The sequence below is a fragment of the Camarhynchus parvulus genome, chromosome Z (genome assembly GCF_901933205.1).
Source record: "Camarhynchus parvulus chromosome Z, STF_HiC, whole genome shotgun sequence".
NCBI classification, from domain to species: Eukaryota; Metazoa; Chordata; class Aves; order Passeriformes; family Thraupidae; genus Camarhynchus; species Camarhynchus parvulus.
The window spans coordinates 46,729,702-46,873,880 of NC_044601.1; the positions used below are offsets into that span (position 1 = coordinate 46,729,702).

General features: G+C 39.9%; 2 protein-coding genes across 3 annotated transcripts; one reads left to right on the top strand and one right to left on the bottom strand.

Annotated features, from left to right (window-relative positions):
- The first annotated feature begins 3,620 nt into the window (after positions 1–3,620).
- On the top strand, positions 3,621–74,373 carry PDE8B (phosphodiesterase 8B). 2 transcript variants are annotated; one of them, XM_030968196.1, is made up of 22 exons: positions 3,621–3,932; positions 33,551–33,610; positions 38,222–38,412; positions 39,721–39,780; positions 41,738–41,795; positions 45,963–46,051; positions 48,711–48,789; positions 49,257–49,397; positions 50,707–50,795; positions 51,210–51,270; positions 57,565–57,616; positions 60,435–60,512; positions 61,380–61,456; positions 62,629–62,793; positions 63,553–63,598; positions 64,033–64,168; positions 65,378–65,576; positions 66,527–66,744; positions 67,691–67,826; positions 69,991–70,158; positions 71,671–71,800; positions 72,333–74,373. In XM_030968196.1, the coding sequence occupies exons 1-22, from the start codon at positions 3,621–3,623 to the stop codon at positions 72,446–72,448; spliced, it is 2,661 nt and encodes an 886-aa protein (XP_030824056.1). In that variant the 3' UTR covers positions 72,449–74,373. The 2 variants fall into 2 exon arrangements, with proteins under 2 accessions (XP_030824056.1, XP_030824057.1); XM_030968197.1 differs by having other exon boundaries at positions 33,554–33,610.
- Positions 73,544–101,920, bottom strand: WDR41 (WD repeat domain 41). The gene is made up of 13 exons (XM_030968199.1): positions 101,789–101,920; positions 97,709–97,824; positions 94,758–94,806; positions 92,986–93,117; positions 92,540–92,602; positions 91,970–92,081; positions 90,560–90,622; positions 88,690–88,800; positions 87,240–87,424; positions 83,923–84,044; positions 82,830–82,918; positions 79,286–79,419; positions 73,544–77,468 (listed from the first exon to the last, which is right to left on the bottom strand). Exons 1-13 carry the CDS (start codon positions 101,837–101,839, stop codon positions 77,316–77,318), a joined length of 1,380 nt encoding a protein of 459 aa, XP_030824059.1. The 5' UTR covers positions 101,840–101,920; the 3' UTR covers positions 73,544–77,315.
- Between the last annotated feature and the right edge of the window lie 42,259 nt (positions 101,921–144,179).

Genomic DNA, 144,179 nt, shown 5'->3' on the forward strand with positions numbered 1-144,179 from the left:
TCTAGATTCTAAAAGCACTCATATGCTTCAATTCATCATGCTGAAATTAGTCATGTGTAAAAAAACTGGTTTCCTGTGAGCATAAAATTTGTTAGAATATATATTGTTGCAGTTAAAGCCAGCAGAAGTTCTTTAGTAGTGGAAAAACTGATACATGTGAATATTTTCCAGTGCCTGGATGCACTGACTTCATTCTGGGGCCATACTAAATATGCATTTCTGAGGGCAGATTCTGCTTCAATAGGGCTGTTTCTTCTGTACATCCTTGGTCGGTGTATGCTGCTCAGAGTAAAGCCTTCTGCTTTAGTGCTCATCAGTCAAGGCATACTGCAGCAAGAAGGCTTCAGGAGCATGACTGGAGTGTGCTATAAGAGGTGCGCTATAAGTGTGCACCCTCTAAATATTCCCTCTTTCTCCTTGTTCAGTAAATCCATGGTTGTCTTCTCACAGGCAAGATGCAGAAAGAGCACTGATGGTAGGAAAAGGAGTCTTAACTTTCCTTCAGTTCCTACTTCAGTGACAGACATACTTCCCCTCTGCAGCCACTCAGCTCTGCTCCAGCTTCTGCTCACACTGATTATCACTTATTTGTTCTACATTCTTGTGTCTCCAAGCTCCTTCTGAACACTGTGCTTCTGAGGACAGGATGAGAGTTGAGACTGTTGAGCCTTGAGAAAAGCAGACTCAGGGCATATCTCAGAAATGTAAAACTGAAGGAAGGGTGCAAGGAGGATAGACTCTTTCAGTGGTGCACAGTGACAGGTCCAGAGGCAACAGACATGAAAGAAGCTGTAAAATGGGAGATCCTCTCTGAACATCATCAGGAAAGAGTAAGGGTGACTGAGCACTGGAATGAATAGGTAGTCCAGAGCTGTCATCTTCATACTTGGGAGATACTAAAAAATACATCCAGATATACCCATCCCCACACACCCTTCTTGGGTGTGTGGGGGATTTGACCAGATGACCCTTTCAAACTCAGCTATCCTTTGGTTCTAGGACTTTTTGATTCTGCTGTCAGGCAAAGCATTGTTACTCTTCAGAGTTTCCTATTGCTTTTCAGCAGTCCACATAGTTCCCCGTCCTGCAGCAGCCTTCACTCCTCTCAAGCACTCTGGCACGTTGCACAGAGAGGCTTATCCTCTTTATTTGTGCTCTTTCACCATAAAACTAAAGTAAACAGCGTGCGGGTTGCTGCTTGAGGACTGCATTTGGCAGTGCTTCTCCAGAATGGTGACTTCTATTCTTACAGCTTATATTCTGGCATCAACTCAAATCTATACCTAAGCAAGGGAAATCCATGTGAAAATGGGCAGACTCCTGCAATGCTGTCTGAAACCAGTAGTAAAGTTGTCACTGAATTCAATGGGAACAAGGCAGAAACTGAAATACTGATATGTTAAGGAAACCTGACTGACTAACAAAACTTATCTGATAATTGATATCAGTTCAGAAGAAGGGACTGTGAATAGCCAGCAACACAGTTTAGGGTATGACATATTATTTTCACCAAGCTCAGTCTGCAAAGTCAAAATATGGTTTATGTTCCCATCCTTTATTAAAATTCTAAGTGCCATTGATACCTGGGTAAATTCTCATGAAAAACATCTCAAAGTAGATAGTCAACAAATCTTAGAGGTCTTCTGGGTAACATCGCTTGCCCAAAAACAGTAGGTTTTGGATGTACCCTGTAAGTGTATGGGTTCTGAGTGGCATTCCTGAGCTCCTAGCTCTCTTCCAAATCTCAGTTGTACTGTAGGGCAGGCAGCTCAAATCCCCAATTTGAGTTTCCCAACCATTAATAGACAGGAAGAGAGACTTGAAAGTATTGCAATTAATGCATAAAACTGGCTGCTCCTGTTATTAAGTGAGGTTTTAGGACACATTCATCTGCAACTAAGTGCATTATGCTCTGGGAGGCAGTGAGGTCTCATGCAGAACTGCAGTCTAAGCAGCAAAAAAGGCTGCATGGTTGAGTGATGAAGTGCAGTCTCCTTCATTTTACTTATACTGAGACTATTTCCAAGGTTGTCCTCAAAGATAGCCACCAGCAGAGCACTGTGGCAGTGGGAAAACATGCAAATATGTAGCATGTGCAGCATGTAAACCACAACTTGACTTGTGAACAGTGACAACTAGTGGGGAAAACAGTTACCTAAAAAATTGTGATTACCAGGACCAACACGGACTCACTGTGGTGACTGGAAAACTGAAAATACTTTGTCAAACAAATTGATGATCTCAGTCCGGTTTCTTGATGGACTAGTGCCTATGTTGCCATAATTGCAATGATCCATGCGCTGCATCAAGACAGGCAGAGGCTAAGGCTCAAAGTCTCTCTAAACTGAGGCTTTTTAGCTGTGAAACCATCACTTATAAGTAAACTGAAATCTAATTCATGAAAGTGCTTCAAAAGCATTAAGAACCAAAAATAACATATTCAGACCATTTTGTTGTACAACATCACAATCCTTGCACCAGCCATGCTTCATGTTTCTAGTATTTTTACATCATTCACTAAAACTAGGTGGAGAAAGAGTCGTCAAACATCAGGTAATATTCCAAGAGGAAGAAAAGGTATATACACAAGTGTTCCTTGGTGGCTGGTTTTCAGATAAATGCTTTATTAGGCAGGAAGCAAACTGCTTGGATGACATTACCAATTATTGAAGGATTTATTATGTGCCATTTAAAACAGAGGGTTTTAAACTACAATCTTGCTAAGACTTAAAACCTCCATGTTTAGCTTTACACCTCCTACATAGTTTCACTGTGGTCAATGAAACGATTCACTGTGGAAAGCTAAGAAGATGTGTAAATCTCTGTAGCATTAAACATTTTTCTTTATTATCTCACCAGGAGATAATAAAGGGATTGGCAGCTATCAGACAGCGAGGGTAAAATGGCAACTTGTTTCACTGAATATTGGCTTAATCAAAAAGCAGCGTTAAGAATTGTGAAACAATTCTAGCCTTTTTTCCCTAACTTGCAGTGGATGCTATGTGGCTCTAAACTGCTCCCTTGAGTACCGCCATACAACTGAGATTTGCTCACCCAAGAGGAGGATGCATTTTGACTGTCAAAATAAGTATTTGTAACTTTTTTTTTTTTTTTTTTAGTATTTAGCACAACCGGGGTTGCTGAGGACGTGTGTGTTTATGTATATGTGTGTAATGTCCCTACGGGAGGCTTGAAAATAGACCCTCTGCCTGGGTCATGAGGGGGCTGCACCAGCGATAATCATTCTTCTCACCATTCTTCTCATCCTTCTCCTCACCCTTCTTCTTATCCTTCTCCTCATCCTCCTCCGCTTCTCCCCACCCCAGGTGAACACAGGCCGGTGGTCGCCGGCGCTCCGTAAGACGCTGCCGAAGACGGGAACGGGCTTAGTAGGTCTGGGGACCCCGGAGGCAGCGGGGGAGCGGGCGGGGTGACGAGGAGGCGCCGGAGGGCGGGAGTGGCCGGGGCAGCGCCACCGGCGGGGAGGCGTCGGTGCCGGCGGCGCGGGGTGCGCGGCGCAGGGGCGGCGGCCCCGCAGCCCGGGCGGGCGGCAGGTGGGAGCGGAGCGGAGCGGAGCGGAGCGGCGGTACAGCGGGGCGGGGTGGCTGGGAAGGGAAGGGATGGGCTGCGCACCCAGCATTCACGTCTCGCATAGCGGTGTGATATACTGCCGGGACTCGGAGGAGTCCAACTCCCCCCACCAGACCACCACGATCTCGCAGGGCACCACCACCCTGCACGGCCTCTTCGTTAAGACAGACGCGGCCGACTCCATCCCCTCCGTGCTCGCCTACCAAAGCCGGCAGCCGCCGCCCTCCGCCGGCCCCCGCCGCAAGGAGCGCAGGGAGTCCGGCGGCGCCTCCGCCCGGTCCAGGACGCCCCACTGCTGCAGCGTCGAGGCGGAGACCCAGACCAGCAGCTCCAGCGCCAAGGTAAGGTCGCCGCTCCGGAGGGATCTCCGGCGGTGCCGGTGCGGGTCCCCGCCGGCCGCGGCAGAGGGAGGACGGTGCGCGGAGCCAGCGCCTCCCCCGCCGGAGGATGCTCGGCGGGCGGGATGCAGCTGGCAGGAGCGGTGTCCTAGTGCCCACTGACTCACCGCAGCTGCGACGGCCGGGCCGGGCCGGGCTGGCACTGCTGCGGGGGGGCCGCCTCGCCTGGAGCTCGCCGGGGGGAGCAGCAGCCGCCGGGCCCCTCGGGCTCTCTCCGCCTTTCTCCGCCCCGAGCCCTCAGCCTTGGTGCGGCTCCGAGGCGCCCTGTGCTGGGATCGGCCACGCGCACCCAGCGAGCGGGGAAAGGGCTTGTTTTGAGCTCTGTGGCTGATGGCAGGGAGTACTTGGTGCTGGCTTTGTTTACTTCATCCCTTTTTCTTCCCGCCGTATCTGTTAAAATGAACTGTTGCTTCTTGACGTGGGTGTTCGGCTGAGAACCGAACCACTATGATCTGCACACGTACGCTGATGCACCTTGCTGCTGTAGGGCTGTGGAGATGCTCCTGGAAGAGCGGGCGGGGGCTGTGTCTGTGTCTGTGTCTGTAGGGTACTGGAAGACTTGGTCCCCCTCTCAGTGGCTAAGGCAGGCACAGCTACAACCTGCCTGTCAACGTCTTCACTTAAGTTTAGCACTTGCAAAGAGATCATTGCCCTGGATTTTTTTTTCCATGAGGTTTGTTTGGTTTGTTGGGTTGTTTTAGTTTTTTTTAATATCAGAGTAAGTAACTTCTCTGAAAGCCTTTTAGAAATTAAAATTTGCTTTGTTGCCTCCTTCCATAGTTTATTAATTAAAAAACAACAACAACAACAACCAACCCCCCCCCAAAAAAAAAAAAAAAAAACAAACCAACAAAACTGGTGTCATGATCTTAGCTGCATCTTAGGTTACTTTTCTGTTGTACTAAGAAAGCAGGATATCATGTCACAAAGTAATTCTAGTGTTTTGTTAGAATATCAGTAAGAAATTCCAAAGTTATAAAATGTTCCTTAATTATTTAAAAATTCAGAAGTATTAGGAAAACGTAAGGAAAACATAAGTGGGAGAAATCACAGAAAAAAAACCCCAAACACCCCCATGGCCCATTGTCAGTTTGTTAGTTCAAATGCTGAGAAAATTGTAGAATTGTCTGCAGTCACGTTTACTGTTTTACTCATTCAGATGAGAAGCCTGCATCATCAACAACTGAGACAAAATTCAAGCATGACTGGAGTAAAACAATTCTTGTATTTCTTGGATTTATAGATTTTTTTTCCTTTTACTAGTCAGAGTGCAATACTTAAGACAAAATAGGATTTCTTTTTTTAATGATTTCTTTTTTTCTCCTAAAAGAGGAGAAAAAAGAGGAGAGCAAAATCAAAACACTTTTACAATTAAGTTGAGAATTGAAAAGAAAATAGGAACAATTGGAAAAAAGGTTTTTTTAGAGTCATAACTTGGTTCTCAATAGTTGTTTACTATATATTATTACATTATGTGCTGTTATAAACAAATATATTTCCCAACTTTCTAGTTATTTAAACTGCATGTATTTCAGATGGTTTTGAACTTTCTGATTGGTATTGTAATGTTATGGGTTCAACAAGGCCCAGCGCTGGGTCCTGCCCTTGGGTCACAGCAACCCCAGGCAGCTCCACAGGCTGGGGCAGAGTGGCTGGAAAGGACCTGGGGGTGCTGGTGACAGCAGCTGAACATGAGCCAGGCTGTGCCCAGGTGGCCAAGAAGGCCAATGGCATCCTGGCCTGGATCAGCAATGGTGTGGCCAGCAGGAGCAGGGCAGGGATTGTTCCTCTGTACTGGGCATTGGTGAGGCCACACCTGGAATCCTGTGTCCAGCTCTGGGCTCTTCACTACAGGGCATTGAGGTGCTGGAGTGAGTCCAGGGAAGGGAAACAGAGCTGTGGAAGGGTCTGGAGCACAAGTCCTATAAAGAACAGCTGAGGGAGCTGGGGGTGGGAGAGAAGCCTGAAGAAAAGAAAGCTCAGGGGGGACCTTCCCACTCTCTACAACTGAAAGGAGTGTGCGGCCAGGTGGGGGTTGGTATCTTCTTCCAGCCAAAAAGAGACAGGATGAGAGGAAACAGCCTCAAACTGCTCAGGGAAGGTTCAGGTGGTACATCAGGAAGAATTTCTTCCCACAAAGGATTGTCAACCATTGGGAGTGACCGGCCAGGAAAGTGATAAAGTCATCATCCCTGGAATTGTTCAAGGAATGACTGGATGTGGCACTCTGTGCCATGATGATACAGTGGTGATTGGTCAAAGATTGGATTTGAACTTGGATGTCTTTTCACAGAATCACAGAATTAACTAGGTTGGAAAAGACTTTTGAGATCATCAAGCCCAACATATGACTTAACATCACCTTGTCAACTAGCCCATGGCACTAAGTGCCATATTCAGTCTTTTCCAACCTAAATGATTCTGTGTTTCAGAATTGTGATTATTTTTGATAGCTTCCCTTCTTTTTACAAATTATGAGTTTGTTAGGTGTCTGGGGTTTTTGAAGTTATTTAACAATTATTTCAATTATATAGTAGAAATATTTTCATTCTTAAAAGAATTAGGATCTATAATTTTTTTTTTTAGTTGAGTTAGAGCTGCCATTCTTACTGCCAGTCCTGGCGTGATTTTGTACATCACACTAAAGTATTGACTACAACAGGGTTGGGTTATTACAGTACTATCATAAAGGCAAAATAATATACTATACTTGACAGATTATAAGAAGTGTAAAAGTGTGGAAACATGTTTCTGCAGTAGTACATGATAGCAATATTTATTTCCATAAAAGCCCCAAAGTGAAGAATAATATAATTTATTTTGGTATGGAAAGAGTGTCTAGAAATACCACTTGGTTTTAGCTGCTGTAGTGCTTGGTTGCATGTATTAGCAATATTGGATATTCCATACCATATGGCATCACACTTGAGGAAAGAAGGACGAAGGCACGGGGGACATTTGGACTGGTGGTGTTTGTCCTCCCAAGTAGGCGCTGCACAGGGTGGGCCCTGCTCTCCCGGGGATGGCTTTACACCTGCCTACCCATGGGAAGTTGTGACTTAATTCCTTGTTTTGCTTTGCTCATGTGTGCACCTTTTACTTTACCTGTTAAAGGGTCAAATTCATGAGTTATTTCAATTTCACTCCTCAGATTCCTTCCCCATCCTCTGGGTGATTGAGTGAATGAGCAGCTGCCTGGGGCTTAGTTGCCATCTGGGGTTAAACCTCCACAAAATCTCATCTAAGTGAATTAGAGGACAAAACCAATATACTGGCTGTTAGCACTATTATATAGTAAAATATATATATATGTCTGTTCTGTAACTGCTCAAAACACTTAAACCCTGTGTCTTGGTTTCAAAAGACACCATGTTGCTTGGTGTGTCTTTATTTTGTCTTCTGAACTGCTCTTTAGTTGTTTATACAATCAAGTATTGCACTTTACATTTGATCCTGCTTTATGCAATGTTTTAGAACTCATCCACACTATAGTATGAAACTAGCCTTAAAATAAATCAACCTGTAATAATTTCAACCCTATTCAGTTCAAATAAAAAATAAAAGCCAACCAAAGAAAAAATGATCCGATGTCACTTAAAATATATCGCTTATCTAAACCTTTCTTTCAAAGTATTTGGTCTGTATTCATTTGGTGTCAGGTCAGTGTTACAAAAGATAATTTTTTGTTTTTTTCTTTTCTTCTTCTTTCCTTAATGAAAAGTTCTGAATTGTTCAGAGCATTGAGATGTGTTGTTCCCATCCTACTGACACTGTTTATGAGTAACCAGTCAGCAGTTTTGGCGGGTAGGTGTGTTTCTTTTGATCTTGAAAGCCTGGTAAACAATTATCTACAGGTTGCCTGACAAAGATCCCAAGTGGACTTGTTATGGGTTGATTTGGGAGAGGACCCACAGTTTCTGGTGCTCAGCCATACACTCTGTTCTTAAAGTACTTGGGCAGAAGCACTTAGTTGAAAAAAAAACAGCCATTCCTTCCCCTTGTACCCTCCTTAACAAAGCAAAACATTATCATGAAAAGAAAGAGTGTTAATATCTCAAATGTTCCATCAGCTTTCTATAAAGATACAAGGCATTTAGCATCCGTCATGGAAGCATAACAATGAGCTGAGAAGATGCTGACTGTATAATGGCTGCTTGACCCATTGCTCAGTTACTGCTGGTTCTGAAGTGCGGCAGTACCAGCTGTTTAGCAAGAAGTAAACAGTTTTTTGGACCCTTCCTTGGGGATTTAAAAATGCAAATCCCTTATATACGTTTACATCTTTTCATTATGGCCAAGTCTTAAGCAGAAGTTGTGAAAAGTTCTGATTTTCTTGATATCTTGAGACTTCAGCATTAACAAAACTTTACAGCAACAGACAAGTTTCAAAGCTTGTGTTGCTAACAAATTAGCTAGTTGGAAAAAACCCTGCAAACAACTTGCAGACTTCCATTGATTACTTTATCATATTTTTCTTCTTGAAATTACAAGAACAGCAGGTGTAATGATTTGGTTCTTCTTATGCTGTCTTCTTTGTAGAAAAGAAAGACTTGTTTATGAGCCTCTCTTGATCAGTCACAATAGCAGTAGATTTTGACCATTTTCAGGTTTTTCTGTAGCAAGAAAAGCGCAGAAATAAGCAAAAATACAGTGGGACAGTATCTCTTACCAGTGTTGGCTGTGTTAAGTTCCAAGGTGGAAGTGTTGGGACATATCCTTCTCTTCAAAATGTCAAGGACCTAGGTTTTTTTTGTTAGGTTTTTTTGGGGTTTGGTTTTTTTTTGGTGGTTTGTTTTTGTTTTTTTGGTTTTTTGGGTTTTTTTTTTGTTTTGGTTTGGTTTTTTGTTTGTTTTGTTTTGTTTTGCTTGTTTTGTTTTGTCTTGTTTTTTTATGTGGGGAATAATTCTAAGACTGCAGCTGCCAAATACAAATTGGAGAACATCAAGAAATCCAACCACTGAGAGAGTTGCATCAAGCTCATAGGTCATGTAGAAATACAGCCATAAGTATTGCCTTGATTTCAAATACAGCTGTCTTTCAAGTAGTACCATGTATAAGAAAAGTCAGGGTACTTCTTGCACTTCTGGTTTTGTTTGAGGTGTACTACAGTTTAACTGGCTAGTAGTAAGTTCTGTGGCATGTGGAGCACACCAGATGTAGTGTAAACCTAGAAAATAAACCTCCTAACTCTGTAACTTAGTGTGATGAAGGTTCATTTCACAACTCAGTAGGACACCTGAGACATAAGGCACCTCTTGAGCATAGCTGAGGACTGCAGAGTTGGCATAAAAAAAATTGAGCAGGCCAAAAACTGTTGAAATATGTTACAGTGCAGGACCTTGTTGTTTTAGGCTAGCTGTTCTCTGAGAGGTGCTGACCTGAATAGCTCTTACCCTAAAGAAAATTACGAGTATAGAGGTGTTATTTAGTGACTAAGCCCAGGTATCTTAAATGAATACAGTAAAAGGACTTTTGCTGCACTGTATCTGACCTTTCCATTCCTCCTTCAAATGATGCAGGTGAACTTTGGCAAGCACTGTTGTCATGCTCTTAAGCAATGCTAGACAGAAGAACTGTTACGAAGCAGATAAAACCATTTCTTCAGAAAATATTAAACCACCTGGCAAAGAGAAGCCTGATTAATGACTTCACATTGAGTCACACAACATTCTTGACTTCCAAAATTGCTCTGGATAATATGCATTTATATCGCTAAATATAAAATAAGCACATGTGCGTGCGCACACACATGTATAAGAAAAGAGAATTGATGAAGGCTTGTATGATAACAATGAGCCTCAATAGTTTCATCATTAGAACTCAACAGGTCCAGGACCCCTCTAAGTCCTTTGGTAAAAATTTATTTTAAGATTTTGGCTTTCACTGCCCAAAATACCAAGTGGTGTTAAACTGACCATTAGCAGCATCTGTTTTCCCCTTTTACTGTTTGATATGCACAGAATGAGACTGAGGTTTTATCTTCTGAGGAGCTTGGTGTGAATCTTTCAACATTTTCTCTATTGTCCATGTAACTTTTCTAAAAGTGCCTTTAGTGAACACTGGATGTACCTGTATGGCTGCTAGAAAATAACATGTGAAGTGTTTTATGATGCAGCAGCATTTACCTTTTTTTGGTGAGTCTTGTCAAACCCAGGATCATAGCTTAAGGGAATCAACAATCACATTTACTCAGGTAAAGACCAAAGTCCAGAGCATAATGAAGAGCAGCCTGTGTGTTTGAAGTGGTTGAGGGCATGAGCTTACAGCTAACTGCCACCTGATGATCTCTTGTGTAGTACTGTCTCACTCTGGCACAGATCAGTAGGTGCATTTCTAGCCCAGAAAGTCACCAGCAGTCACCTTGCTGCAGGGCAGCAACACAACACCTGGCTGTCCCCTTGCTTTTTTGAGGGCATCTTCTCTGGGGCAATCTCACATACCACAAAGTAGAATTAGCTCATTCTGCAGGAGCTTCCACAGCTCCCCCAAAACACCAGTGCTTTTGGCTTATGAAGGTTGAGTCACCTTTCCCTCTATGTGAGGAAGAAGTTCTGTGCAAAGATACATTGTTAACTCTGAGTTAAGGTGAAGTTCTGTACAGCTTTTTGGTGGCAGTGTCTACTCCAGGTAACTTTCTTCACTTGAGAGGACCATTAGTCCATTTGCCAGTGAACTTATTTTTCCCTTTCAGTTCAGCCATTTGTGTTAACCACAGCCCCATCCTTCACCATCCAATTATTTATAAATGTCTTTCTCACCCTTGTTGTCAGCTGTAAAAGAACAAAATGCATTAGAGACATGCTGTTCCTTTGTAATACCTCTGACTCTTTGAATAGCAAGGTACTCTGGAGAATAGTTTTAAAAAATCCGTGTATATCTCTACCCTGTAAATCTCTGACTTGGCTATCCAATGCCAAATATTTCATATCTTGGATGTAGAAAGGGTAGAGTGCAGATTTATGCTGAGAAGCCCTGCATCAAAATGCTGCTACTTCAGAAACTGTCTCAATATTAAACTCTTAATAACATGAGTTATTCACTTTGAAAATGCATATCTAATTTTGATGTAGATTTACAATTAATAGACCTTTTGCCCTGGATTCAGATTGCATATGAGGAGGCAGCTTTTGGTCCAAAAGGATGGGAAAACTGGACGAATGCAGTTGGTTTCATAGCATGGGAAAATGGAGCAGGAATTGCAGAGATCTGGGCCACCTGGATTCCAGTACACAGAATTCACAGACAATACAGCCAGGTGTGAATGTGTGGATAGATATTATTAAACCACATTTAAATAAGAATTCCAAAGGAACAATGGATAGTTGAGAGACTCTGCTTTAGTAGGGTCAGTAACATCCACTGATGAAATAGGCAGAAGGGAGTTTTAAAGCAATATATGTAGTAAAAATCAAGCTATTCAACATCTGTTTGTAAGCCTAGGAGAAAACTAGGCTAGGAAACTGCTCACAGTCAGTTTTCATATAGAGCTGCAGCCTGTCAGATTTAATTACAATTCATTTGTTTATATTTGGAAGAGTGAGGTCTGATTCCTATCTTGTTATATGCATGTTTTCATCAAATAGTGATATAGTTACAGGTGGTATACCTGTCAGAGCTGTAAAAAAAAATCAGTGGAATTGAATGTGGAATTGAACATGAGGTCTCTGGTGTTAGCTTGGGAGCTACTTCCAGCAGTCACTTTTCCCTTTTCTCTTAGGTTAGCCATTTTGCTACAAGAACAGTGAGAGAGGCTTTCCTCCTCCCCTGCTGCAGATTTAGAAGGCTATCTGAGGGCACCGTGGACTTGAATGTTGTCGATGATCATTGTTCCCCTGCAGTTATCATGTCCATTATGAAATGCAATTTACCAAACCATTGTGCTAGCCTGAAAACCAAGAAACCTCTTTTAGAAAGGGAGAGAGAAAATTAGGTTTTGCTTTTTGTGTGTGTTCTTTTCCAAAGTTAATCGAATTTCTTCTGAGACCCCAGAATAGGTGTTAATGTGATGACTCAGGTGTTTTCTGGATAGACACCCAAGCTCAAGTCTCTGTTTTGAAAGTGTCTAAAAAGGTCCTCCCACGTGAGTACTCTTCTCACTGGACTGTTGGCTATTGTGGCTTTCTCTTTCTCTCGCTTTTAAGATTGCTTCTCTGAAATCCATGCATTCCAAAGTGTCCTGCCTGATGAATCATTACTTCCTCCTTGTCACAAAGACAAATCTTTCTTAAACAGCTAATTATATTGTGAAAAATCACAAGATTTCAGAAAGGGTGGTTATATTCCATTCCAGAATAAATCCATTCACATGTGTTAAATGTTTAGGTCTGTGTTAATGTTCTAAGCAGTGTTGTGGCTCATGGAAGAAGTCAGTAACTGCTGTGTCAAACACCTTTGCCATGGCCTTGTTTCAGGCTGCTGCATTTTACCTCAAATTGCAATGTGTAAACTAGGATAGCAAGAAAAAAAAGTTAAGATTTCTTGCATTCTCATGGTCATGGTGTGCTGATCTGCAGCTGCTGGACAGCTCTCCTTCCTCTTGGAGCTTTGGATGACAGCCACAGGGTGCTGGTGGAAACTTGGGAAATCTTTGGCTACTTTTGTCAAAAAGGTCAGCTGGAGTACTATGATGGTGTGGTGAGTGGTTAGAGAAGAGGTGGATGAAGTGAAGATCTGAGATGGACTAAGTAGGTGAGATATCATTGTTCAAGTAGTAAAAAAATCATCAATCTAGCCAAGCTGGGGTGGTTGTGGATGGGTCCTGTGTTATGGGCTGGAGGAGCTCAGGGCAGAGACATACCAAAGGGAATGGGGCTTAAGGGACATGTAGGTAGAGAGGTGTTTTGGGGGGAAATAAAAGTCTTTTCTTGGTGACACTGGATTCTTTGATGCTTTGAGTCTTGAGGAGATGTGATGTCTAAATCTAGAGATTTCTGTCCAAATCTTAGAGCTGCACAACAAAAACGTATCTTTACCACTCAATGCTGCTGCAACAGGAATTGCCTGGATGATGTTCTGTGTACAAAACTGTACCCACTGCTGCTTAAAGCCACTTGTTAGTCTGTGCTTGTCTCTGTTTTGTTAATGAGCCCACCACAGTAGCAGAGGACTCCTTCTGCATCTTATAGTCAAACATTTGGAAGCAAGAAAGAAGTACCTAATATTAGTCTAGACAAATTGAAGATCACTAACCACCTTCTTTCTGAAAGAAGTTTTGACAAAAGAGAGGCAAAGGTATTCTCCCCAAAACCAAAATTGCATCAACAAAATAAGACCAAAGCAAAACAAGTTAACACTAAGAATCATAATTGTTCCAATACGGTGATATTACTGATATAACTGGTTTTAGTATAACTTCTGTGATAACTTTGTTTAATGTCAGCAGGGACTTCTGTATTGCCATCCCAATTAGGACAGAATTCACACAATGTGCTAGCTCTGTGAGTCTGGTGCATGGGAATCATTTAAACTTAATGTTTGGAGTTTTTTTCTTTAAAATGTAACTGTATAAATGGTGTCATTTTGTTTGGTGCAACAGTTTCTTTGATACATTCTGGGATTTTTTTTTGGTTCCGTGCAACAGAGCTTTTACTACTCTAGTGCTTTAGGTGAGATTGGACTGAGCAACAGAACTGGGGGTTTTTTTCTCACACCTTTAGTGGGTTAAATACTATGTGTTTGATAGATTTATTTAAGGCTCACACTCAAGACAAGAGTTGTGCAAGTCTTAAAGACAATATATTTTAAATGTCATAATTTTAAGTTATATTCTGTGCATCCTGGTGGTAGAGATGTCAGACTTTTTCTTTCTTTATGAAAGTGAAATATAAAATTATTGAGACCAGAAAACTAGTGGAACTGATGAATATTACAGTCAACCAGAATGGGTGTCTGTTTGCAGATACACATTAACAAGAACAGCTGATGCACATACAGATCTCTCTTGGCCCTCTGGCATTTTAGTGGCTTAGGGACTATCCTACAGTTCAAAGAGTTCAGTAATGAACTGTCTTCAAAGAAGGGAATCTTTTTCATGGGTTCCTCTGCATTTATACAAGAGGCTATTTCTAGATGAAGCACTTTTTTGCCCTTTGGAGCTATAAGACATCTGCAACCTCACCTTAGATTTGAAAAATCTGCTGTGCTGGAAGTAACTCCTTTAAGGCCATCCTTTCATGTTTGCTTTATTGTTATTTTTCATTTAGTTGCAAATATCCACAGACCTGTAGATAGTTTTATACTGGAAAAGGTGTTGTATTTCTATAGCTCACGTGTGAATTCTTGTCAGAGAATAGTGTTTTCCTGCATGGCTGATGCACATGATTGCCCATCAAAGGATGACCTTTAATCATCTGAATTTTTTGTGCATCATTTTCTACCACTGAAGAAAGAAAAGCATTTTATTTCAAAATCTAATGAATGAGCTTAAAATACAGCGTTTACTGTACAAAACAATGTTTAATGATGCAACATTAAAACTTGGTACCATTTTGCACTTCCAGCCCCAGTGCAGAAATGTGAAATGCATACATATAGTCCAGTAGTACAAATTCAGAAGTCACAACTCCATATGTTAGAATGCAAATCTTACATCTGGAAAGGTAACACTGACATCAGTGAGATGATGATCTGGCTTTTTTTAGATAGGCAGTGAGCAAACGGCTATTCAGATTTTCGCAAAATTTCCCCACATTTTATTTTTAGTTCAATAGGAATAAATGACTGGGCTGCGATACATTGTCTTGTGGCTAAGGGGCTAACAGCTGGCGTTATATACCTCCTACACAGCCCTTAGCTATTTTAGCTGTAGTTGGGCTGTGCTGCTGCTCCAATTGACTTTTTTCTAGCTCCCCCTGATAACTGTTCAACATTTCTTAGTAGGTGAGGGAGGTAGTGGCCAGGCATCAGTGCAGCTACAAGATTTGCATCACTTGGAGACGTCAGCAGGGCTTTCTTTCATCAATCTGCCACTCTCCCTGTCACAAGATTTTTAGTTTTCACCTGTTCTTTCAGCATAGGATCACTGAGGAAGTGATCACATAGAAAGAGGATAGTTTGCCTTCTTTGAACAATAGGAGATATTTTGTATGTTTGTACATATACTTGCTGCATTCTTATCTGCAGGTTGGATGAGCCATCTGCTGGCATCTTTCCTCCAGTTTTGGTTGACTTTATTCCCAAAATAAATTTTATTTATTTTATTGCCCCTCTCCTTGCCCTTTCGAATGGTTGCAGAGGTATTGCCATTACTGAAAATGGGATCAAAGCAGGATACATATGAATGTGTGAATTTCTTTGTTCTTTTTGGTCACAGTTCACAGCCTGCTTCTACCAGCTGCTAAGTATCTTCAATCATTCTTCCTCACTCTGAAGAAGGGTTGTTCTTTGTCTATTCCAAGTACTGACTAAAGTAATTAATATCTGACAATACAGATATATCTTCTTTTTTACTATCAATATGCATGCCATGGACAGGAAAAAATCATAGCATAAATGTATGACAGAAAAAAGTACCTTCATGCTGTCTGTCACAGAGTTAAGTGTAAAACAGGGAAGAGCCTTCTGTGCATCTTCTCTAGTCTCCTTTCAAATTTTTCCTGCTTGCCTTCTTAAAAATTCGCTCGGCAACTGACTTGTATGCTAATGGGAAGTTAGTAAGAATTGGCTTCTGTTTATTTGAAAATTTTGCTTCAACAAGAGAAATATTTCAACCACAAAATTCTGGGGGAAATGTTCCATTTATTCATAAATTAGAACTTACTGTAGTCAGTTTGAGATTCTGGTTATACTCTGATAAAAACGTTCACCTGATTTACAGCTTCTTCAAAAGGTTTTATTTCTAATACACTAGTATCTTCTATTAGCTGGGAGGATCCAGCTGAAAAATTTCTCCCTCTCTGGTACTGCTGCCTTCACTTCATGCTGCAGTGCGGAGGTCCAAAGGCGTGTTACCATAGAGATACCCACAGTAGTTTTAACCCAACTTTAGGTTACTAAAGCTTGAGTGCTAATGATTGCTGCAACATCAGCTGCAGAATGCACTCTGTCAGGATGGATACACACTTCAGCAGCTGACTACACCTAACTACAGCCCAGTGATGTTCCTTTCTGAGGTTGGAAGCATGGGACTGAGACCTTACAACTCTTGCTGAGACTTAGCCACTCTTGTACTAGGGCACCTGACCAAGTGCATAAGCACCTCTGCTTTGCCACTATTATAAGGGTGGTGTGACACTGTTATAAGGGTAGGTAGCCTTGAGCAACTAGATCAGATATAAAAAGGCCCAGTGTCTCCCAAATGGAATTGCAGTGCTTGCTGCTCTTCCTCCTTGCTTGGTAACTGACATTGTGTTTTTTTAACTTTTTGTGATGATGTATTTCACACCTTGGGTAGAGGTTGTACTGTTAAATCAATATTCAGGGTGAAAAATAAAATGAGTGATTATTTACTCGTCTCACCATCAGCCATAACATCTTGTATATAGTTACAGATTTGGCTCCACTGTGTGTTTAATACTTGCAGATGTGTTCAGTGAGCACATACTGAAATGGAAGTTCATTCCCTTTTGAAGAAAAAGATGAAGTGGAGCACTAAGGTGAAGAATTTAGCAATCAATCTTTAAATAAATATGGTTTCTTTTTTGGTTTGCTTCTGATCTCAAATCTGTCAAAAGAAACTAAGCAAGGTGGATGAGTAGGCTGTTGCTGGTTCTGTTGTCATTATGTTTCTTTTCGTGGAGAACCTAGTCATATGAGGCGGCAAGTGAATGAAATGGTTTCCTGTTATTGCTGGCAGCAACTGAAGGGGACAGTGTATGACAGGGGTACATATAAATTCATGAAGACTGCTGTGCTGCTTCATATTGTACACATTTCAGTGAGAAGTAATAATCTCAGGTAGGAACAACAGCAAGTCTACCTGTCAGGGGCAACATAGAAATTCATTAAACCAAGTCATCCTAAATAAGATGGGCACTCTTGCAGCTGTTTCTTTCTCAGAATCAGTGTTTAGTAGTAAAACATGTTTATAAATCTTTTCAAATTAGAGTGTATTTATCCTATTTGTACAGTCACAGCCTCTTCACTAGTCTTCCATGGCAATAGAATAATTTGTCGGGGGTACCAGTGAAATTACTGTGTTCATAGTATAATCTAGTTACTTGAACATGTGTAAAGACTGTGCAAACCTGTGTCTAAACCTGTGTAAATACTGCACTTTTTGGCATGTGTCTCATGTAACAAAGAAAATTCAAAGTAGCCAGTATGCATGAGAAATGCAGGAATAGTTCTTATTTGCTGTAAGCATAGGTAAGGCTTCTTCATTTTTCCAATCTGGTAACATGATCAATAACGACAAAATTATTGTATTTTATTATATGCAGAAGTAGGGTAAGCTCTTTCATGATCTGATATAGGAAAAGTTTGTCATTTCAGTGTCCCAAGCTCTGAGATGGCCCGATGCCTTTCATGCTGTGGCTTTTGCCTCCCCAGAGAACAGTGAGGAGACAGTTTCTGCTTTGGGATGAGGATTCCCGCAACACCACAGAGGTTGTCTCAGTGTGACCAAGTGGGAGCAAACTCCCTTGGCTGGAAGGGTAGTTTCAATGCACAGATGAAGATCCCACTCCCCAAAAAAATGGGAACTGTGCCTAGCCTTGCCTTTAGCTTGCCTTTGTAGACTTCCAAATATATATTTCTTAGCTTACTCCTAGTAAGTGTTTTGAGGCAATCATATTTTGAATGTGGTAAAAGTGACTGAATAATTAAAAAAATATCTCTGCATACATCATGATTGAAATTAAAATGCAAGATTAGAGAATGACTTTTCTTTTAATTTTCATTTTTAATGGCATAGTATATTTTTGGGGTGTTTTTTCAATAAAGTGAAATATTAAAAAGCCAGTTAATACAAAGGCATTTAATTTAAACTTTTATGGGACAAACTGTATCTGCAAATGTATGTGTGTCTCTGCTAGAAGCTGCAAGGGGAATTGAAACACAAGAAACTTCGATAACATGAAATATTAAGGATAAGCCAGCACTTCAGACTTTTATGGGGAAATGGCATTTTCTCAGCATTTTGTTTGTATTAAGTACCTATTTTCATAAAAATTGATGCTGAAATGGGTGTGCAGTGCATGCTTCTATAAACTCTCCATAGTTCTCATGACTTGCAAAATTACTTCTCACCTTCTTTCTCATCTTTCTGCCAACTTTTGTGGGGGCTCTTTTCCTGAGACCTCTTCTTGTCCTCTGGAGTACACAAGGCAAATCCCTATCTCAGAACAGATCTCTCTGCATGGTAAGTACACCATGCTGACTGTAAAATTGCCTTTAAGTCTATCAGAGCTGTTGTCTCTGACCTACTGCAGATTCATACCTACTGCAGTGGTGTGTCAAGGCCACTTGTTTTTTAGAGTACACAAGGCAAATTCCCATTTCAGAACAGATCTCTCTGCATGGTAAGTCCACCATGCTGACTGTAAAATTGCCTTTAGGACTATCAGAGCTGTTGTCTCAGACCTACTGTGGATTCAGGGTGTGTTGATTCACACCACCTTTGAAAATACAACTGTATCAACCTAGAGGACTTCAAAATGTCTTTGCTTTATTTTTAATGAAAATTTTCTGAATAATCTGTATCTGTTATGTGGCGGTCTCTATGAAAAACATAATGACTGCAAATTACAGAATGTGTCAGGCTGTGCTGTGCTTCTCAGCTATATATAAAAAAGGAGGTAGTGTTCCATGGTGCACATAGCATGAGTTCCCAGCAACAGTACAAAAATAAGTAAAAGAGCTTGTTTTGGGAGGATTAATAAGTCAAAAATTACTCCTGTGTGTTTTGGAAATGTCTAAGGCCTTCAGTAGGGAATGAATGTGGGAGGTGTCACACGTGCTTATGCTGGTCTGGTACAAGTTATCCTGTGTTGACCATTCTCAGAGATATGATGTTAGTTGGTGACCCTCTGCAGCTGTTATGTCTTTACAATCCTGATCTTCATTGAAGCCTGATTAGCAAAATATTTAGGGCCACAAGTAGAACCATCCAGCTTGACTGGAAAAACCAGAGCACTCATTTGACTTAACTTTTTCTCAGGGTCATTGCACCCAGAAGTCTAAAATAGCCCTGGGGTGGTTATGACACATGTCTGACAGCAAAATTTGGAGCAGTTGGTTAGGTCCATGCCATTGAGGGGTAAAATGGGATTTCTCCAAGAACTGCATATGTGAAAATTCATTGTTTTATATGGATCTGAAGACTTGAGGTCTAAATTCTGTAAGGGATAGTAATGATATATTTGCAATACCATAACTGCAGAGGTATGGTGTGCTCTTTTGTTAGTCAGTGTGAGGATCCAGCAATCTGCATTACCACTTCATCACAGGGTTTCTACAGGTGGGACTAGTGAGCAAGTCAGAGTGTTCTATGTGTGCCCAGAAATGAACTTCTTATATTCTTTGACTGTAACAATTACAGACATTTTATTACAGAGGAGAAGGCCTCCCAGCCCAAAGTCTCTTATTTGCTTTTGGGAAAGCATTTGATCTTTAACAGCAACTTGCTATGTGAAGTAAAATGTAATTTCTGGACTCTTGGGTCAGAGAGCTGGCCCTTGCAATGGCTGGAAGCCACCTCCTGTATCTCCTTCAGTTTCATCAAAGCCTTGAAAAAGTTTATTTCTGGTCTCTGATTTACTGATGGGAGTCCTAAGCTGTCATGTCTGCTTTTTCTGTTGTATTCAGCTAAGAAACTTCTAACAGATAGCAACATAGCTCTTTGTATTGTTTGAATTTCACCTCATTTCTATGACTCCTGCAGTCAAGGCTCTCTGCTACCCTACCTATCTTGCAGTTGGTTTTTTTCTCCAATTTTTTTAATAGCTTTGCCTGTGGCATTCCAACAAACCCTTTTCAGCAGTCTTGAACAGGACTAGTTTATTATATTTCTTTCTCTTCAAAATTTATGATTTTATATGTTTTTAAATATATATATTTATAAATATTTAAATATGGTTTTATCTGCTCTCATTTTAGAGTGACCCCATATGTTTTATAAAATTATATTCTATTGCATCTTTTGTTCAATATATCTCAATATTTTTGTTCTTCCATAGAACTCTGTTGCAGAGTGACACAGAGTAGTACAAGTGGCCTGAGTGCCCAGACCACTTTAGCTGCTCTCTTGGCATCTCCTTTCCCTCAGTTTATGACAATCAAATATTTCTTAACATCTTTGAAAACTGAATGGGACCTAGTAAGAAACTTACAGAAGTTACTGTTTCCTGTCTTGTGACATGCACTTGTACTAAGTACAATATTAACAGGGAATACAACATATTTCCCTACAGAGTGCCTCCAAAGATAGCTGTAAAATAAAGAGATATATGAGAGCGATATATAACCGAAAACTCAGCAATATCTTTTTCTGTTGTAATCTCATGGACTGTAGTGTAACAGTGTGAATAATTTACACATAAGCAGTTATTCATTGGAGTTGTCCATGATACAGGGTCTAATCCACTGAAGACATCATGCCTTATAAAATCTGTGATGGTGCAAATGTTTATCTGTGAATTGAAACTAAAATATTTTATGGCTTTCAGGGGCTGGATTTCTTAATAAAGGTGGTTGGAAAGTGTCAGGATTTTAATGTCCATGTGATCTCTTGAAGAGGAGATTAATATTCTTCCACAGTTCATGGCAGGTATATGGCTCCTATTGCTTAGTAAGGGCTTAATTCAGTGAAGTCCTGAACGTTTGGACTATGCTGTCTTTAACTGTACAAGAAGCCCTTTTTGTCTCCAGAAATCTTGCTCATAAAATAGAATTAAACAATTGCTGAGCTGGGTTCAACTTCGGCCATATAAGGTGCATTGAAGCTAGGCAATTGCAACTCTTCTTTGGGGAGAGAAAATTTGGCAGTTAACATTGCACACAGCAGGCAGAACTTCTGCTTTTGATTCTTAAGGGTGGAAGTTCATGCTGTGCATGTGCATAAGCCATGGGAGAAAATTGATTGGCAAGACATTTGCAAGAGGGTCGTGCTTCCCTGTGTGTACAATTTTTTTTAATCTTCTCAGTAATGTGTTGGTAGTAAGTTGCATAATTACATCCTCATAATGCACAATCCTAATGGTGGAGAAAAATGACTATATTGTGTTCAAAGAGATGTCAGTACCTAAAAACTGGAGTAGCAGTAAGAGGTCTCTGTAGAATGTTTGCATGAATCTTGTAATGCTGGATCTGAACCATGGCACTTAATTTAATGGTGCTTCTCTATGGTAAGACTGGAACAAAATGTCCAAAAAATACTTTTCCAGAAAACTTTTAATTTCACATGCACACACTGTGTAAGTAGTGATAAGTAATACCAAAATTATTATTGCTTGTTGTGTAAGTAATAATTTGCACCAGTTCAGCAGACCAGGTGAAGGTCTATTGTATGCCTTCTTTCTGTGCTTTTGCAGAGCTTATTTGGATTGCAGCTATATACAAAAGTTAAATCCTAAAATCAGATGCTTATCCTACCTGCCTTTATATGAATAGAATAATGGCAGTCAAATTTTCATGACTGCATTCAAGTTTGTAAGACTGGGTAACTAAGTTTCATCAGAGTATTTCTTGTTTCTGCAAGGTATGAATTCTTCAGGTGCGTCTAACACCTGCTTCTCTGTTCCTCTGAGTCAGAACTTCCCTTTTTTCTACCACTTCATGTATGTCACTTATACCTACCTTGTATAAATACACCTTCTACTCTTCTTTACTCTTCATCTCTGTTTGGGTAGCCAAACATCTCTGTTTGGGTAGTCAGCCCATGTGCCCTATTAGAAAAGTCTTTTGTCTTTGAGAATTGTAAAATAGGTGAGATGACCTTTGCAAACACTTTAGTCTTGAACGACAAAACACAGAGGGTGGAAATGCTGGGTTTGGGTAACCCAATCTATTGTGGCTTAGTTTGATGATTCAGAAGTGGGCAAGGCACTGTACATATCACAGAGTGTGATATCTGGATATCTGTCTTGGAGTATTTGAGACATTACTGCTGCTGTCTGGATTTACTGCAGTGGCTTTGTCAAAACTAGAATAGAAACTTGAACTGAATTAGATGTGATCATGAATTATTCAGTCAGCATAAGAGCCTTGGAGCTGTTTATTTCTATAAGAATTTGGCTTTGATTTTCGTTGTCTGCACAATTTTTAGTGTGAGACATGGCACAGACTTTCATGTTGATAATTTGTAGTTTCACAATAACAGACAGTGCTGAGCTGGAGGCTTTGCTACAGGAGAGAGCATCACTCATGATACTTGAGATGGTAGGGTCTGCTCTGGGAATAATTCTATTTGTGGGTTTCTAACTAAAGGGTCAATGGCAAAATAGTTAATTTTGACATATATTTAAATGCTAGTTTTGGAATTTAAAGTCAATATTAGACTGTAATGGGGAAAGTGTCCATAGATATCTGTTATCCTATAAACTTGGGAAGGTTTAATTTTTATTGGTGTTTGTACTGTGAATTTGCAATTTGGAGTGTTGTTGGGTTTTGTATTTTTGTAGAGGTTTGGGGATATTTTCAATAGAGTTCCTAGGCATAATTCTAAGACATATCTTGTGGATGCTGAAGTTTTAATCAAAAGCCAAACTAGTTGTTTTCCACTGCCTCCTCCCAAACTCAACAGTCAAGACAGAAGTGCTGCAAAACAAATGCTGTCTGACAGTGTGAAGGAGCAGGGAGGAGAGAACATTATGTTTTCAAAGGACATGTATCTGTCCTTTATGCACAATGCCCTGTTCTTTACTGGAGTTTATTTTGGTTTTTTTGTAAAATGTAGATCAAAGTTCAATGCTGAGGGTTTTTTTTCCTAACTGCAAGACAATTCAGAAAACTTCAATAAATGACTCACTCTCATCAGAACATGCTTGTTCTGGGTTTTGTTGGGGGGTTTTTGGCTTTTTTTCTTCTTTGTTCCGGCAAGAGGAATATAGTGCTTTATAGAGGTTTAGGCTGAGATAGTATGTAGGTGGCTTTCAGGAGCTGGCAAAAGAAGATAGGAACAGACCTCTATGAACCAGGAAAAAATTCATTCCAGCAATGCCCACCCAAGAGAAGAAGTAAGAGGGGGTAATACAAAGCCAACACTCTGATGGTGTCATTCATCATGCATCTCTGAAGAAGCAGCCTGGTAACCACTGCAGCCTAGGGCTGGTGTTGGAAGCTAGCAGTATCTACAGTGAATAGTGTTGGAGAAATGGTAGAACAAAACCACGTGTTGGTTTTGCACAGCCTGGTTTTTGGTAGCAGGGGAGCCACAGAGGTGCCTTCTGTGAGAAGCTGCCAGAAACTTCCACCATGTCTGGCAGAACCAATCCCTGGTGGCTCTGAGGATGGACATGCTGCTGGCCAAGCCTGGACTCATTAGAGATGTTGGTAATGCCTCTGTGATAACATATATAAGAAGAAAATCAAAACAAAATGGACAGAGCTCTTCCTTGCCAGAGAAGAGAAGGAGGTAAGAACGTGTGAAGGAAACAACATGGAGACTCCAAGGTCAGTGGAGAAGGAGGGGAGGAGGTGCTCCAGGCACTGGAGCTGAGATTCCTCTGCAGGCCATGGTGCAGACCATAGTGAAGCAGCTGTGCCCCTGCAGCCCATGGGGATCCATGGGGGATGCAGAGATTCACCAGCTGCCCATGCTGGAGCAGGTGGATGCCTGGAGGAGGCTGTGGTCCAATGGGAGACCCTATGGAGAGAGGGGGCCCTGCTTCCAGGCTGGAGCAGCCTGGCCTTGGAGGACTGCACCCCGTGGAAGAGTGACCACGCTGCAGCAGTTCTGGGAGGACTGTCTGCCTGTGGGAGGGACTCTCAGCAGTTTGGGAGGACTGCTGCTCATGAGACTGGAACCATGCTGGGAAAGTTCACAGAGAGCTGTGTCCTGTGGGAGGGACCCCACGGCCTCACTGGGGAAGGATTCCTCCCCTTAGTAGCAGAAGAAAACCTCGGGTGATGAACTGACCAAAATCCCCACACCCTGTCTCCCTGCCCTGTCAGTGGGAAGGAGGGAGGGGTTGGGGGGAAAAGGTGTTCTTTAAGGGTTTGTTTTTACTTCTTATTATCTTCCTCTGATTCTGTTAGCAATAACCTCAATATCTTTAATTTTAGATATTTTGCTTTTGGAGTGTTTTCTCCCAGTCCTTTTCTCAACCCATGAAGCCTTCATGAAATTTTCTCTTTTCTGTCCAGCTGTAGCAGGGAGGGTGAGTGAGAGGTTTTTGTAGGTGCCTGGCATTTGGCCAGTGTCAAACCATGACACCACAGCATATGCCTTGAGTCAAATGCATGTGACTTTTAACACATGCATTTTCCCTTTCAATCTTTGTAATAGAGTCCATAATTACCTACATGTGTACTTGCATACCAGGATTTCAGGTGCTGCTTCTGACCGCTCTTGGACTGTAGAGGTGCATAATCTTAGTGATTTTGTTTACTTTCAGTAAAATGCTAAGTAGTTTATTCTAAACAGTGGAAGCCAAGACAACTACATTTTTCAGGCTATCTACTACTGGAAGAGTAATGTTAAATTAATTGAGGAGGTAACTCAGGTGTATGCAGATAACCTCCAGATGCTTTTTCTTAAACTGTGTTTGGAAGGCAAAGTAAATTTGGCATTTTAAAATGATTGTTTGATTGCAGACTAGCAGTATGAGTCACAAGTTATGAGTATTTACCTAGGCCAAGAAGTGATGGAAGACTATCATGATTATTTAGCTAATCTCTTCCTGCAAATTATGTTCTAGCTGTTTCTGTTCATATTTCTATGATTGCATTACCTGAAATATCCAGTATTGAAACTCACTTCTTGGTGTTTTTGTATCATTTTTAATAGCCATGCCCAAGAATTGATCTACTGTATTAAACCATAAGCCTGTCTGCCTGTTATCTTGTCTTGGGCGAGTGTAAGGAGCCTCAGGCAACAGAGAGAAAAGAGGGCAGATGGAGAGGGATCACTCCCTGGGCCTCTCTTAACTTATAACTGAAGGGCCTGCTAGCTGAGGTTACATCCCTGCTGATGTCTTCTGCAACAGCACAGGGGCCTACCTTTGGTAAGTTTTGTTCAACTGCTCTTTTAACAATGCCCCTTCCAGTGGCCTGCTCTAAGTGCAAGCATCAAATTTCTTGTATTGGGAACACTCTTGGTGAGTCATTCTTCATTCTGCTCTGGCTGCTCCTGATTTCATAGATACCTGTTCAGTTCCTTGGGAAGCTCTCTTCCTAGAAGAAGCAGCCTAAGATATCTTGAAATTTCATTATTATTATTGTTGCTTAAATTTGTCTAGTTTTCATTAATTTATCTCACGGAAAGCAAAAGATTATGTACAACATTGAAAGTGTTGGTTCACCATAAATTTACATGGTAGTATAAAGTTGTTTTGTTTGGATCTTTGTTCCTATCCTCACAGTGGTTGCTTTTTTGACTACCTCAACATACAAAGATGAAAATACAATTAACTTTTATATCTCTCTGTATCTATAGTCTTGGATTTTGCTGTCTCCCAGACACCAGTGCATGTATTTTTGAAACAGCTCAGTCTCAGTTGGTGTGTTTTCCCCTAAGGTAAAGAAATTTGATCGGATTCCCCAGTAATGTGTGTGACTCATGCTTCTGCGAAGTTGAGAATGGACAGTAATGACAGATGGATTTACAGAAAGAAGTCTCACCATGCCAAGATCCATAAGTCTGGACATACTCTGTTCACTTGACAGATGTTTGTAAAAGTTTTTTTTCTCTTCACCTCTTCACACTGCAAGGGCATTAACATAACTTACCTGCCAGGCATATTCAGTGAAGTGAAATTTGTGTGCTAACAAAATAAATATACTCTCAGAGAAACTTCTGTTGATAAAGTCAAAAGTATTCAAAATAAGCTTGATGCATTCTGTAGTTGTTTTTCCTTCCAAAAATCTAACATAGTAGTTTGGAAATTAAAGGACTTGTCCAAAAAATGGATTTTACTTCCTGTCTTGTCAGTACGGGCTGGAATGTGATTGCTGAGCAGCAGCTGTGATGACCAGGGATAGGCAAAGCCGTGGCTGACCTGATCATGCATTGCAATAGCGCCAATTGAAGGGACTAGATTGCCTTCAGGGGTCCCTTCACACCAAAAGTTTTGTGATTCTTTATTCATTGGAGTTTCAGTGAACATCTCAAGCCCTTACCCAAACCCTTCTTCTTATTCATGCTCCCAATATCTGGGGGAAGGGGAGGAAATTTCCCAGTGCTGTGAGTTTTGAGACACTCTACATGGTCAGTGAAGAAAGGGATGATCTTAATTTACATGTCCTGCTGCTTTGTAAGCAGAAAAGCATAAGATAAGACCAGCTATAAACAACAAGGTTAAGGGGTGTAAGGGACAGTGTCACCCTGTGTTTGTCCTGCTTTTGCATTTTCCAGTTTTGCATCTGCTTTTGGCCACTTGTGAAGGCAGGATGTTGGACCAAGATTGGTTGGTTTGACTGATTCTTTTGATTGTTCCTCACAGGTTTTTTAAAAATGGGAATGTGTTTAAAAATCTCCTTTTTGGATTTTATTAAGGATCATCCTACCCCAATGTGTTCAACCGACTATATCTCGAATACCAACTTTATTCTATGTTGATACCAAGAACCAGAATTTTGGTAGTGATCCTAATAGTTTATCATGATCCTTGAATCCATGTAAGAAAAATCTACATGGTGAGAAATTGTGTGTACAAACTGCAGGACTGCTTTCAGATGCTGTTGAAAGCTCTAATCTGCAAATTATAGGAACAGATGGGATGTGGACTACCCTCTATGGATAGAGAGTTTCTGAGTCTTTTGCAGCCTTGAAAGGTCTCAGAGTAGCTGCTGCTGTGAGCAAAATTGAGGACTGCTCAACAATGGTAGTTTGTATGCCAAATGTAGCGCCATAATGGCTGAGCTAGTGTCTTTTCTGCTTGTTTGTTCTATTGTCCTATTATGATAATGTATTCACAAGGAAGCTGCTACCAAACTGTGAACAGAATGTAAAAAGTCCTAAAATAATATTCTTTCTTCAGTTATCATTTTATATCAGATACACATTTATTATCTTAAACCTCATAGGATTATTTTACAATTGTCAGCTTGCTTGTTGAAGTCATCTAAAATCTCTATCAACTGGACACTGATATTAATTTCTCAATTTTTGTTTTCCTTAGGGTGATCCACTACTTGTGACCTGTTGGTGCTAACTGCCTTTTGTTTCCCTCTTTTCCCCATGTCTTTCAGAGGTTTACCTGCATCCCCTGGTTTGCTTTTCTTGCCTTAAAACTGATTTTAAATTGAAACAGGAAGATTATATGAGCACTACTGACTCTAGTTGCTTAAAAATAGATGACATCTCCTGGGCACAAAAAAGGGAGTGAGAAATAGAGAAGAAACAGATCTGTGGTTTTGACTATTTATTTTTCTAATTTCTTATTGGAAACACAAGCCAGGAAATCATATAGAGAGGAATGAGAATGAAGGAAGAAAGAAATCTTAATATCTGTTCCTGAAGCTCATTCTGAGACAAAACTTCTCAGCATTGCACAAAAGGAGTTTGTGCAAAGGAGAAGCAGAGTTTGAGAACGAAACACAAAAAACCCCAACCAACTTAGCCATTCATTATATTATCAACTGTGTAATTCATAGAAGTTCGATTTTAAGCATTTGATCCTTACTTTGAAGTTTTTATGAAGGTTTCTGCTTATCTCTGGAACTGGTGACCATCTTGTTTCTGCTAAGATATGAAGTCTTGTCATATGGCTCACACTGAAGAACATGTAGAGTTTGCAGACAGAGGCATCTCTATGGCAGGTCCCCTTAGGAGCCCAGTCAGGCTGGTATTCAGACCACAGGAGAGACGCAGGGACTGCAGTGGGCTGGTGGATCTGATATGAGATATATTATGCCTAGCCATGCTTGGTTTCAAATGCTTCACTGCTAAATTAGTGCTCTCCCACCAGGTGAAGGCAAGACTGGCAGGGAAGAAGGAGGTGGGAAAGAAAGTTAGGGTCTAATGCTCCCTTTCAGACACAGGTCGCTGCAGAAAAGGAGCTCAAAGGTCACGGGTGAGAGTACGCAACAGGAGCTGAATTTCATCACCCAGAGGTGAAGGTCGTCATGGAAGGAAGGGCTCTTCTTCCTCTTGACTTGTTCTGCTCCCTTGTAGATGTCAAATTCTCTTGTGTGCAGTGACATAGCTTTAACTGGGGGTATTGGTATGGCCTCAGCTCAATTCTGCTTGCTTTTGAGAGGCAAAAGAACCAGATGCAGGTTTGTGAACGCTACGCTTGACCTACATGCAGACCCTGCCAAACCTACAGGTCTCATGGATTTGGGGTCCCTGTGTTCCTTGTTGATGTAGTATTTTTATGCTGCATGCCTCAGTGTGTGTTGTCACAAATGTTGTTAGCAGGCCGCCACTTCCAAATCATGTGTGTATTTTTTAGCTATGCATCTCAAGGGTCAGACTTCTCTTAGGAGTGCTTGCAGAGACTTCAGTGGCTGAACCAGCAGTGATAAAACTTTATTTCTTCTAAGTAGTATGTGTGTTTGATCATTTTTTTCAGAAAATAAAATAGCATGACCTTGCATTAACTTCAGAGTTGAGCTATCCAACTATCTAATGCTCCTTTGGACTCCGTGGAAAAGTGGCAGTCTGCTGGCAAGAGGGGAGCAGCTCGTGGAGCAGAGTGAGTTGGCAGCCCTCTAGTGGGGCTGAGGAAAATGAGGGGGACCAGCAGCTCAGCAAGCAGATGTAAAAGTCAACAGGAAACCACAGCAAGAAGAATCTGTTGGGAAAAAGAAGTAGAAACAACAACTACAAAAGAATTTGACAACAAGGTGGCAGAGAGCCGTCTTTCCTGAAAGAGAGTTGCTGTAGTTACTGGGACTGTAGCTGTTCTGGTGGGTGGAGAGGATAAAGAGTCAGTCAAATGTGTGAGGCAGGGAAAGATGGTGTCTGAAAAAGCTGGGGAGGTCAGACCACAAAACCATCTAGCTCAGGACCAAGTTCCAGCAGCATGGGTATGTACTGTAAGAGTGATTCATCCTACTTAGTCTCTCAGCCTTTGCCAAATTATCATTTAGGGGTTTTTTGACTCAGAGGTGAAAAGAGCTCTCCAGTTTTCTCCCATAAATCTGCCCCTTCTTTACAAACACAAACTGCTAAACAGGTCAAGTGATACTCTCTGTAACTGTAGAAGCTGACAAAGAAAGATGGAGAGACTCCAAACAGAGAAAGAGTGGCTGAGTGTTAAACTATACAAAAATGCCTGTGGAGTTGGATGGACCAGAAGTGAAAAAAACAAGAAGAGGAGAAAGATTGTGATATTGTTCTATTAAGGAAGACAAGACAAAGAAAAAATGGGGAAGAACAGAGAAGTGTAGCTTTGCTGAACAGCAGAAGGGGAGCTGGGCACCCTTGTCTGGTGTGCTGTAGCAGGCAGAAGTGCAGGACACCAGCTCCAAAGGTGTTGGACAACAGCTCTTGGCCCTGTGTCTCATAAGGGAATTCATGCAAGACTAAGGCCAGGGCTGAAGTCATCCATGGTTATGGACTGCAGTTTAGCCAGGAAAAAAAAAAAAGCCAAGGGACTTGAGATTGAAAATAGTGGTACAATCAAATATGAAAATGGTAATAGCCAAGGAATAGGTTGACCCACAGTCTTCACCAGCAGTGTGGATAGAAGAAACTGAGCTAGAGGGAAGTGCAAAACAGCCCTGGCAAAGATGTGGCCAGGGGAGCACAAGGCTGAGGTGAAAGCTGGGTCAAAAAGAGATTCCTGTTACTGGCTTGCAAAACCAAAGAGACAGATGTCTGAAAACACTGCAAAGCTGAATGAAGGGGTGCACTAATGAAAGGGAAAGGGAAGAGGGTAGGAAGCCTTCAGGGCAAAAGGGTGTCCAAAGGGACCTTGGCATCGGCGTGTTGCTTCTCAACTGGCACATCCATCCTGATCCTTTCCAGGAGGCTGAATTCACCAACACCTTTGCTTCACTGCTTGGTTGGCTCTAGCTGCTATTGTTGCTCTGAAGCAGCACAGAATTATGCAAGAAGATTTTGCTGTACTAATGAGTCTACACTAATTACAGTGGTGTGTTGGTAATTATTGATGATTCATAAACTGCATGGGCTGTAAGTCTGCAGCCATACTGGGGCCATACACTTTTGTACTGGTGACTTAGAAAGGTGAAAATTCAATGAAGTAGTAATGCGTTTTGCTTAATGGCACTGCTATGATAGTAAGCTAATTGGTGATCACTGGTTTGTACAAAAGCATAGGAGCTAAGAAAGTGCTATTGACTTTGTCTAATTATTTGTTTCTTAGCTGATTCCTGGGGAGATTGCTTAGGAGATTACAATGATACTGAAAATAATATTGGGCAGTTAAAAATGTTAAAGCAAACTTTTTTTTCACTAGTTTTGTGCTTTTATTATTTCTAGGTGGTTATTTCTTTGCTTTCAATACAGTGTCTGTTCCTCTGCTCACTGAAACTAGGGATTTCTCACTGGCCTCTTTGGAATCAGGCTTGTCTCTGCATGTTTTACCAGAAAAGTCTGTTATGAGCTACTACGCTAATTGATTTAGGTTGCAGATCTATTAGCAGTCCTTCCTGGCAGTCAGTCAAATAATGAGAGCTTTATTTAAATTGGAAATCATCAGCAATGTGCTATTCACTTAAGTGAGGAAATGAACAGAGGTATGGTCATGGTATCACTAATACCCAATGCCCATGTGGTCAGATTCTTCTAGGAGTTCAGAAGACATGGAATTAGTTCCTTCAGGCAAGTGAGAGATCTGTAGGACGTTTGTGAAGGCCAGGCACACATGTCATTATTTTTGCTGCCTCCTTTAGCTGAGTTTGACAGAGAAAAGTGAGTCAGTCACTTATACCTACAGCAGTTTGGGCATATAAATCCAAGGGTCTGATTCAGGTTGTGAAACAAGACTCAGAACTTAAAGACCAGAAAGGAGGATGTCAGACATATTTTTTGCTATATCTAATGAGAAGGTTTATTTATCCTTCCCATATTCAGGTTCATTACCAACCTTAACTTGTCCCATCTGTTTCTGTGCATTGTATAAGTAATGAAGTTGAGCATTTTAGGAACTCAAAGACAATACATAGCAATCTTTCTGGTAGAACAGCACCTATTCTGCATCCCTCCGTGGTTCTGATCCCATCAAGTCTGCACTGAGCAGGACAAGGACATGTTCAGCTACATCAGGAGTCTCCGATTTTCTAATTTTCACCTAGCTTTCCTGCTGTTAGGAAGGGCAGGAGCACCCTGAATCTGGAAGGAAGGGAGGAAGATCCTGATTTTTTTGTCCTTCTATTCAAGTGTTTTCTATTCATTCATGAGGCTGACACAGAAAGAGCTGGGAGAAAAACTCTGAGTCAGAGTCTGAGTGGATTATTTTGTTACCGTTGTTTTAAAATAAACAGGATAAGAAAAGTGGCTAATCTATATAAAGTAATCTCTGTAAAGGACTTGATAGACTTGCCTGCATTGATCTGTGTCTTGGGCACAGTTATTCCATTTTTGACAATACAGAGTGACTAACTCTGGGTATCTTCTGAAGCAGTAGAAAGTGGAAGGCATTCATTTACAATGTGAGTTCCCTGATATTTCCCTGACATTAGTAAATGGAGAGTAAATTAAATATGTGTCCAAACATACATGGATGTGTCTGTATTCTTCTTTTGTTGAATCTCATGCTTTTGATCCACACCTTCTGAGACAATTTGAGCTATGTATTGTCAAAAAACACGCTTTTGCTCTGAGACTGACTGAAGTCTGTTGTGTAGTCTTACAGATTCGTCTAATGAGATCACTTTGAGACTTTTTTTTTAATCAAAGTGTATGATAATAAAATATTTATTTAAGACTTTACTATTGAGCATCACTGGAGTGTGAATGCGCTGTTTTTCTCTTTTGGTTGGGGGGAATAGGAACTGTGAGCTTTCAGAGAACTGTTTCTTTAACTTACTCTTAACTCATTGTTGATGATGGTTGCTAACTTCCATTTCTGTTCAGATATGCTTACTGGCGCTAAGCTACATTCAGCTACAGCAGGAGCTCAAGTGGGAAGTGAAGCTTTTCTGTGAGAAAAGGAGAGGTTAACTACACTTATATTGGGGGCAGTTTTTGCGTTGGAAAACAGTGGCATGCTTTGTAGTTTAATCTTTTGGAGTACTGCCCGTTACCACCTTCTGACGTAGGTTGTTGGGCTGAGAAGAATCGATGCGCACTGGTGCATGAAAGTCCAACGTGTCAGTTGTAGCTATACATAATGCCATTGTCTCACGTGCAGGCCAGGCTGTTAATGCTTAACACTGCATTGTATTCTCTAAAGGAAAGAGTAGAATACCGGGAACTTCATCTGTTTTAAATGTTTATACGCATTCCTTTGAAAAATACATTTTTAAAGGATTAAGTATTGCCTGTATAAAAGGCTCAGACTAATGAGCACCACAGAGAAAAATGCCACAGAAATAAGGCTCCAGCATTCCTATGTGCCAGGGAATGGCCTTGGGAATCTGCCTACAATTAGGGTTTTGGTCAGATTACATGTCTTGCAGGGTGATTGCTTTTACTCATCTACACCTGGGGCACCTGGGGTAACTAGTGACCACGAAAGCAAAGAGTCTGCCCTTTCGGAGATTGGTAACTTGCAGATAATTCTCCATATGCACGAACATTTTAAGGGTTTAAAGACTCTTCTCATTAAGTATGTGCACCTGTGTGAGGGCATATGTATTGTTCTGTTGCTTAACAACCTTCTGTAGCTAATGGTTGAAGTGAAACAAATCAGTAGCATACAGGAGAAGTGTACTGAAATGTATCAAGACACAAAAAGTATTAATGTAGTCCAGCTCCTAAGAAGTATAACAAACAAAGCAGCCACAGCCCACATGTACTGGCTTTCTTGCAGCAGGTTTAAATTATGGTGTGCTATCATGTCTTCTGAAAATGTCATGGCTCACATGGTAGTGATATTTTTACCTGAAAACTGAAGGCTATGGTTCTGGAAAACAACTTTCAATCTGCAACCCAAACAAGTTCCCTTTTCTCAAAAGTCATTTCTTTCCCTATCAATCCCACTAAAACATTATTATTTAGAATATGTCACAAGACCTTTAAAAAAAGTTCTGTATTACATGCTAATGAATAACTTTTGGCCAGAGATAAATAGCTTTCTAGTCTCCAGCAAAAAAAAAGTCCTTCTGTGTAACCTAGGTACTCTGTTGGGGAAACAGGGAAAAGAAAGTGTGTGTTTCTTGCTTCCTTATTTAAAACCTTAGCATTTTTAACTTGCAGGCAAGTAAAACAAAAATAGGAATTTGGTAAAGATTATCATGTAAGATGCACTTCAAAGTAATGAAATTAAGGCTGCTATTCATATGCCAGTGTGCTTTTTTGCATCTTTCATAGTTCTGTTTGACCTTTAATTCTTGTATGTAAAATGCTACCTTCTTAAGAACCACGCTGAAAAAAATCTGTATTTCTTTAGCAGGCTTCAAGTGCAGAAGTACAAGTTGGACCCATGAGACTGACACAATACCCAATTCAGGTAAGATGCTCCTTCAATTTCTGAGACAGCCAATTCAGTATTGATAGCTGAAGAAATTAAGGTTCAAAATCTTTAGTTAACTACAATACTTTAATTTCACTTGTACAAGGACCGTGAGAGGGATAATGTGTGTTTTGTGTATCAGATTGCTTGAGAAGATCTACATGTAAATTAACTCGGTAAATAAGACCCTTAGATTTCCATTAACATCCCCTCATTCCTTGTATCTAGCCTAGTAGGAGTGTGAGTGTATGTGCATCAGCCAGGGAAAGAGCTGCCTCTATGGATATTAAAACCTGTTCAGTTTTGGTATCCCACAGCAGAAAGCTTCATGAAATTTAGGTATATGTTCGGTTTTGCTGGGTTTTGCAGAACGGGACAGAGAACTGTAACAGGACAGAGAACTGTGTTTTACAGACCACCAATTCAAGAAATGTCCTCCAACAAGACAGGTTCAAATTCAGCTAAGGAGCAACAGCTCTCATCCATGCTTCATTTTCTGTACATTTTGTTCCTGTGACAGTATCAGATACCAAGTGTTATTCTTTTCAGCTTATAGTGGATGTTGGAACTCTTGGATTATAAGAAATTAAATAGCCATTTAGCCTTTAACATTGTTTTAGTGATACATAATTCATCTGAATTAATTTATGGGTTGGTTAATTCTGTAAAATACAGACACATTTAGTCACCAAGCACCCTTTCTGTGAAAAACCTATGTGTGGAAGAAAAGCATCATAAAGCTTTGCCTTTTTATGGCTTTACATTCAGTCTTAATGATGACTCAATCTGATGAAATTACTTGTTTATATTGTAATAAGATTGCGGAGTAGTGACTTCAATAGCAGAACAACCTTCAGTTTTCCAGGGAATTTTAACATAGGAATGTGTAACTTTTCACAAAAAAAATATTTTTGGATCATGCTCATCTTCAGAAAGATTATCCAGAAGATATTTAGCAACTGCAAATACTCCCAGTGCTTTTGTCAGGATATTACTTCATAGAAATTTGATTTGCCCAAGGCAAAGTTGGATTTTTGTTGTTTTCAAAAATTGACATTCTTCTTGGAATCTTTTCAGATGGGGGTGTTATTTTGTCTTTACATTTCACAACTGAGAATCTGTGTAAAAAAATAATCTGTTTTAGGCAGAAATTATTAAGTAAAATCATTAACTGAAGAATTTTCCTTAAAGATGTTGCCATACATTAACTTATTTACAGTTAAGTAAAACATTTCATGTAAACCCACCTTGTGTGTTTGTGGAACAAGCCACATTACCTCAGATAATTTGGCAAGTAATGCACACATCCCCACATTAAAGAAATGTGTACTAATCTTTTATTCCATCTTGACAATACAATTATGTGTTTCTCTGTGCATTGTAAACAGCAACTGAATATCACATTTTAAATGTCTATTTGTGGATGATTAATCATGTTTACAATTGTCTGAGAAGTTAAGTTCCATTTGTTAAAACAATTGCCACTGGGGCTTTTCTTAGCAAACTTAATTTTATTCTGCTGTTGTGTTTTATGCTGTTATGGGACACCTGTGCCAACCTCAAAATGGCACATATTTTTTGTCTGAGAGGTGACCTCACTTGTGCCTGTGACCTGCCATAAAACCATTTAATAGATTCCCCACTGGACTTCATGACCATATATGTCAGAGTAAAAATCGAGTTTAATTTGTACAGAATTGTGACCCAGGTGCTCCTGGCCTTAAGAGGCAAAGGGAAGAGTCCAAAGCAAACCAGCCAGCTCCAACCCTCCAAACATCCCATACACACATTGCACAATTGCCTCAACTTTGTACCAAGGCTTGTAAATAGGAACGATTTGATTTCAGAAATGACCATGCTGAAAGTACACAAAAATATGCTTTCTCCAGGGGACACTGGAGATGTGGTTTTTAGAAACAATTAGTGCACATAAAAAAGATGTTGGATCCTCTTGCAGAAGTGTTTGCTTATAACTGTTTCAGTGTGTTCCTATTCAAATGCTGCATTTTCTCACCTTTTACGACATTTATTTGCCATAATCTCTTTCACAGCGTTGACACTGTGTTCTTCCCTGATGAGCTGCACATGAAGCACAATGGTGGCCAGCATTTCGCTGCTCCCTCATACCATTATAACGGATATCTCTGTAACTTTATTCAGAGATACTATGTCTTTTCCACTTTGAAAGTCTTTTGCTGGGATGTGATGATTTGAAAATTATTAAGTAGCTTCTTAAGTTGCTGTAATTTTCTTTTTCCTTTTGGTAGCGTGTTTATCCTCAGCTGATGTTTCTTGTATTTCAAACTCTTTGAAGCAAATTTCTGTCCATTTTCTGTATTTGTATAATAAGCTGGGAACTAGATGTGCAAAAGTTGTGTCAAGCAAATACTTAGAAGGAGAGTAAAAATTTCAGTACATCACCAAAATTGGAAAGGCCTCTACAGAGAAAGTCCATGGGATTCCTAAACTAGGGCAATACTGAATAAAATGATCTTTTTACAGTAACATTGGCAAATCATGCAACAAAAAAATAACTACATGAAGTTTTTTTGGCATGGAACACAGATTGAATTTAAGCATTTCCTTGATCATATTGTTTATATGGATTATTATATTTTTCCCTTGACTTTGACAGCATTGTTCAAATATACTTCTAGTTACATTGTGTTTTGATGATCTATAGTAAGCTCCATGTTTATGAGAAAGTGTAGTAGTAATACATTAAAACAACTTTTAAAATTAATATTCTCAGAAGGATTTGTGTACTGATAATGAGCTACCAGGGAGAGATTGTATGGTTTAATTAAACTCCATTATTTTAAAGATGATAAATTATTGCATTTTGCCATCCTTTATTTCCAAACTGGGAGTGCTGAGAGAAGGAAGATACCAAAAAGCACGCCACCCCTGCCCCCCTCAAATTTTCTTTCCCCATAACATTTCAAACTAGGAACAAAATAAAACTAATGGCAGTTGGAACCAAACAGAAGATTGTATCAGAGTAGGGACTTCACTCAGGAATTAGAAAATCTGCAGCTCGGCCACATCACTGCTTTCCAACTCTTTGATGACTGGAAAAAAACCCTCAGGGATTAAAAAGAGTGACAACAGTTACCTTGGATGTTAAGTGTCAGTAAACCAAATCTGCTTATTGATAACTGCAATCAAAAACCTTCCAACACATTGAAACTTTTACCTTCTTAATATTTACAGAAATTGTGAGCATATAATTTTCTTCCATTGTTTAATGAAACTCTGTCACAGTAACTATGATTGATTTTTTTATTGTTTAGAATTCAACAATCCAGGCAGCTAAAGATAAGAAGAAAGCTATTGTCACCTTTTCTAGCTTCTAGACTGATGGTGCTGAAATTCATGTGCTGGCACCACAGCTCCATAAAGCAAGGCAGATAAAGGTTATTGGCCTTTCCTACAGGCATTTGGAGCAAAATTTTGCATATTTTTCTTGAGCACATTGTTTCAGTAACGTCAGAGGATGACTTTTATTTGTGAAATGAACAGGATTTTGCTTTATACATGACTAATCTCTGGCTGTTGACTTTTTGTGCAATTTTAATAGCTGTGGATAAACTTTTGACTTTTTGAGGCCTTCTTTTTCACAGCATATTTGCACTAAATTAGCCCTATTCTTCGTCTGACACATAGGGTAGCACGGATAGTTATCAGTCGCTATGGTAAATATGTGCAACTGTAATGGGGAATGTCTGCATGACTTCGATTAATAAATGGACACTGATAAATTGTGTGTTACGGGACAAGGATGAAAAATTTATTCGCTCTGAAAAACACTTTCTTTTACATGAGAGGCACAAAAACACAGCTTTTTTCAGCTTCTATTCTGTATGTCAGCTTGCAAACAGGCTTCCTACAGCATCTCCTTGATCTTCAGTGGCATCTCTGTACATTTCCTACCTGATATTGTGTGAGCAGTTCCCTAAGTGTTCAGTTGAAATTGTCTAAACTACTTTATATAATTAGGGACAGTTTGGTACAATTTACTGGGTAAAAATTTCTCACGTTTGAATATTTTTCCTCCTGTGCATACCTTCTTGCCTGTTGTTCTTTTCAGCTTTGAAATAATATTGGTTAATGCCATTTTTGTGATTAAGAAGAAAAGAACTGTGTTATTTTTTGCCCATGTCTTCAGGGATGAAAAGAGGTAATTAAGGCAGCTGCATTTCAGACAGTTCCTTACAATCAAAAGTGTGTGTAGCTCAGATGAGACAAGAGTGGCAATGATGTTTGAACACTCTGGTTGGTTGCTGATTGAATTGGAACAGGAACTAGGAAAAAATCATCATGTGGCAAGCTAGTTTTGTCCTAAACTTTTAAACAGTCCTTGTTTAAAACCATTAACTATTTATATGGTTAACTGTTGTTAACTGTTGATTATCTATTGATAACTGTGGTATCCATTACGAAAGGTGTACTACTACATTGGTTGTTTTACAACCTGTGGTTCAAGCTTCCCACTTTTAAAGCAGACTTTAAATTTTCCAGAGGGCAGAAGCATTTGTTAAGACTTGCTCCATGCAGAAGACTACTTTATGTGCTTAATGTGGTGCTGCTGTTTTCCATCCTCTGCAGGTTTTGCTAATCTTTGCAAAAGAAGACAACCAAAGCAATGGTTTCTGGTGGGCTTGTGACAGAGCAGGATACAGGTGCAATGTTGCCTGGACTCTGGAATCAGCACTTGAATGTTTCCTGGATAAGCACCAGGAAATAATTGTTATAGATCACAGAAACTCCAAGTATTTTGATGCAGAAGATATCTGCAGGTAACCTAAAGCACCTTATGCTTCTTTTAAGCTTTGGAATACATTGTATGAAACTAAACCTCCTAATCTGAAACCAAAAAATAGGGAAAAAATTAAAAATAACAAACAAAAAATAAACACCTAAAATTGTAGTAGAATGGAAGTTTGGGGACTGGGGCCAGGAGGTTTGCACACATCTACAACAATATAAAAACTACATTATGCCAAAGCTGAATTGTAGAATTATCTCTAAGTCATGGGGTTTATATCAGAGCATAAGCCAAAGCTGTTGTGAAACCATTCGCTGCTGTGGGTGCTGCTTCTTTCCTGACTTACTACTGCAGCAAAATCTGAAGCTGCAGACTTCAAAGGAATGTGTTTGTGTGAATGTTGTCCACAAGGTCAGCCACTGCCAGTTCTTTGCAAAAGTTTGCATCACTCTTCTAGTCCACATGGTTGTGTCTAAGCTGCTTTAAGATTACAAGTGTTCAGTATTGGGATCCTTTGCTAAAATACACAGTTTCAGCTGAAGCATACCATTTGCACCATACTGTGCCTCTAGTCTGCCTGAGCTGAAATTTGCCATGTTTATGACAAGGGGCATTTTAATGCTCAAATATTTGTGCTGGTCTTTCTTCTAAAAGACCAACAGATAAACATAAAGATTGTTTATTCAGAACAGTGTAATATGAGTGAAAAAACCTTATCATTAGCCAGTAAAACACAAACAGAGTGTTCTTCTGATAGCTGGTTATATCTTTTTTGGTTTCTCAATAATATGCAACATGGTAAAATTTTGTATATTCAGTATTTAATGAACTGTGGTCTTTTGTCATTTGCTATGCCCACTTTTCTTACTTTCATGCATTGATAGCACTTCCCACCTCCTAAACAAAATTTTGCAATGTCTAGAAAGACAGTGGTAAATCTGAGAGGGGGTAGAGATTCTTGTTTAAATTAGTCAAGGGCGTTCAAGATGCTTTTCATGTACTGACCTTTCTGAACTCATGCATTCAGGGCAGTCTGCCCCAGATAAGCCGAGTACACAGGGGAAACCTTTGCTAGGTCATCAGAGTGGGTCTGAAAAGTGATGTTTGTACACTGAGGTTTTGGAGCTTTTGCCTTCTTACCTCCATAGAGCAAAATGAGAAATCTGGTGCCAAAATGAAAACAGTTTGTCTAAATGGGGATAGTTAGGTTTGGCAGTGCACTATCGTATTGTCTCAGTGGTGTCTTTCAGTCCTGACTTTCATTTATATTTTCAGTGAAGTTACTCAGAGCAATATTGAGAAAGCAGTCAGTGTAACTGAGAAATTTTTGTTTCCTCAGGTCTATTCGTGCCACAGAGCTATCAGAGCATACTGTAATACTTGCTGTGGTTCCACGCACGTAAGTATTACTGGTTTGTGAAAGATTTTAATTTTACTTTATAAGAACAGTTACCTAGTCTATAATAGTTATTTAATAACAGAAAGCATCTTACTAGCAAATCTTACAGAGTAAATGTAGTATTTTTCATCTGAAATGGGCTAGTGATGTTTGATGTTTTATTTGAGTGTTCAACATATTTCCTTTAGTGCCGACCAGTATTTTCCTGTCACCTCATGATGGGTTTTATAGTAAGAAAACTAGACAGATATGTGTTATTTCTAATAGGAAAGGAAAATACATATCCAAACTAGAAAGGTGTGTATTACTCACTAAAGGAAATAACTAGAGAAATAACAAATTGTTGTTTATTGAACTGGGTGATGGGGCAAACTTCAATCCAGCTGATGCTAAATTCACCAGAATGTTGTCCTTAAACCTTTATTCAATAATTCATAACCCATGCATTTAGGAAGAATTCTTATTGACTTAAATATATATTTATCAAATATCTTCAAATACCCTTGTTAGAACTCCTACATACTATTGAATCCATTACCATTTTTATTTATTTCCTAAATAAATTATAATATTAAGAAATAGAGTGGCAGGAGAACTATTACTACCAAGATTTGAAAATCAATTAAATTTGCTGCTGAACAAGATTTTACAACTTAGCTTTACCTTTATCTTAATAATATTTTTTTAGATTATTTCTCATAAGATATCACAGAATGTCTTTTTTATCTTCTTCGTACCTTTTTTTGCAATCCCCTTCTGTGTATGTAGAGAGATACAGGACTTCTCTGGAGAATCTGTCAGGTTTGCTGTAGGAGTAACAAGTTGTATAGAAGCTGCAAATACCTATAATAGAAGACTGTAGCACCAGCTTCTGTAACAGTAAGATTTTTTGTATGTATTTAAGGAAAAGCTCTTCTCACTGAGTTCATTATGTTTAGAGAACTGTGTTAGATTCATGCCATCTAATCCTCAAGTGTTGTGTCCCCTTATAGTAAATAATATACCAGCCCTGCTTAATATCTGTATCAATGACCTGGACAAGGGATTGAGGGCACCCTCAGTCACTTAACAGATAACACCAAGCTGGGTGGGAGTCCTGCTCTGCTGGAGGGCAGGGAGGCTCTGCAGAGGGATCTGGACTGGCTGGATCATGGGCTGAGGGCAATGGTGTGAGGTTCAACAAGGCCCAGTGCTGGGTCCTGCCCTTGGGTCACACCAACCACAGGCAGCTCCATAGGTTGGGGCAGAGTGGCTGGAAAGAACCTGGGGGTGCTGCTGACAGCAGCTGGACATGAGCCAGGCTGTGCCCAGGTGGCCAAGAAGGCCAATGACATCCTGGCCTGGATCAGTCATGGTGTGGCCAGCAGGGCCAGGGCAGGGATTGTCCCCCTGTACTGGGCATTGGTGAGGCCACACCTGGAATCCTGTGTCCAGCTCTGGGCCCCTCACAACAGGAAGTACGTTGAGGTGCTGGAATGAGTCCAGAGAAAGGCAGTGGAGGTGGTGAAGGATCTGGAACATGAGTCCTGAGGAGTGTGGAATGACTGATGGAATTGGAGATGTCTAGCCTTGTGAAAAGGAGCCTCAGGGAGACTTGATTTCTCTCTACAAGTACCTGAAAGGAGGGAATACTCTCCATACCAGATGGGGTCTGTTTTTTCTCTGAAATATCAAGGGATCTGACCATAGGAAATGGTCTCAGGTTGTGCTAAGAGAAGTTTAGACTGGGCATTAGGAAAATTTTCTTCCCTGAAAGGGTTACAAGCATTGGAATAGGCTGCCCAGGACAGTGGAATCACCACCCCTGCAGGTATTTAAAAGATGTGTGGATGTGACACTTGGGAAGTGGTTCACTGCTGTTCAGTGCTTAGCACTGCTGGGTTAGAGGTTGGACTCGATGATCTAACAGTCTTTTCCAACCTGAATAATTCTGTGATTGTGTGATTTTGTTTTGTAGATCTGCTGACCAAGAAGAGACTTCTGTTCTCCCCCTTCTTGATGCAGGCTTTGATAGGGTATGTATAAATTGCCTATGTAATATAGAAAACATAGTAGCTTCATAAATTACAGACACTTCTGCTTCCTCAAATTGAAAAGTACACATCCTCTTCTGTTAGAAATTTGCTGATAAGAAACCAGTGGCTGTTGATTTAGTTTTCCTTTCAGGAGTATTCCAGAAGCATATGAAACATAAAGCTCTGTGATCTAAGTAGTCCTTTCAGAATAGCAGCTGTATGGAGATTACCGTCTTGTGGTCTGGCTGGGTAGCGGGTGTTTTATGACTGCACTAAGAAACAGGGGTGGGAGGCTCTGATTAACACATCACAGCATGCCGGCTCATCACCCAGACCCCTCCATGTGTCTCAGGCTGCTGGGATTCCTCTTCTAAAGGGACTACAAACCTGGTCCAGCTCGTGAAGATTTCTTTTCCCCCGTAATGTCTGTCATGTTGGTTTGCACAAATTCTTCTTAGTACAGAGTTAGAGATACTCCTGTACCAGAAGCAGAAGGGAAGATAACTGTTCATACTGTTCCTCAAAGGGCTTTGTAGGAAAAAGCAGAAAGGCAGGAGTTCTCACCTCTGAAAATCTAGGTTGCTTACCCTCTCCCAACATTTGTGTGAGTGGCTTTGGTTGGATATTAATGTTATGTTACTTTAAAATAAACCAGCTGCATTTTTAAGTTAGCCATTCATAAGAAAGGATGTGTACTTAGGCATAAGAAGTACATAAGAATTAACTGTATATATTTTCTTTAAAATGTACATATTTAGGAAAATTAACTGTAGTAAGGAAAATCAGAGAAGAGATGGAATTAACCCAGGCAAAAATCTCATTCTCTTATGCTCATACTGAGTCCAGTGTCTGAGCCAACTCACATTCAGCCCAAGTTTGTTTATACAGCAGAACATGAACCAGAATTACCATTTTCAGATGATCTCCCAAAAATAGAGGTATAAGATCTTGCCTGTACTGCAAGAGTATTGTGGGGCCAAAGCATTTCTAAAGCACTTAGATGCTCTGAAAATTGGAAATGTGAGTCTAAGAGAAAGGTCAGCCCAAGAATGCTAGTGCTTTATTAATGTAGTTTCTCTCTCTCTCTCTCTGGCTTAAATATTTTTCAAAGAGACGTTTATTACTTCTCAGGTCTACTGTTTCATTTGAACACAATGCAGGGCAATGTATTTTGTAAACTAGATTAAAACTGTAGGTGTAGTACTGAGTAAAGTCAGAGGAGACTCTGTGGCTGTGAGACCCAGCTCAGTGATACTCTCTGCCTTGGAAAAAAGAATCTTTTTGCACCTGACAGCTGCGCTAACTACTCTCTCTTGCTGCCCCACATTTATCAGAGGGCTTGAATAATGTAATAATTGCCTATTGAAAGTATTTTCAAGACTTTAAAATACATCTGATGTCAAAATTTCTTTTTTGCTGTGGGGTGGACATAGGAATTATTTTTGCTTGGATGGGGATCAGTAGGGACTAAATGCATTACCCCACAAAGATTTAAAAATACCCCTCTTCTAACAGAGAGGTGGTATTTGCAGGGAGTCTCTTCCTCATCAGCAAAAATGAAATTTATTTTTGGAAAATTGCAACCTGTTTAAATCATAATTTTTTCTTTATGCTGACTTATTTCTGGTTTTTCTTCTTTCTTCTTAAGAAAGTTGATTTTATCACAGCTGATTTTCCCTCTATATCATTAACAACTCTTGTGTTTGTGTATTAATGCTGTTGCTAATCCAGGACATTAATTATGCTTTTTTTTTCCTCTCAGCCTCATAAATCTAATAGTCGTGGCCTACTTAGGATGGGCTAATTTGAATAAGCAATTTAGCTTCCTGACTGATTTTTAGCTATGATTTAAATCAGCAAACAGGAGATCTTAATGTTTGCAGTTACTGAATTACAACCTTGTCTTGTATTTTGAACCTCTTTTCCTAAACAAATGTTGATTCTTGTTGACCAGATACTGTTAAAACTTACTAGATTGGAATAAAAGGAGTCTTTAATATTGAAATGAATTCTTATTGCTAAGCAAAAAAAAGAATGCATTACTCCTAGTTTATAATTCTTGTGGCTTGTACTAAGTTCTGCATAGTACAACAGTGGAATCCCATTATAATGAAGTAAGAAATAATTTAAAAGTATATGTTACTTAAATCAAAATGTACTGCATAAATATGAAGCTTTTTAAAAATAAAGTGTTTTGTCTACCTTCTAATATCTGCAACTTCAGAAATCTTCTTATTCTTGTGTCACATTAGAAGCACAGATTAGAAAAATAAATGCTTCCTGCTGTTTTCATGTCCCAGTTGATTTCTCAGTTGTGAGTCAGCCAGCGAATGACCAGCATCAGCACTATGAACTTAGATAAAGTGATTCTGCACATCTGCAGAAGACTATACAACAGTTAAGAGCATGGTTAGCACTTTGATAAGCTGCAGTTCTTATTTCTTAGCAAAGGATTTATGCCGAGAATTTTGTCATTGAACAGCAGTGCTTAAATTTTTTCAGTAAAACACACTACTATAAAATTCAGTTTATAAAGAGACTTAGCATAGTCTAGTAAGTCTATTTCCTAAAATAGGTTGCCATTTAGTATTTGAATATTTAAAAGAGCACCCAAAACCTGAAAGTCTTAGTCTACACTGCTTTAGAAGAGAAGTTTGTTAGCAGGTTGTTTGATATACAAAAACACAACATTGTTTGCTTTGTTTCTGCCAACTTTTTATGGTACCTTTTTTTTTCCCATGTGTTCTGTAGCATGGGAGGTGAAAGTTACAGAAATATTTTAAGATGTCAACATTAAGGAGTGGAACAGACCCATGCCAACAGTTGTTTTTAATGTTACTTTTGTTATATTTTACTCACAATTGGAATTAAGCCACTGGTCTCCAAAACACAGTTTTTCATACAGGACAGAAGCACAGATTCCTTGAAAGCTATTCTTTGGAGATTTGCATGCTCCTCTGGACTGTTCATGCAGCTGTGCTGTGAGAACTAGTGTCAACACGGCATTTCCTGTGATAACTAAAATCAGTGCATGTGATTGATCAATAAACTTTAACTGAACTCAGAGAACATACTTCTTTTGTAGCAACATAAAATTTCTGATTTCAGCAGGACCAAGCACAAGACCTTTTAGACCTAACAGAGAACATTCTCTCCTATCTGGAGTAAAAGTTTTTTTCACTGCAGTCAGATGCTTCTTACTTTATGTACTTCTGAATTCACAGTGACAGCTCAGTGAGATTGCTTGAGAAGCAAAGTTACTTCACTTTTGGAGCTTTAGCTGCAATATTTGCTTGGAAACAAAATGCCAAATATATTATTCTTTCTTTTTTTTTTAGCATGTATGTTTTATGTCTCTAAGGTTTTCCATTTCCAGTCTGAATTAAGGATAGACATTCAAAATAAAACATCAAGGCAATACTGGTTTTTTGTGAGACTGTGTTTGGGGGTTTTTTGGAGTATTTAGTGGGTTGCTAAAACCAAACAGGAAAATCCAGCAAAGGAATTCGCATTTTTATACTTGCTTTGTATTTAGATATTTGTGTAGTCTTAAAAACTAGAAACTCATTCCGGAGGGAAAGATTATTATTCACAACACAAAAGGTACAACAAAAACTTATTTATACCAGAAAAGAAAGTATGGTTGGGGTTGGAAGGGACCTCTAGAGGTCATCTTGCCCAGCCTCCCCACTCAAGTAGCACCCCTTAAAGCAAGTTTAGGACCATGCCACACAGCTTTTCAACATCTCCAGTTATGGAGATTCTGCAGCCTCTCTGGGGTAACCTGTGCCCAGGTCACCCTCACAGTAAAAAAAAGTGTTGCCTGATGTTCAGGCTCCCTGAAACTCCTTTGTTTCTGTTTGTGCCAATTGCCTTTGGTCCTATCACTGGGCATCACTGGAAAGAAGCTGGCTCTGTCTTCTTACAGTGTCCCTTCAGATATTTATATGCCATGATATGTTCTCCACTTCAGTGTTCTCCTTTCCAGGCTGAAAAGTCCCAGCTCTCTTGGCCTGTCTCACAGCAAAGGTGCTTTATCGCCCCTGTGGGCCTTTGCTGGCCTCATGCCAGCTTCCTTTAAAAAAGTTAAAGTTTTAGATGCAGAAACAAAAATAACAGTTTAAAACTAGTCCAGCCTATTTCATGTACTCTTGATTTGTCTTCCAGCAATTCATGGAGAACAGCAGCGTAACTGCTTGTTACAATGAACTGGTTCAAATAGAACATGGGGAAGTGCGATCTCAGTTCAAATTACGGTATGTAGAGGTGTGAGAAACTGCAAACATCAACCTCTTGGTCTAAACAATTGCATCATGTTACTTTCTGCTTCTTCTCAGCTAAGCATTTGTGTGCCTTGCATCTGTATGTCAACTAATACACTACTCTTTTATATTTCCTCCTTCTGTGTTTTTGTAAAGGACAAATTCAGTGCCTTATTAACTGGTACCCTGAGAAATCTTGGTCAGTGTAGGTGTGGGCTGTGAATTTATGTGATGGTAAAACTTTATAAAGTCATCCTTGATCTTGTGTGTCTGAGCTTTCATATTCAGAGGCTTGAACTGAATGCAATCTTGATTCAGCTCTGAGTTTTTATTTTCTTGCTTGGCCAAGACTTGGCAGGCCAGGAGCACAGTTTTATATGTTATTGAGAAGTTAAATGGGGCTCATTCCCACCTGCACTTTTTCCTTAGTGTGACTAATTTTGTATTTAATATAGGTGCTTTTGCATGCATGTAGATATTTTTGCAATGCAACCATATGAAACTACAGGAAAGAAATGCAGAGAAAGGGCTGTTCTCTCTGTGGCACAAATTAATTCGAGTGCATCTACAGAAAATACTATCACTTTTCTACAGATTTCAGTGTCTCTGTTTCAGAAGATGATTTTTTCTAAGATTTCTTTGCAAACTGATACCAAAGTGACTTTACATTTTGAGTGATTGCATATTCATGCACACAAACTGCAATGACAGTAGAATTCCAGGGAAAAAAATTGGATTTTGATTTACACCATTTTAATAGTTGTTTTCTAAAACTCAGCAAGAATGTCTTCCCCTTACTTCTGTCCTAATAGAGAAATGCCATTAAAAACTAATCAGAGCTGATACTGGTTATGGCATTCAGGTATAATTTTTTTTTTCATTTGTGTGGTTTAATTAGGTGGGGAAAAGAGTGCTGCACTGCACATCTGTGCTGCTAGGTGATGATCTGGGGGTCTTCTATAAAGCTTTGTAAAAGTGAAAGGGAAGAGAATGGAGAAAGTTAGTTGATAGAATTAAACTCAGGATATGTCACATGTTCAGGCACAAGAGAAATGTGATAAAAAAGTAGCACCAGCCCCAGAGAGACGTAAATGAGGTCATGTCAGTGGTCAGAAGTGTCTTTCCATTCCTAGCACAGACTCCACTTTTCCACATAGCTGGTTCTGGTTTGAGACTTGGTTGGACATCTGTGTGCTAATTAAAGGGGATATGGGCCATTTACACTTGTAATTTTGCTGGCTTGCTTGCCAGATCAAATGAAAATACTAGGGCTTGAATAGTGCAGACATATCTGTGTGTTTTCTTACAGAAAGTCTATGTAATTACATTTGTTAGCAGCTGATGTACCAGACAGGCATCTATCACTGAGACAAATTAGTTCCTTCACACAGCACAAAATCACTCTTGGGAACCAGCTTGAATTGCTAGAAAATCACATATAAAATTACACTCCAAGCTCCTTTTATTATATGAGCAGAAACACTTCTGTCATCTTCTGTACAAAATACTTTTTTCCCACAAATCTTCATCCACATGGTTGCATGTCTGTGTTTCTGCATATGTCTTTGTGTATCCTATTTTGTTTTGAGTTACTTCCACAATAAGCAGAAGTAGTAATGTCCTGTATTTCTTAATTCTCTAGTCAGTGGTACTAATTCAAACCCTACTATGCAGCCTAGAATCAAGAGGTTTCTTTTCGGTAATAACTGTTACAGGAATATTTATGCTTGGTGCATTTTAGCTCCCTGAAATGAGAGTTATATAGAAGATAATTAGTTTGTCTTCAGACCAAATCAAAGACAAGGCACTGATGTCTATCAAAGCAAGTACGACTAAGTTGTTTCTTCCAGTTCTCACTCTTCCGGGCCATGGTAGGGTCTTGGAACTACATGATCTTCATGTGCCTTCCAACCCAAATCATCCTATGATTCTATGAGATATACATTTTCCCTAGTATTAGAAGCCTATATTAATGTTAATGCCATCCTGTGTAAGTCATAATTTAAGCAATTTGAATTCTGTTCCAAGAAGATAAGGCTTTTGTTTTCCTGCATTAGTTCAAGGATAGCCCTGAAAACAATAGGCAACAAAGATTATCTGGGTCCTGAAAGATGAGGGTGTATGGAAATCAAGTCACTGTATTATTACTTGGAAGAAGGAAAATTGGTATTTTTTTTATTAGAACTTTGAGATGGGTCAAATAGTTTCCTTTAACTGTGTTGTATTACAGTTTCTTTGATAGTGCCAACCTACTTGCTGTACTAAAACTTTGTCTATATGTGCTGTCATGATTTTTGTGCTTCCAATCTTTAATGATCACAAAACTTTCTGATGTAATAGTAATGTGTTATTTTTACTGCTAATTGTTCAATCCTGCTGTTCAGAGCATGTGTGTAGATACAAACATACTCTTAAGATGCAGCAGCGCCTATGAGCACATTTACAATGTAATCTGCAGTAAAAGCACGTTAACAACAGGGATGTCTGAGGCTGGATGTTCTGAAAAAGTCATAATAAAGATTGTGGCATGGTCTAGTCAAAACAACTGCTATTTTGTGGTTCATCTATCAATAAGTACAATTTAATCACGTATTTATAGTGAACAAAATGTTCTAACAAAAAAACTAATGTGCTAATCATTTGCTACTTGCAGGGCTTGTAATGCAGTGTTTACGGCATTAGACCATTGTCAGGAAGCTGTAGAAATAACCAGTGAAGATCACGTCATTCAGGTAGGGGGGGAAATGTTAACTATTTTATAGAATTTGAAGAGGGACCCCAAAGAGATCTTGGTTCAGTAGTTCCTGTTCTATATCAATATTTTAGTTTTGTTGCCCATTAGAAAGTCTTGTGCAATGAACTGCTTAATTTCTGATTGCTGCACACTGATGCCTGCTGAATTTACAAGAATTTCCTTCTGTAACTTCACTGAAATTATAGTTTTTAGTAATGTTGTTTCTGGTAAAACCTGCATTAATTCTCTTTCTGTGCCTTCTGATAGATTACATATTGCCTTCTCTTACTTGAATAAAATGTTTCACCATTACATAATATTTTTATATGAGAAACACTGAATTGTAGGGATGTGTTGTTGTGGTTTTAGTATATAACTTTTCACACTTTGATACTTATATATAACTTACTAGTTTTTAAATAAGTTTTTTTTTAATATTGTCCTAATGTACCTTTGTTTTGGCAGTATGTTAATCCAGCCTTTGAACGGATGATGGGGTACTGCAAGGGAGAACTTATTGGCAAGGAGCTTACTGAACTACCTAAAAGTGATAAAAACTCTGCAGATCTTTTGGACAACATAAACACATTTATTAAAAAAGGAAAGGTAAGCAAATATGACAAACTCTTGTGAAATCACTATAGAGTTCTATTCTGATTTGGTTTTATTGCTGTAGGTTTAAGAACACTAGATGTATTCTTCACGAGTACACATATAAGACCAGAATTGTGTTTCTCAGATGTGTAAGCATAACAGCCCATGCCACAGACAAGTGATTATAGATTTCATTAGCTTTGCTTTTAGGATCTGACTGAACTGCTGATTTGCTGGCTTAAGATCAGTATCAGAATGTTTTCCGTGTTTCTGTTTTGCTTAGAGGCCATGGAGCTTGTGTTAGATGGAATGTAACAGTTTGTCCCTCAGTCAGTCTCTCAGGTGGCTGAATCATCCAACCAAAATGTGTAACTTCTGTCAAACAGCAGAGCCTTGCTGACTGCATACTTAAAGCACCAAAATGTATTGGCACCCAGTGGGGTGCCAATTGCTTTCCTAATAACTACAGTTAGAATGTCTGCAGTGCACCGTGAACTCCTGTCCTTGAGGCAATGGGCCTGGCAATATGTTCCCCTAATACATGCAACAGCCTCTTATCCCATCTCCCCTGGGTTGCAGAAATACCTGTCGCCCTTCCCTGTCTCACGTTCTGCTTCAAGACCTTTGGGGAGTTCTTGAACCTTTGAGTCATGTCCAGCAATGATCTGAGCTTTGTGAGTCACTGTCTGGAGTTGTTTGCAGGTCCACCTTGGTTCATTAGCAATACCTACAGGCCACTCCTGCTGTGCTTCTCCTCATTTATATGGGCTGCCCTGCAGCTAGCACTGTCTGCTCAAAGGTATCTTCTACTCATTCTCCAGCTTCATCCTACCTTGCTATCAGGTAGTTCCCTCCTTAAGATATTTCCTCTTTGAGGTTAGTTGGAGGACATCTTTAGATCAAGGATTTCTGACGTTTAGCTTATATATCACATGACAACTGACAAAAGCTGAATGGTGTTTGGGCTTATTTCTGCTGGTGCCAAGCGATATCCTCTGGATCTGTTGCAGCCACTGCTCCTTATGGTGACACCTAGCAAGAATGTTTGTCACCTTTTTAAGTAGATGATACCTAAAGTTCCTTGTAAAAAACACCTTCTCCCAAGAGGAACATAATTATACTCTCCTTATGTTAGTTAAAGATGCTGCTCACTCTGTCTCTCTCTGTTATACTTGAGAGTACATTAATTTTATACAATTTTTAAAAATACGACTATGAAATAAAAATAATGTAGTACATAAGGACTATGCAGTAATAAATGAATATTTGACTGCAAGCTGTGTATGCTCAGATGCTGTCTCTGTTTCATGTGTTTCTTTAGGAATGGCAAGGAGTTTACTATGCAAGAAGGAAATCAGGAGACAGTATCCAGCAGCACGTGAAGATAACACCTGTGGTCGGTCAAGGAGGGTAACTAACTTGTCCGGAACATAATTGCTTTCTGGGTTTTAGGGCCTTCTCTCTGCTTTCTGCATCTGTAAGTTTGAATGAACCTCCATGTATTGAGCAACTGGGAAACCCCGTGTTTGTGTGTGTGCTTGTATATATTCCCACCTTCGCAGTTTAGAACGGACATATTGCCAAATTCTGCTCCCAGATTTGCAGGAGAGTTCCTGGACCAACAGAAGTATCAGGTGTCCTACAACAAAAACCTCAATGTCACACTGAAGGACTGCTTGTCACCCAGTTGTCTTGCTGGTGTTGGGCTTGGTATCTTGGTTTTCCTGAGGGCTTAGAGATCTCTCCTTTAGAAAATAGTGACATATCACTTCACTTCTGTCTTTATGATGTGATGGAGTAACAAGTGATAATTTTTGTTGTTAGGAAAATAAGACACTTTGTGTCCCTCAAAAGACTGCATTGTACCAATGAAAACAACAAACAGGTATTGTATTTCTTTCATGTGATAATTTTCATAGCTTTTAGTGAACTGATATTTTTTGGCTTACAAATTTTTCCAAAAAGATGTGACCTATATTGTCGATGAGATTCTCACTGATTGTTGGAGCAAGCAAGAAAATTTCAACATTTGCATGCATTAGTCTCTGTTTGTAGGACTCCTAAGACCATCTTTCATTTTCTGGAGCATGGACATGAGTTGAGTCCCTGATACTGTGGAGCAATACAGATCACAGTTCAAAGGGAGTCCAGGGCCTGTTTTGTAGGGCTGTTCTTGCCAGTCTGATCTGCTGTACTTTCGCCAACCTGTGCTCAGTGGCCCCAAGGTTTGATAGGTGTGGTACTTACATGAAGTGCAGCCCTCATGCTGGCCCTGAGGCTTCACACACCTGCCAGAACAGGTGCTGTGGCAGGATGCAACTCAAGCCATGACCCCAGTGAACCAGCAGCAGTGGCAGAGCTGGGTCTCTGCAGTCCAGACAGAAATCCACACCAGCTGCCCCTGCAACAAACCTGGTGGTGTGGGGAGCTGTTTGCTGTCATCTTCTCCTGGCTTCATCCCTCTGATGGTGTCTGAGGCAAATGATGGTATCACATACTTTGCCCCAGAAATACTCAAGTAAGTGCCATGTTGAGTAAAGAAGTCTAGACTTTTGTGAGCAAAGGAGTGAAGCCTGTCTTTGGCATGTGGTCTCTAGGGGCGAGATAGAGAGTGGCTGGAAACATTCTAGACCAAGCATGTGCTCTGTAAATAGGATATGTTTCCATGTCATTTAGGAGAGGGGTTATGTATCTTGTTTTATTTAGAATTTTATATGCTTTTATCTGTCATGTGGGTAAAGACACTTAGGCATGAAAAGTATTTAGAAAGTCACTAGTATGTCTAGTTGCCCCTTCTTCAGTAGAACAATACTGAATATTGACACATTACTGGAAAACCACTACTTCTAAAAGAATTTCATAGGGGGTAGCATTTGACTGTTGAAACCATTCTCCTTGCACAAGTTCTTGTGGAGGTAGGTAGTAAGAAATCAAGGAGAACTCTGCATAATTCTTGGAAGAAATTTGCATGTCTATCATTGAAAAATAAGATTCATGGTATTTTAAACTGACTTAATCTTTGAACTAAAACGTGTTTTAGTATTTGCAGCAATATATCATTTACAGTCACAAGAGGTTTTAAAAAGCTCAGGCTAGAGTGCAACAGAGTTTTATAAAAACAGTGATAAAGTTGCATGTATTTTTAATTCATTGTTTAAACCTCATAACTGTTGTTTCATTTATAGCTGCTTTGATGTTGATTTGCAAGTAAGACATAATCTAATGGCTTTTTCTATATTATACACACAGCTGAAAGACTGGTACAAGGAGGTGTATATATGATATTCTTAATGCAAGATAATAAGTATTACAAACTTGTACCCATATGCAAAAAATAGCAGTAGGAATATAAGAAAAAAGTAATTTTTTTTGTATTTCTTTGCCCTGTAGATTGCACTGCTTATACCAGTAAGAATCATGCAATCATAGATTGATTTGACTGGAAAGGCACCTTAAAGATCGCCTAGTTTCAATCCCCTTGTCACAGGCAGGATCACCTTCCACTAGAATAGGTTGTTCAGAGTCTCACCCAAGATGGCCTTGAATTTCTGGGGACAGGGCATCCACAACTCCTCTGGGGAACCTGTTCCAGTGTCTCACCACCCTCAGAGTAAAGAATTTCTTCCTGGTAGCTAGTTATAACCTACTCTCTTTCAGTTTAAAACCATCGCCTCTTGTCCTATCACTATACACCCTTGTAAAATTTTCTTTTATTTTCTTGTAGGCCCCTTTAGTAATTGGAAGGTGCTAAAAGACCTCCCAGAGTCTTCTTTTCTGCAAACGGAACAACCCCAACTCTCTCATCCTTTTCACATAAGAGAGGTGCTACAGCTCTCTGGTCAGTTCTGTGGCCCCTCTCTGGATCTGCTCCTGCAGGTTCATCTCTTAAGCTGGAGGCCCCTGCAGTGGTGCTGTGGTCCCTCAAGCAGTTGTGATATCGCAAAGCTGGGTGTCATCAGCCAGCCTGCTGATGGTGCACCCAGTCCCACTGGCTGTGTCCCTGACAAAGATGTGAGTAATCCTGACGCTAGTGCAGAGCCCCAAGGAGCACCACTTGGCACTCCTCTCCACCCAGACTCCTGGCCATTGGCCACAACTCTTTGAGCCCAAGCATTCAGGCAATTCCTTACCCACTGGGTGGTCCGCCTGTCAAATCTGGGTCTCTCCACTGTAGAGTCAAGGGCGTGCAAGGAAGCATCAAGTGCTTTGCACAGGTCCACTTAGATGACATTCCCTTATCCACCCAGGGTGGGAGGCCACCACATATGTCAGGCATGATTTGCCCTTAATGAAGCTGTGCTTGTTGTCATCAATTATCTTCTTATTTTCCATATGCCTTAGCATAATTTCCAGGGGAATCTGCTCCATGGATTGCAGGGCACAGAGGTGAGACTGGCCTGTCATTCCCTGGCTTTTCTTTTTCCTTTTCTAATCTTTAAAAATGACAGTTAAGTAAATTTCCCCATTTCCAGTCACTGGAAACTTCAATGGACTACTGCTATGACTTCTCAGATCTGATAGAGAGCCGCTTAGCCACTTCCTCCACCAACTCCTTCAGGACTCACAAATGCTGATCAGGTCTGTGATCTCATGCGCCTTCAAGTTTCTTGTATGTTCCCAAACCTGATCTTCTCCTACACTGGGTGGTTTTCATTTTCCCAATCCCTGCCTTTACCTCCTGTGACTAGGGAAGTGCATGTAGCTATAGAACACTTGCCAGTGAAGACCAAGGCAAAAGAGTCAGAGAGTACCTCAGCCTTCTATGTGTCCCAGGTAACCACATCTCCTGTTTCCTTCCAGAGAGGGACCACATTTTCCCTAATCTTTCTTTAATTCACCAAGGTACCTATAGAAGCTTTTCTTGCTGTCCTTTATGTCCCTGGCCAGATTTAATTCTATCAGGCTTTAGCTTTCCTAACATGATCCCTGGCTCTTCAAACATTCTCTGTATTATTCCCAGGCTACCAGTCCTTGTTTCCACTCTCTGTAGGCGTCCTTCTTTTGTTTGAGTTTGTCAACAAGTTCTTTGTTCATCCACACAGGCCTTTTGGCATTTTTCTGACTTCTCTTTGTTGTGAAGCATCATTCCTGAACTTGGAGGAGGTGATCCTTGAATATTAACCAGGTTTCTTGGGCCCATCTTCCCTCCAGGGCCTTATTACCTGGTACTCTACCAAGCAGGTTCCTGAAGAGGCCCAAGTCTCTTCTCCTGAGGTCCATGGTAGTGAGTTTACTGTGTGCCCTCATCAATGCCCTGAGGAGGATCTTGTACTCCTTCATGATTGCTGCAGCCCATGCTGCCCTTGAACTTCATGTGCCCCATAAGCCTCTCCTTATTAGTGAGAAAAAAGGAAATTAGGAAACAAGGACTTGTGTCCATGACAACATTCATATTCTCCTGTACCGCTGGAAAGTATCCATTCCTGTCTTTTTAATACTGGCTACTAGTAAATTAAGCACCACAGACCTGGGAAGATTTACACATTTGGTGATCCCAGGGAATATGGCCTTCAAAAGGTTCTCCACAGATACAGAGGTTTGCCACAAAGGTTAAAGACTGCAACATAACAGAAAGTATGGTCTGTGGAGATTTTAGGTCCCCTGGGGGAAAAAACAAGGTGTATTTAATAGAACTATGTAATTGTTGTTTCGCTTCTGTCACAGAAATATCTCATGCCTGTAGGAGATCCTGGACATTGCAATTTTCCTAATATCCATGCCTTAATACTTGCAGCAGTAGAATGATTCCTTAGACTAAAAAATTGGGTTCCTTTTCAAGCTACAGATAAATCTTTATGGAAGAATAAAAGGAAATCAAATTAAATATGTACTTAAGTTACAGAGCAGTAAAAGTTGTCATAGTACAAATTTTGATGTCAAATGTCTAATGTTTCACTAAATCAATATAATTTTAAACAGCTTGATCTCAGCATTCAGACAGTATATGTTGACTTCAAAACATCCTTATATCATTACACCATTATACATTTTCACCTTAAAAAAAGTATATGTGTTTTTTGCCAGTACCAACATCCTCTGTAAGGGATATCAGAGACCACTGGAACCTTCATGTATTTCCATGCCAGATTTATCACATAGAAAAACCCAGCATGTTAAATTTATGTATGGAAAAAAAAATACCTAAAAGAGCATTAAGTATTCTTACAGTGAAGATTTATGAATGAGGATTGACTTTCATGTGACTATTCCCGTGTGCTGAGCCTAGGTAATTATTAATGCTGCCATTGTCAATTTGAGACCTGGCAGGATAGAGCCCAGTGTTTTCACATTCATAAATTTACATGAGAGGTGTTGTTTCTTTCAAGAACATATTGACCCAAGATTAACTGTGTAACTGCCCTCATAACTTACCTTACATGGCTCTTTTAGGACATGCCTGCAGAAGGGGAAGAGAAGTATTCAGAACAGAAATGTGGTTTATTTTTTTAGTAAAGCATTTGGAGGACTGTGCTTATGTTTCTGCCAGTTGTGCAGTAGACAGCGATATATCCATTGGCTTTGAGAGAAGCTCCAGGATGAGGCCAGAACAAGCAGCTCAGATGCCTTTTGTCACTGTACCATATTTGATGAGATTTCCTTAACCTTACTCTGTTTGGATGAGATTATTTCTCTGAGTTTCTACATGGTTACAAGAGAGGTGTTCAATCTTTTTTTTTTTGGATGAAGAGTCAGTTCTTACACTCCCCTGAACAAGAATTATATGGAGCATGAGCAAAGGGTTTCCCTTTCTTGTTTTTTTTTTAATTGGTTACAAAAAGCCATGCCTGAATTTGAAAGAAGAAAACTTCCATTTTCTTCTCTTCTCCTTTCACCCTCTGTCTCTCCCCCCCCACAGCAGAAAGGAAGAAACGAAAGGTGTGCAAGAATGACAGAAAAGAGAATTTGTATCATTCTTTCCCTTTCTTTCCTGAATAATCCCCATGACGACCCTGCAGCATGCACAGTCACAAAATTATACAGACCACTAAGAGAACACAAGTACAACCTTGTCATACTCTCCTTTTAACTGACAGGTTGCAACCATGGATTTCATGCTTCCATGCAATCTAGAGCTTTGCTACAGGCAGGTGATGGATTTGGTCAGAGCAACCAGTCACCATATGACAGTAATGGACTCCTAAATATTATGTGTACTGAATAATTTGTAATTACAGTGTCAAGCACTGACAATTATTCATCTGAAGTAAGAGGGTATGTGTATCTTCTCTAGTGACTGCAGTAAAAAAGTAAGCATTATTCCTAGTAAGCATTATTTCTAGTCTTTTTCTGACTCCGTTAGCTATACTTATATACATCGCACACCAATTTTGAAGAAATAACTTGAGGAACTGCTATTTCTGGTCAGTTTTCCTATCAACAGCAAAACACTTTCTTCTAATCACATAACAAAGGAAAGGGGTGAGGTGATTAGCAGGTATTAAACTGTCATGAACTGGACAGTACTTTTGTTTTTGAGAAGAATGAAAAAGCTGAGGAACATTTAATCTATGTTACTGCAGACCAAGCAATAGCTGTAAATTTTAATATATGGAAATATCCTATCTAAATTCTAAGAAAGCTTGAAATACCTACTGTTGAAGCTACCTAAAATGTTTCAGAAGAACAAAGAATTAAGATTTCATGCTTAATTATTCATTCATGAGAATGATTAAAAACTACTTGAAAATAAAGGTCTGATGAACGACAACTATCTCTACGCCTTATTTCCTGGAGAATAGTTTTTAAAATTGAGTTTTTTGAAGTCCAGTTTATCAGTTATCCATGAAAGGATGCATTCAAAATTAGCTTCAATAGTTCTAAGAAACACATTTTTAATGGACAAAAAATAATGTTGTAGGTTTTATTTTATTCTTTCAGGTTCATATGCAATTTGCACTCAAAACACTACCTAAATGAGTATCAGTTCTCTTGTAAACACAGGCATTAAAGAGGAATTCAGTACATAAAAGCACTTGTATCTGTGATTTTCTGCATGGCCTATCTGTTTGCTTTCATATGATTTCTCTACATCTAATTACACCTGAAGAAGAGTTTTTGCCAAACAATTTTTTTTAGATAGCTGAATGGAAAATGCTGAATATGTACAGTGTTGAATGCAGCCTGTTTAAAGTTTTTTGTATTCTTTTTTCTTACATATATATTTTACTTTTATCTCCAGCTCTACAAGAGTCACCATGAGGATAAGTACACAGGAGACAATTCCCAGTCAGGTTAGAATATTACCATTTACCTCTACATTCCTCTGTCCTGGGGGTTGTGTCGGGGTTCTCTGCTGGAATGAATTGTTGTCTCTTCCCCCTGTCCGGTCAGTAGTCAGAGCTGATGGCCAAGGACAGATGCCAGCTGCCTCTGATACCACACCATGAATTGGACTTGTAGTCATCAATAATTGAGTCTCCTGTGCAGACCTCTTGCTGTGCATTTGAAGTTCAGTGTTTGATCCTGTGGCTGGTGTACCTCAGCACCTCTTTGTGTTTGAAATGTGGAATGTGCTGATTTGTGCCAGCACACCTGCCACGGTGTGTCCAAGCTTAGGACCTGTCAGCAAGCCACTGGTTTGGCCCCAGCACAGGCTAAGACAGTTGTCTCTGAGGTGTCCAGGCCTGAGCAACTTAGTTCCAGGCAGCACAGAGTTGTTGCAGCATGTCTGCAACCCTTGTCTTGTGTCTTAGGTAGGTTTGCTTACTCACAGACACCACACTCCAGCCCTCCTTGAGTTTTGTAAAGAGGTTTTGACTAGAAGTGTGGAGCATGAGAGAATAATTCCTTCCTCCAATGCTATGTAGGGTTTGGAATACCCCTTTTCCCTAAAGAAGGAGGTACTTAAGGCCAATTTTAAGCTCGTGACTCTAGTGGACCCAGCCAGACTGATGTCTTATAATTATGAGTGAAAAGCTTCTCATGCCTTGTTACATTCTGGCACCTGAAGCCTTTCCTGCTATGAAAGGTGAGACAACATTGCTGTGCAATTTCAGGCAGCTTCTGGTTTTCACATGGGAGGAGGATATAACATATTAAGAGCATGGGACGTGACTGCTTGACATCCCCTGCTCTTTCAAGGAGCCTAAGAGTACATACAAACATCTGAGAGCTTTGTGATGCCAAATAGCAATGGGCAGGAGGAAGAAGAGACAATATGAAATTGGCTGTCCTCATTCCCATTGCTGCCACCAGAACTGATCCACAGTATGTTAAACCATTTGCTCCTGTATCCCTGTAACAAAAGCAGATTTTCTTATCACTGTTTCTGTCCTGCAAACAGGAAGGTGAGGAAGCCCATAAATTAAGCAGGACACTTGTTACTAACACATTTATATTAGTTTGCTAATGTTTTAAGTTTGCTCATTATTGTGACAGATTTCAGCAGGACTGGGAAGCCCCATGCTATGACACCATATTGATGACAACATTGCAGTGAAAGTAGGGAGTCTCAGAGCATGTGATGTAGGTTATCCTTCCCTGCAGTCCATGGCTGTGCTCCAAGAATTACTTTTCAGAACCATGGGCATATACCAATATGTGACGAGCACAGAAGAGTAATCCATGTGTATCATGCTATTTGCAGTGATGTGAGATTTGTAACAACCTGAATGATAAGATTCTCTGCTCACCAGGTAAAGAAAAAATTTTTATGTAGGCATTTAAATATTTACAGATGAAACCACAGTACGGCAGAGAGTATCTTTTATGCACCTGTGACTCTTTGGGTGGCACTAGGAAAGTATTTGACTTGCTAGTTGGTATTTAACACAAGGAGAGTTGTTTTGTCAGCTACAGCCACTCACAGCTATGTTTATGTGTAAATGCTTGCTCCCACTGAAGTGCCTTATGATAAAGTCATCCACATGTTAGTGAAAGAATAAATAAAATTATTTAACATGCATTAGCTATGCCCTGATCTTAGGTGTCAACAGAGAAAAATGCTTTCCATTTCTCCAGTTCAGACTACAACAAAGAAGACCCAAACTGTCTGTGGTAGAAAAAGAGAATTAAGACAGAAACTATCTCAGTAATTTTTAGGATGGATGAATTTTTAATTCTGGAGACTTGTATGTTAACATTTTATTTTGCTAGAGAGGCTGCATACATCCTGTCTTGTGACATTAGAATGAAAATTCATCTTTATGTTAAGAATATCAAAATCATACTTTTGACTCTTCAAATGCTTTTATCAGCTTTGAAAGCCTGCTAGGGTCTCTGATCCTTGAGTGGCATTTTAGATACCTTGGGAATGGGTACTACCACCACTTTCCACTCTTGGAAACAGCATAGTTGCTGTTTTAAAACGTAAGGGAGAGTGCAGACTTTAATGTATTGGAGAAAAATGAAATTCTACCAGCTTTATTTTTTTTTAAACTCCTTCCTGTCATTTCATCCAGCTTTTGAATTTGACTGGATGTGATAATTTCTCTGGCTTTAGCAAACAGCCATTTCAAGAAAAAGTTTATTGCATAACTAATATTCAGAAGAACTAAATTGATTGTTTAAGAATTTTCAGCATGTTAGATTTTCCTTAAACACAGGGTACAAATATTTATTGCAAATAAAAGCAAAAGCTGTTGGAGTCTGAACTATGCTTTGGCTTTAAGAGTGTAGAGTAAGATGGGGCTCTTCTCAGTTGGCTAAAGTTTTAGGCAGTTAAACTCAGGCTTGTTCAGTGGTCAGAGTGGAGCAAAAAGAACTCACACAAGGGGTTCAGCCCACCTGCCTGAGACATCTCTCCTGAAAACCTTAGATGGTGGCAGCCTGCAGGACTGCTGCTTTTAGGGAGCTAAAGTTAGGTGAAGCAAGACTCCTGTTCCATAAGGCATCTCGACTTCCTTGCAAAAGACCCTTCCAGGTGACTTGAGACAAGTTGCTTTAAATTGATAGACAGCAAGTTCCTTGTTGTGATGTGCAGAAATTGCAGTATTTCCCCCACTTGTGTGATATTGTTAAGATCACTTAATTAAATTTCCAAAATTTTAGATGGATATTTTGTAGAGGCTTTACTTTATACATTTTTAAGCTTTTGTTTTGTACTTACAGAATCTGGTTCTTACAAGTGCAAGAACAGAAGGAAAGACTCAGTTGATGTTAAGTCAATAACATCTCAAAGTAGTGATGGTAAGAAAGCAAACTGTATGTAAAATACTGTAAATATACATGAATATATATTTATAAATAAATAAAGAACAGACTTGGCTTGGGCAATAAAACTGCAGAACAAAAGAATAACCAGATTCACAGCTGGTTAAACAGAGATTACTCCATTTTATAATAACTCCTGTAAAATTTCTTTCTGATTTGCAAAGCAGTGTCCCAGCATAAGCACCAGCATTGCTATACAATGCATGACAGTGCTGAATGCCTTCAGAGGGAGGGGGAGTGACTGTACCAAGGGACAGAAGCGGCTTATTAAAAGAGTGTGTGGTGAAGCATTAATGCCACCTCTCTTAGAAAACTGCAGCTTGTGCTCCTAAACACATATTTCAGTTTATTCATGTTTAACATGAAGGAGCCTATTGCTGCTGGTTACTTGAGAGCAGTACTTCTGACCCCATTTGTGACTGCTTACTGGGGTGGAACAATGTGGCAGAGATTTCTTTCTGCCCCTCTGTGTAGCGAGAGAAGCACTGCTTGTGGGGAGAAGGAGGGGTTTCATTAGAGCAACCGTACCACCAAGATGAGGGACACACACAGACTTAAAGGAGAAGCCATGTCTGAGAGAGATCCACTGCAGTCAAAGGGCATGAAGTGTAAGTACAACTCCATTCTGAAGTGAAGGATGGATGGAAAATCTGACAGCAAAAATGAGGGGTGGCTGCCAAGGAGGCAGACAACAGTACAAGAAATGAAACAATGAAGAACTTGCAGTGGGAGAGATACAGGAGAAATGGAACGAGAGTCTGTATTTCATTGTGCTATGCCCCAGCCTTCTGCACTCTTCAAATGCTGTCATCTGATTCACACTCTGTGGCTCTTTAATGGCAGCTCCAAGTTTACAGACCCGACGGTACTCCTCAATGGCACGGATTCATTCTATGACAATAGAAGCTCCTATCACAAAGGTGAGTCCTGAGGACTGACTTTTCCACAAACTCCAGAGTTTCAAGTTGCACTCTTAGGGAAGTATGTAGTTTCTGGACAGACAGAGGCTTCCTGCACTTTGTATTTAACAGAGTAATATAAGTAATTTGTTTTTATTAGCACTTTCTACATCTCATCATGGCATTCCAAATGCCAGTCATAAGGAAGAATACTAAGGAGAGAAGAGTGCCCTTGCTACATGCATGGCTTCTGGCAGGACACTGCTTTGTTGGGTCATGTGTGAGTAGGAGGATGTTCTTCCAGTCTCACCTTGGCTCTCACTACCGATATTTACAAGATACCCTGCAGAAGAGGGAGCATCTGCACCATCTTCTGTCTCCCCCACTTTCTGCAGCCTTTCTTCACTCTGCCACACAAATTCTGCTGTCACAAATCAGCTGCACAGCCACTTGTAACGCACCAGGGTGCCAGGTATCTTCCACTTTTAAATAATTTTTTCCTCTCTCTCTATCTTTTCTTGCTATCATCAAGCTCTTACTTCCCAGCACCACTGTGACTGTAAGAGCAATTGGCTCCTTTCCTTTTCCTTATCCTCAATCATACCCACAGGGAGGCTTGGAGTGGCTGTGCAGCAGCCTCTGGCTCCTGGAGAAGACAGCACTGGGACTTTCTTCCTGTCATTTTTGGCAGAGCCAGGAGCAGTCACTGCTGCATTTCCAGATTGTGGCTGAGGCACAGTGTGGGTTTCAAAGAACCATCCTCTTCTCCTACAGTCCAGTACTTTCTGCTCTCTGCCCTTGACTTCTACAAGGAGAATATCATGGTATAATATCAGTATATCTGAGTCACATCCAAGAGTTTGTTTGTTTGGATTTTCCTTCAGGGATTGAATAATTTGTTTCAGAGCAGACCTGGATATGCTGAAGTACCAGGTCATTGCTGGTTTTTGGTCCACTTACTGGCAACTATTTCACACTGTTCTACTTCCACTTCCCAGGAGTTTGCCAGTTAAAAATAGCAGACAGATACCAGGAAATCTGAGCACAAATTTACATTTTCAGAGTTGTACTTCAGGGGTTGTGGGGAATTACGTTGCATTTGATGAGAATTAGCATAATGAAGACAAGAATAAAAATTTTGTAATAAAAGTGCCGTTCACTTTTCTTTGCCTGCCTCCTTAATCTGCCTTCAGGTTATTAACATAATTAACGCTGCCCAGGAAAACAGCCCAATCACAGTAGCAGAGGCGTTGGACAGAGTTCTGGAAATCCTGCGGACAACAGAACTTTATTCCCCTCAGTTAGGTACCAAAGATGAAGATCCTCACACAAGTGATCTTGTTGGAGGTCTGATGAACGTGAGTAAAATTAGTAAAGACGAAACTGCTGGACCAGTGTCCTACATCACAGTTCACTGCTTTGCTGTGCTAAAATTTCCCAAGCAATGAGAAGGGGACTTGTAATTCATCACCATTTCAGTTAAGCATTTTGGACTCTTTACTAGCAGTACTACAGGATGTAGTAAGCTATGGCCACATTTCAGTCCACTGTGCACATTCATCCTCAGACGCCAGTGAACAGACTTGCCACCAGAAACTATATCCAATCTATCTCTCAGAAGATACTGAAGGAGATACTTTATAGAAACTCTAGAAGCTCATATGGGATTAGAGGGATTGCTCTATAGTTAGTCCAGTGTATCAGTGAGGTTGCTTTAATCAAGCTCTAATTTTAGTCCTGCAACAGCAACAAGAGACAAACTATCAAAATTTTGTCATGGATTTACTAATTTTTAATAGACACTGAGCTAATTCCCACCAAAATAATATAAAGAAAATGAAAAATAAATTATAATGGCCGATTTGAATGATGGAGGTGCCAATGAGAGGGTCAAGGTGGGCAATACACTGTGTATTTAGTATCTTTTCTGGAGATCTCATACCAGTGTTCTAGGGATCTTTTCATGTTTGTTTTGAAAGACCCTACAACCAGGATTATGCTATAGTGCTGCAATAAGAGCACTTCTTTTAGTACCCAGGAATAGTACCTAAAATGCATGTAGTGTTTTTGAAAGTAGTGATACAAAAAAACTAAGATAAACTTGCTTTCTTTTTCAGGATGGCTTGAGAAGACTGTCAGGAAATGAGTATGTGTTTTCTAAGAGTAAGCCACCATTTTAAACTTGCCTTTGCACGTGTCACTTCTTTTGTTAGTACTGCTAACATACAGCTTCAGGCTAATTTGCAGTGGAATATATGTCTGTGGAAATGGCTGTCTAAATGACAGCAGCAGAAGTGCCAGGATGCCTCAATTTTGGTGTTGAAACAGGCTCAAACAATTAAAATAATGCATTTCAAAATGTTAGCAAAAAAACAAATTGTCACTCAAAGAAATGTTCACTGATCTTTTTGGTTTATGTTCAAATGCTCTGTAATAAACCTTTCTATTATAGGCATTTACAGACTTTTTCATGTAAGGAAAAAAAGTTGTTTTTCTTGAAAAAGAGTTGCTTTCTAAATGGAATTCTGAGGAGGGGCTGTGGTAGTGTAGAGGGAATAACCCAGAAATGTGTTAATTCACAAATTCCATTTCAACAGATATGAACCTGAGCCATACTCACCTTCCAGTACCAAACACCATCAATGATGTTCCACCCTGTATTGCACAGCTCCTAGATAACGAGGAAAGTTGGGACTTCAATATTTTTGAGTTGGAGGCTGTTACAAATAAAAGGTACTGGACTCCTTTCCCTGGGTGCCCAGAGAAATTTTGTTGAGGAGCTGTAGCTCTGGAAAAACTGCAGCAAGACACAGCAAATCTGTGAGAGCTGTCTTGCTTGACACAGATCCACTCTGTCCCAGTGACACTGTTCAATGTAGTCTGATGTTGCCACATGCTGGATGCCCTCCAGATGGCCCTTTTTCTTGCTCATGTGCAAATGGTCCTGCTGGAAAAAGTAAACCTCTCCCCTTCCTCACCTAAATCATCCCACAATTTGGGAAGATCTAAGGCAACTGTAGCTTTTGATTATAGGGATAAAAAAATGGGATGAAGGATAAACCAGTGATAGGATCAACAGACTGGGATTTTAAAGCTTATAATGAAAACAGACGTCAGTAGTTTTGAGGTCATGCAGACCGCAAAAATAAGCACGTCATCCAGACAGAAAAGTTGCTTTCATTCTAAGATGCAAAGAATCAAACAGACTACCCGTTCTTATGTACTCTCTTTGCATAAAATAGCCATTTTAGAAATTTGCATTTGCCTGGTTTTAATCTGCAGATGTTGGGGCTTGGTTATGCCTTTCTCAGCTCACAGGCTCTGTAGGACATCTTGCAGGAGGGAAAAATTTAACTGATGGATAGGACTCTCTCACAGGCAACACAGAGTAAAAGACAACTCAGAGTGGATTTGGATTTAAGAATCAAAAAGATTAAAGGTTATACTCCGTTTACTGTTTCACACATGGGATTCCCAGCATTGTACAAACACACACACCCACACCCACAGAGCACTTTACAATTGAAATTTGACCTTTTTTTTGGCTTTAGGACCTTTTAGTCTTTGGCATGTGCTCATGTCATGCTCAAAGTCTGCTTTTTCTCCTCAGGAAAAAAATAAATGGAATTTTGTTTGATTGACAGATACTAAACACACAAAAAAGGGGGTTTTAGGATGTTTTTTCTGAAGCCACTGGAATTGTTGAAACTCTAATGGAATTGTACAATTTCTACAAAACATTTAAATAACGTCTGAAAGGATGATAGATGCAATCACTTGTAACCTTGGCCCAGCTTTTAAGAGGTGATAGATATGCAACTTAAAGACTTAAACTTTACCCACCCCTTTTAAAAGTCTTGGTTTCTTTGCTCAATGTATCACTTTTAGAATATCACAAGTTCCTATTTTACAGCAGTGCTTTTTTCTTCTATTGTTTTTCAGGCCATTAGTGTATTTGGGCTTAAAAGTTTTTGCCCGGTTTGGGGTCTCTGAGTTTTTAAACTGTTCGGAAGCAACACTGCGGGCATGGCTGCAGGTCATTGAAGCCAACTACCATTCCTCCAACTCATACCACAACTCCACACATGCGGCAGATGTCCTGCATGCTACTGCCTTCTTTCTCGGGAAGGAGAGAGTTAAGGTAGAACCATCACCTAGGAGTTCTTTGGGTTAGGATTTCAGTGTGTTTGCCATTTTATGTGTGTCATCCAGAAGCCAGATGTTTAAATAATGGTCCTGGCTTCATAAACTCTCTCTGTCCTTGAAGTCTTCCTGTGATGCAAGCAGGCCCACACAGTTTCTCTAAAGTCTGTTTATACAAATTTACATTTTTAAGTAGCAGTGATGGAGGTGGGTAGGGAACCTGGCTCTTTTCTGTCTCATGTTAACTAGTTGTAGGTAACAGTTCTTAATAAAGCTTTGCAAAAGCTTTGCAAAAGCTTTGGAGAGGGAGATGTGAGCTATTCTCCCTGGTACTCAGCTACAGGACATGTGAGAAAGATTCAAAGCTGTGCCAAGGGAGGTTCAGAGTAGACATTAGAAAACATTTATTTGCTAAGTGGTTAAATACTGGAACAGGCTTCCCAGAGATGTGGCTGATGGCCTGCACCTGTCAGCGTTTAAGCAGCATTTGGACAATGGCCATAATAACATGCTTTAACTTTTGTGCAGTCCTGAAGTGGTAAGGCAGCTTGGCCAATGATCATGTAGGTTACTTCCAAGTGAAACAGTCTATGCTATCCTGTGCTAAAACATAAGGCGTGTGAAGCAGAGTCAATAAGTTACATTCAGGCAAGCATACAAAGTGGAAGGAAACCACTAGGTCATCTATCCATTGAATAATTCTATGAGAAGATATTGCTCAGGTGACAGCAGTGTAAAAAGCTTCATTAAAGAAAGTATATTTGGATAAGGGTAGTAGTGGAAATTTTGTGGGAGGTAATCTGTGGGCACAGTGAATAGAAAATGACTGCAAGGAGGTAGCATGCCTGCTTAAGTTTACATTTGTTGTAATTGTGGGTACCTGGAAGTTATCAGAAAATATTTATTGTAATTTTTGTGCTACATTGTAATTTCTCTCTCTTCCCATAGGGAAGTCTGGACCATCTAGATGAGGTAGCTGCATTAATAGCTGCCACCATTCATGATGTAGACCATCCTGGACGGACCAACTCTTTCCTGTGCAATGCAGGCAGTGAATTAGCTGTCCTTTACAATGACACAGCTGTATTAGAGAGTCATCACACAGCACTGGCATTTCAGCTTACAACAAAAGACAGCAAATACAACATTTTCAAGAATATTGATAGGTGTGTCTGCTGGAAAAGGGCAGTGTCCATGTGTGGACTGCTTATTTGGCAGTTTGGGGCAAATTGAGAGTCTACCTTCTAAACTAGAATGCATAGTTTAAATACAGATAATAAAATTTAACCTCTTCTGGAATCCTATATAGACATGATTTCTAAAAAGGTTTTCATCTCCCCCTCACCAGCTCTGTCTTCCAACTTGTAATCATTGGAAGCTTAGAGACATGTTTAATAATCTTTTATGAATTCCATTAACTTGGTCCAGTTAACAGCCTCAAGGCTGCATCTTTGCTCACTGCCTTTTCATTGAAGGAGCCTGGGCACTACTTTTTTGGGATATGTTTTACACAACAGCAGCCAAGTGCTGCATGTTGTATCTGCACAAGGTCTATGCATCCCAGCACTACTACATTCATGTGGAATTGAAAGGGTGGTAGCAGAGGACATAAAGCTCTAGGAGAGCTGGAAGCTCCCTGTGGTTGGCTGGGCATGCAAGTAGCCCAGGTGTTCCCACTGCATGACTCCAGCTTTTGTAGGGACAAGGTGAGAGAGAAAGAGCTCTGAAAGGGAAAGAACCTGACGCCAAAGAGGTAATTGAAAAACCTGAGATTTGTATCCCAAGCTAACACTAACATACAGCGGAACACACATGGACACATTGGTGCCATTCCTGGAGAAGTTATCTTAGTCTTACAGCATTATGAAACTGACATGTAAATTGTTGCTGATTTCTCAGGATTGTCATTAGGTAAAAATAACAGAGCAGGGGGGAACTTGGAGAGGCATGATCTTGTACATTCCTCCTTCCTTAGACTGTTCCTAACTCTGAAGGTGCCAGCTTGTGGCTGAGTCCCTGAGCAGTGTTTTGTAGCACTATGTGGGTAGGGATGAGGAAAGGGCAGAGCTCTGTCTGGCAAGCTCATGAGCAAGAACTCTTTTTCTTTCCTAGAAATCGCTACCGGACACTGCGACAGGCCATTATTGACATGGTTTTGGCAACAGAGATGACAAAGCACTTTGAGCATGTGAACAAATTTGTGAACAGTATCAACAAGCCTATGGCATCTGAGGAGACCAGCCCACATGTAAGTGCTTGCAGGACTTTATGCCTTCAGGCATTTCAGTGAGGTTCTTTCCAGACAACCTTAAGTATCATTTTCATTCACTTTGCATTAATTTGCATTATGGCAATGCCCAAATGACACAAATGGATTTGTGGCCTCACATAGCAAAATGTGAAAAAATACGCTTTTTTTCTTTTCTGCTCTTAGTTCATTTAAACACTTCATTTTATAAGCCTTATGTTAAAAGCTATCTTGTATTCAGGAAATATATGAGTGGATGTTGTTTTACATGGAAAATTCTGTGCACGGAGCCAGGTTGGCACCTGTTCCTCTGGTCCTGTCTCCAAACAGGAGAGCATAGGGATGTAACTGAAGAACCTCCTCGACAGTTTTGTCTCTGTGCAGTCTGGAGCCTTCAAGCCCTGAGGAATAACTTCCTGAGACCTCTCCACTCCAAATTGTACCAAGAGATGTCCAGGCCTTTTTGCGTTAACAGTTACAACCCTCATGCTCCACCAGGGTTTATTTAATAAGCTGCCTCTGAGTTTTCCATCCCCTCCTTACCTTCTCTTTCCACCTCTTGAGGCTGAGCACCCAAGAACTGACCAGGTTCTCCAGGGCAGTGTTACCTGAGAAAAGACTACCTTAATGCACCTTAGTAAATACAATGCTTTGTTGGAAACATGAAAAAAAATCAGACAAAACTGAAGGTCAGCAATGCTAAAACCGAACAGAAGTATCTTCTGTTAGCTATCCTAAATAGGACTTTGTACTGTAGACTGTCGTGGGTACCATTTACAACCTTAAAGACGGCATTCTGTCATCTGAAATTACCTGCTTCTAGGGACTGCTGAGCTCCACTCTCCCATAATATGAGCTGGAAACCACAAATGCTGCTGAACTTATCTCACAATAAATGTGAAGGACAGAACCACTTGCACTACAGACTTCTTATTTTCCCTCAGTATTAGGTTGTTCTGTTCTTTACTGTTAACTGTGGCTCTTTCTGGTTTTGGTCTTGAACATCAGTTAAGGTACAGGGTTAACTTGACAGCTGTTTGCTGGGCTACCCATGCTGAAAAAGGATTAACTGTTAAACATAAAGTTAGCAGATTAATGCCTGAATTAGCAAAAGTCACAGCAAAATAGTTCCCCATAAGCCACAAAGATATTTAGTTGTGGGGGCAAAAAGTACTTACATTCAGTTTTTGACTCAAGAGTTGAATTTAGCAGGGAAGGGAGGCCAAAATCCCACAAATATATTATTTTGAGAATAGCATTAATGCCATGTGAGCAGAGGTGGAGGCCTTTCATTACTCCATAATTTACCTGTGCCTTTCTAAACTGCTCAAGACCCAGAATATGACATCATAGCAGACTGGGAACAATACCTTGTTGCCACCACCTGGTCTCCAGAGCAGTCAGTAAGAAGTCTGGTAATTTACTGTCTAGCAAGCAGAGAATTTCTGCAGTCAGTCTGCTGCTCCTGTGATTTCCTACTGTTAATCTCATAGATTATGTAAGATTTCACCCTCACCAGGAACTGAGATCAAAGATTATTCCAGGTTGAAGGTTCAAAATCTGAGACAAAGAAAGCAGTTCCACTTGGAAACATTCTGGAACTGAATGTCAGAGACCTGCTTTTCTGTGTGTAAAAGAAATAGTTGTGCCAGTCAATTCAGCCCCCTGTGCCTGCCTCAGTTTTAACATTTATGAATAAAAATCTAACTCCAGAAACTCCCCAAGTGAAGCAGTCCCCTACCATCACCATCCCTACACTTAAACATTCAGAAGTGAGGATTGTTTGTGAGCTTACAGTTGGTGAATGCATCCCCTCTCATGAGATGCATCCCCTATCAAGGGATGCATCCCCAAGAGGACCAGGCTGGGATGCAGAGAAGGTAACATCCTACCTGATAAAGAGCCTGTGGCACTTTATTTCACAAAATCTGATACCAATTTTGAGAATGACCACAACTGTAATATGTACTTAGATTATCATTACTTACTTAGCAAGGCACCAGTTCTCAGACATCACCTTCTTCTCCATGTTCTTGGTGCTCTGCATGAAACTGTAAGGCAGTAGACTGGGTGCCTGCTTAGTGCCTAAGTCTGGTAGAGCTGATAATGATGCCCTCGGTCCTGCTAGCAGGGGATGGCCCCTGTAACCAACTCTCCTTTACAGAGCGAAGGCAGCAACACTGAATGCACAACCAACATAAAGAATTTTCCAGACAACCAGACACTCATCAAGCGCATGATGATTAAATGTGCAGATGTAGCAAATCCATGTCGCCCCCTAGAGCTATGTATCGAATGGGCAGGCAGGATTTCAGAGGAGTACTTTGCACAGGTATGTATATTTTTATGACTTAACTATTACATTATACAAGGAAGAGCACATTGGCTGATCTGCTGTTCCACACAGGGTCTGCCTATAGTGTCACCACAGAGTCCAGATGTATGTTTTTTGTTCGCAGTCAGAACTGGCCCCTCAATTTCATGCAGAAGAATTCACTCCAAACAGTTAGCTAGTTTGCTTATCATGAAGCTCGTTGTCCAGAACGGTGGAAAGGAGATTTTACACTTTCATGATCTGACCAAAACGATTTGATTAGTCCTGCTCAAGTCAACTGGCTGAAATTCAAGATGGTCAGCACTCTAGCTTCTTGTTCCAATACCTTCCCTGAAGATCAGTGCCTTAGCTGAACTATTGGGATTGCCCTTTCTCTTCTAAGATGGAACCTGAACTACTATCACGGTAGGCAGAAAAGCAGTGCAGGCATGTGGGCAGTGTAAATACTTATCACATGGGATGTGTCCAGACAGTATTGGAAGCTCAGCTTTCTTTCTTCATATTCAGTTTTTCTGCCAGAAATACAACCAGCTTCCTGAAACACTCTTTTACCTCTTTAATTAACAACTGATAAAATCTTAGCTTTTATTTCCCAGTAATGGTGTGGAAATAACAGCTATGAGTAGAGAGGAAGAAAAGTGGGCATGCCTACCCTTCATATTCACACATGTGACAGTTACTCCTGAAAGAAAATTGTAGCTACTACCTGAAACATGTCTGAATTTCATTTTAATCATAGTGAATAAATTTTGTCATGTCCTAAGAAAGATCAAAGATCACTTGTATCTCCCTAGCAGTCAAGGTATCATAAATGAGCTTTAAATTGCCCAAATTAAGCACTAGCCTGTGCTTAATGTGAGATTCAGAGAGTTGTTCTCCTGTTTATTCACCTCTGCTAATTTTGGAGACTGCTCTGCTGCCAATTCCTGTTTTAAATGTTGCCTGTGCTACTTAAAAGGGGATGTTTTTCCAAATTACATTCTAAGAAACTGCTGAGGTGATCTGATCATCCACCACAGTGGGTGCAAGAAAACCAGGCCTCTTCCAGTTGGGGACAGTTAAAACACCATACCTAGACTTTCATTCACCTGATAACCTGATACAAGCAGAGGAAGTAGCACCAGCAACAATCTCTTCTTACTTAAAAGACAAATGGTTTGTAACACCCACTAAGATGTGGTAAATGAGAGATCAAATCTGTTCTCTGCTAAAGGACTCCACAGTGCCATTTTCCGTATTTTTAGCTGGTGTACCCTAATCACCAGATTACAGCATTCTGTCCTGTTGGAGCTAACTGCAATCACAGGACTGCAGTAATGAAGAGCACTTGTGAAAAGGGAAGAGATGCTGATTTCAGTTCCTGTTCCAGACAAAATAACACACACGAAACTAAGGTTCTAAGGCTTGTCTCAAATCTCCTATTGCAATTAATCTAATGCCTTGACCTCTGCTATTCCAGCACGAAAGTCAGCAAAGCTCTAGTTGCTAACTGGAGTTTTGTATTCTTAGACTGATGAAGAGAAGAGACAAGGCCTGCCTGTTGTAATGCCAGTATTTGACAGAAACACCTGCAGCATCCCCAAGTCCCAGATTTCCTTCATTGATTATTTTATAACAGATATGTTCGATGCATGGGATGGTAAGTACTGATTTTTCTTCCTTCCTCTGACACAGAGATTCAGAGATTCCGACAGTCCAAAATTACTAATATCAGGGTGGCCTTGCATCCACTTTTTTCAGAGGCTGTACCCATATATAAGCAGTACAACACAAGATATTGGGCAATCATGACACTGAAGTCTGTTTCACTGCACACAATGAAGCTGTGCACTTTCCAGGCAATCTATGTAGAGAAGGAGTAATGGCTTATAACTAAGCTTTTTTTAATCTATATGTTTTTTACCTTTATCACTGTATTTCTTCTGAGCTGCAGAATCTAAGACCACCAATGGCTGCATGTTGGCATAATTTAATGAAGTGACCATGTATTTGGAAAGGGATTTTCTTGAAAGAGAATCACACACACAAAAGAAAAATCTTTCTCCTTTTGGTATTGCTTTAAGGAATTGGGAGAACAAAAGAGAGTAGGAGAATGCCAATTTCAGATCAGGCTGGGCTGTTCTTCTACTCATTCCATAAACATGGTAAAACTCTTTTTCCTATTCTTTCAGCATTTGCACATCTGCCAGTTTTGATGCAACACTTGGCTAATAACTACAAACACTGGAAAACCCTGGATGATTTGAAGTGCAAGAGTATCAGGCTCCCATCAGAAAACAACAACTGATACTCAGTCAAGAAAACCAGACCTCTTGCTCTACCAGTTTCACTGTGAATCACTTACAGAAACTCTTGGCTACAAAGGGGATTAATGTTGCTTTTCCAGTGAAATTAAGACTGCGTGACAAGAAGGAAATATTTTACTCATTTTTAAGCTTCTATGAATTCTACAGAAAAATGTTTTTAGAGGCTATATAAACCACAAATGACTAAGTGCTCTTCGGAAATAATACTTTGTGGCAGAAAATGTACTTCTAAAACTAGTTTCTAATACTGAATATGCACTTGTTGAATCTTGTAGTTGATACAACTGTACTCACTAACACTTCACACAACTGTTTTTCAGAGAGAGGGGTAATCTAGTCACCAAAAGAGTAAGAATAGCCTAACAAATAAGGACAGAAACTTCCCACTTATCTAGCATAAATTTGTTCCAATTCTGTCGATGTTCTTCAGGTCTGTGAAACATACTTCTAAAGAGAACATGCACAGCAAAACAAGTAAATTTTAATAAATTGGATACATAAAAAACCCAAACATGACACCTTTTAAAACACCTTCTTATTACAGAGACTGTCTCAGAGCACCACCTGTTCTTTCTTTTCCATATAAAATCTTGGTAGGAGTCAATGTTCTCTGAAGTTGATCATATAACACAGGAAAATAAGCATGTTCTGTCTAGTTAGTGGCATCCACATGGTTCCCTGCCATCTTGCAGATGTTATCACAAAAGTTTTCATCAAAATTTACACAAAAAAACTATTGTGGCACTTGATCACCATACTTTTTTATAAAAATGGTGTTTGTAAACATGGTCATCACTTTTATTAAACTGATCTAAATTTTATGTCAAGTTCATTTATTGTGCTACTTCTAGGATGAACCTATCACTTTTTAAAAGAAGTTTCCAGGCTATAATTTATAAAAGCATTATAATTTGTACTGCTTTATCCTCCTAATAAAATGCTGATTGGTTTTGTGATGTAAGAAATATGTAAATCAGTTGGAAATCAAACATAGCTCTTCATCAGTTCCAAGCTATGAAATTTATGCTAAGGCTTCCAAAGCACAAATGTGTATTTTTGTACATCTCATTTTAATCACATGCAGAACATGAGTTTAAATTTTAGACTATTCTCAGACTATTCAGTAAATAAATACTAGCAGAACTGCTGATTTTTAACACTGTGCACTCCAGACTGCAAGCAAGACTGTCAAAGCTGTGGCTGCAGTTAAAGAAGCAGTCCACCTACCCTGTGCTGTATCAAAATTCAAACTGGGTAAAGGAAAAGGGGAAAAAAAGCAAACAGCATAGATTGCTATGGAAGAATAGTGACAATGCTGTTTACTGCAGGTAGCTTACATATGTGCCAACCTTTTTTGTAGGTTTTGTACCAAGTTCTGAAACAAAAGGCAACATTCATAAAATGTATGTGCAGAAGAATGTATAGAAGCTATATTTTTGTTAGACTTGTAACAGATCCTTACTTTTGTCATAGCCAAGGCACGTTGCTGTGTATTAAAATGCTGCATTGTGTATATTTGAAGAATGGTGTTTCTGGTGAAGCATGGTTATTCATTCTTTCCTATTATCTATGGAAACATTCTTCAGTGGATTTTTATTCAGAGACATTGAACCTCTTTTTTAATACTGTATACTGTTTGCTTTTACAATTTCTTTATTTAGAACTAGTGCTCTTAGTGGTTGTACCTTAACTATTCTGAACTGAACATTCACTGCAGCTTGCATTAGAAGGAAGAATTTCCCCAGATTTAAGCTTTGTTAATTTAATTTGTTAAATATAGCAACATTGTAAGTCCATGTCCATGTAAAACATTTAATTCATAGTTTTTGTCACACTTCTGTCACACAGAACAAAATGTCAACAGTGGAAGGCATCAAAAAAATAAAGTTCTACTTGTGAACCAGAACTGAGGCCAAGGCATTAATACAGAATCAATATATTTGTTGCAGGATCTTGTGTTTCTTCCCACAGTCAGATTAAAGAAAAAAATTTTTAAAAAAATAAAAGAAAAAAATTGTGTGGATATAGGTCCTCTTGAATAGCAACACAAATAAGCACAGATTAATCATAATCTGCCAGTTGTGTCAGATCTCCTAGACTAGTCCAGTTTACTAACAGCTGCTTGTTTCATGCTGTTGTCAGTGCACAAATGTAAAAACAGCCACCTCAGAGTTGTAAAAGTATTAAGAGTAGGTCTGACAAAGACATTTACTTCCATGATGTGAACATATGGAATTCAGTGTTACTGCAAGGTGGAAAAATATTTAGGATATCAGTTGGATGTAAAAAGTCTCATTAGGTTAGCATAATTCTGCTCACTGTATCTCCCAACTAGTGACAAACTCTCATTTATTTTCTCGTTACACTCAAAATTCATTTGTAAAACAAAGAACTCAGTACTTTTAAGTCAACCATCTTTAAAAGAAGAGACCCTTGGGAGATCTACTGCCAATGGAGTGTATCTGAGAACAATGGCACTTTCGATAAATATAAATATTTATACCTGAATGTAGCACTATTTAAAGCTGAATCGCATCCCTGTAAAATGCACAGCAAATTTTGTGACTGGAACTGTACAGTTAAAAAGGTCTGTTTCTCTACCAGGTATTCACTTAACAGCAGTCAAATAAAAAGGAAATAGCTGTTCTCATGCTGTAAGAAGACATAATAAAAATATGACCTCCCTTCTCTCTAGTTATAACTGATGGTAACAGGAGGCTCTCCAAAAAACCTCTGTTTCATAAGCTTTCACTGTAAAGGTGTCATAACAGTGTGTACACACAAGCACTATATACAACCAAATAGTTATTTTGCAATTAAAACAAATAAAAATATCCAAAGAGACATTTTATCTCCCCAGCTTCTCCTGGGTTAGCCAAAAATGCATCATCTGCTGAAGAACAGAAGCTGAAGCAATGTAAACTTAACATGCTTTCCTCTCTCAAGTTTAATACCATATACCCAAAGGAATGTTATCCTCAGCTGTAATCCAAATGCCTTTCCTACATCAGTCAACAGAACAGCCAGCCTTAGCAAAGAACATGCAGCTCAAACTTTAACACAATTCAGGATTTAACCTCCCTGAATTGAAAGGAGATGGTAATTTAACAATTCTTCCATCTGTTTTGTGGTTTTGAAATATGTAATTTTGAGGTCTATACTCAAGTAAGATTAGCTGTACAACGTGACTAAGGTAGGGAAAAATTACAACTCAAAATCTTGCTGCCCCTGTGCTGTGCATTCCAGAGAAGATTACAGTCTCATAATAAGACTCAAGAGGCAAAGGCAGGCTTCTGAGTGGTAGGAGAAAGGAAAGTGCCCACTGCTGCTGAGGGAAGCAAGTCTAAAAGGCTCTTTGGTTTCTCCTAGGAAGCTAGGAGGTTTCTCCTTTTGCTCTTGCGAGAATCTGCTTAGCCCTCTGTCTTAATCACACTTACTGCAACCACTGTATCTGAAGTCTGGAATTACAGCCATATAGTTTCCTGTACTGAAAACAATTCTCACTGATTCAAAGGGAAGAGAGCACAAGACTTATTCCCACAAAATTTAAGTGCTGTATCTCCTGAGTAGACCTGAGGATAGCAGCACCCTCTTCTACACAGTTTTATGACCACTAAGTTCCCAAACTTTCCCTTTTCCCTAGCTCTTCTCTGTTCAAATGGTAATGTACTACTCATTATCTTGTCCTCCCTCATGCTGTCTTTGTATCAGTTCTGGGTTTGTTTCATTTTTCTGTTTGTTTTTTGTTGTTGTTGTTGGCGGGGAGATGGGGAGAGGGGATTATTTATTTGTTTGTGTGTTGATTAGTTTTTTCCTTTTGTGTTTTTGTTGCTGTGGTTTGAGCTTTGTTTTAGTTTGCATTTCTTTCTCTACTCCTGTTTAGCTGCTGTTACCACACTCGGTATCTGTGCACTTAGCTACTTTATTTTTTAACCCTGAAATACTATTTACCTTACAAACTTGGCGCAGGTTTCTCTGCAGTCAGACTTCAGTTGAGAATTTAGTATTCATATGGCAAAACACAGTTTCACTACCATTGAAATATCAACTCCTACTGCTTAAGAAAGGATTCTGAAAATTCATGGTAAGGCAAATGCTTTTTATTAGATACAATTTAATTTGATGAATGCACTATGGAAAGACTAAGCTAAACTAATCACACTGCATGCTAAACTTGGTAATGGTGTAATGGTAATGCTGTATAAAGTCCAGTAATGTAGGCTAATCCAAGGAAAACTGCAGCTACTACTAGTAAACAGTTTCTGTGTACCTCAGTTTGCCAAAAATTAGAACCTGACAAACTGGCATTACCTATCTTTTTTTTTCTTTTTCTTACCATTGGTGCTGGATATTAACTTAAAGTGCAAAATTTCTATTTGAGAATGCTTTCTTTCAGGGCTTTCTGCATACACACAAATCTTAGCCATCAGTGAGGAAAGTTCAGCTTCTAGAAATAAATTAGAGCAGGAAGCTGCAGATTTCTTCCCATGCCTTCTTCCTGCACATAGCACTGTGGATGCCTTCAACTGCTTTAATTATGATCCATCTACTGTATTTCACAATTCTTAATCTTGACATTCACCCATGATAACTTTAAACATTTGGAATAATATTAGAAACTATTTAATGAGTCATCATTACCTTCAGTCTTTCAAGAGAACACCATTTCTGCTGACAGAGCGTAACAAAATGCAAAATCCCCCTTTGAGAAGAGTAGCAACTAAGAGAAGTTCCAATATAACACATGACATTACGTGTAAGCCCTACTAGAAGTCAGACTCCCAGATTCTTTACACTCATATTTAAAACGCATACAGTTTACATATATACAGCCTGTATTCAAACAATTTAAAGTTTGAGCTGCAAATCACCATTTTGTGCCAATTTTTTAAATAGTGTTAAACTGCGGAGGCTAGATTCTCGTTCACCATCCTTCCACAAAATAATGAGGTGGTCAGCAGAGCATGTAGCCAATCCCAGTTCACCAAAGTACAGGAACATCTGCAATGAAACAACTATTATTACCATGATGCTTGCATGAGATGGTCAACTTGCTTAATTAGTGTATAGCTGGACTAAACAAACATATGTATCTGAAATGGCTCTGCTTATAAACAGAAATACAAAATTACATACTGTATGTTAGAGATGCCATAAAATTGCTACACAGAAACAAACTCTTTAGTCACTTCATACTGAAAGATCTCAGTCTAAAAAAAAGCAGTGAAGCCTTACAGATAGGTAAGTTAAAGGATGGAATTCTGAAGAAATTTGTTTCAAGTCAGCAGTAGAAGAGTGAATGACTTGCACGAACTCTGATCTGGTTTCTTGGGAACAGAAGTGTTCTGTTCACTGGGTACACTGTCCCCCCTCCCCCCTACAACACAGCAGAGTTAGCAGTAGGCCTGGAAAGATCAGAGGACAAACAGCTCTGACAGACACATGCCTAGTCACACAGAGGAAGTCAAACAAGCAAGAAACAATACTGGAGGGAACTACAGCACCAGAGGATGGATTTTGCAAGACCAATGGAACTGACAAATAATGAGTTAACCCCTGACTTCTAAGATCATCACAAGACCACCTAAAATTAACCCCTAACTGCAGTCCAACATGACAGCCAATAAAACCAGTGATGTCACTATGGCATACTCACAATGCCCTAATTCTTCATTTTGTTAAAGGGATCTGTCTAGGGGAAGCATTCAGGCCAAAGCCTACCTGCCCTGGGAATGGTCACTTAATAGCTACAGGGTTCCAGTAGACATAGTCTGCCAAGTCCTCATCTTGGCCATCACATTTCACCACTACACGACATTTTCTTCCTCAACAGCTCCAATCTTCCCAGAGTTTAAAAAATCCCCAAATTTTCCATATGTAGAACATTGCAGGAAATCATCCCCCATCATCTCCATTACTCCTTTGCTCTGCATCTCAGCCAAAACCCAATGTATGCCTCTCACCTTCTTTGTTTCTCTCGCTGAATTACACACTATGTCCTCTTGCTTAAAGAGCAACCTTCCAAGTGGTTAAGACCCCCCCTCCAACAGTTTTTCAAAAGAAAGATAGCAGAAAGGGAAAGAGAGCCTTGAAGAAATCCGTTTAGCACAAAGGTCCACCTTAGCTACTAAAGAAAAGCTTTCAGGTTTTAGCAGCAGCAGTCTGAAATCCAGTCTGCCTCATGAATGCCTGTGAGCAAAGCTACTCAGAACCACGCTATCCCTTCTGGCTGCTCTTCTCCCTGCTCCTGCCCAGAACATATGTAAAAGTCCACTGTAACGAAGTGCTTTGTTACTTCAATACCTTGTGACAGAAAAGTGTGGAGGGAAAATGCCATTTAAAATGAACACACGCTATTTTAGGCAGACAGAAGCATGGAACAATACCAGTAGCACTGCTTAAGTTAAAAGACCTCCTTAATGCTCACAACATAGAGGGCTAAGAAATAACTCTGTGTGTTTTGGTTTCAGTTTTTTTTGTAGGAGCCCTTCTTTAGATTGTGAACTTCAGATGAAATCTGGGTCATGAACACATTTCCAGCTGTATTGTCTGCAGTCTCTAAATTAAGCCAAATACTCTGTCAGATTATCTCTAGCATTTATGTGCAAACACAGTCCTCAGGCATCCACTGAGGATTGTCATTAGAATATTAAGTCAGTGTGTATACTGAGTGTTTTCACACTTGCACTGAAGACACCACAAAATGTGCTCCTAGCCTCCAGAGCAAGACAGTCAAAAGTTACAGCCCAAAAAACACTGTCAAATTTATGTTACTTACTAACATTCACTTTTTCTCATTCTTACTAAAGCTGACCTACCTGCACAGCTGATGAATGACCAATCAAATCACCAACCAGCTCCAAGAAATACACAGGTGTATTCTCCTGCACCTTCTTAGCAGCTTGGTTTGCCTGCTTGTTTGTCCTTCCAAATCCCCACATGTTGAAAAACCCTGAGAGGGGAAAAAAATTTCTTATTTTGACAAAAATCACAAATACAATTTATTTCTTCTAGCTAAAGAGAGAACTACAAAAGCCACATAAAATCTAAAAGCAGGACACTCTGTATGGCAAAGACAGAAGCACTGTACGTGCAGCTCTTTAGCATCTGGATTATTCATCTTGAGGGAAGAAGGAAACATAACTACTTGTCCCACTTAATGTAATTTAGAAAACATGCTGAATTACACACCTGGATGAGACAATATAGAGATTTAGGAACAAATACAAAGACTTCCTAAAAGAATGAACTGAACAGCAAAGGCAGATGCAGGACAAGTTATGCAGGTGTTTATCTTTGCTCTGCCCACCTAAATTGTTACTTGTGCAAAGAGCACAAAAATGAGGCACCAATCTCTCCTCTGTATGCTCTGCACTACAGCATCTAAGTGCTGGCTCATTGCCTCCTTCCTTCAGCAAAAACTACCAGCAAATGTGGAGTGTAAAGATAGTACTTCACATGTTCCATTTAGATTGCACAAAAGTACACAGCCACAGCCCCCAGAACTGGGTAATAGTATTGACACAAGTAAGGAGGTTGGGTTCTGTTGACAATGCAGTTCAGACTTTATTCCCAATCCTTCCCTCAGCCCTATCAGCACATAAAACTAGAATTGTGCTAAATCATGACCCTGGTTCGAGGCAGGTAACTGGTGAGATGAACAGCTTCTCAGGGGATCCCTAAAATAAAAAGAGTGTAAATCAACGGCAATATCTCCCTAAGGTTTTTTCCAAACATCTCAATTCATAGAAGTTATAAATTTATAATACAAAACCAAACACCACTTCTCACTATGTAGATCAGCCTGTCACCAGCAATGCTGAAGACGGAATATTCCATTTCTAAATCAAGCTAGGCAGCAAAAATACATTTTCAAAAGTTACCAACAAGAGATGAATAGCTAGGTAAACAAGATATACCAGGAAAATTATTCACATCGTGAATAAAAAAATTGCTACAGAAGAGCAACAGTGTTGCTGTTCCCAGTCCTTTATACGAACTATACTGTCCAGAGCACCTGTAGAAGATCCCAACTGCCAGCGTGCAGGGGAGCTTGGCCAAAGAGTAGCAAGTACTACAAAGGAACTGTCATTACTCAAGTATAAGCAGGAAATACACAGGAGATGGAAGCAGGGTCAGGCCAGTTGAAAATACAGAGAGGCTGTAAGAGTAAGTAAAAATGAGACAAGGAAGGCCAAGACCCATCTGGAATTAAAACTGGCCAAGGGTGTCAAAGACAACAAGACGGGCTTCTTCAAATACATCAAGAACAAAATGAAAACTAAGGATAATGTAGGCCTGTTCCTAAATGGAGGGAGGGACTCTGTAGACCAGAATGCAGAGAAGTCAGGTACTGTACTTCGCTTCAGTCTTCAGTGACAAGACCAGCCCTCAATATTCTCTGACCCAGGAGACTGGGGTAAAAGGAATGTTGGAAGAAGACTTTCCCTTGGTCAAGGAGGATTAGGTTAGAAGCCATCTAGGCAAATCTGACATTCCTAAGTCCATGGGCCCTGAGTGGACGCATCCACAAGTGCTCAGAGAGCTGGAGGACACCACTGCAAGGCTGCTCATGATCATCTTTAAAAGGTCATGAAGATCAGGAGAGGTGCTGAGGACTGGAAGAAAGCAAATGTCACCCTGGTCTTCAAAAGAGAAACTACTAGCCTGTCAGCCTCACCTCAATCCCTGGGAAAGTGATGGAGCACTTAATTCTGGAGACCATCTCTATCTACATGGATGACAAGATGGTGATCAGGAACAGACAGCACAGGTTCAATAAAGTTAAGCCATGTTTGACCGACCTATTCGCCTTCTATAATGAAAAAATTACGTGGATAGATGAGGGGAAAGTAGTGGATATTGTCTACTTGACTTCAGCACAGATTTCAACACTGTCTCCCAGAACATCCTCAAAGACAAACTCAGGGATGTGGGCTGGATGAGTAGACAGTGAGGTGGATCAAGAACTGGCTGAACAATGGATCCCAGTGGCTCAAAATCAGTGGCACAGCTGGAGCCCTGTCACTGGCAGAGTCCTCCAAGGTTTAATACGGGGCCCAGAACTGTTTAACTTGTTCATTCTTGACTTCTAAAGGTGGAATGTGTCTCCTCAGCAAATTCACTGAGAACACAAAGCTGGGAGGAATGGCCAATGCTCTGGAGTGCTGTGCAGCCCTTCAGAAAGACCTCGGCAGGTTGGAGAGATGGGCAGAGAAGAACCATCTGAAAGTCAACAAAGGCAAATGAAGGGTCCTGCATCTGGGGAGGAACAGCCTCAAGTACCTGAGGCTGACCTGCTGGGGACCAGCTCTGTGGAGAAGAACCTGGGGGTCCCTATGGAGAACCTGGTGGACAAGAAGCTGTCCATGAGCCAGCAGTGTGTCCTTGTGACCAAGAATGCCAATGGTATCCTGGGGAGCATTACAAGAAGCATTGCCAGCAGGTCATGGAAGGTGATCCTGACCCTGTACTCAGCCCTAGCAAGGTCTCCCCAAGAGTGCTGTGTCCAGTTCTGGACTCCTCAGGTCAAGCAAGCAGAAGGCTGCAAAAATAATGAGAGGACTGGAGCATCTAGATAGGCTGAGGACACTGAGCCTGATCAGCCTTGAGAGGGGACCCCATCAATGTCTATCAATGTCTGAAGAGAGGTATCAAGACAATGGACCAGGCTCTTCTCAGACGCGCTGAGTAGTAGGACGAGAGGCAATGGGCAGACACTGATGCACAGGAAGTTCCACCCAAATAAGAGGAAGAACTCCTTTACTGTGTTGGTGACTGAACACTGGAACAGGCTGCCCAGAGGTTGTGGAGTCTCCCTCAATGGGAATACTCTAAAACCATCTGGACACAATCCTGTGCCATGTACTCCAGGATCACCCTGTTTGAGTAGGGACTCACTGTAGAACCTTTCAACCTTATCCATTCTGTGATTCTGTGAATGTCTTTACTTGGAGAAAATGCTCCCTGTAACACAATCAACTAGCTCTGAGGACTTCTGCAAGTTTTGCAAGTTTTCATCACAAAGTCCTTACTCTTGTACGGTATAGAATTCAATACTGTTTGGTACAAGGACGCAAGGATCAAGGTTTGTCAGGTCTTTTTTTTTTTAACTGGCTCATAAAACTGTGAACTGTAAGTAAGCTTTATGGCACAGAATTGCTTCAGCTGGACCTTCTATCATCCCATATCAGATCTTGGAGTACTTGAACACCCACACTCTCTTCAGTTTCCCTCCCACACCTGTAATCAGTTGGTTAAACACAAGACATTATCTCTCTTTACAAAGCCTGAAAGCCTCTCTTGCTATATGGTGAATACTGGGTTTTTAAATGTTCACTTCACTCCCCGCTACTAGCAAACCTGTCGGAACTGGTTCAGCTGGCAGCTGCTGCTTTTCTCTGAGTTCCCAAATGCGCACACTGCCATCTTCTGAACAGGAGATCAGCTGTCTGTAAAAACAGTTGATAAGCAACACTAGCACAGATACTTACCTGTGCAAATCACCTTGTGATGCTTCTATGAAAGAGACAGTAAGTGCCTCAGGTTCTATACAAGTTTACTAGAACTCTTAAATGTAGCAGGGTATACAGATGTTCCACAGAAAATAAAATTCGCTAGTAGCAGAACAAAGTATAACAGATATTTAGAACAGAATAAGTGGAAAAAATAAACCTTCTCAACTCCACATTAAAAGCATACCACTATGTAAACCAAAACACAACCAGTCTAGACTCTGCAAACACAGTTCCTCTAACTGGTTTCTGTAAGTTTCCTTTCATTAAGCAAAACCCTATTTTTCTTACAGAAAAATAATGAAAGGAAAGGTACTCTGTTTCATTATACATTTAGAACAGCTTAGCATACATGCATTTACAAGACCAAGGCCTCAAGTTTTTATCTTCTGGCAGATTTTGCCCCATTGAACAAGAACATAACGGGATCTAATACTATTATCTGTAGTGTATTACAGCATATACATATATATGCAGCAACTTGTCCAAGTTGGCTGTCAAAAGTTCCAGCTAGAAACTCTGCGCTAAGAAAGAAAAACTGCAAGTTATTAATTCTTGTTAAAACATTTCAAATGTTATAAAATATTTAAAGAAAAATATATTCAGAATATGCTATATGCCTTTGCTTTCTATTAGTAAAATGCCATTAAGCTATATTTTCACAATACAAACAAAAGTGCTTCATCAAATCTGATTTTGAAAATAGCTGAGATATTTCCAGCCTGTGTACCAATCATACTGGAATATAGGTTTTCCCACTGAATTATAATGACAAATTTTCCAAAATCAGATCAACAAGCTCTACCTAATAAAAGCAGCTCAAACTGAAAATCAAGTCCCTGCCCTAGAAATCCAATGTAGCTTTGCAGTCTGTCTCTACTCACCCTCCCAGGTTTTGCTTTTCTTTATTGCATTAACAAGATGTACTATGTTTTTTATACCTGTTTGGAAGCTTCTCAATGTGCAGCACAGAGGAGTCATGAGCAGTTCTCTGGCAGGCAATCACACGCTTCATTTGAAGATTATATACGTATATGCCTTTCCCAACAGCAGCAAACACACACTGGAAAGAAAATTCAATAGAACAACTTACAGAAACAGATATCGAAGGATCACCTTGCATATAATGGATTTCCAATGATACTATGACCTACCTTGTTTCTATCCTCATGTTATTGCTTTATCCCAAACATATGAAATTAGCAAGTTATAAAAAGAGATGGATGTGACGGTGGTCACAGGGGTTCTTGGATGAGGGAAGAGACAAGCATCTGACTCCATGTTTCAGAAGGCTTGATTTATTATTTTATAATATATATTACATTAAAACTATACTAAAGAATAGAAGAAAAGGTTTCATCAGAATGCTAGCTAAGCTAAGAATAGAATCAGAAAGAATGACAACAAAGCTTCTGTCTCGGACAGAGAGTCCAAGCCAGCTGACTGTGATTGGCCATTAATTACAAACAAACCAACATGAGCCAATCATAAATCCACCTGTTGCATTCCACAGCAGCAGATAACCATTGTTTACATTTTGTTCCTGAGGCCTCTCAGCTTCTCAGGAGGAAAAATCCTAAGGAAAGGATTTTTCATGAAAAGATGTCTGTGACAGATGGATTTTTTTAAAGCAAATGTGGGATATAATCCTATATTCTAAGCAGTAATTTTATGTCTGTATTTTTATCCTCTTCCTCAGAGTCTAAGCAGAAACTAACAATACGAACCAATCAATACACTTCTGTAATTAAATGCTCATGTTCTTAGAGTAGAATAATGTCCCATGTTTTGAAAAGCCCTTGTTTTATCAAGAAAAACTACTATCATCCTTAACTGAAGACAGAGATGGATAAAGAGACCTTGCTCAACCATTTGAACTCTACTGAATTCAGAAAAGAACTCTCTCATAGCGAAGTATTACACAATACTGCATTTTTCAATGCTCTTCTTCAAAAGATTGCAGGCATTCCATCTCATAACCATCATGACCCTAAGACACCAGAAACAGTTTACAGATCTTTGGACCTGGACCGCTTCATGTCTTTTGATGAACTTAAAGATGACAAGTGTACAATCTTGTATATGTACACAATTAGTATTCAGTACCAGAAGAGTGCAAAAGGTTTCCATTCAGTACATATTTGCAGTTTTGAACATGCCTTGTTTAGATGACAGTGTTCAGGAGCATTTCCCTGAACAACCAGCTTCCATTTACACAACCCAAACATTAATATCTGATATACAATTCACACTACACGTCTGTCAACATTTTGTACAACTTGTAGCCTCGGGTCTTTTGACTAAAATTTCCTATATATATTCCTCAATGTTTTGACATTGTTCAAAACTCCTTGTTCAGGTTTTTATTCTTTTTTTTTCCCTTATGTGTATCTGTTGTGGGACCACTGAAGCTGAACAGATTTCCGATATCACCAATACGAAATCAAGACAAAAAACAAACCAGTAAGCCCATTATTTTAGTTTTGCATAAGGTTCAAATTCAATGGCTTTCCACGTAACTCTTCCAACTTGAGCCATACAATCCTACAGCTTTGCAAAAGATGCTCTTCATGGAGCACTCTTCTTTTTTCACAAGCCCTGGCAAAATCCTGGTCATCTCAAAATCCAAGAAAATAAAACATGCGAAGCATAAATTGTACAGTTCTATTAATAGGCAAACTAAACACATATACCAGGACAGCAGATGTACTCCTTAGCACTGTTTCCTAGTTTTGAAAACTTTTACCATCCCATTTGTTTCTGAATCATGTTTTGCCTACAAGCCCAGTGTCAAACTAGACAAGTGTATCTTCTCCAACTACCTAACTACCAAGTCTGGAAAACAGAGAAAACGTATATTTTACACTATTTTTTAACATGAAAAGCAGTGATCTGCTTTGAGATAGCACATAACAAAATAATATCTTAGACAAATACATTTCTGCACCACACTTTAAGCTCCCTGAGGAGCTTTAAAATACAGACAGCACTACCTTAAAAGCACCTTCTATTTTGGTATGTAATACTACAACCACTTTTGCTTCCCATCATTCAAAACTCTCACAATTTAAAAAAAAAAAATCACACCTATTTATTTAGTTCAGTCTCATGAATGGAAGACAGCAGCCCCAGATTCCACACTGAATGTTTTGAAAACTTCTGTCCTTCCTCAAATTCTTTCCTACCCCCTTAAAACATCATATGTAGCTTTCAAGCATGGAATCAAAGTGTTCTGAAGCTAAATTACAGAACTTATCCTAAATAAAATTCATTTTTGGCTCACTGTAGAAATAAGCATTGACAACAAAACCACTGTTTATCCCACCTCTAAGGGCAGCCACATCTTTTTTTAGCCCCCCAACTTCCCACTGTATTTCTCGCTCCAGTGTTTCAGGAAAGTTCTATTCAGAAAGAGGCAAATGCATCAGGCGACTGTTTGGTCCTTATCCTATATTCAGGCTTTTCCACAGCTTTTATGTTTTTACAGCTTATATATCTGAATCAATTTCCAAGAATCTCTTTCTTAATCATTCTCAGTAACAGACCTACATGTCTCAAACAAAATCCCACTGTACCTCAACAATGAAAGATCTTTTATTTTGCCACATTAAATTTTGTGAAATGTTGGTAACATTTCACAAAATTAAATATCAACCTGAGTATTTTTAGTGTTTACTATATGATAACTGAGTTCTAACTGAGTATTCTGACCAAGAATTTATTTCTAAAGCATGACTATAGTAGACAGGATCTCGGAAACATTTGAGTAACAATTCTGTATAGTCCCACAGAAAGAGCAATACTGATTTACTAATTAAGCATAGGCATATGCCTACTCTTAAATAGTACCCCATAGTATTCTCACAGTAACCTCAGCTGTAACTGCTCAAACAGGTGCATTACTGGGTAAACTGTATTTCCAGAAGCTGGAGTACAAAAGATAATGCCATCAAAACACACACCCATTTTTACTTTTCTCTAGTGGTATTTTAAACAAGTAATAAATCTTTATTAGTCAAAAAGAAATGCTGTTGTGACAGTCCATTATGTTAATTTCCATACCATCAACATAATAAACCCTTCATATAGGTAAACAGCAGATATTTTATATAAAAATCATTGACCATATAAAATAGCTGTGCACATTTAAAAGAAGCCTCTCATATTACAACAAGGAAACTGAAAATATTAACCATTCAGTCTTCTGTGGTAAGATCATCCTAGCTTACTTAAAGCAATTTACTCTGAAGCTTTTTACCTCCTCATCAGATGTTAAGTGTTGAACTGAAGTTTCATGTGGGCTTTGGGATAGCTTTATTTCTGGTTGTACATCTTGATGAACAGAGGAGTCCCAGAAGTTGCACTCAGATGCCTGCTTTGTCCAGTCAAGCGCATCCCAAACTATTAACTCACCTATATGAGAACCTGTCACAAAAGTCAAATCTGAAGGGGAGAAAACCACAAATAGAAATCACATTATATTAGAAAAAAAAAATTCCCACAAAGCTACAACTCTAGAAAAACAGCCCATTTATGTATAAAGCTATGTAGAATGTGCAGTGCATAACTGACTGGACAAAAACCTCTCTCTTTGAGTAAATACTCATCTGATTACCTAACATAGCTCAGACAAGTGCTCATGTAAAATTAGTATTAGGATGAAGAACATTCACTGGCCATAGTGCACAGCACAGAGTTGCAAAGGCAAGGAACGCCACCTGTGTACAAATATTTGAACTTCATTTCTACAGACAAAGCCCTTCTATTCCTTGGGGAAGCATCCCCCAATATCCTCCAGGCACAACAAAGTACATTTTTGCTCTAAATAGAAATACTGATCACAAATTAAATGAATGAGTTAATGGCAATACTGAAGTAGCTGCTCATGACTTTGTTTATCACACGTGGAAAGGAACTTCTACAACAGTATTTAATGCAGGTAGCATCTTGTCTTTTTAAGCCAAACACTGCATGCCTTTCATAATCCAAACAGTTAAGCTCAGAAACATGTACCATAGAGTCCAAGTTTTCTTTTTTCCAGCCTGTTGTTACCTCTGTAACACAGCCTCTTTGTGCCAACCAGGGAGACACAGATACAGCCAAGGATAAATACTCTATCCCACCAGTAATACCTTTGCCTGGCTGTGGGGTTGCTCCATAACAAAAAGCCAAAAAAAAAAAAAAAAAAAGGAAGAAGAGTAGAAAGGGCTGATGCTTGCAGCAGAGCAGACAGAATTTCAGGTATTAGTTCAGTATTACCCTAACAAGCAGCATGGATCGTATCAGCTTCCAGACCCTCTCTATAGAGGCTCTACATGCAGGCTCACATCTGCATACTCAGAATCTCCAGTTACCTTAGGACTACAGCTGCAAGGGACGCGGCATTGCATATCCCATTTTAAGAATAAGAAGGAACAAGACAAAAAAAGTAGCATTTTTAACTTTCACAATAGAAAGACCAAGAGTTCCATTTCCATCAATGACATTGACTCTTCTACATTACAACTCGCTTGGTTTCATTTCATTGTTATCCATAAACAAAGAAATTGTTTTTTGTCACATCACTACCTTTGCAGCTACACAAAAAGGTACATCCACTAGTTACTAAGTTTCACTCCAGTTAAAACTTTGGTTCAAATAAAAACTCCATGGGTGAAATATCCCACTGGTAACTAACAAAACCAGTAATATTATAAAATTATTCTTACCATTAACACTGACTAATGATGAAATGTTATCCTGATGGTCAACAAGGCGCTTTACTTCAAGGATATTCCAACCTTCAGACCCCTTGTTAGAAGCACTCAGCCTAAAAATTACTTCAAAGATAGAAAAATTGTCTAAATAAGCTTTTTCATTTGGAATAAGTTGGAGCTATGTCTAAATAAAACAACTTTTTCAGAGACACAAATTAAACATTGTGAGACCATATAAGAGCCACTTACAATCAAGAAACAGGAAGCACTTACTTCAGTGTTACCATTAAGGCCTCAGCAAATATAGGAAAACACACTTCAGCCTAGTAACTCTGAAATTCAGAGAACGGGTCAACACCAGAAGTTAAAACTATCAGACACCTTTATGGATAAGTTACTAAAAGTGAAATATGTTTTCCTGAGGACTCATCTATGTGAAACATTAATATTCAAAACCAATGAATATTAATATCCTCTAGTAAAGCAACCAATATTGTCAGAAATTAAGACTATTTTAATCAGTCTTGGAATTTCTTTTCTATCTCAAGGGTACTATAAAAGCTACTCATTATAGCCTTGGATAGTTAGAGATCATCAATACCTCATACTTCAGATCCCAGGATAAGGAAGCTCTAGAGAATCTGAGTATCTGACAACTCAGGTAAGCAATTCCAGACCTTCTCCAGAAGAACAAATGTCAAATGCCATAATCAGATCTGGACAGGTGGCACTAACACTGAGGGAGCTGACAGAAGAGCTCACCAAGCCAATCTCTGTCATTTATCAGTCCTCATATACCAGGATGGTCCCAGTCAAATAGAGGTTGGCTAATGTGATGCCCACCTACTCGACTGGTTGTAGGAAGACTGAGGGAACCACAGGCCTGTCAGCCTAACACCAGTGCCAGCTAAAGTGATGAAACAAATTATCTTGAGTGTAATCACACAGCACATACAGGACAACCAGGAAATCAGGCCCAGACAGCATGGGTTTAAGAAAGGCAGGTCCTGCTTGACCAATGTGAGCCAGTGGGTGCCAAGGTGGCCAAGAAGGCCAGTGGCATCCTGGCCTGCATCAGCAACAGTGTGGCCAGCAGGACCAGGGCAGCAACTGTCCCCTTGTACTCCACACTGGTGAGGCCACAACAGCCACTTGAGGCGACACCTCAAGATCTGTGTTTAGTTCTGGGTCCCTCGCGACAAGAAAGATATTGAATGGCACTGGAGTGTGTCCAAAGAACACCAACAGAGTTGGTGAAGGGTCTGGAGTACAAGTCTTATGAGAAGAGAGCTTGGGTTGTTTAGCATGGAGTAAAAGGAGACCTTATCACTTCCTACAACTGCCTGAGAGGAGGTCGTGGCAAAGTGGGCACTGGCCTCTTCTCACAGGCCACAAGTCACAGGAGAAAAGGAAGTGGCCTCAAGCTGTTCAAGGGGAGGTTCAGGTTGGACATCAGGAAGAATCTCTTCACTGACAGGGTAATTAGACATTGGAATGGGTTGGCCAGGAATGTGGAGCAGTCAGCACCCCTGCAGGTGTCCAAGAAATAACTGGATATGGTACTTAGTTCCATGGTAGTTGACACAGTGGTGACTGGTCAAACCTTAGACTCAATGATCTTGGAGGTCTTTCCCAATCTTAGTCATTCTATAATTCTAAATACAGAAACATTTTGTTTTGTATGTCATGCATATTTCCAAAAATTCTTGAGTAAGATTAGTATATTTCCCTCTTTGTCAATGGTCAAAGAAAAAACATTGCTGACTACACCCTAATACCATTTACTTTTCCTATACAATTTCAGCAGAGTGCTCTTCAAACATATCTCTGATAAGCAGCTCTTACGGAGGAGAATGAACACTGGAAAATGCAAGATACTCACTTAGCTCTTTGCCAACTGCTGCTGCAACACAATTTTTGGGCAATTCAACCAAAGCACTGATGCCTTTGAAAAAAGGAGGAAAAGGATATTGATTGATCACAAGAAAACACAACAAACTGCTCATTCTTTATTAATAAAATTCTTAACAATCTACCTTCCACTTATCAAAACGAAAGTCTATTGACTTAAGTTAAATGGCATCAGAAATGAACAGTTTATCTCAAACAGAGGTAAGGTCAGGAGTTTTGGTCTGAATCAAGCAGAATTCTGAACATCCAGCTTGTGGTGAAGCTGAAATTAAATGATCTTTTTATTTTAAATACAATTAAGATATTTATGTTCTAATGCTGGACTGTATTAAAAACACCATGACAATTATTGCAGCTCTAAACACAGGCAGTACCAAAATCAGATACTGATACTACCTCAAGTATGCACAATTCTAAAATAATATGCAGAGCAAGACAAAGAAGAATAAAGCATATGATAAAATGCCCAGCATCCTATCATCTGTTTTCATCCTGCACAAAATTTCCCCATCCTCCGCCAAAGCACCATTAGAGGAAAATTCCCCAAGGAATAAGCAACCTCTTTCCCCACAAAGGAAGTCAGAGATTAGGACAGAACAGAGGGCCCATGCCACACATTCCGTTGACTCCTTGCACCAAAGTTTCAATAGCACTCCACACTAAACACTACAGTCCAACTGGTATTTAGCATGATATTTCATGTTGAGCCAAAAGAAGTATTAATACCCTCAAGGCTTTAGGAGACTTTGCCTACCACTACTTTATTCTATGACAAAAATAAGGCAAATATCAGTTCCACCTTTGAATATGATTCACAGCTTTGTAAACATCTTGGTAAAGTACAGCAATAACATGAACAATTTTCTTCACAGGGACAGATAATATAGAAGTTTATCAACAGAAAAGCATGATTGACAGTGAGTTCTGATTATTATATTCCTATCGAAACATGCATTTTCTACATCAAAAGTACTGATTCTTAACAATAAAAAAGTAATCTTTACTGCTCTGCTATTACAAATCTTCACTCTAGAAATATAATAAAACTCCCACTTAATCAGACAAAAAGTCAGTCAAAGGATCTGGTACATGTTACAGCAAACACATAAATCAGCATCTGAGCTCTAGCCCTGTAGTCCAAGATAATGTACAGTACTAGTTACTGAGATCTGAGATATTCTAAAATTCATACAGTACAAAACATTAAAAGTGGTCTTAGTTCAGAAACTATTACATTTGACATTTAAAAAAATAAAGAGTGGCTCTAATACATAATGTTATCATTAGAATTAAAATGAATGGGCCAAGTTGGTTTTGCATCATTATACAGATCAATTTTACTTGCACTTTAACAGCTATAATGAGTCATTTCCATTTTTACCTGCATCAGTAAGATGACTGGTCTTACACAAGAGATCTAATTTTTGGTTCCAAACACATAGATCACTCCCTCCAGACAACCATACATTCAGTCTTTGAAGAACTGTCAAACACTGCAGAACAAAAACCAGATATATGTCTCCTGCAAAAGTTCTTCGGGGAATTTTTCAGTGAAATGATCATGAGCTTTACTTAGATAAATCTGTAAGTACTATGAAATACAGTATCAAGGTCTCTGAGAAATACGTATTTAATTACACACTAATATGTTAAATTTTTCATCAACAGTGCAAAAACTTTAAATGTTGTAGGTTGCCTTTTCCAACACAGTAATAAAACCAAGTCACACCACTACCTTTGATTTACCTCCTCTCAAAAAGAAAACTGAGGTATTAAGAGATCCAAAACCAAATTAAGAATTATGCCCACTTCTCAGCCATTATGTACCTATTCTCAAATAAAGCAATGCCATTCATTCTAACACACCTGCCCACATGACCCATGATCCAGACATAATAGCTTAATGTATAAACAAAACAACAGACATTAATAGGGATTCATTCTTCAGTACCTTTACAGTAGAATGGAAACATGACACTTTTTGAACCTGTCTGCCACTAGTGCAGTCCCAAACCTGTCTTTATTCATTAAGGAAACAGAAAGGTTTCTATGTATCATAAATGTAAATGCTGTTTTGGTAACTAAATGACAGATTAGGAGAGAGGTATGCAGAGACTCAGTCTGCCAAACCCTGACAGTCTTCTCAATATTTGGCCTAAATGATACATTCATGAAGGCCAAATATTTGTATTCATTATGGATTCATTTTTTTGTGGCAAGGGATGTATCTACATGTAAACAATAACTAGTAAAACCCTGTGTAATCCAATTACACCTAGTGGGTATGGGTAGCCTTAAAGTTTCGAGGTGGGCTGTAACCTGTGTCAGTGCTATCTTTAGAAGTAAAAGCCACAAAAAATCCAGAGAATTTTAAATTCTCTCCAGATCAAAGGATACAATAACTGTTCTATCAGCTGATGCTGTTATAATCAAATTAGTTTTTTCTTCAGCAACATCTGAGGAAGAAAACGGTGCTATAGCTGTAATTTTGTGTGTGTGCCCATGAAGTTCATGAAGTTTTTCTCCACTCTGAAAAATAAAAACATGGAAAACTAAGGTTAAAATAGCAACATGCCTACAGTAGCAGAAAATATAGGTATTAAATGACTTTTTAAAGCAAGAATTACTATGAGTCTAAAATCTCCCTTCCTAAAGAAATTTAAAGATTTTCTACTTACTACCTTCAGTACTGTTCAAGACCTTAAATGAAATAACATAGTATGAGTAAGTTTAAAGAAGTAGTACATAATGGAAATTATTCTCTGAGTAAAAAAGCTCTAAAAGCCCTTAGGAACACAATTCTGTATTAAACTCATTTAATTTTAAGGCAAATATTGGTTAATCATCCCTCTTAATAAATCCTACACCAATGAGATTTGTTGACAAACCCTTACTTGAAAATGTATTTTTTTTAATTTTAACTATTGGAAAAACCTGACCTATATTTATGGCCAACCTCCTGCCAGATTTATTTACTATGCACATTGTCTATAGATTCAAGTGGGTGCTTTAGACAACTACAGCTACTTCTACTAACATTTTAGTTAAATGGAAATACTCTACAAACAAGCATGCAGAAACAAATTGGCATTTCAAGCATACAGCTAAAATACAGGGTAATTTTAACCGCAAACTTCTTGACAGATGTGGATTAATGTTTTAAATTAAAAGTGCAAAGATTTGCTTTAACAAACACAATAGAAGTCCTACAGAAATAGAAAATGGAACTCAGTTCATAAAGCTGGATATCCAAATGAGTTTTATGTTTACAAGCTGCTCAGAATACTGGGCATATATATTCACACACATGGGTTTTAATATTAAAATCCCTTCACTTTTACAAATTATAGAATTATAAAAGGCTTTCAAAACCAGCAAAGCACTAGCGGAAACTGCTCAAAAGAAAAGTTTCAAGTCTCTCCTTCTGACCATTATAAATATCACAGAAATTTTTCAGAAGATTTAAAAGAAAATTTAAAGTCTGCAATTTTTTCTTCCTCAATTGAATGACTGATAACACTGCAGACACTTCATACTTCTTACCAAACAATGTAACTCATATACTAGACTTCCTTAACCTATGTCTAATGCTCATCGGTTCTCTACAGTGTTGTCAATGATACGAAGAAACAGAGCAGTAGAGCAAAACAGCAGGTGTCACACTTAGCACTATTTGTATGATAAAACTAATGTCTTATTAAGGTTTTCAAAAGTTGTAAGAAGATTTTTATCACAGCAAGCAATTAAGGGCATGTTCATGCATGGCATGAAATATTTAATTCCTACTGACTTTGGTATCTTTTAAATACAATTTTGTGATAGCTCTCCATTAATCAGTCATACTAAAGAGGAATTACTAATAGAGTGACTGAAATGTATATAAATCTTAAATGTATATAAAAATCCTGGCAAGTTTGGGATCTTGCTACATATTTGTTGAGTTACTATCAGCATTTCAGCATTTACAGCAAACATAGAACATACTTTCAAAGAGTAACTAAAGTCACAACTTCACACTTCTACTTCTAAACAGAAAAACATTTTCAAACAGTAGCTCTGCAGCAACTCTTATTTATTCCGCCTTTTTGGCTCCTAGACATTTCCACCTCTCCTCTACAACTTCTACCCTGTGCAGAGCACACAAACCCCCCCTAAAATAGACCGCTAACCTGAGCATTCCACAGAAATATGATTCCATCATCTCCTGCAGATGCAAACCTGGAAAAAAACCAAACCAAACAAAGAACCATAACAAACTGAAAACTTCACTATAGCATAATGTAATGGAAAAGCAGTAAATATTTAAAGAAGTAAAAATGTTTACAAGATATATCAGATTCAGTCTTTAAAGAATAAACATGCATTTTAAATCCTAATTACAGTTTCAAACTGAAATAGTATATATATATAAACATGCATTTGTAAATCCTAATTACAGTTCCTAAACTGAAATAGTGTATTTAAATAGGTGATTATCAACATATACCTAATATAAGAACAAGACTTAAGAATTCTAATAGTGTTATAAAATGTCTTCATGGGTCACCTCAGTCTTTTCCAGCCATGATAGCCATCATCTATAACCCTGTCTGTTTCCTGAAGGAGCAAAGAATGGTCAAATGATCAAAAAAAATCTATTCTTAAAATGTGTTATGAACTCTGTTTAATTTAATGTGTCAAAGGCTAGAGTATTACTTGCAATTTTATCTCAGCCCAGTTTTTGGAAGACTCTTGCTGAGGCTTAGCCTTCTTTAGTGATCTTCCAATCAATATGAGCCTTACTTCATGTTTAAAAAGTACAAGAGCAAAGAAGAGAAAACCCCAAAAAACCAACCAGCTTTCTGTTACATTCATAGAGGATTTATTTAGTATCTTCAAAAACCAATATGAGAAAATTTTCCACTCACTGGTTTTAGCTGAGCCACTGAGAAAACAAGAAAATCCTTCTGTAAAATTCTCACTAAGATGATATTATCTAAAGACCTGAAGCGTGAAACTTGGCTTACAATAGTTGACAAAAAGCACACAATGGAATAGCTGCAGAAACTAAACAAAAACATTTCAGAAGCTTGAGTAACAATACTAGTCTTACAGAAAAGAATCAAGTGAAAAATATTATCATGTGTTTAACAATATAGAAAATGCCATATTCTTGATAAATAAAATTTAGAATTACTGCCAGTAACAACTGAAATAACTCTATTAAATTCCTCAAACTCTCAGAATACTAACCAGCTATACATGTCCTCATTATCCATATACTATTTCACAACCTATCTTAAACATCACCACTAAGGCTTTAGTTTTACAATGATTATCATTATTTTAGCTTTAGTAATTTACCTGCCACCAAATAACAAAGCCCAAAATGGTAAAAGACTTCTTTTTATAAGACTGCATGTGCAAGCTAAGAATACTGTGGTGTTTCTACAAAGATGAATTACACATATTCAGCTTACATTTGAGAAAAACATACTTTGATAAAGGGTTATTTTACTAAGTTGTCTGGGGAAAAAAAAGACTGAAGAAACCATACAAGATTCTTCCATTTTAGTACGAATCTTCTGGTGGACTACTACTCAGAAAAATAAATGTTATAAAAATGCATGTAACTTTCCTGACATACATATATATATATATATATATATAACATTTAAAACAAAAACTGACAAGCTAAAAATCCTCCATGGAGACTTCTGTGAAATTTTACTTATGTATATATATATAGATGTATATAATATTAGAAAATAAGATTCTGTGGGCATTTCTGAACTGGAAGAGACCACTAGCAAGGTCTCTTCCAAACAATGTGCATGGGGAGGAAGAGAATCTTCAGAATCTTCCATCATGAAACACCTATAGAATATAAAACAAACTCTAGGCCATGTTAACTTCATGCCGTGTATTGATGACTATATTAGAATTTCTCTTCTGTATCTAATCGGTAAAAGATATCAATTACTACATCTCCTTAACAGGGCTAATCTTGCCTATTACTTATGTTCTTAGTCACTAACATTTTCTATTTAATTCTCCACATCAGTCAAGAGTCACTACATTTTATGATTGAATAAAGACTCTACAATCTTACTTTTAAAGCAGAAAATTATTCCTTCTCTCATCGAATTGTGTTAAAGAACATGCAAGGTAAATTTAGAGAAAACTAGAATAGAAACTAGGTTGTAATGTACAACTATCATAATTTATTCTCTCAGTCACACTTCCTAAGTGACAAAAGTAAATAAAATTATTTCATCTTCTTAACCAGTTTTCCAGTTTTTAGATAACTCTGTCCTCAGAAGATACATAACTCAGTCTTCAGAAGTTACAGACAGAGATTATTAGGAAATATACAGAAAGGTGCATATAGCTGAAACCTGAAGGAGAGAAACAAAGGAACTATCAGTTTCAAAGAAGTATTGCAAGTTGAACCAGATCAAACTGGAAGAGACATGTAGGGCAGAGGTCAGGCATACAGTGACTTTTGCTAAGCACTCATTCTGAATAAAGTAGCTAAAACTTTAAATCTTGCAAAGCTAAAAAAATTGCATTAACCAAAACTCAAGTGAATTTAGCACTATAGCATCAAAAGAAGTGCAACAAAAGATCAGAAAGAAAGGAAAAGCAACACTCCTTGTTGAAGATGTCATGTCCAATTCTACAGCACATCTGTAGGAGTCTATTACACTCTTTCGTAGAACCAGAAGGTAAAACAACAGCTATCCTCAATTCAGAAACACAGGACACATGCATCCTGTCAGAAAAGCAGCAGACTGCATATTGTCCTGTAAGAATCTATGCATGTATAGAAGGCAGCACTCAGACCAGGAACAGACTGAAAAAGAACAGATGGATTAGCTAAAGGCAATTCTTATAACAAATGAATCTGTACTGAGAAACATAACATAATGACCATTATTTTCTCATTAAAGTATGACTTAAAAGAAAAGACAAAAGATACAGTAACATAGCAAGAAAAGGGAGTATTCATCCCTTGACTTAACACCAGTTTTTCCAGCTCTCACCCCCAAAAGTAAAAACACAGGATTAAAATGGTACTACATTTTTACAAACATATTGCCAAGGACACTGTAAAACAATTTGAAATGGTATTTCATACCTGCAATCATCTATTTGCACTAGAAATCGTACTATGTCTTGATGGCCTTTCAACACAAGGAGTTCCGTGTAAGGATTCTGTATTTGTTCTTCACCAATTGTCTGTACAGAGGATTTCTAAAATTCATAAAAAAGGAAGTAAATTTATTTTGTACTTACATAATTATTTTCATGAGGTCTTTGTAATGTCTAACAGTCTACATACAGACCCATGTGTAAAGTTTCTGAAATACCATTTTGCCTTAATGAAAATTATAATAAAATATAATTTCCTGTTATTTCATATAAATAATAGCTTTCTATAGAATGTATTTTAAATTACGATATAGCATTTTCTTTTCAACAAAAACATTTTGTACCGATTTAATCGCTGATACAGTGAGATGAAACCCAGCTCAGTTATAAGCTGTCATGTGAAGCCAGCTTCATGACTCAATTCACCATACATTCAGTTTTTCATTAAATTACACCTTTTACAAGATGGCTGTGAACCTCTCATATCTTTCATCTACTGTTCAATGTTAAAATCCTATGTAAATACAACATATTTAAAACAAACAAGAACAAACGCTGTTCTGTTGCATAATATGTAAATCACCCACTGGTAGCCTATTCACAAAATACCACAGCAAACTGCTTAAAAATATAGAGAATGATTAATCATTTTATAGAACAGCATCTGCAATTACCCCCAACTAGACTATTAATTAGAAGAACAATCAATCACTTGGAGCAATCTGATCACTAGGCAGGGTCAGTAAAATACTGCATAGAACTGCATTTTCAAGGCAGAATAGTTCTGCCAATCTCAATCACCATTTTATTTCAAGACAACGTTTTTGTAATTAAGATCTTAAACATTCTGAAACAACTTGTCAGACCTTTTTTAACCATCTAAATAGTGACAGCACTCTCTCCCTTCTGGATTTACTTTACACAACAGTCAACATCATACTATTTCCAAGACTGTCCTTTCTTTGAGAACTTCAACAGAATGTACATTGTAAAAACAGCAACTACAGAACACTGCAACATGGATGGATTGCAACATCCATCACATGACAAGGTAACACCACATGAAAGACAAACGTGTCATCCTCAGAAACTTGAACTTTTTCTTGCAGGATTAATAAATTATTTTCTGTTACTTTGACATTGGTACTATGATATTATTCTTTGAGAACTAAGAACAACATAGTTAATAAATATGGGTGGAAAGAAACCTGTTGTTATTTTAAAAATGAAGAGTTCTTAATTTTTAAATGAAGCTGTTGTGATTTTATATTGCTTTTGTCCTACCTGATGCAATTCACAAAGCAACTGTTCCTCATTTTGTGCAATCACATGAGAACGGCAGTTCCCCTTTAAAATAATGCAAGTAGAATCTGCATGGCTGTAATAATAAATTAAATAACTTGGATTTCATCCATTATAAGCTAATCAAAACATTCATTTTAAAAAATTAGAGTTCTAAAAGTCCTAAGGAAATCTCAGTATATCAATACTACAGTCAGAAAACATACACTCAGAAAACAATTTTAACACCATTCTGAAAAACTCAGAATTTGTATCATTAGCAGCCCAATTGTACAGTCTGATGTTGCTTCCTATTCAATACAAGATGGTGTTATTTCTTTTGAACAACATGTCTGATCTTAATTCTAACAATGCCTGTGAATACTGAAAGACACAGGGCTGATAAGGTACTTATATATGAGAACAAAATAACATCTTTTTCCCCAGAAATGTCATACAACAAGTTATGCTCTCTTGAGATCTTCATTAATATTTACCCAAGTGTTGGGTTACGTGAGTGTTCTTCCTCTGAAGAAATCTATTTTTTTATACAAAAAAAACTGCTAACTGGACTCTCCTGTACCAACACCAAGTTTCTGGAGGTAAAAGCTGCATACTGATGTTAATGGAATCTACTCCCAACATGCATACTTTTATGCATGACCTGCAAGCAACAATATAGTAATCAGGAAAAAAAAATTCATCTCAACCTCAAAACTTCCCAAGATGTGAAGCATTTAAAAAGTGGGATTTTCAAAAGCTATTCATGAAAAACACAGATACGAGAGTACACAGGCATACTGATCTACTGATCATGGAGCATGACAGATTAGCTCCTATAGAGCACAATGCTCCTGCACTGAAGTGGTCCCGCCACCAAAGCCACCATAACTTAGATAACACCCTGGCTGGCCATCAACTGAAGAGATTCTGATTCCACAGTTTAAAAAAAAAAAAAAAAAGAAATGAGTAAGGAGAAGTTTCCATTTCACAAACTTAGGACAGCTTTGCCAGAGGCTCCCTCTATTCACCCAGTGCAATGACACTCGTAACACATCTGCCTGAAGTCACAGCACAGGAAACAAGCACCATAAGTCCATACACACATTGCTGTGGGCTTTCTTACCTATTGAAGAACTAATGGTGATGAAGATTATTAAATGAAACAATATTGCATCATGCAGGGGGGGGAAAGTCTAGGGACTAACCCTCAGGAATACTTGTTCTTCAGATTTTCAGCTGAGAAGCAAAATTATTACTATTGTTCCATAACTCTGTGAGAGCAAAACAATGAGAACAAAAGTCCTGTGGATTGGATTTAACCGAGGCATCAATGGAAGAAGCAGGCCACACCTTGATTTATGCTCATGCTTTATTAAATCACAGTATATAAACCAAAGCTGAAGTCAAACTTTGGAGATGGACACAAAATTATGTGGTTTTCTAGCACATCTGAGAAAACTGCATCATTATTTCCTATCCTCCTTCTAAAAACAACTGCACACAAACCTGCAAATGTGACTGCAATCCAACTGGCATTTTGACTGATGACAAAAGTCAGAGGTATTTCCACCCATCATCATTCCAACTTGGTGCAGACCCAAATTAAGCACTGACCTTTAAAGTCAACCATAATATTGGTATAACTTGCTCATGAACAGCAGCTGAAAAATAATTATTTCCTCATACTTGCCTAGATTACAAAAGCACTAAGTGCATGGAGCGCAGCAATACTTTCAATTAACTCTTGTTAAATCCATGCTGAGAACTTCAGCAGACACTTAGAGACAAGAAAATTCCAGAAATTTCTCCGTCTAATCCAGTAACATTACTCTTAATCTGAGCAGCAACAAGGATGTCACTGTATAGTACACTCCAGAACAAAGCATATTTCATGGATGAGGTACTAAGAAGAAATGCTGGTAAGCTATTACAAACTACTGCGACACCTAAATAACAACTTACTACCTATAACTTACATTATCGACCTCAGAGTCCTGGAAGCAGGACTTGCAAGAACTGCATGAAAGCCACACACGATAACCCCCGCAGAGCAGGAGCTTAGCTCGGTCGTTCTGCTGCTCACAGAATCAATTAGGTTTGGAAAGACGCCTGAGACCGAGCCCAGCCTGTAATAAACACCACCTTGCCAACTAGACCACGGCACTGAGTGCCACGTCCAGTCCTTAAACACCTCGAAGGATGGTGATTCCACTACCTCCCTGAGCACTCCATTCCAATATCCAATCACTCTTTCTGTGAAGAAATTATTTCTGATGCTCAGCCTGAATCTCCCCTGGTGCGGCTTGAGACTGTGTCCTCACCCTGTCACTGGTTGCTTGGGACAAGACACCAACCCCCAGGCCTACTCCCTCTTTTCAAGTAGTTGGAGAGAGCGACAAGATCTCTCCTGAGCCTCCCTGTCCCCAGGATAAAACCAACCGAGCCCCCTCAACTACCCCACACAGGACTTGTGGCCCCAACCCATCTCTGTTCCCCTTCTCCCGACACGCTCCAGCACCTCAATGTCCTCCTTGAACTGAAGTGCTCAGACCTAGACGCAGGCCTTGAGGTTCGCCTCTGTGTTTTCCCAGCTCCCTTGTTTCTCTTTGAGGACGCCCGTAATCCGTTCTATCAGTCCGACTGCCTCGCAGGCCGACACCCGGCCCGGAGCACGGGCCATCCCGGGGCCAAACCCACCCGCGGGAAAGGCCATGGCCCAGCGCATCCCGACCTCACGGCACCACCAGCCCCAAGCGCAGAGCTCCGCAGGGAGCCGTCTCACCTCGGCCAAGCCCTGCGGCTCCCGGCCGCCGCCGATCAGCCAGCGCAGCATGGAGAGCGGGCCTGGGGCCGCGTCCGGGCCCTCCTGCGGCACCGGCGGGCGGCAGCTGAGGGACAGGCTGCTCAATCGAGCTCCGCGCGGACACCCGCCCGCCGGCGGGCGGGGCCGGGCCGGGCAGGAGCAGTCGATGGCCGAGCGGGTGCGCTGTGAGGGTCGTGCCGGTGTTACTGCGCGGCCTCGTACGGCGGGCAAGTGAAATATTTACTGGCCTTTTACCTCGCTGTCTTCCGACGTCAGAGAAGATTTATGCTATTACCTTTTGCCATATTACCATATTGCGTATTACCACATTACAGTTATCTTATTGACATTTTATTGAGACGGCCGTCAACTGTTTCTTGAAGCGGAATGAGCACCAAAATATTTTCTAAGTAACAGATTTCCCTTGGCTGGGGCTGTTTCCATCCTTCCTCGCTGAGGTGTTTGATGCTTCTGACGGGATGAAGTGACAAACATGGGTAAACTCACCTGATTCACTGTCCTGCTCCTCTGCTGCCCTTCAGGGAATCCCAGAGCTCCAGGATGGGTCAGGTTGGAAGGGACCAGAGTCAGTCATCATGTCCAACCTCCCTGCTCAAGAGGGTCATCCCAGAGCACAGGATTGTGTCCAGGTAGCTCTTGAGTATCCCCAGGGTAGGTCTTGATTATCCCCAGGGAGTATCCCCACAGCCTCTCTGGGCAATCTGTTCCAGTGCTCAGTCGCTGCACAGTTAAGTTCTTCCTCATGTTCAGGTGGAACTTCCTGGCCATCTGTGTCTGCCCATTGCCTCTTGTTCTACTGCTTGGCACCACTAGGAAGAGCCTGGATCCATCTCCTTCACACTCTTTAGACAGCTATAGACATTGATGAGGTGATGCATTAATCTTGGAAGCCTTCTGAGTTTTAGATGAATGTGCAGCAAGATCACAAAACCCCTCCCAAAAGGCCACACAAACCCCGTTCTTGAGCAGACACAAGAAACCACAGAGGTGTACAGATGTGTCCAACAGGCACCACCCTGAGCCTCTGAATATACACAGGTCACTTGCCCTGGTAGCTTTTTGCCAACATTTTTTCAGGTAACGCCAGACAATGCCTGAGATTTCCCACAGGGAAGGAGATTATGGTGCTTTTCTAAATCACAGAATCATTGAGTGGTTTGGGTTGGAAGGGACCTTAGGGTTCATCTAGTTCCAATTTCTCTACCATGGGCAGGACCATCTTCCACCAAACCATGTTGCTGAAATCCCCATGCAGCCTGGCCTTGAGCACTCCTGGGGTGGGGCATCCACAACTTCTCTGGGCAACCTGTGTTGTGGCAACCTCCCAGTAAAGAATTCCTTCCTAATACCCAATCTAAATCTACCCTCTTTCAATTCAAAGGCATTCCCCTCTGGTCCTGTCACTTCATGCCCTTGTAAAAGGATCCTCTCCACGTCTCTTGTGGGCTCCTTTTAGGAACTAGAAGGCCACCAGAGGGTTGACTCAGAGCTTTCTCTTCTCCAGGCTCAACAATCTCAATATTTTCAGCCTTTCTTCACAGGAGGTGTTCCACCTCCCCTGAACATCTGCTATTGACCAGTCTGTGTGTATAAAGCATGGGATGCTAGGATGAAATGATACAGAAGTAACATAAGTTCAACAAATATTTGTGGTGTGTAACCTGAGTTTTGCCATTTGTTAACTGCTGTGAACTGCTTGCAGCTTTGTAACCAACTGAAGTTGATAACAGTCATAAGCCACTCTTAAAGCAGTTGTTTTGCAAACAAACTTTAGCAGACTTCTGCTTTTTCATTGCAGTTCAGTCATGCTGACTTCCATCTTAAGAGATGCAGTTCCTGCTGGCTAAGGGCACAGCCAGTGGAATTACTTGGTGCATGTGGATACACCTGCCAGGGTTTCCATGGTAATCAGCAGTTTTGTCATTAGCAATCTGGTCCCTGGCAGTGTCCCTAAATAATTTGGTATATTCTCCAAACTGGCAAGTGTTGAGTCATTTTGTTAAATTTTATTTATTGGAAGGAATGACTGCACAGCATGACACTACTTACAGTTTTATGATCTATATGACCACTGAGATGAACTGACCACAACCTTCTTCCACCATCCCCCTGTGCATCTGCAGGAGGAAGACAATTTTTGAGTAAAGTTGAGTCCAGAAAGAAGGAAGACATGGAGAGAAGGTGTTGTAAAATGTTTTTCCCTTACTTCTCATTATCCTACTTACCCTATTTGATTGACAAGAAATTAAATTAAATTTTTCCCAAGTCGAGTCTGTTTGCTCTTGATGGTATATGGTGGTTGATGTCTCTACATACTTATCCTGACCCATGAGACTTTTGTCATACTTTCTCTCCCCTGACCAGCTGAGAAGGGGAGTGATAAAGCAGCTTGATGGGCACCTGGCAACCAGCCAGGGTCAACCCACTGCAGATGGACTTCAGGAGAGTGCTTTTTGTCTCTTTAATTAGAACAGACTTCAGAATTCTGCTTCTGAGCATCTTTTCATTCCTTTTTTAGACTAACAATGCTGTCTGCTTCCAGAATTTTTCTCCATTTTCCATTTCTCTGCCTTTGTATGTTGTACAAATTTCTGTACAGTTATTTTCTGAGTTCTTCTTGCAATCTTAAAAAAACAGTTTTGTAACCATTTCAAGCATTTGATGTATTGTACGCTTCCAGGAAGAAGAAGCAACTTCTCTGTTTCCCAGTGTGGTTGGTACAGGTGCTGTGTTTGTTGTGGTGCCTAGGTAAAGAGTGCAGTTGATCGCAGCATTGCATTTGCTAGACCAAGATGCAGTGTTTTCTGCAATTTATGTCTTGTTGCTGTCAACCATTGGCAAAGGATTGTGCTCAGGCTCTTAAACTATGCAAAAATGACGGAGTGTTGGAGGATAACACTCACTGCAGGAAATATGCAGCACATGTTGTGATTACAAGAGCACACTTTCCACCAATGTGACATTTCTTGTCCCCAGGCCTTAGTAGCTGAATAGAGGAATACTTTTTCTTCCCACCCTCTAGTACAATAGCTTCCCTTTTTACTTGCCCCAGTGGCCTCTGCAGTAGTGACTAGGCATAGAAACTGTCACTAGGTTATCTCTTGCTCAATTAACTAACATTTCCAGTATGTCACATTATTTGTATATGTCTTATAAATTGCTGAAGCCTATTATAGTTTCCTCAAGTTACACAGTTCAAATTTTTCTCTAGATTTTTTTCATTAAATAAAGTTCCTAGGAACAGGTGAACAATTTACAATCAGCCTTACTGTAAGAATTAGTTGGAGGGATTTTTACAAAGGAAGTACCAGAAAACATTATTTTAAGGGTGGGTTCTTTAAATCAGTCCATATACCTTTGAGATATAATTGTGATTCAGTTTCAAAATTCATGCCTAATCCACACAGTATTTTCCTTTATGTCTAATGAATAGATCAGTTGAAAAGTTCATGCAAGGATTTCACACCCTGCCAAGATCAAATGCAGTCAAAGCAGTTTACATATTAAAGAAACAGAGTTAGAAGCAGCCAACAGATGCTATTTCAATGGACAGCATATGCTACAATCCTCCACAACCAGTAGATATGTCTTAAAAATCCATAGTGCTGTTCCTTGTATTCAGTGGTGGCTAAATATACCCCTCAGGAAACAACTGACTTTGCAGTCCCAGCTCAGGTGAGTGATACAGAAGTTCAGAGATCTGTTATTCTTACAGAGAAATTATCCATTTCAATTCTGCACACCCTGTTAGAAGTTCAGCATGGCCCTGGATGATGGGGGATAACACAGATTTGTATATTTGCATCTTTCTGGTACTTAAGGCCATGCTGCCTAACCAGTTCACTTTGTGACTGAAAGTGATTAAAAGTGCTGAGAAAAAATGGGTCTTGTGGCTCCTGTCAGTTCAAGGGCACTGTTTTAGATAGGCAGTGTGCCACCAGAGCAGCCTCGTGGCATTCCTTGCAGGAGTCAATCCCTTTTGTCACATGACCACCCATCTCCTAACTAATCACCAGCATTTAGAGGTTTAGGAGAAGGGTAGGAGATCAATCAGCAATACCACCTGAACACATTGAGTTCTTCCTCTTGGCCCGAATCCCAGTTGCACGAGACCTGCCCTAGGGACATTAGCTTGATTTAGGTGAGCCTTAATCTAAACTCCAGGAACTTATGAGGGAATGGAAGTTCAACCACAGGTGGTAATTAACTTGACCCCATTTATCCTAAGGCGATCTCTGCAGCTCCAGCGATGGTGTTGTGTCTGAGAGAAATGTTGAACCTTGACAAAAAATTCAACGGCTTCCATCATGAAATTCTGGAGTTGCTCACAGGCCAAATAAATGTATGGGTTCAGATTCATAAACAAAAATAAATAGTTTTGGATTTTTCTAGATTTTTGTGGATGCAAGAAAAGGCTTTGTCACCCCTTCTAGTCAATGGCTTCAGCTACCTTTGATGCCACAGTAGAAATTCACATGTTGCCCAGTTATATGGGGTCACCTTTCTATGGTGTCTTTTTTCTCTGTTAATCAAATTACCCATGATGTGTGCAAACACAAAGTAGCTCTGCCCCTAAAGACAGGCATCCTTCATGATCCACAGGAACACTCAAATTCCCAGATCTTTGATCCCAGAGCAGCTCACAAGATGGAAGGAGGAATCAACAGGTACCTGGGTGCTTCAGGGTCTTAGCACTATGATGCAGCCCATCATACAAGCCAACTTATGCAAGTTGTGCTCCCCTTCATGGAGAACTTCAGCAGACTGGAGAGAAGTGAGGAACGCTGCTCCTGGCCAAGGGAAAACCAAATGGTGACTTGATTAAATTCTCAAGAAAATCTCCTTTCTCCCCTTGGCCTTAGATTTAACATCTAAGTGTGCAAAATATCTATTAATTTCTCCTGTCTGGTCAGATTGAGAAAAGTTCACCAAAAGTGCAGATGAATACTAGTAGTGTGGGGATGCTACCCTAGCTACATACTAACAACCTTCATTTGTGTTAAGTTGTGATTTCTGACAAAGATTCTTATCAGCTCCCATTTTCGTCATTCTGGCCCAATCCATGAAAATAAAGTCGAGGAAAGTCTTATTTTTAACACCATTATAACAGATTAAAGTTATTGTCTGTGTATTTCCATGTTTAGTACTTTGATGTTGCAGTTATCTGTGCTTGAACAATCCCTTTTCTGCCTCCACAAACTGTGGCCTCCATCTGATGCAATCTAGTCTTTTATATGTGTTGTCAATAAATAAACTTATTTTTGTGTTTCTTGTGTTTGGTTTACATTTATGTGTGAAAAACAGATTACCTCATACAGTGCATAATGCTGTGTTTCTCTTCACAAAGCAAATTGGTTTGCCTCTTCAGTGCCTGTTTCTTGTATTATGCTCTTGCTGAAGGTCTAAGGAAGCAAGTGCCATAAAATGGAATAACACCTGCATGAATTCCTCAAAGTCTGACTGTACTTTGTGAAGAAAATGGAGTGAACAAATTTTTTTTATCTCATAGTACAAATTGCATGCTGCTCTGATCTAAAGTGGAGTGTGATGGCAATATAAGCCCCCAGGTGGCATTCTAACCTTGTTTTTCTAAATCATTTGTTTTCATAAGGAGTGGATCTGATTCTTTTGTTTAAAAAGAAATTTTCTTCACCCTCATGGTAGATTTGAACAAAGAAATTAAAGCCATACGCTGATCCTTTTTTTGTTGTTTTTTGAAGTTTCCAATTTGTACATGTTTTGTAGATTCAAATGCAGTAGCCTCAAACCCAGCTTGAAATCTGATTTGATGGAATGATGTAAATTATACTATATTCCAGATACTAAAGTCCGTAACATGATGATGTCCTGCAACAGCTATTCAATAAAAGATACCATTTGAATTTTGAAAATCACAATTGCAGTAAAACACTTTGCAACATATTTATGAGAAAATCATAAATCCAATTGTGACTAATACCTTACAACACATGGATGTTAACTGATGCTGGGTTACAATGAAATCCAGACAGAATTCAGTATTATGACTGCATGAACCCCATGTGATTCTGGTTGGATTTCTATTTCTTTCCAGGAGTACCAGGTAGGCCTTTCCAAAGAGCACAGCTTGCACCTCCTAGCTTAGGCGCCCTGCTTATGTACCAAGGGTGCTGATGGTTCATCTTCAGGTCCCTCATTCACTACAGGCAGGATGGCTCCCACAGAGATTTATTCAGACTACCTCACATAGCTCCTCAGCTGAGTTGCTCCCTGCTGAAGCATTTCTTTCCCCCCCAGATTCTCAGTTCAAAGCTGAGGGTCTAGTGTTACTTTCACAGTATTCATTCCCTTTCAACTCTCTCACACCCAGATCTTACTCTGCTAGTGAATACTTAAGTGCTTTCTTCCATACCATCTGGTACATGCGGGAGGAGTGCCCCCCAAAAAAACTTCACAATCACTCCTAAATCCTTTCTTCCAACTTTTCTCTGCAACAAAACCCACAACTTCCTTAGAAACCACTGGGTTGATGTGCTGCAAGATGTCCTTACAGCTCTGACCAAAACTGTCACCTAGTCACACGCACCAAGGCTGCCCCACCTGCAGCTCTTTGTAACCTCTACTGATATTTGGATTGCAACCTCTTTGAAAGGCAGACTGGTTTAGCTTATATTTGTGCAACACTTGAGCAAAAGGAATTTTTGTCCCTCTTTAGGATTCCAGTGGGATACGGAGCACAAATACACAGTAATCATATTTAATAAAGCAAATGGAGCTAATTTAAATTACTGCTTAAAATATATCGGTATGTATTAGGTCATAAATAAAAATCGACCTACACGCTGCCCTGAATATCTTTCAGAGTAGGAGGAGTCACTAAGTCAGACTATCATCAATCACAGTTCCTAAAGCAGAAAAACTCAAATTGCTGCCACACTGTAAGACTCTAAGTAGCCAGAAGGCATAGACGGAATGTTTGAAATTCAAACTTCATCTGTCTTTGTTGTATTTCAGCCCTAAAGCTCTCAACAATCCTTCTGAGAAGTCATTCCTGTATATTTTTCTGTATAAGAACCAAGCCCTAATTTATAGTAGACTCTTGCAGGTGGTATCTGTGGGCTTCGGACTGGACAAATGTAAAACTTCTTGAGTTTAAATGGATTTTGAAACAAAGCCATGTATATTTGTTCACAAAGACTTATGAGTTACCCTTTGGGCTGTCTTGCACTACGCAAATTATACATTTCTGTTTAGTTATTTTCACATTTGTCAAACACATTTTTTATCCTAAGTTTTCTAGTGATATTTAGGTATGAATATGTTTTAGTACTATGGATAAACATAAAATTTTAACCCCCTGTCCCCTTTATAGTAAGTCTGAAATTTATCACAGGGTATTCTCTTCTTCCCTAATTCAGAAATGCTTGAGAGAATCCTTTGCCCTTACAAAAAAAAAATTCCTCTTGAGAGGTAAAGTATAGCCTGACAGCTATACAGTGAAGTAAACATAAGCTAAACAGTAAAGTTTCATACATGTAGCAAAGAGGTCCAAAATGGAAGAAGCCTCACCATCTTAGCTGAAGTGAATACTCTGGCAGCTACAGCAAAATACTTTCAATACCTACAGCACATTAAGTTATCACAATGAGAGGGTGGGTAACTTCTTACCTTGCCAAAGAGGAAGCTGTTGAATGTCCTCTACTGTTAATTTTTTTTATTCCCTTGGGGGTGACACTTAGTTCGTAGCCATATGAGTACACTGGCAGCGTGATGCAAATGTACAGCTAATCTCTGCAGCTACAATGGTGAAATACTGCTAGTACAGATTTATAAGGACCAGCATACAGGATGCTAGACAAGGCCTGATGCACCGTGTCAGCTGAAGTCTGGTTCTCTACTCAGAGAACACCAATTCACACCCACGCACGAGAACAGAGCAGCCGCCTTAACCTCAAGGCTCATCATATCATATGACACCAGAAATTCAGCTCAACCAAACATAAGTGAAAAGGGGACAACAGCACTCCCTTGTATATCATAGAGACAGTAGAGGAGGCTGGGAACGGAAAGGTTTTTAATCCAAAGCAAGGTTTTGGTCAGAGAAGCTCTTATGGGGCTGCACAATGGCACACAGGCAGCCTCAGAAAGGGCCTATATGGACAGAAGTCCTGGAAAATCCCTTCGTGTGCTCCCATCATCATGCACAAGGCTGGCAGAAGGCCAATAAATACCTAGCAGGGACATATAATTAGATGGGTATCAAAGATATATATACCTTGCTCTGATCTCTGAACTGAGCATGGTGGTAATAGGGAAATTTCAGCGTGCATTTAACAAGATCCAATCTAGCAAAATATTTCCATCACATTTGTTATGTACAGTGTCTGAATTGTCACTAAAATTTTTCACCAAAATATTAAAAGGCAAGTCTGTGTGTAGAAGTGTTGCCTGAACATTGTGGGCCACATAACTGGATAACTGGATTTCATGCCCTTTCTGTTATTGAAGAGAAATCTTCCTGCTCAGATTAACAGAATAAACCCAAATCCTTGCACATATTATTTTAATAATTTATTCCAAGTAACTTACTGGGAATTAGGCAACTAAATATCTGAAGGCGTAACATGAAAGACAAAATATGGTCTGACTGCAAAGTCCAGTCTTCATTTAAGAAATATGCTGAGATACAGATTACATGAGCACCAGATATTGAGGGTTTTTTCCTTTCACATTTCAGTCTGCAAAATTTGCAATAAAATCTCTTCCAAGTTTACAAGATAAGTTAAAACAAAAATTATAATTGATGAGCCATAATGATTTAGAAGATTAGTTAGGGAAAAGTTCCTTCCTATGCATACCATGGTTAAAAAATATTGCTATGTTAATTCATACTGTGTCAATAAGTATAATGATTTTCCAACTCTGACTCCCTTCTCTGTGTGAAACTACTGAAATGCTGCAAGAAGGCCCTGGTATTATAGGCCATATTCTTTGCTGCTTTTTCATAAATATTCCCCCTTGAAGTAATGTGTAAGGTTCAGTCAGGAGAGGTCCCCATTTGCTTTGGCTTTGATCTCTTAAATCCTTGCACAGTGTACAGTTGGAAACTTAAAAATGCTGTTCTCAAGGCTAATTTTGTGACAGAAGGGTCTGGATGATGTTGCATTGAGTGTGTGACTGTCAGCTAACCAGCTGTGTCATTTGTCCTGTTGCTGTGTGTCTTTCCTTGTGTCCTTCCTGTTGAAACTTGCTGTGGTTGTTTTCCAGAGCAAGTACAAGCAAATGCTGCATCTGGACTACAAGAAAATTTAGGTGAGACCTGCAATCTTCCATTAAGTGTGTAAATGATTCACAAGAGCCTGTTCTCTTATACTTTTCATTACAAAAAGGGTAAAAAAGGGGCACAAAAGCTGTTCAAATGGGTGACTAATGATAGTGGGAGCCTTGGTCAACAGAACAACTGGTGTAAGAGCAACACAGATTTCAGGAGATTTGGATTCTCTGACTTAACAATTCTCTGACTCAAAATTACACTACACTTCCTGTCTCCTCCTCCTCTTAGAATAGGAGAGGCTATGTTGATACCAATGTTTGGCAAGGTTATCTCTTCTTTTTCAATACTGCTTTCTTGAGTAGTACATTGTCTCTGCTGTGTCCTGGCTTGAGAGGCATTTTAATAAGCTTTCAGACCTTTCTAAACATTTTCTCTTCTTTTCTCCCAGGCATTCTTCAAAACAAGTCTGTGACTTCAGAAATAAATAAGCCAGAAAGAGCTACGTACTTTGTTTGGTAAGTCATATCTTCCATGTAACACAAATCAGAGCACTTCACCCAACCATTTCTATAGCAAGCTTCCACACAAGCTGCAGCATATATTCATAAAGGCAGATGTTCTCCATGTAGGCATTTCACATGACTGAATCTGGCACACATGTTGTCCAACCACTTCAGGGCTTGATTCACCTCACTGTTTAAAAATGCTTAAAAACATCTTGAATTTTTTTCTGACTCTGACATCCAATGACAAGGACATGGTATATACTTTTATGCCAGATTTCAATAGCTAATCTATTCATTCCCAGACAAGTCAGCAGAGTGAGAATCTAAGTATCCCTATGTACTTTTCTGTGTTTCTGAGCTGTTGTTTTTTCTTCTTTCCCAGACATAGTCTTGCTCTCCACCTCGGTATCTGGGGTCTCCTTCCTGACCTCCTTATTATACTAGTGTGAGGTTGCAAACCTATTCAGGCCTCATCTTTGGTCCATAGACTTGTGAGACTACAAAATCTGTGGCGTAGTCTCACCTTCTCTCACTACTCACCTTCAATTAAATAAAGAATCAGAGGATTCTACCAGAGACCATGTGTAATTTTGTGAGAGGATTGTACTTGAGGAAACCTACATAAGTAAAAACTGAAATTTCTGATATGACTGAAATGTAGACTTTGAGGACAGATGGTTTTAGCATTTTGTCATTCAGCATGCAGTTGAAGAGAAAAAAAGCCCAGTTATTGCTTTTCACAGGCAAGAGCTGCTTCTTACAAGAAACCACCAGGTAGGCAGCCTCAGCACGTCTGAAAAAATTAGGGGAGAAAAAATATATGTTTCTGCCCAGGGGCTAACCACATCTCCTGCCTTATGTGAGGGAATGGGAAAATACTACATCCATTGCTCCTCTCCTGCCACTGAGTACTTTCAAAAATGATGGAGAAGGAGTTAGTGCTCTTGAATAGATAAAAATGATGTGATGCCGTGACCCAGCAGTGTTGACAATAGCAGGCTCAAGGGTAACCTCCTTGAGGGAAGGGTGGAGTTGAGACAGAATTGGCAAGGACTCACTCTGTCAAGGGTTGAAAAAGGGAAATATTTGGTCTTTTGCTCTTCTCATCTGGAGACACGTTAAACACATTCCCTATCAAGAACTACCTAGGGTTTAAATGCCATGGGAACCTTGAAGAATAAATCTCATACTTTTCATCTGAATGACCACACTTTGGGGTGTTTTGGTGTGGAGTGCCAGGATTAAGGTCCATTTTCAGAAGTGATAAGTGCTGGTCACCAAAGGAAGGCTCCCTGCAGCTGCCAGTGCTCAGTGCCTCTGGGAAACACAACTCAAGGGGTTCTACACAGCCAAAAACAAGGAACAGCTTTTGACATGTGTAAACTTCCAAAGCAGCTGAAGCAGCTGTGCCACTAATCAGGCAGCTTGCTACACTGCCATTCAGGTCTTCTCCAGCACCAGCTTTTAAAAACAGATTTGATTTTTGAATAAATAGCATGGTCATTTCTGCAAGTGCTTTTTTGAGAAAAAGGGCTTGGAACCACCACCACCTTTTTCCTTGTAGTCATGATTAGATCCAAATGGTACCTTATCATCAATTCTGGACTCAAGTGAGAATTCAAGAGATGTAAAGGAAAAGGACGAGATTATTAAAGGAGAAGCCACAGCCCAAGAATTCTCCCACCATTCAAAAAGTGTCACACACACCACTCAGGCCTTCCTTGCTAGGACTGGAGTCTGTTCTCAGTGGGGCTGATGGGCTTCCTTCCAAATGCTTGCACACACGCTCATTCTCAGGTGCACTTCCTTCTTCAGGGTCTGTCCTGGGTTTTCTGCAGCAGAATCTAAGGTGTCAGATTTATGAAAAATAAATATTTTAATAGAGTGATACAGCAACAGATCAGCTTAAGCTGACCCAGAAGCAAAAAACTTCTGGGTAATTAGACCCCTATGATTTATGCACCTGCCCTCACACACTCTTCATGTGATTTCAAGTGCAATGGTGATTTTTGGGCTGGGATCTTCTAACACCTTACTGGATTCTTCCTCTATCTCCCCATAGTCAGGCTGTTAACTGCTCTTATCATGTTGAGCTGTAGATTCTGCTGATGCCTGCAGCCTCCTTGTCTTCTGGTTTGTGTTTCTTGCGCACTAATCACTCAGGACATCGTAATGAAAAAAGGCCTAGACTTAGGGACAAAAACCACTTTACAACAACTAAATATCAGTGTGTTATTAATATTCTTCCCTAGCTAAAGATAAAACACAACACTGTACCAGCTAGCAAGTAAACCACCTCTGTCCCAACATATCTGGGTGGAAGTTCACAGCTTACAGTTCATGGCTCAAGTAAATCCAGCTGCTCATACTGAGCAACTAGAGCCAAGCAAACAGCAGATTAAATCACACAGTATTGTAATTGTGAGTGACCCATTCTGTTTAAAAATCACTTTTTTAAGCTGAAGAAAAGGTATCTCTCAACAGAAAAGGTATGTTTTTCTTCATGGCCAAAGATATCCATCTGGATTTCTGTGCATATACTCCTGTATATGCAGCTGGATATCCATTTTAGGATTATCTGAAGGTGATGACGTGGCTTTTGTTTGTTGGTTTGGTTTAGGGGTTTTTGTTTGGTTGGGGTTTTTTGTTGTTGTTGTTATTTTCATTTTAGTGGGCCTCGAACTTCACTCAGAATCTTCATAGAGTGAAGGAAAATTGTGTATACACACTTGGAGATAGAACTCTGCTTTCTTATGCAAGGTCCTAGAGCTCCTAAGGGTCAGTGTGTGCAGAAAAGACTGGTTCCTAGCCGAGGTCCTTGTCCAGACCAACTCTGCCTTCAGACCACACCCATGAGTTGCTGCAGCTGATACCAGTGCTGCCGCCAGCCCCACTCGAGTCTCCATTCAGCCTGTGAGTGAGATGTGGCCTCAGGGTATAGTAAATACCTTTTTGCTTTCTCAGGTCTGGATTAGAGACAATTTTTGTGATTAAAAACAGGTGTGAAACAGAACAAAGTTACTGAGTCTGTGATTTAAGCCTCATGATGTGTCATACTCCCTGACAGTGACTGAGGCTCTTGCTGCTTTCTCTCCTTAGCTGCTGGCAAGGGGAAGTGTTTTCCCTGGACTAAGGCAGCCAAGAGATACCAGCAACTGAGTGAAGACAAAATGAAATATACATAATTCTTGTAGGCAGACATTCCCATCTTTGCCAGGCACCTCAGCTCCTCTTGTCATCTCCCATGTTAGACAAAGAGCCTGTCAAAGCCAAACAGATTGGTAGATTACAAAAGCCCCTCTGACCCACTCTCTTCTCCCAAGAGGATTCACTTCCTTTCTGCTTTCACATCATTAGCACTCTCATGGCAGGCAGGGGGTCATTTCTAATTTGTGAATGCCCTTGGACCACAAGCTGGGATTTTTAATTTGTTTACCTTGCATATTAAACAGTACTTTCAAAGGTACTGTCAATAAATCCTCTATGAATCAGAATCTTCACTCTAGACCTTGTTGCTACTTTCACTTTTTGATTTGACTAGATGAGATTAAAAACATTTCATAAGGGCAATCTCAGTCACCAAACACAGTGTCATCACCAAAAACCCCAGAGTGCTGAGGGCAAAACTCTAGGGCTTTGTGACACGAGGGAAGAGCATGACTTTGCAAAGGAGAAGTCAAACCAAGCTGCTACATCAGATCCTCAAATCAGGACTCAATTCCAGGGGTTGGGGCAGTGAAAAATGCTTCCTGGGATAGGTTCTCACAGAGCCTCCAGCCATCAAGAGGAATGAAGGGTGCTGTATCTCCTTACCCAGGGTACCTTTGGGAGTACCTAGACCTGTGTTAGCAATCCCCCAAGCACCACACACGAAGAACCAACAGGGAAATCTCAATTAGTTCATCAGCTTAGCCTTCCCTCAGAGATCCATGCTATGAAGACAAGTATAGTACCTAACAATTGCTGTTACAGTCTTACATCTTCATGAAACCTTGCTTGTAACCTTGTCCCTCCTATCTCTTCTCCAGGGTAAAAAAGGGAGTTTTATTTATTTTTCACGTTTTGAATTCACTAAACAGTTCTATTAAGTTTATATGGCAAAAAAGGAAATGCTTGCACATGTTTGAATGCAAATGCATGATAGTGCCTCAGTAGTGTTCACACTTTCTCCCCCACTTTGGCTGATAGGTGGTATTCCAGGGCTATTGAAATCTGGCACTGATCACATATAGACCCATGAGGAATTCAGCAGTTTCAGTTTACAGGGTAGCTCCCTGCTACTAACCTTGCTCCCACTTTTAGCTCTTGGGAGGTTTGCTCACACATATAGACCAGATCTGAGTTTAAGGATATCTAAGATGTTGGAGTAAAACTTAGTTCAACTTCTTATGGAAATGGTGGCAAAACCATCACATTTAATATGTAATCAAATGGTAATTTGAAAGAGGCACAGTCAAAACTGTCCTATATTTGGTCCTTTTTACTCTAAAATTAATGCAAAATTTTGGCCCATTTGCCAAAGGTGTGTAAATTAGAGTAAATGTGTAAGGACCCAAGAAATCTCCATTGAGCCCAGATAAGTTTATTCATAGGTTCATTTCCTGATCCTTCTAATCTGGTACGTTTCAGTAAATTTCATTGGATGCTTCACAGGAAGCTGCAACAGGAAAAAGAAATAAAAGAAGAATATAAAAGAAAATAAAAACAAACCACAAACCACCTTGACCTTCTCCAGGGCAAGGGGTAAACTTTCTTTCAAATAATTCTGGTTAGAGCTTGCTTTACATCCTGAAACATCAAGGGAAAAGAAAGGAGTGTTGTCAAGCTAAACACACACTTGAGAAAACACTGTCAGCCAAGGCACACTATCTCAAAAGGTAGTTTGCATTTTCCTCACCACCTGGGCTTCCCCTCCGCTTCATCATGAGCAACTGCTGCCCGTGGTCACAGCTTCCTCTTCTGCCTACCCTTGCCTGTGGTGCTTAAGTCCTCCAGGCAGGGCTGCTCCATCATGGATAGGAGTTGGTTACATCATGTAATCCATCCAGAGGGTAGCAGGAGTGTGAACAAAAAAAACAAAGTAAAAAAGAGGCAAGAGAGGCAGTGCGTAACCGTGGGGTGAGACCACAAAGAGCCACCTTTGTTTGCAGAATGTTTCAGCTTTTATCTTCCTAGATGGATATTCTCTCCAACACTGCTCACTAGTACTTTCTTTCCTGTTCAGTGCCATGATTCAGGGGTCATGTCGTGCTTATAGTGTTTTTGCACGTGCTTTTCCACTGCTCCATGGAAAGTCAACAAGTACAAATGACTCTCCACGTCTAACACAGTGGCACAAGAAGTGCCATAGGGCCTCCATGAGCTGGGATGAGGAGCCACACTGCTGATGGGAGCAGCATCACAAGGGCTCTCCCTGCACAGGACCCTCCTGCAAAGTGGTGCACTGGAGTGGAGGGACTGTGGCCACACCAACAGGGACAGCCAGCCTCGTAGACTGAGCCCCCTGGAAAGGAGAATGAGAGGCCAGAAGAGCCCCTTAGACAATGAATTATCTAAATCAGGCAGTAAGAAGTAACACTGATTGAAAAGCTTGTTCAAATTGCTTTCACTGTGATTCATAAACTCTTCATGTAAATTCATATGTTAGGATGAGCACAAAAATTAGAAAGCTGGAATAAGATTGCTTTAATTTAAATAAGAGACATGGTTGTGAATATTAGGCCTTTACACTGTTAGCAGTAACCCATCAGATGTTAACAAAATCTGATATGCAACAGTTTTACATATCCCCTTGTGGGAGAAAGATCAACTTGCAAACCGCTTTATAAATCAGCCACACTGTTAGAGTTAGGCTACTGTATCTAAATGGCTTTTAGATATGCTTCCTGTTTTCAGCTACCATATTTACAAATGAAAGCTTTTTCAAACCACGTCTTTTAATATAATTTGCATATTTAGTAATACATTGATTAACATTAAACACGGATTATTGCAATTTATTTCAGAAACAGATGGGATACATTAAGTGAAAAGCCAGAGCATTTAAACAGAGCACACTCCCAGGCTCACTCCCAATGATTGATGAATACAAAAACTTTATTAACTAAAAGAAAGAAAAAGAAAAAGAAAAAGAAAAAGAAAAAGAAAAAGAAAAAGAAAAAGAAAAAGAAAAAGAAAAAGAAAAAGAAAAAGAAAAAGAAAAAGAAAAAGAAAAAGAAAAAGAAAAAGAAAAAGGGAAAAGGAGAAAGCACACTTCATGCTGAGTCCTTTTCAAGCACTTCCCTCACTTAAGAGTATACAAAATTATGCCATTAATGGGAATTTAAATAAAATAATGCCACTCAGATGTGTCCATGGATATGCAGAAAGCTCTGGCACAAGGAAGACAAAATTCTGACCCTGGGTGTCAGCTTAAAGGAGGGAAAAGGAGCCGAGGGCTAGTCCCCCACCGCGGGCTCGTCCCCGGTGCCAGTAGATGGCAGCCGCCCACAACGCACATTTCCAAGGTATCTTTAGGGCTGGTTTTTGGGTTTTTTTTTTCTTTCAGCATTCGCGTGAAACTTCTCCAGCTGGGAGAAAGCTCTGTCGGGTTTCCTTCTCTTCGCAATGGCCTCTTAGCACCTGGCTTTCAAATACTGCCTTCAGTTGGCACCTGATAGGAGGAATATGCTGCAATATGTTGTGGTGCTCTTCTGTTTGTGTATGCAAGTATACAGGTGTAATTTTGACACAAAACCAAGATGCACATAAACCAAGATGTATAAAATTATCTATGAAGCAGTCACATGTACAAGAATATGCATGGGTTTTTAATAGCAAAATGAGCATTTAGAACAGCAATACAAAAAAAATGTAAACCTGCTATTCATGTTTACAAATATTCTCCTCAAAGAAAAACCTTCATGTCCCAGAAACAAGTTGGCAAGTCTTTCATCTTTATTTAGGAATATACATTGCAATAGTCAAGAAAGGAATAGGCAGTGTCATTGAAAGGTAGGTCTGTTGGTGGTATTAAGACATGACAGTTCATGAGCCATGGAAGTGTGATATGGGGGGGATTACTTCTGTATGTGCCCTGCTTCTTACACTCTTATAAGAAAATGCATCTGCTGCTGGGCACTGATTAACCCATAGCCTGACCCAGTGCATTGGTTTGTATCTTATTTAAATTAGCTTTCTGTATAATTAATGATGCAGCCAATTAATCTGACAGAGCCTGGATACCACAGCTTTGACACTTCAATAGATCTTTTCAGGTGGATTACATAAATGTTATTTCTATACTACCCATTCAGAACCCTTTCTTTTGTCTTATATCTCGAACAGAAATGGTCCTTCCCAAAGCAGGAGGTGGAGATCTCCAAAGGGAAGCAGTTTTACCTTCGCCCTTCAGGTTATTTTATTTTCAATGGGCCTTGTTTTCCTCTCATGCAGTTGCACGTGACCTTTGCAGTTTAGTATAGTGAAGAAAGGGAAGGAGGACATTCTGTCCTCCACACAAATACAAACTCACAGACTCAGTTGCACTCTTTTCTTTCTGGATGGAGAAAATTAATCACTCTAGAGCTGGGAAAATAAGACTCCATGAGTCAGAGCACATAGTGATCTTGGGGGTGTAAGAATGGCTCCTCTTGAGCAAAGTCTGAGGGAAGAGACCTAGGAAATTGAAGGCAATTTTATCGAAGGTTCACTTTGAGGGGTCTACTCCAAAATTTGTCCAAAGAGAAGGTGCAAAATCACTTGAGGCTGATTGTACTGATGCTGGAATTTAACTCCCAAATTCTCAAATTTTTCAGAGTTCTCAGTGAACCCAGGGGAAACTAGCAGAAGGAGCCTGTGTGCTCAGTCCTCTGTGAGTCAACCCAGTACCCCTGCAATCAGGTGCCTGAGATGAGAGGACAATCCTAACTCCAGATATGGGGAGTCAGCAGGTCCCCTGGGCGGGGAGGTCAGCCACAGGTGGACATAGGGGAAGAAACTATTTCTTTTTTTATCTTTCACTGCTGTTCCTCCCTCTCTGGCTTTTTGATCCTAAGGACTCTTATAGTGGGAACTTATTTTCAACACCTCCACTTTCTGTGAAGGGAAGAAGGAGAGCTGTGTGTGACACAGGCATCTCCTGCATAGAGCCCAGCAGGAAGATCAGCCTGTACACATCCACAGGTTGGGTGCTCATGGCTGGACACACAGCGTGGCTGAGAGATGGCACATGGCTTGGCCAGTTTATACCCTACTGTTTGAGCTTCCCTCATCTCCTTTCAACTTTGGCAGTAGATCATGTCTTGACTGCCCTATTTAAACCCCTTAATGTACAATCCCTCTAATTTCTGTTCATTTAGCTTTGTGCTGCTGTTAGAGTATGCAACTCTGGACATTCCTTTAGGTCACAATTTCAGCAAAGATGCGGTTCAACTCTCTCCTCACTTAAATCTCTTTCAGATTAATCCACTGTTTAAGGTTACTTGAGTAAGTTTCTTTACATTCACTAGAATAGGGAGAATCTATTTAGGGGAAAAAATAATAGGGGGTGTTAATTCATGAGCTTGTTAGTAAATATGAGCTCTCCCAGCTCTGGGAAAGAAATCTTTGTTAATATTTTGGGTTGCTGTGGCACAGAGCCAATGTTTCAGTTACACTACAAAAAGCACCCAAAAATTACCAATACTTCTTTTCCCTGTCTTCAAACTTTTATTAAATACTCAAAAGTATTTAAAAGGTCAGTTACCCATTTTGCTGCTATCAGGAGATTACTCTAACATGATGTGTTTGTCTCCTATTGTGAGTAGTGAAAATCCCCCTGTATCCAGTGTGTTTTGTTTGGATTGAGATGGCATGCAGCTGATGGCTGTGACCTTCATGGTGGCTTAGATCCCTGGCTGGCACTGATTTTTGATTTAGTGCCGATCTGCTGCGCTTGTCACAGGCTGCAAGGTGCTTTCCATGCACTAATGGAACAGCTCAAGGGCAGAGGGGCCCTGTAAATGTCTATCTTTCACCAACACTGTGCTAAATAGAGAGCTGAGTTTTCTACATGTGAATGACAGAACCTGAGATTATATACAGGAGTGAAATGGGAGTTCTTTCACCTGGGCTGATGTTCAGCAGTAAATAAATGTCACTGTAAAATGGGAAGTTTTTATTATTCTGACTGGTAATGAGTATAAGTGTGTGGTATTAAACAGCATACTTACTATTGCCTATATATCCACATCTGAAGACAGGAACTAGCTCTATACAGCCCATATCCTCATGAGCAGTTATTTCCTTTGAATACCAGAGGATTTGTACCAGAGTTCAGTTTGACTCTGTCTGCATTAATAAGTCATTAATAAATCCTGTTCCTTAATGACATATTCAGCTGAAAATGAATTCACCCTGAGCTCTCCCTCTCAGGAAGCCAGCACACTGGATTGCAAATGGCAAAGGATTCCAGGTTAACTCTTTGCTTATTCACTGAAGTTAGGAATTGATGAAGGGCCAAGGCAATGCTATCCACATAGGAAAAATCTCCTATTGATGGAGGCTTCTTTGACTACGAGTGTGGGGAAAGGCTATCAGGTTGACCTCATCATCCCCCTCATAAGGAGTAATGCAAGTCTCATATTTTTTTTATTTATTTATTTACTTACGTACTCAGTCTCATATTAATCTTAGAGTTTGTTTTTAATCAAATATGTCTTAAAAGGAAAAATGTACTTCTTACTCAGGACTTCCTGGAGAGCTCCATTGTAGTTTCCATATACTAGATACAACCCGGAATATTCAGACAACGTAAACAAATGGAATAATAAATGCATGCCTTCTTAAGTATAATGAACAAGATCATGCCATCAGCTTCTGCAAAGGAATCCTGAGTGAAATTAAAATTAAGAACTATGCATGGACTTTAGGTGGAATGAGGAATTCTGCTTACAAGCCAGAACTGTCTCTCTCTCAGCTGATCACCTCTCTCCTTATAATTGGAAAATTATCTAGGTTTTAACTACTTAACTGCTTTTTAAAGTTGTTGGTTTAATCAGTAAGGTTGCCATCACTAATTTGTAAGGTGGGAGATGAAAGGAGGAGGCCACTGCTTCCCTGTTCCTCCTCTTGACAGCTAAGTGCATTCTCAAGACTACTCAAAACAGCGTTTTGCTGCCCATTGCCCCATGGAGTAGAAAGGGGTAATTGTAACCTGGGAGCACTTTGGCTGTGGAATGATGCTCAGGACAAGCTTTGCTGACTTCAGTATATGTCCTGGGTAAAACGATTAAAACACTTTTCTGGCCAAAGGGATAAAAAAATGCCATAGCAAAAGAAAATTATTCAGGTCATTTTTCAAACCAGTTTCCTTGCTCATGAAAAAAGCCCCAAAAAACCAAGCAAAGCTATGATGTTGAATTAATGTACTATGAGTATATAAATTATTAAATCAACCAGGGAATTTTTATGGGAAAGGTAGAGGGAGTAACATCCACTCTAGAATTTTGTTATACAGGAATTTATTATAATTTTCTCCAAGCCCTTTTTTTTTCCAGCAGGAATGAGTACTCTGTGAGTTTTGTCTATAGGGAAAGACCCATAGGAGAGGACCCACAGTCCTCTCATTTGGCCCATGAATGTACTTTCACTGGTTTTGACAGTGAGAGGCCAAGCAGGATCAGGCTATAGGCTAGTGAGCCTCAGTTTCCTTGTCTGTGACTGAGAAATTCTATTTGTAAGGGTCTTTTTGGGCTAATTAAGTGCCATTATCAGACCAAAAAAAGCCTTACCCAGACAAGAGTGGGAGGCTAGCAGTCCCACCTAGGGCTGAGCTCTTTCTTGGTCTTCAGCCTGAGCCTTGGCTCAGAGGGAGGTGACTTGGAGGGATGTGGGCGACACAGTACAGCTCTAGGCTGTGGAGAACAGGGCTTCCCCTCCAGCACCTGCTGCTGCCTGGGATTCATTCGAGCGCTGTGGTGGTTTGGAAGACCTTGAGAGGGACACCTGGAGCTGTCAAATCATACACTGCCCAGAGCTGCCAGGCTGGCCCCTGCCTACATCCAGATTGCAGCTCGGCACACAGCTCCCTCCACCACCCGTAAGGGAGCCAGTGCCTGGCAACCCCACACCACTGGGTTCCTCCCCTCTGCAGAAACTCAGACACCCAAGAAGTTCAGTACCTCAATACAGTCTTGTCTGACATGAGTGGCAGGCTTAGGATGCAGTTCAAATATATTGAAGTGCACTGTTGTGTTGTGTCCAGGCCAAAGCCTGGATCTCAGTTGTGGAGACACAAATGCCGCCTCCCCTGCACCTTGCCTTGGGGCTGTCCCCATGGTCCCAAGACCCCAACACCTGAATTTCTGGACACGTCTGCTTAAATGGTGCTGGGACAAGGCTTGTCCTGGTGGTAAAATTTGGATCCTGGAAATGCTGCTGCAAGAAAGGCTTGGACATCAGTAGTCAAGATCTGGTGTGGAATATCATAGCTGCTGACAGGCTGATGGGAGACTGCAGGCAGGCATGTGTATTGATGATCATACTTAAAAGACAATATTTGTTTTGCTGTGCAGATGATGGTTTTACACAAATTAATATCCCTGGATACTCATATATTCCCTAGCATGGAACTAAGTTAGGGGAGAACAATAAAATTACTCAGTTCACCTCTTCACTTCTTATAATATAGGAAGATAACAGATCTAAGATGTAAATGCTTTTTGCCCCAGCCACAATAAAACTATCATTGGAAATTCAAGACCTATATCCACAGCATGTGAGAGTATGGATTTACCTGACATGTACATGACATTATTTCAGAATGCTTCGCCTTTACATTAACTTTTTCCTGTAAAGCTGTGAAGGTCAGCGAGACCTTGGTTCATCTGCTGCACAAGTGCCAGTTGTTTAAGGCAGAGCTGCTGTGGAACAAGGCTCCTGAAATATTCTTACATCCTAAATTTGTGAATCAGTAGAGAATCTCACATGTGTGTCAGAGCCTTTACCAGCCCTCCTTCTCCCCTACTGCCATTTAAGCTTTCTAATGCAGCATATTTCCAAGTGTTCCTCTAAATACACCTGCCCTCTGGTATTTTGAGAAAATTGGGTATTATCTAAAAACTTGCTTTGCAATACTTAAAGAAAGAGTTCAACATGTTCTTTCTTGTCCAAATTGACAGTGACACGTACAGTACATAGTGCATGTGAACCCTAGATTCCTATGGATGATCCACTCTGCAGAGCTGTCAATAGATGGATAATGCAGTTATCACATTCTGTGAAACACCTTTTTCTTCCTCTTAATGTTTTCACCATTGACTTTTTGGAATTTTTAACTGGGGCTTACATGCATAAGACCAAATTCTGAGGGAGTTTCTGGGCCCACTCCTGATCTGTCTTTTTTGTGTGCATGAGGCTGAACACTCAGTCGCTCAAATGACTGGAGAGTCCCAAAGTGAAGGATATTAAAACCTAATTTTCAGACTTAATTTTAGAAAAAGCTGCTTCAGTGTTATGTGGTACAGAGATATCTCATTAGCTCTTACCAGATCCCTGCCTTTGGAGGGCTCTTTCACTGTGCTAATGGCACTTTGACATTTTGTGGATTACTCTTTCAGGTTCCATAATCAATTTAACATTAACATTCATGTAAACTATTAATGAAATAATATTAAAAAAGAAAAATGTTCCTACAATACTGCAACATTTTAATGCCTCATTAAAATCATTAGTAATGCTAATATTAAAGAACTTACTTCATCTTTCAGAGAACCCCAAAATAAATCATAATCAAATGTTTGCTAACGTACAGCCAGAGAAATAATTTATACATTGCTGGCATATAGGCATCACGTACGCTAAAGATGACACTATAAGGTCACATTATTAAGCACTCACAACTGGTTCTGGCTTTGGAAACTCATTGTACACAGTATTATTTTATAATTATCATTAAACATATTGAATATTGTTTGTGGGTTTTATTTATGAGGGAAAAAAAAGGATATAGTGTGCCTCTCAGCTAGCCAGTGCTTTCATGGAATTCAAGTTGCAAACAATGACATGCTTCACTGACCTCAATGACTTACAAAGGCCATTTATATTCAGTACTCTCATTTACTCTATCTTTAAAAATGAGTAAGAGACACATATTAATAGCAAGAAACTGGGAGAACGATTGCATCACTACCCATCTCCAGACTTATTGCAACACTTCATTGTCCAGGAGTCGAACTGGCATGGGAATGTAAATGTCATCGATAATGTTTATATAAAATTTTCCAACATGTGTAAGGCTAGGCCTGTGGTCCTCCCTTTGCTGGCCAGCTTCTGCATATCATCCTGAAGAGCAGTAGCCACAGGAGTAGCCTTAATTCAGTGAATTGTAAGGGTGAATACCAGAGCAGAGTTCTGATTTGGGGCAGAGCAGAGCTTTATAACAGGATGTAACAGGGACATTTTTAGCAGTGAGCTGGGAGGAAAGCTGGCTCCAGGCGGTCAGCACTGCATCACACCAGCCCTTTCTAGGGAGTGGTCCAAAGGAGCAACAAGGCAGGTGCCAGTGCAGAGCTGGAAAGAGTTCTCAAATGAGTCTACCATTTGGTTTAAACCACTGTGGACATTCATTTACACCAACAAGCCACCCATTCCCAGACCAGCAGTCCTGTAACGTGAAGTGGCAAACAGGCAGGTAAATGAGCATCCAAGCCCACAGCAAGGAACCAGAGAAAAAATCCCTCCAGCCTTTCCTTAGAAGCCCCATGCTTTCAACCGGTTGGGCAGTGCAGGTACCAGGACCGGCTCCCAGCCCCTCTCAGGGTGAGCCCATGGACACAAGCTGCCTCTTGGGTGAGGGCTGCTCCCTCCAGCACAGGCTGGGCTAGTCAGGGCTGCTCCAAGGGCAACTGCAGCTTTCCGTGCCATGAGCCAAGCTCGTTATGTTAGGCTGGAGACATACCATGCTGCTCCACTCAAAAAAAGGAGTTAGCTGGGCTTGGATGTTCTCCGTATTAAGCGACAGTATTCAGTTAATCCCTCATTCTGGAGCAAAACATACACAACTTTTAAAAAATCACCTCCTCACTGTTGGGTTTTGCTGGTTGCTGTGCCAGATATTGGAGATCAGATCCACAGGATTAAAGAAGAGCTTTGGTCTCAACTTCGAAAAATGAAATTCCCAACCTTTCCCAGACAGTGTCTCAATCCACTCACTGAACACCACTCTCTTTTATAGCAAAGACAGTGTTGCATATCTTCCCTTTATTTCCAGGATGAGCTGACCGAAGCCCTCATTGCTGGACAGATTTTGCTTTGCAAAACCTCCTTGAGGAAGCTCAGCAAATAAATCCATTGGCATTGAATTCCTTCTGAATTCAAAATCAGAGGGCTGATTCTGTTGTGGTTTACGTTTTCTGTTTTAATTTGTCATTTGGTTTAGATGAAAGGTTAATTGCGTTTTCTCTTAATATATTTAATATATTGTAGTAACAAGCAAGCTCTAGAAATGATAAAGTAATTTGTTAAAAAACTCAGCTACATCATCTTTAGCCATTCATGTTCCCTTCAGAGAGAAAATTAATTGTTCCAATCTAGTAAGCTACAAAAGAAATACAGCCGACAAAGGGTGAAATATGAACATCAATGGTAAGTTTCAAATTTACCCTATTTATTTTGAGTGTAAGATCTTGTGACCCACTAAAATTCAGTTCACAGTGTTTTATGAAAAATAATGGCTGAAATTGAATGTCTTAATTTACATTTAATGCAATTAAGAATGGTTTAAATTATGACTGATGAACAGCACACACAGATGTCAGTCAGTTTCATCAGAATAAATTGAAGTCAGTGTCAATGAATGCTCCACTGATAAATCCCACTTTACATAAAATTAATAAAAATAAGGAAGTATAATCCTTAGCTAATTGCAAAATGTTCCGGAATTCCCCTGAATTTTGGAGGGGGTGGGGGAGTGTAAGTAGAGAAAGCCACAAAGCAGAGTATGAAGAGTGATTTATTGTTAAAGATGTCCTGTCTGAAATTGTGCAATAGTCTGAAAGTTTACTACAAACGGTGGTTTTGTGCAGAAATGAGTTGTGGAAGAGTGAGGAAGATGCCTGTAATGTGCAGCTGTGTATGACCACAAAAGAGCTGTCCTCCTTGCATATTCCTAGGAAGCGCTGTGCCTCCACGCAAGGTGCTGCACCTGAATTGGTATTTCCCCTGCTTTTGCAGCTTGTTGGGGACCTGACCTACCTTTGCCAAACCTGGTGCTAGAAGAATTAGCCCAGAGTTTTCAACCCTGTGCAATAAATGCAATGTAAATATCATTTAGCACTCACATGTAAGGAGTGTCGACTCCTCCATACAGGCATAATTTTCCAGCTCCCTATTGGCATGGGGTCTGGCACTGCAGCATCATGGCTCATTGTGGGTCCCCTAAACACTTCCACAGTTAGGAGGGTAATTTTCATAAAATTAATATAAATTCAGACTGATTTATAGAATGTTGTCAAGATAAATCAAGTATACACTAGAATTCACCAAACATTTGATAAATGTTTTTCATGCTAACACATGAGGGCAACTTTCATTCTGCTTTTTGCATTGAAGAGATATTGGTGATTTCTAAACAAATACAGAATATTTTTCAGTCTGTCTTCCTGGAGCAAACATCAGATATAGGGAGTGCTGTAAGCTCAGCATTTGGCTTACAAAGTAGTTATGGAGTAGTCCTGCAGTCCTAGTGCAGGAAAGAGAGATCCAACCAATGTTGAAGTCAGGAGGATTTTGAGCATTTCTACTGTTTCTGTAAGGACTGCAGAGGCTGATTTTAACAAATATAAATTCTCAGGGTAAACAAAAATTCTTTCGGTGGAAGACCAGGGCAACGCTGGAAAACACTGAACTTCTTCATCACAAATGCCTACACATGCTTGTGGTGATCACTGTCACCAGGAGAACAGGGTTATCTGACACACATGAACTCTTTCCTGTGTTTCATAGGTAATCATTAACACTTTTATTTGTAGAGGCTACAGGTTACCAACCATTTGTTTGTGAATACATAAAGGCAAACACATCTGATATAATCCACTTTTCACATCAAATTATTTTCAGCCACTCAGAGAAGTTTTATGTGAAGCAAAAACCATAACCTTCTAAGACCCTTCTAAAATATGGGAAAAGACAAATTATGGTGTTACTGTAACTAAACCTCACAACAGTATTTTACAGTCACAAGCTTACATTTTCATGTGGCAGTTGTAAAACAAGTGACAATAGAGCAAGCTGAAGTTGGCACTTAAATGTACGCAGTGTATATTTTACACAGGTAGGAAATTACTCCTTACCTCTTTCAGGATATGCCTACTCCCTGTTGTGTGTCTGTTCTGTGATAGCAGATTAATCAGGATGCCTTAATTGTGTATTCTCTCTGGGTGCAGGTGTTCATTATCTGTATGTTAAAGAGTTGAGTGTCCTACCTGTCCTTATACAATATGGCAGCTGGGCCAGTGTGCGCCCTAGATAGGTCAGATGAAAAACATATCAAACTGAGGGAACTGGCATGATTTATGCAGCTCCTTTCTGGTGCCCAAAAGCAAAAGGACACAAGTTTAGGTCACTGCAGTGTCCTGCACTCCCACTTACCTTTTCCCGTGAAATGTTTTCCTGCCATGCCAAGTTCAAGTTGCTGGGCCTGCATTTCCATAGGTCTGTGCAAAACCAGACACTGACCCAAAAGCCATGGGGAAGCATTTGCCACCAACAGGAGCTGAGCACCACCTCTCCCTTCTCAAACCCATGGGATCTGTGGGTGCTCCACACCTGGTGTTAGTCAAGTCACTCATTTCACTATGGACAGTATGGTGTCAAACACAGCTCTGTCAAATCCTTGCCAGAGACTGCAAAAGCACGAATTTAAGCACTTACCTAGGGGCAAATTCTCAAAATGGAGGTGCCCAAGACTGGAAACCAAAAAATGAGGATGTTCAGAAGTGCACTCAGAATGGCATGCAGTATTAGTACAACGTGTCTTTGCTATGCCCTTATTATCTTGTAGATACATAGTGTAATTTATGCTAATAGACTGACTCCCAAATTTACCCTTGCTGTGTTAGTTACTTTTCTAGAAAGTACAAATGGCACATTCTTAGCAAAGGACTAGAAAAAATGGAAACAGAGGGCAGGGGAGCAGCCCCTGGTGATCCATGCCAGACTCCAGTCTATAGAAAAGTGCCTTATATTTTATTCTCCTTATATTTTCTCATGCTTTTCCAATTTAATTTTAAATTCATAGGGCTTCATGTGATGGAGCTTCTCTGATTCCCGTGAGAGATTGCTCCAGAGCTGTATTACATATTTTGCTCTCAGGAAGCTTTTCCTGATTCTTTAACCTAAATGTTTCGTTTGTTAACTTCATAGTATTAGTCATACTTATGTCTCTCTTTTCAGCCTAAATAACTTTCCCCCTCTCATTTGATAGCTGTACCCTTCAAACATTTGTAGCATGCCATCCTATCCTTTGCTTGTGTAGTAGAGCTACATATACTTGGGGGGTTTAACCCTTTTTTTCAGCCATTCTTTCCATTCCCTTACCCACATTTGTTGCTCTTCTCCACAGTTTGCTCTTTTGTTCAGAGAAGAAAGCAAAGGATATTCTAAATGCATGTTTCTCTTGAAAATAAATGCAATGCTTTTGTTTGCTTGCCTCCTCCAGCCACAAATTTTCCCTCTTGTAGGCTAAGCATACAGAGGGGAGCACAAATGAAGGAGGCAGGATTTGCATAGGCATGTAGACAGCCTTGGAGTTACACAGAATGCTAATAAAACTGGTTTAAGGGGTTTTTCTATGTACATTTTTTTTTCCATTTGACTTTAAGAGATCATCACTCAATGTTATTTCTTAAACTGAAGAATCTAAGGCGAATGCTTTGACTTGATTTTAAAGACATTGAATTTTTTCTGCTGGTATAAATAGTATGGACACAGTAAAAGTACTTGAGAGAGCCTAATGAACCATTTCTTACACCCCATTACCTTTAGTCTGATATGACTGAGAGTACGGGCACTAATTATCCTCTCTTTCACAGGCACCGACATAGATCTACAGTAGGTCTTAAAACACAATATTCCATACAACTCTTAGCAGTATCTCATGTAATACATTTCTGTATTTTTTTCTAATCGAAATTTAAATTAGAGGCATGCCACTTTCCATCTACCTGCCACTTATATATATTTTATGAACAATTCTTTTAGATTATTTCCTACCAAAAAAAAAAAAGTGCAGGTAGCACATGACCAGTCACCAGAGTGAGTCCTAAAAATTAAAGGATTTTTCTTTGAAGGAGTGAGGCAACCATACTGCTCTAATGACAGAGAAGCTCTGCACAGTGGAGACTAGCACAGGAAAGCTGCCAGTTGAGGGAATCAAGGGAGTGTGAGACGAGCACAAGATCAGAGCTCATTTCCCCTGGGTCTCTCGGAGAATGGAAAATTGCTTTTACTAGTTTAGCTCTGCTCTTCTGTGCAAGAAAAAAGCAGGCAGCAAGGCTGATCTGGGGGATAGGAAATCATGCATTGCTCTGCATTGGTTTGCATTTCACAGATAGCCTTGCTGAGGTGATACAGGTGCATCAGGCAAGATGTATGCCTGTCATTGTCAGTGGCTGTGCTTTTGCAAATTATTTGTTGGCCTTCCCAGGCTCAGGTCATGTGAGGAAGCTTGCCCGCATCCTCCAAATTCTAGCCTTGTTCATCCACCTGGAATGCGAAGTGTGAGGCTCTAACACCTCACTGCCCTGGGGTATGTGGTGCTCCCACACGGAGTGCTGATTTGCATGACTGTTACTGAGCTTGAACCTTTATCTCACATCAGATGGAAGACGAAGTTTTCTGCTGGTTAACAAGGAAACACTTGGAAACATATGAGCTGCATATTGGGATGCAGATGGTTCTATAAGACAGTACATACATTTATAAAGGAGACATGTAAGGTCATTGGGAACCATCTGCTTTAAATATTTAAATGTCCTTACACTGAACGTATGAGTAGTTTTGCCCGGGACTTGTAATATTAGCCATCTACCAATTTTTTATAATAATGGTGAAACAAAAGAAAAATGAGAAGGTGAGAGACAAGGCATGGCAACCAATTTACAACATCTGGGCCCTACTCAGCAGCAATGCAACCTGTCCAGGAGCAGTTTGCTCTTTTTGCAGTGGTTCACCCCCAGGCAAGAGCAGGTCCTCTGGGGCTGTCATAAAGTCCTGTGCTGCTCTGACCTGGCAGAAGGGAAGTCACTAGGCAACCTAACTATCAGGAAACCTCCATGATCCTGCTTATCCTTGGACAGGGTGTTTCCATAAGAGTGTAGTTTTGGCATGATTGCCTTGCCCAAACAGCAAAGATCTTTTCCTTGTACTAGCCCATATTCTAACTGAGCATTGAAGAGCTATGGCTCCAGAAACTCTTGCCCTGCTGACTCTGCACTGATTTTCCCAAGAAGACATGTTCCCACTTTCTCTCAGTTACCCCCAGTAACACACCAAAATAAATCTCCTGTAGCCCCCTACCTGCATTGTACTCCTTGCATGGTTTGAGAGCCCTATCCTTTGCAGACAGGCATGCTGGCACCCAGGGGAAACCACCACCCTTAACTGTCCTAAGTCCTACCTAGGCAGACCCATGCTTTTTCTGAAGACAAATGTAGTGTTAAATCACTTTGGTCCTCCTTTGTTTACTCTGAAGTATTTTTCACCAAACAGAACCACCCAGGTAGAGAGAGAGGAGCTGGAGAGCTTCCAGGAATGCAGTAATGCTCCAGCCCTGACTCTCAGCTGCCCCTCTGGAGCCCAGAGCACTGCAGTGCTCCCCAGAGCATGGTACCACAACAGGCAGAGCTGCTGCTCATGCCTGTGCCACCAGCAGTATACATACATAAATGTATGAACATATTATTCCTGGGGTCACATTTTCCCTCCTGAGGTCTGTCCTTGCACTTCAGTTCTCCTGTTCATCTCTCTATCAAACATATGCAGGTGTGGGGATTAACAAATTTACCAGGACAGATGGATTACTTTTAATGGTAAAAATCTGTTACCTACCAAAAGAAGGAAAGATGTTTGTTCTCCTCTGGAAATACATGAGGAATAAAACCACAGCCAAAACCATTAATGAATGTTTTTTTAGTCTGAATCATTCTCTCTCAGACTGCCTTGAGGCGTAAGAAGAGATCTGCCTGCAATTACCAAAGCCTAGGAGCATACCAGGATAACCTCCTTCCCCAACATGAAGCCTTCAATCGTACTATTGAAAATGACGGTTGTTGTTGCTATTGCATTTCACTGATGTTATGATTTAGAGCCTTGTCTTACACCTACTGAGGAGAAAAGACAAGCTCCACCACCTTCTGGGAACCCCCATGCTCTTCCAAGTTCTCTTTGAGATTGTTTGGTTTAGGTTTGTTGGTTTTTTTCATTTTCCCCAGGAGACCTTTGTCTGTGCTATTACAGATTCACTACATCTATCTTATCTTCATTTCAGTATTTCTGTCCTTTTTAAAGATCCCTTTACAAATACTACTTACACCATCTTGATAGCAGCTTTTGATTCAGAACAACGAGGTGAGTTCTTAATGAAATTTGTGCATCTGTGTATCCTTGGATAATATTCACAATAAGCCCAAAATAGCTACCTAGAGAAAGAGTGAAGAATCTGGAAAGAAGAGGAGAGGAGAGAAACAACAAAAAGGACAGATGAAAAACAAAAGTATGCAAAATGATTGCACTGCTTTGCTCACACAATTAAAAAGCATATCAGAGGAAAACAGTTAAATTAGTTCACTGAGCATATATAGGAGTTTTAAAGCTCTATTGTCAGTTCAATTAAAAAGATACCCTAACAACAGCACACTGATTTATAAAGCAGATGACATTCTCCAGCAGCCTGAGATGGTTTCTCTGACACCAACAGCAGCCACCTCCTCCTGCTTTCCTTGTTCTTTGGAGCATTATAGACTACTCAGGATGATTTCAGACTGTCAGGGCTCAAAACCAGCTGTTCCTTTTCTGGAAACCAAACAGCCCAGCCTTCCACTTTCTATGGCAACAACAGTGAGCCCTTCGCAATCTGACCTGCCGAGGAAAACCTGCTCTTAATTAAATGTTAATTGCCTTAATGCAGTATGCATTATGTAGAAAAACGCAAGTTATTTTAATCTGTATTTTAAAGAACACATCTGAGGCAGAAAGTGCATGGCAGAGGTACCTTATAAATTGACAGATATATATTGCTTTTGTCCCTTTGGTGTTAGAAGAGGGTCCTATGGGTTTAATAGATGTGTTGTTCTATTATTTTTCAGACTTTCAGGTCTCTTTCAGACAATTTAATTTTATTTCTATCCAAACACAAATGCACCATTAATAGCCAAGTTTGAATGATATTAAGATGCATTTTTAAAATCACATCAATTATTTATTTTTATTTTAAAATATGTCAGGACCTGAGTCTTTCTAATTCCAGCAGACAGTGTGTGTGATTTGATTGAAGGATCTTTATTCCTGGGTACATACAAACACCTTTGTGTTGCTCCCTCTGTGGTAGGCAGACGCTCGTACAGCCATTCTGGGGGGTCATGCCACTTTCAGCACCCTGGGGAATATAGGATTGTCAGCTTCTAAATTTGAAGGGCTTCTCCAGAGCAACCTGCCTCCCTCCCACAACATTCTGCTCAAACACCTTGCCTTCCCTTAAACTACTTAGCACCTGGGCAAAAAGACCCCATTACTGCAGCAGTTTTTCTGCCAGGACCTGAGGAGACTTGACCCAGGCCCTGAGGAGATTTTCCAACCCCAAGGCTGAGGTGATGGGGATGAGAGGAACTAGAAAGCACAAACTTTTTAGATGTGTAGGGGAACAACTTCATAGCTCCTTGCTCTGGCCAAAATTCATTGTAATGGCTGTCATGGGCACAGGAGGGCCCAAAGGTTCCTCTCTGGGGATGGATGGGTATGTTACACTGCTTTTTCTCCTGGCCAAGTTTATGGTTGTATTTTCCCTTAGACTGCTGCAAATGCCATGATGGTCTGTGCAGGGCATGCAACAGAAATGCCAACACAATAAAAAAGAAAAAATTTACTCCCATTAACTTTTGGCTGACTCAGGAAGCAGTGGGGATGAAACAAAGTATCCCACAACGAGTGCTTGTGAAAAATCACTGATCATGTACCTATGTTGCCCAAACTGTCTTCTGGGAAGAATAAATTGTGCAGGGATATAAAAGACAGACGTGATAGCATCAACCATAAACATGTCACTCTCCCCTCTTCCCTTCTTTAACTTATCTGCAATTCACAATGGCAAAATACCAAAGTTAACAGTAGGGAAGCTGTTCAGCTTCTTAGCTGCACAAACAGGTAAACTGAAGCTGATGAAGTTCTGCTGGTTTGCACTAGCAGCAAATGCCACTTAAAATAAGCTGTATACATGCTGCAGCGGTCTCATGGGGATGTGGGAATACCTGCTTCTGTGATTTGATGCAAAACTGTTTACAGCCTCAGAATTTAACCCCCTAGACAGGAAGCTGCCAGAAGAAAGATGTCAGCAGAGGCAAATGCTGTCGGGGAAGCAACGGCACTGCCAGCACAGCCCAGGGGCCTGCCTAAACACAGAGTAGCATCCATTCCAGAGACCCGAGCCTCTCTCAACCACATCTGGGTTTGATCTCCAATGGTCACAAATCTGGGGAGTGTCTCAGTGGTTTTGGACTACTACATGCATTATTTTTCTCATCTTAAAGCTGCCCATGTAGAGAAAAACACAAGACTTCAGTAACAGTTACCAGCATGATTTGCTTTTATTACCTTTCTGTTCAAGACCCTTGTTTCCCCTTGTAGCATGTCAAATTGCCCCCAAAACCATATTATACAGCAGAGAAATGTCGTTCACACTTCACTGGCTATTGATTTACTTTACTTATTGGCACAAAATCAGCCTGAGATAAACATTTTGTCCCCCATTTCCACTATTGTAAGCGATATAGTTCACTGCAAGATAGGCAAACCCCAATGTGCGGGGTCACAATTCGACATGGCTTTCTAATCAATGTGTGAAAAATTACCTAATGAATAATGGGTTGCACATTTCCACAAACAAATTAACCAGGGTGAGACTGAAACTAATGATTATATTTATCTAATGTAATTTCACATCTGTTACTAGAGCTAGTAATTTTTTTTCTCTCCATAGCATCCTTAGAATTGCCGCCTCGCTTTTGAAAGACAGACATTTTACATCCATTCAAACATATAACGTTCAAGTTTCTTATATATATATCATTTTAAAACTGCAATATATTTGGGAAGTTTGTTATTATTTTACAACGTTTTCTGGGGGTTGAACGGCCTTCTAAAATGTGGTATGGTTGTTACACCACAGAGCCAGGGTGCTCCAACTGACAACACCTGCCATACAGGGAACAGCAAAAGTGACCTTTTCCCCAGTATAATACCTGATAATTATCACTGGAGTTAAGCTAATGTTATTTGCAGATTCTAAGGTTTGACAGTGGGAAGAAACCTCACAGTCATGTTCTTTTTCTTCTTTTTATAATAGATTTGTGTTTTCCTGATGAAATTATCAGTTTCCTGGAATCTGACTGTTGACCCCACACATATTCAGAAAGTAGCCAGGACTGGATGCAGCAGGATCTTCTCAGAATGGGGAAAGCAATTGACTCTGTGGGGTTTGCTTTCCAGCTGGGGGTTTTTATTCTCCAGGTAAATTAAATATTTTGCTTGGGGTGACGAAGTTGCTTAGGCACCCTCCCTGGCCTTCAAAACATGAGGCATTAACTTTCTGACCCTCTCCCAAGAGACGTGTTTCAAGGAAGGGCTTGCAAGATCACCAGGGAAGGACAAAGAGGACGATGGTGGGGTTTCCTCCCCTGAAGTTGGCTCACCTCAATCCCCATGGGGGAAATAGAGCTCCCCTTGCATCAGCCACCTTCATTCCTACTGCAGGGGGCTGTGTCTGCTCTGTAACTTCCACCAGCTTCCAGCTGTCTTTAAAGACATTGCAAGAAAAGCAAGAGTCTCCAAATGATGTCACTGCTTGAGTCAACATTATTAAACAATTTCACAACCTGTCTCAGTGGTGGTGGCAGCTTTCATAAGGATTTATTATCCAGAAAGGGAAGAAGAGAGGGGGCTGAGAGTGCACAGAGGTTTGAAAGTCATTGTACCGAGAGTTTAATTATTGTATTTTTCACTGAAGTTGAAAGTATTGAGGAAAATCTAGCCAATTTCATATTACCTCATTTGATTAAAGAAGTTGTATGATTGTTCAGAGTGTGTAATTGCCATTCAGTACAGCTGAGCTGAAAAAAAAAATTTACTTCACATCCTTAATACTTGGCGGTATTTTGTAGCTTCATTGGACTAGCCAAACAAAACTGGGAAAATAGAACCAGCTTTATTCCGAAAATATTCTGGAAATTGTTTTGACTGAAAATTATGGTAACTCAATGTGTGTTTCTGTTTGGATTTGTGAGTATGTGCTGTTTTTAAAAGTATATGTTTACATTATCACCATTGTGAAGAGTCCTCTCTACAACAATGTTATGCATAGGGCAATATATAACTTCACAGGTGGGCTTTCAAATCACAGGAAATAAAGAGTGACACAATATCATGTTTATTACATGGAGTAAGATATGCAGACATCCTGAAGTTCTGTGCCTTATAAGTCTAAAGTGATGTTTTGCTTTTTAAGTACTCTTCTGTATTTGGCTTCTTTATTAAGAACAAAGACTCTAAATGTGTACTGCTACAAATACTTCTTTTTTTAAAAAAAAATGAGAGCAGATAGCCCTAATTCCTTCCAATGTTTGTTCCAGAAATAAACAACTTTGTTTTACCCAGAAGCTTGTAGGACAGCTGAGGAACATTCTGTCTGGGTCACTCTTAAACTGTATGGTTACAAAGTACACCTCTGGATATCTTGATTAGGAGACTTCTTGTTCCACCAGCTACAGAAGAGTTGTCCATGTACTACTAGCACATTACCTAATGAAAAATGGATTGCACATTGCTACAAACAAGTTAATCAGAGAAACAGACGCTATCAAGTGTCAGCCAGCCTGGCAATGGTTGAGCTGCATCCTTCTGTGGGAGCATCCTCTGCAGCAGCTTGTTAATCCCCGCCTGCGCAGTGGAGGACTCTGGTGTAACACTTGAAGAGGAGTGTTTCTGACCTCTGGAGGGTGAATGGACTGGGATAACACCAGTGCCTCCATTTGCTCATGGAGATTGAGATATGTGCTGCCACTGGGGGAGGCAGGAGGTGTGTAGGTGCCAGGCACGTCCCTCTGCACTGGGACAGCTGAGCATCCTGATAGTCACCACCTGGCTCACAGGTAACTTTGGTGGAATTCTGGGGCATGTGTGATGGCAGTTGAAAAACAGTGTGAAAATAGAGCCCAACGCACTAGAGACAAACTTGTTTGTAGCCACCCTGTCCCAAACACTTGATTGCCCAAATTTATGACTTTTCCTAAAGCACCTTCTTTTCCCTACTGTGAGCATGATGACTGTAGTGTGTCCTGGGCTGCCACAGTCTGCAGAAGCCACACAGTGGGAGGGCTTTGACGAGGCATGAAAAACCCAGGGATCTCTTTTTTCCTGAGGACCACTGTGACAGATAAAGGTAGAGTTGCTTAGGGACTGAGCTCAGGAAAACATTTGATGCCTGCTGATAACAAGCATATTCACTCAGTTATTTTTGCTTCTCCTTTATCCAGCACATGTGCTTCAGTTAATGACTCTTAGCCTAAGTTAGGCTCATTCAGTCCTGAAGATAAAACTCAAAACAAGCAATTCCTGTTTTAATAATAATTCACTGATTGCTGCATAGGTGTTTGTTGCTGGAGAAAGTAGTGAACTTTGTTGACTGACGAACACAAAGCATGTTGATGCAAACACAACACAGAGCTGTCCAGAGGGACTCAGAGCACTTATAGTGAAAGCGCACCAAAAATAAACTAAGCATCAGTTTTTCCAGCAGAGGCAGTCTGAGTGTCTCAGCCTGAGTCCAGAAGGAGGTCACACAAGAGAGGCATGGCGTGACGACAGCCTCCGTGCCTTTTCATGATAACCTGGCTGCACCACTTGTGTTTCTCATTTTCCCTCTGGTACAAATTTCTCACTGAGGGTTTTGACAATTTTCAAATACTGTCATGGAGAGTGTGACAACATGAAATGAGAGTAGAGCACAATGATGCAGTAAATAGTTACATTATTAGAAAGGCAGATGCTGGCATTGAAGCAGGGTTGTTGGCCTAAAAAAAATAGATTAGGAGGGAGAAAATAGAAAAAAATCTGTGAGATATCAGAAGCAGTTGATAGCGTAATAACATTCATATGCAAGCAAGGGTTTTCTGTGGCAATGTGAATCAGCTCACATGCTAATATGACCAGTAAATAAAACCATACTAGGATTCTGCAGTTGATATTATTACTCACCAGATACAACTCCAGGCCAGTGAATCATGTCAGGGGATTGCATTTTGGACTCCAAATCCTGACACTGCTACCCAATAGACAAGACAAAGTCCTTCAGCAGTGCTTGAGTAACATCCAGCTGTCTACAGAAAACCTATATTCATCATAAACTTGCTAGGTTTTTTTCCTATTGTCTTATCCTTGTCACTCCTTAGAGTCCTCAGAGACACACCCTGACTGAGTGCATGGATACTGCAGAAATTTAGGACTTTTGAATGTGCTGCACTACTTAAATTGAAGTCAGTGAGGCTGCTGCAGCCTGGTCCTCCACTTAGGCAATTGTGAGGAATGGGTTCTCCTCACACTGTGAAAGTTGTTGCTCACCTCTTATGCCTATTGTCCTCTGCCCAAAGTTCTATAAATTACAGTCTAAATTCAGCTCATGAGAATGAACTTAAGAGTATTGGAGGATTTTCTACATGCTTCCAGGGTCCAATGACTCATGTAAAAATCTGGTATTCTGATTTTCTGAGAATAAAATATTCTCTGAGAATCTAATATTCAGAAAACCTGGACACCAATAACCCCAGTTTGAAGAGTTTCAGGATCCACTACCTCAAAAATTAACCCCAACTGTATTGATGCAGGCACCAAATAACCTGTGAATTTGTGCAAAGGCAAACTCACCTTTAACAAATGTACGAGTGCCGCTATAATCCTTTGTAAAGCCATGGTAAGTGAGAGCCACTTGTTCTGTAGGATAATGTTGTAGACCAGAACAGTCAAAGCAATATGTCAGCTGTCTGTGCTTAAATGCAGCATGTTGCATTGTGGGCATTTCTCCATAGGAATGCAAACAGAGAGAAAATTTCACGTGTTGCTTTCTTGCACATGGCAGGGCAGACTCAGAAACAAACAGAGGCATCCCATGGAAGTACTCCCTGGCAATGTTAGTCTCTCAGAACCTGAGAAGTAATGGCCTGGCCCCATGCACAGCTACTCTGGCCAGCACGTCTCAGCTAGAGTGCAGGTGGGACTCCAGCTGCCTTTGCCAGTCAAACTGCTTCTCTGGGAGCCTCTAGAGAAAGTGCTGAGGCAAACAGGACATCTTTGGGATTTTCCACTGCTGCACAGACTCTGATACAAGGCAGGGCCAATTAAAATTGCCCTGAGTAAGTTGAAGGAGGAAGGCTTTTGCAACTAAACAATTTGCTGATGAGTCAAGTGCCATATGGTTTGAATTTTTTTCTGCCAATTTGGAAATGAGAAGACCTAGATGTAACCTAGATATATCAAAGTCATTTCATGGAGGTTCACCAGTTGAGTGGTACCCATCATGACAGCTGAAGGTGAGGGCAAAGAGCATAGCCAGGAATGGTGCTTCAATTTGCTTTTCCCCTGGAGTGATTCACACAGGTAGTCACAAGAGTATGTGATGTGTCAAAATCCCAGAGGCAGCAGTGAAAGCAGGAGCAGGCAGGTAGATAATCTTTCACATAGAGAGTCATAAACTGCTTTGGATCTGTAGTGGGTCTGGCTGACATAAAGTTCATTTTCCCACAGTAACCCTCACAGTGCTGTGCTTTGCATTGCTATCTTAGTCTGAAGCTTCAGGCAAAATATAAGGATCAAAATGAGATTTAAACATTAGATGGGGCTTTGTGTCTTGGTATAAAAAGCAGCTCTGGAATGACTGGACAACTGCAACACTAAAAGTGGCCAGCTGCAGTTAAAGGAAAGCAAAGATTTGTGTATTCGTATAGATTATAGATAGAGCAAGCATTATTTGATAAAGAAGAAAGTCATGAACTAGTTGAGGAGTTTGATAAGAAACTAGAGAAAAAAGAGCATTAAAACTGATGAAATTTGGCCGCTTACATTACTTGAAGAGGAGACTTAGGTATCAAAACACTTAGATGCTTTTCAAACAAGTACCTGCAACACTGGATACTTTCATTTAGTGGGTAATGGTGCAACCAACTGCTGTAAGAGTTTTAACACTAAGGAAGATGTGTGTGGAAGGCACCAATGAGCAACGGGCTAACTTTGTGGTTTGGATTGACTATAGAATCCATGGGTGAAATCTATAGATTTACACCCTATTGAAGAGGCCAAGAGAGGGCATGATAAGGAATGAATGACTGTTGGAGCAATTTATTGTAGACAGAACAAGAATCACCTTTGACTGAAATGAGAAAGGTCTGGTTTAAGTGAGGATACAAAGCACGTGATGGGTCAGAGGCAGCAGATTCTTGTGTGAGATATGAAGACAAGCCAGACCAATTAGCTAACAACATAGGGTCCTGCATCCTTTAGAAAACATCTCCTTTGTAGCTGTCTCTCTCTAGACAGGGTCCCCCAGAGCCCAGCAGCATTACCCACGCTGGCAGGGATCAGTCCAGTCACAGTTTGAGCAAACATGAGCTTAAAATTGCAGAGCAGTTAAAGCAGAAAGGGCAAAGTGGTGGTAATATAAAATATAGTGGAATTATCTTCATGTATTTCTTACAGTAATTAAAATTTAAAGAATAAAGTATGAGTCATTTATTTGCTACCAAGACCTGAAGATCCCAAGCTTACAACAAACACAGTTGTGGGTGTTAATTACTGCTTGAAATAGACAAAAAAGATTAGAGCCACAAGCTGCACCAAGTGTAATTCTTTATTTTGTAATTTAATATTCCTCCCTTTTCATTTCAATGCATTTTTATATGTCTGACCTTCTGTAGACTCTGCATTTTGTTCTCCAGTTGAAAGAGCAAAGCTGGTTAATTTCTGGTGACATTTTGTAGCCACGTAGAGACTTTTTACACTTGGACTTGTTTATAAATCTGAATTCAGTGGATATCTCCCCAGCCACACAAGCCTGTAAAGCTGGATGATGTTACTGGAATGAGAGCCTATTCCTTTCCAGGGACTCCCTGAGGGGAGTTCACTCTGTTCTCAAGGGCCCAGTGAAAAGTACCCCATAATGACTTTAGCCATGGCAAACAGCTGGACCACTCTATGTCTTCCTCACACGTCTCCTACTCTCCCAGTGTACCATTGACTACATGGGTTGTGAGTATGGCACAACCAAACCCTTCAGATTCAATGGCAAGGGGAGTCTTCGTGTTACAGACAAATCAAGTTTTGCCTGGACTTTAGTATAAGGCAGGAATCTCAAAATTACAGCCTTCCAGTACACAGGAATTTCATTAGTAATGTTTATGCCTTGAAACGGGGACTTGTGCTTCCTGTAATTATCAGACACCAAAACCAGAGGAGGATGCTTGGAGCCGTCCAGAAATGGTCTTTAAAAAGTTAGCAAAAAAATAAACCTTAAAAGCTTGTAAAAGAGCCACAGGGAATCATAGCTGCCACTTAAATTATATTAAAGGGCAATAAATTGAAACCAGTAAAAAAGAAATGTGTCCTTACAGGGTGCATTGTCAGCTTATGAAATTCACTGTAGCGGGAGGTCAGTGAAAGAAAGTCCATAGTTTGTTTTTTTCCCAAAGCACTTTTTGGATCACTACCATGATGCTTCCAGTGCTGAGAGAAAAGGCTAATCAAACTTCATACTCCAAGGCACAAACTGTCTATGGGGGTCAGGAGAGAACGTCACCCTCAGAGACAGCGTATTAAGCATATTCTGCATTTTCCCTCTCGACCTTTGAAGGAGGATAAGGATCTCTGTAGAATGGTTATATAACCTCCACAGGCAAATTCTGCGCAAATGCCTCTGGATTCCTTGCTCCTGGGGAGGAGTTCTCCTCTGACAGATTTCAACACCTCTAAAAGCATAATTCTAGCTCTGAAAAATTTATTTAAGAATTAGCATTGATGAATGATGCAACATAAAGGTGCAGCAGCACTCTTGAGCCCCAAAGACAATCATGGGAGAAGCTGAAACACACACAATTTATTGGCAAATAAGAGAGGCAACCTCCCATCCATACCATTGTACAACATCCCAGGCAGAAGACAAAGACAGGCTCATCTGTGCATGAGCCCCAGCTTTAAGAATCGTGGAGGGGAGACAATCTCCTACCAGTTTTTTCTCTGAGGAGAAGAACTAAATCTCACAGAAGGCCTTACATGGCTATTCATAAAGTCCCTCAAGTACATCTTAAATAAAAGTATGCTGGTTAATCAAGCAGCATCTCCTGCCACATTCGAAGCTAGACCATCCCCTTTCACTCTTGCTGCTATTCATGTTGTGATCAGGTGAAAAATTAAAACTGTTTTACCTACTGTGCCCTTCCACCACCACAACCACCTCTGTTTTTCTTTCCCGGGTCCATCGGTGCAACGGTGATGATTGGTCCATGATATTTTGAAGTTTAATAGGAGCCAGTGGGTTCTACATCTGTTTCTCTGAGTTAAGACATGGCTATCAGCTGTCCAATAAATTTTTGGGTATATCACATGCATTCATGAAGTCAAATAGACTCTCAAACACCAGGTCTTACCTCCTCCATGGCTGGATGAGCTCATGTGGCATGAGGTGTGGTCAGATACTTGAATGTGATTCATGTGTGATCCTCCTATATCTTTCAGAAAAAAAAAGCTTTTCACTGTGAGAAAGCTGAGTGGCAGAGCAATTTTGAGTACCAACCCTGCAAATGCTCACACATGCATCTGCTGAATTCGCTGCCAGGTCAGTAAGGGCTTCAAAGACTGCTGGGAAAGAGTCTTTACGTCTTTGTCTCTACTGTCCAAGCAGTAACTCTATTTCAGCTATCAAACAGTAGAAACATACCTGTGACTTTACAGGTTGCTAATTTCAGAGGATTCCTCTCCCATTCACTTCTGTGTCCTCTGGATTTTTCTTATGTTTATAACACACAATTCCTTTGTTCTCCTTTTCATCTCTATGCTGAAAGGCCACCTTTCCCAGACCAACCACCCTGAGCTCAGCCTTAACAGCAGGTAAGAGGTGGTCATCTCCCTGCCAGAGCTTGCTTTACAGTGAAAGGAATCTTAATTCCAGCATTGGAAAATAAGAAGATTTTGTTATTAGCTGTCATGTTAATAATTTAGAAAATACTGCCAAATCACCGTGTTCTCTCAGTTCTCTCTGAACACAGCTGCAAACTGCATTAGATGTTAGAATGAGTGGATATATTTCAGATGAAATATTTGTACTGAATTATTAGAGTAGTCTGTATTACAAAATTACTAATAAACATTGCTTCTGGCTCAATTTAGCCTGAACTCAGTGAACCTAACCAGTGGTGAGAAATCAAAAACTCTGAAATACCTGATGAATGAATCTAACTAATCAAGAAGCCCTGCAGGAAGTAGATGCCAGGATTAATGAGCCAGTGGTTTCACCATGCCATGCTGTTATTTCTTCACATAAATGCCCTCAGATGAGATTACCTTTGTCATGAAAAGGAGAAAAGGAAGGTTACATACTTTCAACTGACAGGTTAACTGCCATACCTCCATTACTGCAAGATACATTTTCATGTGCAGAGATTTTTATTCTGAAAAATGAAAATTTAAATACCACAACACAAATTAAACCACATTTTCATTTCTAAGAGCAGGGATCATTACTGCTAGTACAATAATATAATCCATGCTGCGATGTTGCCTGATCCCTTGCCTTGCACAAACTTTCTTCCCTTATTAGTAATTGCTCAGTGATTGCAATCTCCAGCAGTGGGTAAGAGCAGATTCTGCCTTCCATGGGGATTTAAGCAGAGGAAGAGAGGAGAGAGAGAGTGTCAAAGCATTTCATCAAGAGAGCAAATGAAAGGTTCAGTGACATTATCTTTATGTATATTCCTTAGACATTAGGGGTGATGTTGTGTTTAGAGGAAAGTAGAATTACATGAATATGTGCCGTCGTGGAAATGAATCCATACATAAGAACATAAATCTCAGTCTACTTACACACTGTGTGGAACAGCTTAAGGCTAAAATGCACCTTAACATAAGCAAATAAGCCCAGCTTGTAACAGCCCCAGTGCCTGGTGTTACCTACTTAGTCAGTAATAGGCTAATTGTTATTCAGCATAACTATTCCTTCTCAATTTGTATGGAATTCATTCATTTATTTTGATCACTTTATGTGAATGAAGCAAAGCTGTTCATGTTGTTAGATAGAACTGCTGTTCGTGCTGTTTGATTTTTAGCT

Excerpts from the sequence above, each read along its gene's own strand:
- PDE8B (XM_030968196.1), top strand. The coding sequence starts at position 3,621 with ATGGGCTGCGCACCCAGCATTCACGTCTCGCATAGCGGTGTGATATAC. Across the intron at positions 60,513-61,379 it reads AACATCTCAAAGTAGTGATG|CTCCAAGTTTACAGACCCGA; the intron begins GTAAGAAAGCAA and ends CTTTAATGGCAG. Across the intron at positions 71,801-72,332 it reads TATGTTCGATGCATGGGATG|CATTTGCACATCTGCCAGTT; the intron begins GTAAGTACTGAT and ends CTATTCTTTCAG.
- WDR41 (XM_030968199.1), bottom strand. The coding sequence starts at position 101,839 with ATGCTGCGCTGGCTGATCGGCGGCGGCCGGGAGCCGCAGGGCTTGGCC. Across the intron at positions 94,807-97,708 it reads GTGCAAATAGATGATTGCAG|GTTTGCATCTGCAGGAGATG; the intron begins GTATGAAATACC and ends GTTTTTTTCCAG. Across the intron at positions 92,603-92,985 it reads CAGCTGATAGAACAGTTATT|GTTTGGGACTGCACTAGTGG; the intron begins GTATCCTTTGAT and ends GAATAAAGACAG.